The sequence below is a fragment of the Amblyomma maculatum genome, chromosome 4 (genome assembly GCF_055883805.1).
Source record: "Amblyomma maculatum isolate TAMU_Amacu chromosome 4, ASM5588380v1, whole genome shotgun sequence".
NCBI classification, from domain to species: domain Eukaryota; kingdom Metazoa; phylum Arthropoda; class Arachnida; order Ixodida; family Ixodidae; genus Amblyomma; species Amblyomma maculatum.
The window spans coordinates 201,730,537-201,874,715 of NC_139347.1; the positions used below are offsets into that span (position 1 = coordinate 201,730,537).

At 47.0% G+C, this 144,179-nt stretch overlaps 1 long non-coding RNA gene and 1 pseudogene across 1 annotated transcript; both read left to right on the plus strand.

Annotated features, from left to right (window-relative positions):
- The first annotated feature begins 9,097 nt into the window (after window positions 1–9,097).
- On the plus strand, window positions 9,098–10,009 carry LOC146194002 (uncharacterized). The gene is made up of 2 exons (XR_014706522.1): window positions 9,098–9,327; window positions 9,638–10,009. It is a non-coding gene; the product is annotated as an uncharacterized LOC146194002 (long non-coding RNA).
- Window positions 10,010–18,369: 8,360 nt separating this feature from the next.
- LOC146194003 (uncharacterized) lies at window positions 18,370–97,688 on the plus strand (annotated as a pseudogene).
- Window positions 97,689–144,179: the final 46,491 nt, after the last annotated feature.

Below are 144,179 nucleotides of genomic sequence, written 5' to 3' on the forward strand. Positions count from 1 at the left end.
ATAATTGCGATGAGTGTCATGCTTGAGCTGAATGTATAAATATGCCACTTTTCTGATTAATAAATAGTTGGTAGTGTGCGCATGGGGTGTCTCTTTCTTGTTTGGGCCCTTGTTGCGCCGTCGTTCATTTCACCTGAAAAACATGTATGAAGAAAATGACTTTCAACCTGACTGGGTACTGTTTGTGACACGATTTTACATTTGCCTGCCTTTTAATTTCGTTTTCTGTTGTGCTGCTCAGCAACGGCTGAGTGCTTTGTAAATAGACTGTGCACATAGCCCTTTGTGTACATAACCACGTGTAATAAATATGTCTGAAAAAGAAGTAATAACATTTCCAATGTTCAAAGGCGAACGTTTGAGCGCTTGCTGTGGTGGGACAACAAATAATTCTTCACAGGCGTGCTTTATGTTTTGTGTCATCAAGTGAGACAGCCAGAGCTGAATCTGGCTGTTTCGATGTTGGCTGATCACCAGCAACGGCAGATTGGATGTAAAATTGAATTCCGCTCACTTAAGCGGCGCCGCTGATTGGTTAGCGGCTTCCCACACGCTGTCGCAAAGCTAGGAAGTCTGGCATTGTGCTGCGACTGGCCTGCGATTGCTGCTTTTCGTACAATGCTACCTTTTTCGACAGTCGCTTTTCAACCAAAACCTTCATACAAACTCATTTTGGTGAAGTTCAATATGAAACAAAGATGTGAGAGAGAAGAAGAACATAGCGCGTTGTCCTGTGTCTCTCTCACGTCCTTGCCTTTTTTTGTGCGCTTCGCCAAAGTCAGCAATCTCCATCAACTAGCGCAAGATACAGCCTTGCTGTCTTACAAGTTCCATGAGACGCTGTGTGAACGGGTCTTAAATACGTGATATACCTACATTCTTCCACTGCAGGAATGCATGTCCACTGTTCGAGTTTCTGGCCCCTGTATACTGAATAAATAGCACAAAGAAGGCCATGACTAAAGTAACCTTTGTGCGCTCGTTTGATTAGGCTAGTGGTAGGCACCCGCGTGGTCGGAGCGATGACGTAGCGCCTCCCACGTAGAATCCTCGTCTGTTTTAAGCGCCTTGGCGCAAATATTCAAATATTTGCCTCTAATCTCTTTTATTATTGAATTCTGTTGCATATTCCAGAAGAGGTAAGTCTGGCCGATGCAAGAAAATAGGGAGGCTTTTGTGTTGGCACGGGCTGCGGTTGTTGCAACGACAGAAAAAAAAATCACACCGGCTTAACGTGGTTCCCGAGTAGAATGAGGTCAAGAAGGTGGCTACACTGTATTAACAAGAACAAAGCACTCGTCCTGACGAGGACGAGTCCCCTTGTCGAAACTCTGGCTTGGCCTTCCAACTGAGGTCCCCCCTCCATCCTTGTTCCATTTCTCTTTCATACCATTTTAACGTGATTGCACCGGTACTTTGCGCGAAAGCGCGGGTCACTAGGTGCATTTATTTAGTTGAATTTTTGGGTAACCCGGATGAAATGTCCGGGTCACCCAAAAATTCAGTTTGCAATAGGCATCGAATTATTATGTCTGCTTCGGATAGGTAATAACCAGAGATCAAAACCATGAAAGGGAAATAACTAGGAGAATAAGGTCGGGGTGGAGCACATTTTACAAGTACTCGCAGATTACGACTAGCAGCTTGCCGTTATCAGTCAAGGGGAAAGCATACAACCGTTGCATCTTACCTGTACTCAACTACGGTCTGAAACATGAAGGCGAACGAAAAGTGTTCTACATAAGTTGAGAACAACACAAAGGACTATGGATCGAAAATTGGAAGGTGTAATGTAAACAGATAGGAAGCATGTAGAGCGAGTCAGAGAAATAAATCGGGTTAATGACATTCTGGAGGAAAGCAAGAAGAAGAAACGAGCACAGTCAGGGTATGTAGTGCGAAGAAAGCATAACCGATGGTCGCTTAGGGTAACAATAGATATACGGCTGTTTGGGCGAGTTAGTGATCCATAACGAACAGTAATATACGAGCGCAACACAAATGGACCAAGAGAAGGGACCTATACAGCGGTGTACGCCTTGTGTGTCCCTACCCCTCCTTGTTCCGTTGTGTTGCGCTTTTATATTACTGTTCATTAGGGTAACGAATTGTACTCCAAGCGAAGGAAAGCGAAGCAGGGGGCGGTAGAAATTTAGGCGGGCGGATGAGGCTAATTTCGCAGGGGGCAAGTGGACTCAGTAGCAAAGTGCCGGTAACTGAAGGAATATACGAGAGGCCTTCGCACTGCTATGGGCATACTCCGGCGGCGGCGGCGGCTGCTGCTGCTTGCTGCTTGCTGCTGCTGCTGCTGCTGCTGCTGCTGCTGCTGCTTGCTGCTGCTTGCTGCTGCTGCTGCTGCTGCTGCTGCTTGCTGCTTGCTGCTGCTGCTGTTGCTGCTGCTGCTGCTGCTTGCTGCTGCTGCTTGCTGCTTGCTGCTGCTGCTGCTGCTGCTTGCTGCTGCTGCTGCTGCTGCTGCTGCTGCTGCTGCTGCTGCTGCTGCTGCTGCTGCTGCTGCTGCTGCTGCTGCTGCTGCTGCTGCTGCTGCTGCTGCTGCTGCTGCTGCTGCTGCTGCTGCTGCTGCTGCTGCTGCTGCTGCTGCTGCTGCTGCTGCTGCTGCTGCTGCTGCTGCTGCTGCTGCTGCTGCTGCTGCTGCTGCTGCTGCTGCTGCTGCTGCTGCTGCTGCTGCTGCTGCTGCTGCTGCTGCTGCTGCTGCTGCTGCTGCTGCTGCTGCTGCTGCTGCTGCTGCTGCTGCTGCTGCTGCTGCTGCTGCTGCTGCTGCTGCTGCTGCTGCTGCTGCTGCTGCTGCTGCTGCTGCTGCTGCTGCTGCTGCTGCTGCTGCTGCTGCTGCTGCTGCTGCTGCTGCTGCTGCTGCTGCTGCTGCTGCTGCTGCTGCTGCTGCTGCTGCTGCTGCTGCTGCTGCTGCTGCTGCTGCTGCTGCTGCTGCTGCTGCTGCTGCTGCTGCTGCTGCTGCTGCTGCTGCTGCTGCTGCTGCTGCTGCTGCTGCTGCTGCTGCTGCTGCTGCTGCTGCTGCTGCTGCTGCTGCTGCTGCTGCTGCTGCTGCTGCTGCTGCTGCTGCTGCTGCTGCTGCTGCTGCTGCTGCTGCTGCTGCTGCTGCTGCTGCTGCTGCTGCTGCTGCTGCTGCTGCTGCTGCTGCTGCTGCTGCTGCTGCTGCTGCTGCTGCTGCTGCTGCTGCTGCTGCTTGCTGCTTGCTGCTTGCTGCTTGCTGCTTGCTGCTTGCTGCTGGCTGCTGCTGGCGCTGCTTGCTGCTGGCTGCTGCTGGTGCTGCTTGCTTCTGCTGCTTGCTGCGGACGACGACGACGACGATGATGATGATGAAATTTAAGGCATCTCCCGAGTCAAATATGGGAGAGGCCATCGAACTGGTGGTGTGCGGTCCATAGCACATGCATGATGCCTGATCAGATTTAGTAGAGGTTAATTTTCCGGTGATCCAGGCCAAATTTTTGGGGTTTACCAAGGCCAATGGTCAAGGGTTATGCCCACCATGGTGGACAGTAGTCACTATGCTGTTCCATGGTGGGGGGGAGGGGGAGGCGGTGGGGTTGAGGTGCACCACATTTCCTTTCTGTTTAAAACAAAGACCAAAGATTCACAAGGTCAATTTATAAGGTCATCCTTCACATCCATCTGGCTTTTGAAGTTTTGGTCGTCATGCTGAGTTTTCGCTGACTGGCACGCTGTAGAGATTTTATGCTGATGTCGAGCCCACTAATATTCAGACACTATGTAAATAAACATGGTCACTCTAAGGCTGCAGCGTTGGCTAAAACGCTTGGCTATCGAGCAACCGGGACTTGGGTCTAGCAGCCATGGCGGCGTTTTGATAGAGGCGAAACGCAAAAGGTGTCCGTGTTCTGCGAGATATAAGTACACATGAAAAATCTTCGACGGTCGAATTATTCCGCAACTCTTCACTGCGAAACTTTCACCTCTTTCTACTTTCCTTCAGCCCTTCTCTGAAGGTGCGGGTCCGGTCTCCACCGAGAAGTGAGATTGATACTGCGTATTTGCTTGCCGACAACGTTTTCAGGGAATGTCTTTTTGGTCATCTCCTCTACATATAAAAGCTGGAAAGCAAAATAAAATACTCAAACACTGAAGAAGTCAGCTGCTCGAGCAGGTGAATGACCAAATAAGCTAGAATATGAGCTTGTAGTCCTTATAAATATTAAAGCGCGCATTTGCTTTAAAATATCCCCAGAAGGATTTCAATGAAACGACTGGCCTCCTTTATGGCGTTTTTTGTGCCTAACGCACAAAGAGAAACGGCACCTGAGCGATATCTTGTAAGTTGCCTAGGTTGCTTATGGTCTTGCTTACTGCTTCAAAGTGATTCAGATTTGGAGCGACACCAGTGTTGTAGGGCTCTGAGGATTGCAACCACAAGGGAGTCTTTACCGTGCACTGACATCGTAGAAATCTCGGGTTTTTGCCTTTCGCTTCTACCTAGACGCGGCTGCCATAGCTACGATCTAACTCAGGTCATCCGGCTCTGTAATACAGCGCCCTAACCTCTTTGTCACCAAGCTGGTGCCCGAGATGTTGTAAATAAAGCTGTTAATGATAATTGAGATACAGCATTCTATTAACTTACCTAAAGTAAGAATACCGTAAAATATTCAGTAAATTCCGACGTCCCTACAATGAAATGGCCTGTATATATACGAAGTATTTCTGTTGTCCGGGTTGGAATTCTTACTTTATGTGTATCGCTAGGGCCCCCAACAGGAAATACGACTATAATGAGTGCCAGTTGAGCGGAGGAATATAGGCGTACCCTGTAGTTGACTCGCAGCTTAATATCGAAAGCACGTTGCGGCGTCGCAATTGCCTTTTGCAGCCGCCCTTGAGCTGCGCTGTGTATATAGAGCGTCAGTAGACACCGCATCAAAAACGAATCAGCAGTAGCCACAGTAGCTACCCACACGAAAGCAAAGGATAAAAAAAAGTGCAACGGGTTGATTAGCCGAACAAGTTGATGAACCTCCGGGCAAAAACGCAGAACTCGATACAAAGGTGATCTCCGCGCTCCCTCTCGGCAGCGTCGCTAAGTATGTAATTGTATGAACTGTAGGAAACTGTAGGGAGCGGTAAACAAAGGCGACGAACTCTGTGAACAACAAACGGTAACATGCCGACGAAGACGGCGGATGCAATGGGCTTCTGTAATCGATTCGTTTGCTAACTGACACAATAATGTGAACAACAACGATCGCTTGGTGGAGCTTTCCTTCTCCCTGCAATAAGTATAGAACAAATCCAATGCGCAAAAAAAAAGAATTGTGACGACAGGAAAAGCGGTAGTGGCGTTCGAAGCTTTGGAGCTGTGCCTTGCGTCGCAGCCGGATTTAACTAAACTACGAAACACCTCGTAAGCTTGGATGTTATATTGTTACGTGGTCCAGGGCACAAGACCAGGTATACCGCGGAAGACGATTGTCCACCACAGCACAGCACAGAGAAAACGACACGTGCCAGCCCTTCGTCCTCTTCGCTCGCCTACTTCGTAGCTATATGAACGACTGGTGTTGCACATTGGCGAAATGTCCAGAAAAAAACTTGCGAATTCTTTAGCTGAGAGTCTCTTAGGTTAGCGTATTTTAAATGCTTTCTTTTGCTCAACGAGCTTGCATTCCTATACTGCTCGCGATAAGGTGCTTGCCATTTACAGCGAAATGACGTTTGTAACGAAAGGTTTGAAAGCTCCCGAACCCCTCTTTACAAAGGCGTCCAGTTAATCAAGAAAAAAAAAAATCCGTAAAGTTCGCAATGTTCACGAACGCTTTCTCTCGCAGTTTCTAGCCCTGAATAGTAGACAAGAAATGTAAACGCACAAGGCAGCTTTCACATTGAGAAATTTTGCATATAGAGTCCTCTGAAGTGCTGGTCAATACTACAGATATGGCGAATATGCACTCCTTAATTTAGCGAAGTCCTACGGCAAGCTAGGTCGGTGTGCATCATAACTGAAACATTAAATCACTGCCAGCTTCTGTTTTAGTTTCAGTTTGCGTCACCAAGAACAAAACTAATTCTCATGCAACCGTTCATCTAGTACACTCAGCATGTCGTACTTTCGTTCAGTCCTGTTGCCGGAGCCAGAAAATGGACAGAATTAACAATAGTAGCTGTTATTTCCTACGAAGTGGCATTCGGTCATTCAAAATTCACATCTGACATCTCCTACACAGGGTTTATAAGCCACCTTCTATGTTCATCAAGGCCCTCAGTGACATATCAGTTTTAACACACCATAGTCGAGTCCCAGTGTGACGATAGGGCGAATAAGTTAATAAGCTGTCCTTTTCTTACGCGGCATGAGTTATATGGCTGCTTTGTGCTATCTTTCGGCTTTCGACATCGGCAACTACATCAGCTTTCAGATGGCAGTACCCCAAAACGTATGGTATGATCACCATGATCAGTAGGGCAAACACAGGCTTGCGCACGTAGCTGACGAAAACTTAGAGGAGAGCAGAAGGGCAAGAAGGGACCAATCCCTTGAAATTCGCGCTAATAAGAGGTGATCATCCGCATCCAACGACGTAATGGGATGATGTCGACACAACCTGGTGAAGGATGGCCGCATTCGGCTTTCGACGATATAAGTGGGCGCAAACAAACTAAACAGTATTTTTTTTGTGATAAGAGAAGCGTTGTTTTGTCCAAGTAAGTGTGCATGACGTTCTAAATACTTGTAACCAATATAGCATTTTAGGTTATGGATATCAAGTATATATTTTTTTGCATTGTTCTGCTCTTTCACTTTCTCACTTTGGGCCTTAGTTCCACTGCCGAGAAAGGATGTCAATGGCTCTAGTCCTCAGATCGCATTCAAGCCTCGCCTTCGCAAACGGTTCTAATTCATTTTGCCTATTTATAATTTTCTTCTCTTTTTCCTCTGCATGCTTCATTCTGTGTGTACGCATCAGGGATAGAGCGGCGCAGTTGGAAGCTGATTTAGGCTCCCCCTCTCCGTTAACAACATATTCAGAGATATTACAGAATTTGCCCCTTGAAAGGCAGACATTTCCGAAGCCCGCTAAGGCCCGTAGTAAATCAGAAGAGTGTCACCTTTGAAGGTTACAAACTATGTCATTTATTACCCCAGGAACACTTCACGCCTTTGAGCCCGAGTCCTTTTCGGCGCAATGCAAATTATGTGGCCAGAAGGCAAACTTATATCATATGGTACGGGCTTGTCAACAAAATACCAGTATTGACATAATAAATCAGCCAACGTGGGAAGGCTGGGAGGCAGCCCTGTCCAGCTCGGACCTCAAGAAACAACGAGCCCTCGTCGAAAGAGCACGGGCAGCGGCTTTTGCCAACGGTGTCCCGGACTAGGGACCCGATCAGCCTTCGCTTAATCTAAGCCAATGTGGCTTGCAATAAACGTTTTCATCATCAGCATCAACATCGTCGTGTGAAAGGGCGTAAAAACTGACGGGCCGATGGATAAAAATCTGCGGACAAAGAAAGGTGAAAGTGTAGCCGATACATGCATTCCTGCAATACAGTGAGCCTGGGAGCAAAACGAGGCTCACAGGAACAGCAGTCCAGCAGCATGACCACTGAGCCACTGCAATGGGCCCTATTGACAGGTAGGCTCGTCGAAATTGCGTACACGAAAACTCGGCTTCAGCTTGCACTCAAAGCGGAAGTGTGTTTTAACTGAATAGTGTGTGGAACAGCACGAAAAGACGAAACACACAAGAAGAGACGCACAACAGACGAGCGCTCGTCTGTTGTGCGTCTCTTCTTGTGTGTTTCGTCTTTTCGCGCTGTTCCACCCACTATGCAATTGTACCAACTCGCCCAACTGTCCATCCTACTTCAATGTGTTTTAACTTTCGGGACATCTCACTCCAACCAATAATGATACTGTTCCGATCACTAGTCTTATTTTCAGTTAGGCAGATGGAACTATACTTGCCATTGGGTAAGTAACTATTTTGGGAAATCAATAGTCTATTCCGTGCTACGCCTATAGAATACCTTAGTGCAAGTACGAAGGCGGGCTGTTATCTAATGAATGCACAAGGAACAAATTCAAAGGTGCATTTCAATCAATTATCATGTATGCACTTTGCCCCTTTTGAAATCCCCTGTGCGTAAGCTTTTACGACCTGCGCAATAGTTGAAAGAGAATGGGTATTTGAGGCAGGTGTCGCGGCAGGAATAGATTTCGTGGACGTGGCCGGTGCGACGCGTCAATTAAGCTCCTACAACCTGCATACCACATCAAATGGAGAAGGTAGCTGTCATTACAGCGTTTACGGTTCCTTTGTCGCCCCTACTCTTTCAGTCTTTTATCGCGTACATTTGTTTTTAATATACCCTCAGTCTGCAAGCGACAGTGACAACAAAGCAGTTAGTGGTAGTTATTTTCTCGAGTTTTTCTCCTCGAGTGGACGGACGGACAAAAAACCGGATTTACTAAGTTTATTGTTTAGCTTGGCTTAAATTCAGCGAGAGCAGACGAACAACCGGGAATTCGTGCACTGACGTTACCCTTCTATACCCATATACTTCTAAATATAGATTACGATAAGGCTCTGAAGCCTTGTGCAGTTTATTTTCGCAAAAACAGCGGAGAAATGGGTTCTGGCAAACCCCTACGTTAATCAGAGTCCATATTCTGAATTTTTGTCATTAAGCAACATAAAGACAGACTGACTGGCTGCACGCACCAGCTGCCGGCGCTGGTGTTGCATTACCTTAGGGAGCCTACATGTTGCACCGCCAAGCCGAGCGGCGGCGCACATTTGGGCTCCCTAAGTAATCGCTGAGTGAAGGCCGGAATCCAAGTGTTCAGCCGACCCTTTCCAAGGCACTAAACACAATTATAAAACTCTCACCATAAAGGCTGCAAAAAAAAAAAAATCAAAATAACTCAGAACTCATGACTTAAAAAGAAGGCGGTGGGAGCTTCTACAAAACTAACGCATGTCAGATACGGGCTTCACTGTTGATTTCTGTCGTAATTGAACCCCTCTTTGCAGTTCAACGTGGCCATCTCTCGTGTTCCAGCGGGGAACGGTGCCCACTTCAATTGAGACCGAGCGTGGTAGCCATGGGTTTTCCGGAGCAGAAACTGGACTGCACGCGAGCCCCGTGCAGAGCGTTCTTAGTGCTACTGTTCCTGCTCGTCTCGCTGACGCTGGCGCCAGAGGGTGGCTCGGCCGCGTTGTTCCTGAACAGCGCCCGCCAGTGGTGCTCCGTGTGCCCACCGACGGGCCAGCCTCTCAGCAACCGCTACGTCATGTCGGCCTTCTGCTGCGGCCTTTTCAACACCTGCTGTCCGTGAGTGTTGCCTGGAAGTTGCTGCTCGAAGGGGCGAAGTGCTCCGGTCCGTCATTCACCTGCTGCGTGCTCTCACGCATCAGTGATGGAAGACGCCCTCTAGGGCAAATCGTATAGCACTCCTCTTATCATTAACAAGGTTTCTTTTCTAGTCATAGTTAAGTGAATCAGCAGTTTTTCATTGTTAAAAAAAACTACTACTCATTTTGTTTTATGGTTCCAGTGTCGCTGTCGTCTTTGCAAGCGAAGGCTGCGCATGTTTGTATGAATGCGCAAAGCTAATAATTGTCTTTTTTTCTTTCTTTTGCAGTCAAGGCACCGGACTGAACCCGTACCGACAGTGGCAATGGAATTAGAGGAGGCCGGAAGCGCGTATCGTGGCTTTTATTTAAAGACTACCTTTTCCTAAATACCGTCTGTCTGCTAAAGTCAGCGGGAGATAGTACGAGGTATATTTTCACATACAGCACTTCATTTTTACGTCTTATGCTGGCGCAGTCAGAACGGGAGGTATGTGACTTTGAAAGGAGATCACAGCGGGTAAAAAATGAAAACCAATGCCTCCCAAATCCCTCGCTCACTGATAACAGGCTACACTCATCCTTCACATGAATCTCGAGGCATGTTAAAGGGACATTAAAAGGGTAAGTGTGGTCATATTCAAATGCGAGAGACCCGTAGAGTTGGCCTTTGTGTTTGGGTCACATTTAAAATATGCACATAGAGCATACAGATAACAAACAGCCTGTGAAATTTACTTCTGACAACCGATCAGGGAACACATACCTCAGCTGGCGTTTTTCAGACCCCCCCCCCCCTCCCCGCTGACGTAAAGTGAACCGTGTGGGTGCCGCGTCATTTTAGGCATGGTCAAGCGCTCTGCTTTGCTTTCCCTTGCGCATCGGTGCCTGCTCTGCAGAGAGGAGGAAGTAGTAATAGGGAGTTGTGACATTACTTTTTATCCCCGATATCTTCGGTGTTCGTGAAGCTGCTTGAAAAATTTGTTCCTATGCATACGAGTGATAGAATAGTTATCGTTCATGCACGCTTTTTACCTTTAGTAGTTTAATTTTCACTGTCCATTTAAGAATGTTACCGATCTCTATGCAGTCCAAATTCACGTTGCAACAGAAATCCAATCATGATTTTCATACGAAGTCATTCTTCCTCGCCATAAAGCCATCCTTCCCCTGCGCCGAATTTTGTGCGGCACCTTATGTCAGCTCCATCTATCGAATCTCAACACGCGAGCCTTTAGCTTTAGGTTAACGCTCTTCTATTTTTGCGGCATGTAGTCAGCTACACGCGTACTTTGTCCGGATTCCTAAGGAGCCTCACAGACAGGTTACCTCTGCCGGGTATAAAGCGTCATAGAGAGCCGCACGACAGAAGTGCGCTATAAACGACCTGGCTGAAAGTTCCAACAGGAATCCCGGCGGCTGGAGCAAACTTTTCTCTACTTTGGAAAGATAGAGGGGCTTTAGAGCAGGTGTCGGCATGAGCGACCAAACGGTGGCTTTTGCAGCCTTCTCCATTACACGTGCCACTAATAATAAAATGGCTCCTCATCCATATCGTCGTCGTCACCTGCCAATCAGCTTTAGTCGAAAGTGTTATTAGTTTTACCACTGCACGAAGCGGATATGCCGCTGTTGCATTTTTCTTGTTTCCTGATTCAACTATTTATGTAGTGCCCCCACGATGAAACTTTAAGATAATAAAATGACTTTAAATGTTGTCCGCTGTAACTTCCTGCCCCGCGCAAGGCGAAATGGCCACGTGAGATCCCACCAGTCGCCTACCAACAGCACGCGAAGAGCAGAATTGCAAGCTGAACCAGAGAGAGAGAGAGAGAGAGAACAACTTTTATTTAAAATGCCTGCAGAATCGGTTAGGCTCCCTCCAAGCAGGGAGGACAAGCTTTTACCGCGACGCGGCCACTACGTCAGTCTCGTGCGTTGTGCTCCTTGAGGTCTTGTTACGTCCCTCGCTACTTCTGCGGGTTCGAGAGGGCCGCCGCCCCCTTCTTGGGGGTGCTGCCCCCCCTCTCCTCGGTTTCGCTCGGTCGCTGCCTCTCTAGAGCTGCCGAGACCTGCTGGACGGCCTTGAGTTGTGTCTCTTGATCATAGCTCCTCGTTGCAGCCTCTAGCTGCGGCGGGATCGTCGTCTTCTCGCTGGCTTCGCGCGGATTTACGCTACAGTCCCAAAGGATGTGAGCCGCGGTGGCTCTCTCCTTCGCGCACAGTCTACACATGTCGCTCGCGTGCACACTCGGACACATGTGCTTAGCTAGCACCGGGGTGAGCAGGGACCCCGTCTGTAACTGTCTGTATAACATCGCCTCCTTCCGGGTAAGCCCCGGGTGAGGTGGCGGCATAGTCTGTCTGTTCAGTCTGTACCATTTCACTATTTCGTTGAAGGTGGTCATCTTGTCCTTGGCACTGCGCCGCGACCAAGACTCCGAGTCGGCCGTGCTTGCAGCCGCGCGGTTGGTTAGTCCTCGCGCGGCCGAGTTGGCCGTCTCGTTGTGGTTCACGTTTCCGCGTTCCGACACGTCACTGCCCATGTGGGCCGGAAACCACTTGATCACCACAGGACTTTTGTGTCCGATGTCTTCGGCCTTGCGCAGTATGCGCGCGGCCTCACTACATACCCTACCCTTGGCGTGGTTCTTCACTGCCGTTCTAGAGTCACACAACACTGTAGTGCATCCGGGGTCGGAAACGGCCAAGGCGATGGCCACCTCCTCCGCCCGGTGCGCTTCTCGAGTCCGGACGCTCACCGCGGTCTTTGTTGCACCCGTCGATGCCTCGGCAACCACCGCCGCGTATGCGTCGGTGTTCCCTCGATACTCCGCCGCGTCCACGTAGGCGGCGCCTTCTTCTCTGGCGTGGAGGTCTACGAGAGCCCTGGCCCTCGCCAACCTCCGCTCCCTGTTGTGCTCGGGGTTCACGTTCTTCGGGATCGGGTAGACCCTGAGCTTTCTGTTGATGCTATCTGGTATAGGTACGTCTTTCTGCTGCTTGCCTTCTCTCGGTTCGAGGCCAAGGTCTCGCAGTATCTGTCTTCCGGTTCTCGTTTCAGAGAGACGCTCGAGTTGCGCCGTTCTCTGTGCTTCGGCTATTTCGTCCAGCATGTTGTGGACTCCCAGCGCCATGAATTTTTCGGTGCTCGTGCCCCCGAGGAGACCGAGTGCCGCCTTATACGCCTTGCGTATGGTGGCGTCTATCTTGTTACGTTCACTCGGCCTCCAGTTGTGGAAGGCGGCCACGTACGTTATGTGGCTAACTGCGAAGGATTGAACGAGCCTAGTCAGGCTCTCCTCCTTCATCCCCGCTTTTCTGTTGGACACCCTCTTGATGAGCCTCATTGCCGCAGCCGCTTTGCCCGCGAGCTTGTTGACCGTTTCACCGTTGGCTCGGTTTCGCTGGATGAGCAGCCCGAGTACTCGAATCTTCTCGACCTCCGGTATTACTTGTCCTCCCGCCGTTTTGACCGTGATCTTGGGACGCTCGTACTTGACTTCCATATTCTTTCTTTTCCTGCCCGATTCTTTCGGGGGAATCACCAGCAGTTCTGACTTGGCCGGAGAGCAAACCAGTCCAGACCCGTCCAGCTGCTCCTCGATGGCGTTGACCGCTTCTTGCAGCGTTGTCTCGATGTGTCCGTCGCTTCCTCCCGGTACCCATAGCGTAACGTCGTCGGCGTAGATGGTGTGCCGGACTCCCGCTACTCTTTTTAGCCGGGTGGCCACCCCGATCATCACGAGGTTGAAGAGTAGCGTTGAGATTACCGACCCCTGCGGAGTTCCGACGCTGCCCAGCTTCTTCTCTTCGAGCTGCAGGTCTCCCGCACAGATTTTGGTGGTCTGTTCTGTCAGGAAGTCTTTGATGTACTGGTATGTCCTCCTGCCCATATTTAGCCTGGATACTTGGGCCAGGATAGCCGAGTGCCTCACTTTATCAAAGGCGCTCTGCAAGTCCAGCCCGAGTACGGCTCTGTTGTCCTTGGTGCCCGTCGTATCGTCGATGATCTCGTTCTTCAGTAAGATCATGGCGTCTTGCGTCCCGAGTTTGTTCCGAAACCCGATGATGGAATTTGGGTAAAACTCCGATTCTTCCAGGTAACGCTGCAACCTGTTCATGAGAACGTGCTCGAGGACCTTTCCCACGCATGAAGTGAGCGAGATCGGCCTGAGGTTCTCTATGTTGGGCGGCCTGCCAGGCTTGGGGATGAGGATCGTCTTGGCTGCTTTCCATTGCTTGGGTAGCCTTCCTTCTTGCCAGCACTGTCTTGCCAGTCTTGGCTCGGAGCGTTAAAGTCTCCGCACACTACGAGCGTATTGCTCCCCGCGACTGAAGTTGCCTTGTGGAGCAGTGCCTTGAATTTCTGTTGTCCGTGGGACGGATTGCTGTAGACGTTCACCAGGAAAGTGCTCTCCTTCCTCTTCTTGCCCGTGATTACTTCCACCGTGCAGTGTTCGATGGCGCTTCTGCCGATCATTTCGTGTTCCACGAAGGTGATCCCTTTCCTAACGAAGGTGCAGACCCCTCTGCCCTTGCCCTTGGACGTGTCCCTTTTGCTCGGCGGGCTGTCGTGCGACCGGTAGCCCGGCAGTCTCGGCGTCTCTTCGCTCTGTGTTTCTTGAATCATTATGACGTCTGGTTTCCTTGTTAGTTGCTGCAAGTGCAGCAGCTGCTGCTTTTGCTGCATCGCAATTAATGTCGTTAGCTTCGCGTTGATTTCCTTGATGGTTGCGTCCTGTTCGGCGATTCTCTGCTTTAGCTTCTCGTTCTCGTCTCTTAGGGCTTTTATTACCACCCCGTTCTCTTCTTGGAACTTCGTGGCGTTTTGCGCCGGTGGTTGTCTCTTCTCTGCCATGTTTGCCTTGACTGTTTTGGCCCAGGCGACTCTTTCCCTCGATTGCGACGGTCTGTGGCGGCTGGCGCTCCTGCCTCCCTTGCTGTTGTCCCTCTTGCAGCTGCTGTCGTGCTGCCTCGAATCTCCGCGGGGTCTCTCGGCAGACGGCTCTCGCAGCGGCGGAAAGCTTTTCGGATCCAGTTGTTGCTGCTTGGCTTCCATCTTGCGTTCCCATTGCCGTTTTTTGAGCACATACGGCATCTTGTACTTGTTCTTGCATTCCCTCTCGCCCGTTGGATGCTGTCCCCCGCAGAGCCTGCACTTGGGCTTGCATTCGCGTTTGTGATCCTCGCTGGGGTTCGCGATTCCGCAGCCGAAGCATACTCTGGTGTTGGGATTCGGGCATACGTCTCTTCTATGGCCGATCTTGCCGCATTGCCTGCACACGTCAAAGTGCTTGCGGTAAAGCCCGCACCTGACTAATATCGAGCCATACTTGACGTAGTTCGGTACTTTCTCTCCTGCGAAGAGTACTATCACCGTGGTTGTATTGCCGATTCTGTGCGCCTCCACCGCTAGGGGGTTGCACGGGTTCACGATGTTTTCGGCTATCTCCTCCGGGGTGTCGTCTACGGCTATGCCTCGGATGACTCCCTTGACCGTGCCGTCCGGCGCCGTTCGGTAGGCGCTGACTTCGTATGTCCTGTCTCCTACGTTAAGGGTTTTGACCTTAGAGTACAGCGTGGCACGCCTCTCGTCCGGGGTGCTGACCACGATGATGTTTTGCTGCGCGTTCGTGCAGATGGTGTCTGCTTTGGCTTCTTCCTTCGTTATTCGAGCAGCCGTCATGACGGCCGACATAATTATTGAAACCTCAGTTCTCGCTACGTTGAGACCTCCTCGTGGTCTCATGACTATCTTAGTGTCTTCCTTCGGCATGTCCATGGGCATCGTCGCCGCTTTCGTTACCGAGGCTGCAACTCTCTTAGCAAAGCTGGCCCTAGTCTTGGGTCTAGACTGGCGAGTAATGGCGGCGGACTCACCGTTTTCCTTGCCGGCCATGATCTGCTTGACGCGCTTGCCGGAGGCCGACCAGCCTTCGACTTCTTCCGGTGTAATGTCCTCTCCTTGAACTTCAATGCACGTACGCCCGCCGAGACTGCCGATGCTCGGTGCTGACGTCATGTTGTCTTCCATCGACGTGGCCACTTCTATTTCGGACGCCATCTTGGTCGTACTCGTCGCCGGTTTAGGCCTAGCGGCCGGGCCCGTCGCCACCGGTGGCCGTACTCGTGGTAGGCCGACGTTAGGCTTAGAGAAAAGTCCGCACCGCACCAGAGAAAAGTCCTCGTAAATCGGGAGAATCACGTACCGCTTGGTCAAAACTGGTACCGGTCGATGCCCCGCACCTTCGCGCACACTTTGGTACCAAATATATCGCGGTAACTGTAAATTAACACTGCGTTAATTGGCATAATAGCAGGGGCCGATGAGAAGCACGTCCCCTCCCGTCGGCGACCGCAGCGCCACCTATCGCAAGCTGAACCAGGAAATTTTCCCTGGTCTGCATTACACGTGACAATTCAGCATTAGCAAAGAAAGCACAGCACCACGAATATAATTAGCAAAACGGAGAAAATAGCAGGTATTTAATTCCGTTCTAATCATTAATTGATTAGAACGGTATTCTAATCATGAATTGATTAGAAGCCGTGAGCACGCACTGCTTCGCATGCTTTGGCATGCTTTTGCTTGGCGGTTTAGAAATGAGAGGCTGACAAAGTGTTAGTCTTTACTGCATGGCATTCAGGTAGAGGTACATGTATCGTGGTTCCAAATCTCTGTAGGAAAATAATCTCCACCTTGACTATTAGATGGATGTTAAATTAGAAGCGATATGGTACGACACCACCCTGAAAGCTGCACAAAAGCATTTGTACCACAGTTTTGATATGAAAGAAGTGAAATCGGGCCCCACATGGATGTCCACTAGTAATGCTGTCCGAGCAAGCGGTGTTAAATCCTTAGCACCTTGGAGGAAGAAGACAGCTGTCAAGAAAGCGGGATTATCATTTGGCGGCACCATCCTTGGCCACAGTAACAGATCTGTTTTTACCCCCATGCAAATTTTTACTGAAATATTCTACAAACCCAAGGTTCAATCTCCTGCGTGGATTATAAGTTTTGGTTTTTGTTTCATTTATTTCACCGTTTCGTTTCTTTTTCCTCTACCCCTTCAGTCATATTATTTTTAGAAGAACGGAGGATTGGCTAGTTGGTTATCATTCATGTTTAAGCAACAGCGCAAAAGGACAGAGACGAGAGCACGAAGGTACACAATGGCGGCGCTTAACCATTCACCTCTCAAGATCTTGCAAGTTATCTTCGTGTGGCCCAAATATTGTTGCAGCCAACCACACAGTGCCTGCAGGTACTGAGGGCATGTATTACGACGGCCAAGACGCTGTCCGGGCTCGGCGAAGAGGATTTGCAAAATATTGAGAAGATTTCAGCGCCGTCCTTGTGCACCTTCTTCCTCTCGTCTCTGTTCTCTTGCGCTGTTGCTTAAAAATGAATGATCAGCAACTAGCCCAGACTTCCGTTATTCTGTAGTTCATTTCTTGTACGTAGGCCTCTTTTACGTGTCAAAACATGGACCTGCTCAACTCAGCTGTACTTTCGTCACTCATCTATGTATGTATCAGCCGAGAACGGACAGCGTTTTGGCACTGCCGTCATAACACATGATCTCAGGACCTGCAGGCCCTGTGCGGTAGGCTGCAACCATCTTTAAGCCACACGAAGAGGATTTGCAAGATCTTGAGAAGTGAGTGGTTCAGCGCCGTCGTTGTGGGTACCTTCTTGCTCTCGTCTCTGTCCTCTTGCGCTGTTCCTTAAACATGAATATTCTTTTTAGACGTGTGAGTATACATCAAATACTTTCTATGCTGCCAAATTCTTGGCCGATCCCGTGTGTGGGTATGTGTCATATGTTGTTTGGCAAACTACAACAACGAAAACATTAACAGCTCATGAGCGACGATGTTGCGGGTGGTCATCTTCAGCTAAAGCACGCATAATAAATGCACGTGTTCTAGGCATCACCCCGGACCTCAGTATTTGGGTGCGTGTCCGTGGCGATCATATTAAAACTTTTCGTGACGAAATACGGGAGTCTCTTACCTGGACCTTACAAGAAGTTTAGAGTGCTGCTTCCCCATGAAACGGCCGAGATCTAAGCGTACGGCTCGACGGGTTCAGAACACCTGACTTATCAATGAGGCAAGTGCTCTTCTTTCATCCGATTTATTTATTTTTATTTATTTTAGTACGTACAAATGTTCCCACTGGGCATTAGTGTACGGGGGTACGCAAAGTGAAAGGCAAACGCGCTGTAACCAGATGTAAATTCATACAAAGACCCAGCAACAATGCAGCTTTAGGTAACAAACACTTGGAAAATGCTGTGCTAGCCATGAGAGGGTTAAATATATATATATAAAGCGAAAATGTAGCATGGCGAAGCTCTCTCTTGATAAGGGGAGCAATAAAAAGCTAATGGTGCCTGGTACAGTGATGCATCAGTTAGTGCCCGTAAGTGCGTTTTAAGAGCAGCTGGAAAGCTGTTGTCATCTAATAAAACTATTGCATTTGGAAGGCTGTTCCATTCACTTATTGTGCGTGGGTAAAAAGCTGATTTAAATACAGATGTCCGACAGGCAATTTCGCGTGTTTTACGGCTATCGTCTCTGCTACGGGAAATATATGTGGGAGGTGCAAGGTAAGCTTCACGGTAAATGCCAGTTTTTTTTGTTCATAATGTCATTTAAGAAGACTAATCTGAAGAAGGTACAACGGAGCTATAGGGAATCCCATCCTAAGTACTTTTTTAACGCACTGCCACTGCTGTGACGATAACAAGTGTTTAAAATGAAACGTGCTGCACGATTCTGTATCGTTTCAAGTTTCTTGATAAGAATTTTAGTAGATGGATCCCACAGTACCGTTGCATATTCCGAAATTGAGTGCACGTTTAAGATATACAGAGCTTCTTTCACGTCTTTTGCTGCACGATCTAAGCTGAATGCGGATGAATATACGGTTCGGGAAGACTCTGACAACGATTCGGCAACGCTTAGCCAACTGACGTGCTTCACCGAGCGACACAAGGTCAATAATGACATGTTGAAGAAGATCAACGACGAGCTCGAAGAGCACATCGGCGATGACGAATGCTTCGAAACCGAATACGCGATGGTCATCGAGTACGAAGCCAGCGTGACGCACACGCTGACCGACCATCTGAGTCGTCGCAATAGGTGACGTCCACAGTGACCTCACCTTCCAACGCTGCTGCCCGAGTCGTCGCTAACTCTTCCGAAAGACCTTTCTCTGGGGACCTGAGCCGCTGGACTGAGTTTTGGGAGCAGTTTGACGGCATTATTTACCGCAACGATGGTCTCACTGCGACAGAGAAATTTCACTATTTGCGACTTTTCTTGAGAGGTGATGCGACCTCAGCCTACGAGGGTCCTTCCAACCACCGAGACGGGCTACTTGAACGCCATTTCTATGCTGAAGAAACGGTTCGGCGATATTGCGCGCTTGGAGTAAGAGTATTTCCCCAGACTTCGAACGTTACCACCCATACGTTCACCAACCGACACCGCGGTTCCCCGAAAGCTAAACGAGCAAGTAATGAATAGCATCAGATGGTTGTATTTCTTGGGCGTGAGCAGGACATCGTTTTCTGCAATGCTTTGCGACATCTTCCTTAGAACGCTTCCGCGTGCTCTCGTCATTCAGTACCTCCGTTCACTAGCAACTGGTGGGGCAGCTGAGGTACACGATACTGAAGCGACGGAATCGGATCTAGATCTCTTGCTGGCTAGTCTGGCGATTGAAGTCGATAGCTTGGAGAAGACCGACTACGAAGCCCGCGAGGACCAGGCAATGCAGTCAGAGGCCCTGACGCAACACCATGCCATCAAGTCTTGATGGTAAATGCTAAAAATTGCCAAGGCCTGTGTTTTTGCCAATAAAAAGATCATTTGACTTCGTCATACCGTGCTTCGTTGGCATGTCACAGGCATGTGTTATGCGGATAAGATGCGGAAACCTACCAAGAAGAGATAGAATAAACACCGATGCCACCATATGTAAAGTCTTGGTGACATGTCCCGAAGCCAAAGGATTTTCGTCTCAGCCGCGAAATGAAGCCGTCATGACGCCATTAAAGACTAAAAGGCTGTGACATGCTATGAGACAGTTTCTTGCTTTGATAATAATTTCCTACCATTTTAAATGTCCTCTGTTCTTAATTGATAGCGTCAAGGCTCCATTTTGTGGTTGAGATGAAATCCTTTGCTTTCAAGACTTTTTAAGGGTGGACCTCTCAAGACTTTTTAAGGGTGGACCTCCCATTGGATCGTTCTCGCTTATTCTCCTGGAAACATTCCGTGCCTTTTCAGTGGGTGCCGCAACCTGCTGCAATGTTCGAGGCAGTTAGCGCACGTTCATCACAGAATCATTGGCAAGGCAGCTGTAAGCGAAGTCCGTGGGATCCATAACGATTGCCCTTAATACCCTTGAAAACGCCTCTGACCTGGCAGGCCAAGAGACGACACATCGTAGTGTTGCACTTGAAGAGCCAGGTAGATGTTGAGATCACTTGGCGTGCTATTATGATGACTCACATTTGCAAGAATGTCGAGGAGACGCCCATAGATTCTTAATTTTTGGCTTCACTTAAGCAGTGTGGCCGGCATATTGCAGACGCTATGTCACGACGTTGGCAACTGCAATGCGATCAGCTTCCTTATTGGGTTGTACCAGATGTGGACTGTCTTGAGGAGCAGGTCCGTAGGTGCGACACGACGACATCACTTATCGCTTTGGAGTCCAATCTGGTATGGACCGTTCATGTTGTCACAACATACACGAGAACACTGAGATCGGCATCAGGAATGGTTATTTTCGTGCTCAGAACGAACTTAACAGAGAGTGACGAATGGCTCCGCTCCTTTTGGGTACTTGAAAGGCTGGGAACCTCGAAGTCATTGTACAGAAAGGAGTCATTGAGTGTGACAACGCAAGAGTTCGAAAAGATTAAAGATTTCGTGTTGGAAGATATGAAGTCGCACTACCATGGAAGTAGACCGTCGGACTTTCCGATAAGTGACACGTCGCCGTCACAAGACTTAAGACACTCCTCTACCGCTTTTCGGGCCACGGTCACACGCTGGACGTTTATCACCAGAATATTAGAGAGTAACTTAGAGCTGGACATGCAGAAGTGGTTGACGGCAGCCCCATTACTGCTGCGTTCAGAGGCGATATGAGAAAGAGCCCGCAGGGCTTTTGTGCAGAATGTTTCACACTTAGAGTGAAACTGGAAACGCGTGACCGCAGCGATTTTGTGAAGCGCACTGCCGGAAGCCTGGGAGAATTTGCGACCAAGGGGCACACGCAATAAGCACGGTTAACTGCTCTGGGCGCGCATGGTCTTGGTGCCAGGAATTTTCGCCGGCTGGCGGCGGCGACGGTTCTGAAAGCCCGACGATCACGCGCTCCCAGTTTCTATCAAAGTGTAAAACGGCCTGTGCAGGCTGTCGTCTCACTCACGATTCGGTGGCTCGACAAAGGCAAGCATCACTGCTGCCTTGGCAACCAGCGAGGCACAGGCAAGATTTTTGTTTCGATTGCTCGAGTGCTTTCGCACTAGGGGAACATTTGGATCACATAGCAGGCGCACATAACAGGTTCGTCCACTTTTACGATGAACAGACGCGCACATGGCCGTTCTCTTCACAGTGTCATTGCGTCGGATCCGACTGCGTTTTGAAGCAGAGTGCCGCCCATGCGAAGCAACACCTTCATTTTCAGTCGTTACCTCGCTACTTTGCTGTGATATGCGGCTCTGCCACGCGCAGCAGCGTCCCGAAGAGAGAGACCTCCTTCAAGCGTGTTCGCCCTAAGAATACACGACCGTGTATGAGAGTATCAACGTACGCGAATTAAAAACGTTAAGTTTTGATTTCCATTTCCCTTAACACTCGCGGCCAAGCACTCAGTCGCTTGTTAGGAACAGGTAATCTTCAGTGGACGACTTTTCGAACGTGCCTTAAGCAGCTTTCTCTTTGACTCGCTGCTTTTCCTGAACTACCACTTCGCCGCACAGCCCCACGGCTTGAATGAGCGGCCGCGGCAGCTTAAAAGTGGTGGTGCTTACTGTGCCCATTTAGCTACCGCCCACAGGTTCGCCGACTTGTTTTCTATGTACATTTGTCCCCGTCGACAACGTGAAGTATTCAGATCAAGCTGGTTTTCATAGAAATCGATCAAATACGTTGAATTATTGTGAGCATAGATAGATAAATAGGGATGAGGATGGAAGACAGGGATGTTAACCAGAAAGGCCTCCGGTTGGCTACCCTACACTGGGGAAAAGGGATAAGACGATTAGAGAGGGGTAGAGGAAAGGGACGTGGAGCACAGTCAGAGTTTGTCACACAAGCCGGTGGCTGAAACTAAACAGTGCCCTGTATGCGTTAAAGGCGGCCGACTGCCGTGGTCACGAATCAAGGATCTTATCCGCCGTTAAAGGGTGAGAATCGAGGCGGTCCAGCGCACAACGCAGCTTATATATTTCACTCACAAATGCAGGGCATTCGCATAAAAGATGCTCGATTGTCTCTTCACAGCAACAATTTTCACAGGCAGGGCTGTCGGCCGTTTCAATCTCGAAACCATACTTGTTGGTGAACGCAACATCGAGCCATAAACGGCGCAGCAACGTTGATTCTCGACGAGCAATCTGATGGGGAAGGCGGAGGCGCAGTTCAGGATTCAGTGCCCTGAGGCAGCGGTTCCCAACCTTCCTCGTGTTCCACGCTGAGTTTGTGATTTCCAGGGCCAAAGAGCGAAGCACACATGCTGCATAAGCCCTCGATATGGGGATTTTAACTGGAGCGCCGTGTGGGCAGAACGGACATCCTCGTGCGCCTGGTGGTTTTCCGTGATGATGCAGTGAAAAATAATATTGTGACCACTGAAAAATAATATTGTGACCTTTCAATACTGCGTCGTGGTACAGCTGGCGGATCTCTCCAACGAGTTGTTCATGTTCAATTTCAATTTGTTGTTCAATTTGTTCAGTTGTTCAATTTCCCTGCGATAACTTGGTCAAATCTTGCCTCAACCCTACCACAAAACAACAGCGAAAGTGACTTTGTAAACACTTGCCTAACGTTTGGACTAACGCAGTCACAGAGCCGATGTGTCGCGGTAGCAATTCATCAAACACACTCGATCTAGTTTTAGCTTCCGAGCCCGATATGCTCTTTCCGCTGACATATTTGCCAGGGCTTAGTGACCGTTCCATTTTGCACGGTTCCTTTCATTGTCATCTGCCGCATACGCTAAAAATAACGAAAACAATAACACTATACGACAGATGGAATTATTCCAAAAATAACGCAGTACTCGAAAAATTTGGATCTGGTTTCTTCACGATTTTTCAAAACGTTCCGTAGAAATTAACTGGTTACATTTTAAGAACAAAATGCATGATTTGATACTAAAGCACCTGCCAACTACTACTATGAAGGTAAAACAGTCCTCACCATGGTTTAACATCACGCTGAACCGTCGTAACAACAAAGAGAAAAGACTATGCCGCTCAGCTAAAAGAACTAACAACCAATGTTCATGGCAAAAATATTACGCAGCGGGAAAGGAGATCCAATCACTTGCTAGCAAAACGAAGCGCTCTTTTTATACATCAGTTTTGCCAACAATGATAAAAAATAACCCAAAAAAATTTTGCAGTACGATTTGCCCCTAACACTCGCAACCGTAACAACTATGCGATCAGCAGAACAGTCCAATCTTTGACAATAAAATAGCTGAAGAACTTAACCACACATTCACCTCTGTATTTACGCAAGAACTCGCTAACACTTTACCAGAGTTCCCTAGTTACGATCACGCAGTCATGCCCGATATCATTTTCAATCCTTCCGGTATCGCAAAAATTATAGACGCTCTAAAACTTACATCTTCATCAGTTGTGAATGGTATCAACTCAAAAATACTAAAAGACATCAAAAATGTTGTAAGCGTCATTTTATGGCATATTTTTCAGCAATCGTTGTCATCAGGAGTGGGGCTAGAAGACTGTAAATTAGGCAAGGTCGTTCCAGTTCGAAAAAACTTATCTTCATGCTCTAGTTATCGTCCTATTTCACTAACAAGCGTTTCTTCAAACCTAATGGAGCTTTACTCTCACATGATAAAATTCCTACTTTGCCTTTTTTCATCCTAATATACATGGTTTTCGTAAAAGACTGTCGCGTGACACTCAACTAGTTTTATTCATCAATGATATAAGTGCTAACTTGGATTTAAATGTACCTGTAGACGCTCTTTTTTTATATATCGAAAAAGCATTCGACAAAGTTCCCCATCAGCGACTTTTACTTAAACTTTCACGATTACGCAATAAACCTCTCGTATTCGAATGGACGCACAATTTCCTTACTATCCAGAAGCAAATCGTGTACGCGAACGAACTCTCATCAACCTGCTTCCCAGTCCTCTCCGGCGTTCTCCAAGGCACTGTACTTGGACCCTTGCTCTTCCTAATCTACATTAGTGATCTGCCTAGCAACATTGTTTCTAACATCCGCCTATTTGCAGACGATTGCTTCATTACCGTCCCATCCATAACCGTTGTGATTCTAGCATTCTTCAATATGACCTTAAACACGTTGAAGCCTGGTGCGGCAAATAGATAATGTCTTTAAACACTAATAAAACGTCATTACTCTCTTTTTATCGACTACAGAACTATCAACCCTCCAGGTATGTCATCTGTGGCTTCCAAATTTCATCTTTCTAATCATACTGATACTTCGGCATCACATTTTCTAACACACCTAATTGATCTGCGCATGTAACGAACATTGCTAACGAAGCCAGTTGCACTCTTGGTTACCTCCGCTGAAACTTGGGCCTCGCCCCTGCCTCGATTAAAGCACTAACCTACCTCACGTTCGTTCTATCTAAGCTAGAATACGCATGCTCAATCTGGGATCCTCATCAAACTAACCATTGTACCATCCTCGAATCAGTTCAAAATCGCGCAGCAAGATTTATTTTTTCAGAAGACTCTTATCACTCCAGCGTAACTGCTCTTAAATCTCATGCTCACCTTACTAATCTCGATTTGAGACGTTGCATCTATAGACTTTGCCTCTTGCATAAATTTTATCACACGCCACTTGATGTTCCAGTGATATTACCAGCTCATCGCTTTTCAAACCACACCAGCCATCCCAAAGCTGTCTACCCTCCTCCAGCGCAGACTATAGCTCATCTTCGTTCGTTCTTCGTCAAAACTGCTCAGGACTGGAACAATCTGCCAGTCGATTTCGTGCACCACTCCAATTCACCTTAATTCAAGGTAGCCATCGAATCCATTTTCAAATGAAATAGCAGCCCATCCCTCATGTAATACCCCATTCCTGGGGCCCATTTGAGATATTGATAATAAATAAATAAATAATAAGTGTGACCCGCGGCGTAGTGCTGCTTGCAGGCATTGAAGGGCTGTTTAGAATCTGTAAACACTGTCCAGTATTGTGGATGTTCTTAGTAAATGAATTCAACTGCCGCGCGTAGGGCAGCTAGTTCAGCACCAGTTGAAGAAGTCAGGTATGATGGTTTAACCTTTATCAGTATTGACTTGGCCGGTATGACCACAGACCCCGCAGAACTGGTTAGATTAACTAAGCCATCTGTGTAGACATTTACGCGATGTTTGAAGTGCAAATAATGTGAGCATACTGATTTAGGAAGGAACCCGCCTAGGTGCATATACTTGAACACAAATGGAATATTACAGATGGTCGTTGGTTGTTTTCGCTTTTTCACAACCATACGCTATTTCTGAATGAGGCAAGTTCATCACTCCAGCGCGTCTAAGTGGCTCCTCAGTTTTGTTTTTCTGAACGGCGCCTTTCCTAAATGAGGTAGCAGGACGCGTCTAAAATACGGCGCCCCCTCCCTTCAACGACTGCTCAATGTACATAGTGTGGAAGGGTGCTGCTGAGATAAGATAGGGAAACTAAGAAAGCTAAACAGCGCTCTAACGTTTTTTGCTCATCACATTTCCGCAGACTTATGGCAGCTGCCTATCACCTTTGCTGATAAACAAATGTCGAGTGGTGTGGGATTATTTGAACCTTGCCAAGGCGAGACAACCACACTAGCAAACACGTCCTTTCCCTCAGGCACACGCACGCACAGAAGCACGTACACACCCACAAGCACACATGCCACACGCACGCGAATGCACACACGCTAGCAATATGAAAAAGGAGCGAAACCAACACTCAAAAAAAGAAGCACAATTTCCTTCAACGTTACCGGCCTCGGCCTCATATGTGAAATTATTACCGACACTGGGCGATGGCGCGGGGCGGGGGAAGGGAAGGTTGCAGGGGGCGGGAACGAACGAGTTCAACCAGCCGTATCATGCGCGATATTAAAAAGTTTGATCTTCGGGCCAGCTTTGAGCGAGGCTCACTTGTTACCCGGCTGAAGTAAAGTTGGGAGGCCAAGAAAAGAGGCCCTTGAGCAGACGAAAGAGTGAGGAAGCGGAAGGAGGCTGGCGGGTGGATCTCTCCCGAATATGAAACTCCCCAGCTGCCAGCCGTCGTGTTAGAAGCCGCATAGAGCTCTGCGGCGCAGGATCAAAGAAAAAAAATTCGCTAGTATCAGGAATAGAGGAGCAAGACAATAACAGGAAGAATAATAATACTTGCGTTTTGAAAAACAGAAATAAAAACGGAAACGCACTGCTATGTTGCGGCTCCTTGGGTATTACAAAAAAAAAAGAGGGGGAGGGGGAGGCGAACGGAGGAAAGCAGCCAATAGCAATAGCACTACGCAGCTTCCATCGAGGTTTCTTTTTTCACCTAACTTAGGCAGTGGAACGAGCCCTCATACAAGATCGGTGGGCGAGGAACAAGTGAGCTTGTTGGGAACGCGTTACAAGTTGGGCCGGCTCACAGTGTGGAAGAAATAAAAAATAACTCTTTAGAGAGGAAAAAAAAACGGGGAGTAACAAGGCATGATATCGGTGCGACATGATTTGATGTACGCAATAGCTTAATATTTAAAAAAAAATCTTGCTTCCGCCTTTCTTATTTTGTTACCCTTGCCACCATAATATTTCGTTTTTCTTTCGTAAAGTAAGGGCCGATTCTGCGATTTGTGAGGAAAGATAGGAAAGGTGGCTCTTTAGTGTTTCGTGTAGCCCTCTTGTTCTCTCCCCACCAATCATTGCTCTATGAGTGCTTTGCTTAGGATATGAGGCTCACAATTATTGGCCGTACTGAAGCGTCTTTTCATACGTCTATTGAGAATGAAATTTTTCTCATTCCAATTATTTCTTTACTGCCAAAAAAAGATATGCACGCTTCAAATACCAGCAAGAAGCGTGCAAAAAAAAAAAAAAGAAACAGAACATAGAAAAAGAGTAGTTGGTACTGAAATCATTTTTTATAGCTGCTTAAAAACTTTACGCGTCCCGAGTATACTTTTATATATTCCTTTTGCGCGCCCACAGCTGTGGGCGTGGGTTTGATGCATAATCTACGCAGACTAGAAGAGCGGAAAAGAGGCCTCCAAAACCGAGCTGAAATATGGGTATTGCTGTGAAGAAAACCCCCTTCCCGCCAGCGGAAAATGAGCAAGGGAACGCGTTATCGCAGGCTCGCCGTGAAGTACAAGAAACTTCAAGCATTAATCTTTCACACCTGCCGACTTCCTGGTGGCGAAACAACGCGCGTCAAAATGTGAGCGTTCATTACACGAGTGGAGATTAGGCCGTCATTTGGTGTGCGTAAATTGAAAGTGTTAATAGCAGCTTCAACCGTAGTATCACTAAAAATTACCTACATGGAAAGTGTGCGTCATTTTTATGCAATTTCGCTGAGGAGTACAACAGCCAGTATATGAACGGTGGGCAATATGAACTTTATTATGCCTTTCTTGGCTGACGTTTGGAGGATATATGAATTTTGCACTGAAATAAAAGCCATGTCGAGGTTCAGATTAAAATATACCGTAAACAAAAATGGATAGAATTAAAAAAAATGTTGCCCAGGCTTCGAAAAAAACAACAACAACAACAACAACAACCTTTAAACACTTTGAAGGCGGTTTCTTGGTTTACCAGAAAGACGAGGATCTGAGCTATTCACTGTGCGCGTTTTGCACGCTTATTCCAGATCACATTTTGCATCTTTTAGCTCATTTAACAAAATTAAACCTCTCATATTACGCGTCATTTCAAACTAACCGCGTACATCTCGACGTTTTGCCTAAGGGAAAAATATTTACGTTTAAGGGCGCACAGTTTCCGCCATTGAGTCGTCAAACCTAAGAAGAGAACTACAATATTCTACATGAATTCATTAAAGTGAAATGCAAATCGAAGGGTGTTGAATGCAACTAGTCTTTTATCACAAATCTACTAAACTTGGGGAATTCTAAAACATTAGACAAACACACTTCATACTTCGAGTTGTTGATAAGTTAGTTCTGGTCCTACCATCTGATCGCTGGCTGTCTTGGCAAGCTCAGTTTGTAGAGAAACTGCTTCTGACAGGCTGTGATGTCTGGTTGGAAACGTGGGCCAAGACGAATCCGCAAGTATTTCGCTATGAATTTGTAATAGCGCTCCCCTTGGTTTGTTTATCTCAATGTTGTGAGCGTAGGAAAAGTGTAGACGCATGATTCAGCTACTGATTAGATGTTTAGACCATTCATATCAATACTTATAAAAGCATGGAGGCGAAACGGAGTGGCGTCCGTGTGCTGTGCGATGTCAGTGCACGTTAAAGAACCCCAGGTGGTCAAAATTTCCGGAGTCCTCCACTACGGCGTCTCTCATAGCCTTAGTCGCTTTGGGACGTTAAACCCCACAAACCAACCAACCAACTTATAAAAGCGCAATGCTTACAATATAGCTATAAACGTATCGTGCAGTTGTACCCCCGCGGAAGAAAGTGGTATATTCCACGCGCTGCGAAAAAATTGCCCGCCAGATTTTTCCGACAGAGAAGCAGTTATTTCTGAAATGTTCATAACGTACCCTCCTTGATATACTTTCCATCTAGTCCAAACAATTTTGTGTGGCACATGTTTTTATACTGAAAAAATGCAATCGTTGAGATTCGCGTGGAGTATACCACTTTTATCCGCGACTGTACATAATTGTCTCCTAATTACTTTACTCTCCTATGGCACATTTAGCTACGTATTGCTTGCTTAGGTAAAATCTTTAAAGATACTTTTTTGGTGCTTCAGAAGCTCAGATCATGACATTCACGATGTGCATTACAGTGCTTTACTGTTCCCGGATTTGACTTTCCCCCTGAAGTCCAAGCAAAGTCTGAACCCCTCCCCTTACTGTCCTTCAGTATGATGCGCTCCGTATAAGCCGCGAGAAAATCAGCGAGCGTAAGCGCAAACGTGCACTGTTTTTCTTTTCGAATCTCGTCCCTGCTGAACCCTTCCTTCAGTGTAGAGTACAGATACACCCACCCTTCATATCACTGGTACCACGCCTTAAAATTAATTTCGCGAAGTCAGTGACGACAATGATAGCTGCACGAGCAGCCAGCCACATGTTGTGGGTCTAGGCTGGCGGCAGACAACGGACGAACTCCGCATGAGCTCCGCTGATTTCGTGTTTTTACCCTAGACAGTGAGACCCTACAATACTTCCGTTGATATCACCGGCTTCCTGAAGACGAGCGGAATCCAGGGACACCAACCAGAAGTATGTACAACGAGGTTTGACCATTTTAGGTCCACCTTTCCCCGTGACCAAGCCAGATGCCTCGCTAGGCCTACTGAGCCGCGTCGAAGAATACGGAGCTCTGTGTCGCAGTGGCGTTCGCCACCTGCGCCGCAGCAGCGTTCGCCAGCTGGGCTGCGCCGTGGACCGTGCCCGCGCGCCGTAGTTCGCCATGAGGGTAACTGTAGAAGGCATCCCAATTTCTCGAGAAAAATTAGCAGCCAGTGATTGGTTGACTAAAGTAAACAAGCTCCGGGAAGCGCGAACAACATCTGGGCCTGCCGTGCCAGATTTCCCTGGAGACAAAGCGGGACCGAACCAAGCGTCCCAAATCAACAATGGGCTACGTGCGAAGACGGAAGCTGAACTCGTGCCTCGGCAGCGGGGACGCTTACCAGCCAAAAAATATGTAGCATCGAACCAGCCTCCCTTACCCAGCAACGCTCTCAAGCTAATTGTGCGCCCACGGGGTGGACTGCTACTCTCCAAGATTACAACCTACCAACTACTGGAAGCGATTTGCACTGCTGCTCGCTTATCCAGGGACGCTATTCGTCACGAAGACCTAATACAAGCTAACCTGATCCAGAATACTTTCGCGTACTGCACCCCAGTCGTCGAAAGAGCTGAACGGGTGATGCAACTCAAAGAGATCGCCGTTGGCAACAAGGCGTATGAGATATCCGTCTACCGCGCTCCAGATGATAGTTCTAGCCGTGGTGTGATTCGCGGAGTTGACCTCCGACTGGATCGAAATACAATCCAAGCAGAGTTACAAGACAACCGTAACCCACCCATTGTGGACTTTCGGCGGCTCGGGAACACCACCGCACTACTCATCACATTCGCTCAGCGTCAAGTGCCTACTTGGGTCTACTTTTGCAATTGTCGCCACAGATGCAACTTATTCAAGAAGTCCGAGGTGTGCTATCGCTATGGCGAGCTCGGTCATCGAGCCGATGTTTGTGCAAGCACAACTACCAACTGCAGAGGTTGCGGACTATCCAATCCTACCAACGACCACACGTGCAAACCAATCTGCCGCCAGTGCGGCAAAGAACATCTCACGGGCGATAGTCGCTGCAGGGAAATCTTCAGGATTGCTTACGAAGTCAAGCGCAGGAAGTGGCAGAAAATTCGAAATGCTGAGGAAGAGAAACTCAAGACCCAAGAAACCGCCAAGCGGATCGAACTCCAGCGCACCAGCCGATGGGACCGGCAACGCTCCGATAGCCAGCAGCGGCAGCTCCTAGACCGCTTGAGCTCATTTCCAACGCTCAAGTCTCCCGCTCCACGGATGGATTCTCAGGGGACATCCCGGACCAATCCCGGGCCACCTACAGTCGTCCAGCAGACAGGGAACTCTCCTAATCCTTTGCAGCAGTCACCTGGGCTACCACCATCTCTACCCGATCTACGAGAACGTCAAGAACCCGTGAGTACGCAGGAAGGGACTCCCACTACTCTAGACACACACAAAGCGATTATGGAACTGACAGCAGTCATCCAACAACTTATACTCAGAGTAGAGGCTCTCGAAAAGCCAACGGCCACACTCACTCCGTCTCCCCCGCATCCGCAGGGATCATATGAATCAGTACCTATGGATATCGCTCCTCCCAACCGATCCGCACACAAACGCAAAGCAACGTCCGACACCGACTCACCCGCGGAGGGTTGGCAGGCGCGTTTTGCCAAAGTTGAGGAAAGCTGCAACCTCAGTTAAACTCGCATCAAGGCTTTAGAAGCACACATCGAACGCTCACTCCGCACAATCGGCTCACAAGTCACGCAATAATTTGAGATGCTGAGCAAAGCTATAGAAGCACAGGGTAAACTCCTCGGTACCCGCGGGCCCTGCGCCGACACCAGTTCAAACCCCACAACTATCCCAGCCTAATCATGGCGAGCAGCTCGGGTAACACCACCATCTGGCAATGGAACTGTCGTGGGTTCGGGCGTAAGCATCCGGTCCTAAAGCAGTTCCTCGCCGTGAGTGATCGCCCCGAACTAATAGCTCTCCAGGAATGCGACAAGAACGCGAAACTTGCCGGTTACAGTACATACCTATCGGAACGAGTAAAACCTCGAATAGCTACTCTTGTCAAATGTAATCTCACTGTCCTCCAACACAATTTAGATCCAACTTTCCCCGAATACGTCTTTTTAGAAATAATACCTCGACCCTCGCGTAAACATTGCACTAGTCTGTTTATAATTAATGTCTACAGCCCTCCCCGAGCTCATAAGGATATTTTCGGTCCGCTTTTCCTCAAAGCCCAGCAGCTGGCGCAGGGGCAACCCCTCCTCAATCTCGGTGACTTTAATGCGCATCACCGCGCTTGGGGCTACCACTATGGCTCTGCCACTATGGTCGACGCCTTTGGTATGTCTGGCATACGCACCAGCTGACGCTTATCACGGACGTGTCCTACCCCACTAGACACGGTACGAGCCTACACCGTGATACAACGCCGAATCTTGCCTTTACGACCTCCGGAGTTAAATCGACTTGGGGTCACACTCACGAAAATTTTGGGAGTGATCACCTCGTACTCGAAGTCGTAATACACGAGCCCACCAGGCAATGTACGCGGCCGGCTCAGGTGATTGACTGGGACTCCTTCCGGACGCACAGGAAACAGCAGGACAAACCTCCCGCTATTACTGATATCAAGGCGTGGACAACCGAAATTGTCAAACAAGTGGCCGACGCCACTCAAACCGTCGAGTTAGATGACAGTATCCCACACTGCGACCGCTACGCCCCTCTATGGGAGCGCAAGAAGTCGCTCGAAGCTCTACTTGCCACTCGGAAATGGGACCGCGATATCCGGCGTAGACTGGCGCGCGCACATACAAATATCGAGAACTATGCAATAGAACTCACTCGACAGAGTTCGCACAACATATGTGACCAGATGAACAAGACTCCAAACGCTCGTAAGACGTGGTACCTCCTTCGACATTTAGTTGACCCAGCAGGAGGCAAGCTTTTCGAGCGAACAGCTCGAGCGAATCTTCCACCAGTATCTTGGCACGTCTGACGAGCTCAAACAAGAGCTTATAAATACTTACATCCGCCCAGAACCAACAACCAACCTCCCCTTCTATCACCAATCACTTTTCTATTACCTTCTTCAACCAACAACCAACCTCCCCAATCACTTTTACGGAGGTCACCTCAAGACGACTTCGGCGGCCGGCCCTGACCGCATTTCAAATAAAATGCTTAGGAATCTAGACGACGCATCCATTCATGCTCTTACCGAGCCTGAGTTGCTTTGGGACGTTAAACCCCACAAACCAAACCAAACCAAACAATTTTCAAGAATGTTGGGCCAGCGGTACCATCCCTCAAGAGTGGAAATGCGCCAGTCTAGTCCTCATACCCAAGCCGGGCAAACCACCAACCTTGGCCAACCTCTGTCCCATCTCTCTCGCGTCTTGCGTTGGGAAGCTGATGGAACACGTTATCCAGACCAGACTCTCACGATACCTTGAAAACAACCACCTTCTACCAGACACAATGTTAGGCTTCCGCTCTCATTTAGCGGCCCCGGACATTATGCTTCTTCTCCATCATCAGGTAGTCATGAGACGTACACTAGACACGAAAGTCATTGTCGGCCTCGATGTTGCCAATGCATTCGACAACGTCCTCCATGAAGCGATTCTTCAACAACTTCAAGCTCTAGGTGTTGGACATGGCATGTATGTGTACATCTGAAACTTTCTCACCGATCGCACAGTGCAACTTAAAGCCGGCACGGGAGATCCTTCCATCATATCTCCGGGAAACCGTGGCACGCCGCAAGGCGCCGTACTTTCGCCGATGCTTTTTAACGTCGCAGTCGCTTTTTAACGGCGAGTAGCTTCGGCCAGTAGCTTGCCGAAGCTACTGGCCGACATCCCCCACTTGCATCACAGCACTTATGCTGACGACCTCACACTTTGGATCACGCGCGGCAGTGACGGCCAGATTGAAGAGACTTTACAGACCGCGATCGAACGGATTGGAGATTATCTAAGTACAGTTGGCCTCACTTGCTCGGCGACAAAGTCCGAGTATATCATCATCCCTTCCCCGGGACGACGCCCGTCAAAGATACTTCCTCACATCAACCTCCAGGTGCAAGGAAACCCGATTCCTCCAACAGACAACATTAGGATCTTGGGCTTGCATCTACAGGCAAACGGCAGCAACAACATCACGATCCAACGCATCGACCAGTCGGTTGTACAGATCGGACGCCTCCTTAAGCGAATCTCCAAAACCATCATGGCATGCGAGAGTCCAACCTCCTGCGCCTCATTCAAGCTTTCATCTGCTCTCGAATCACCTACTCTGGACCCTACTTACGTCTCACTCGTGCCGAAAGCGAACGGCTAGAGGCGTCACTTCGAAAAGCATACAAGACGGCCCTAGGTCTTCCCATGTCCACAGCTACCCATAAGCTCATGGCTCTCGGAATCTCCAATACCGTGAGCGATCTCTTGCCAGGCGTTACACATTCTACGTTCTACAGCACCCTCTTCCACATCTCGCTTACTTCTTTGGGCTCCAGCCCACGAGTCGCTCAGCGGAAACGCCCAGGCGCACACTCTCGCTCGAGATCTCAGCTGCCGAGCCGAGAGTATGATCAGCCACCCTGCTTCCGCTGACATTAATATCTTACGCGCTTCTCTACTCACCACTTACACGAACATACTCCAGCACTCCCGACTCCAAAGGTGCGCATATCCGCCCGCACACCGCGATCTAACAAGACGCGAGGCCGTCCAATGGCGCAAACTACAAACTGGCAGCTTCCCACACCCCCTCTTATACAGCAGGATCTTTCCGGATCAGATAGCCCCCATGTGTAAACACTGCTCAACTCCGGCCACACTCATACACATGGTGTGGACTTGTACACATTACAACACAGACAACTCAAACACCCCGGAGACGTGGGAGTCTCTCGTGTGTACTTCCGAGCCAGCAGACCAACGCTGGCTTATCTAGCGCGTGGTGGAGGCCGCGGCATCCCAAAGGATCATCGCCGACCTCTAAGTCAGCGCAACCGACTCCTTTGACTAGTTTCCTTTTTTTTGGGCGCAATTAAAGAGTTCACCACCACCACCACCACATGTTGTGTGCACGGGACCACTCATGGTTGCCGGTGGTCGGTGTCTCCGAAGCAGCTGTTGCCGAAGAAATCACTGTGCGCGGAGCACACGGACGCCTCTCGTTTCGCCCCCATTGAAACACAGCCCATTGCGGTCGGTATTTTGCCCCGCCGGGGTGGTGCAGTGGTAAAATGCCCGACTACTGTGCCGGAGTACCCGGGTCCGAACCCGACCGCGGCGGCTGCGTTCAACACCACCTAGGCGGTGTTGCTGAGTTTCGACGGAGGCGAAACGAAGTGGCGTCCGTGTGCTGTGCTTTCGCACGTTAAAGCGTGCAGCGCACGTTAAAGATTCCCATGTGGTCGAAAATACTCCGTAGCCCTCCACTACGGCTCCTCTTTCTCTCTTTCCACTTTCACTCCCACCTTGCTCTCTTCCCTTACGACGCGGTTGAGGCGTCCACAGAAACCAAGCGAGACATTTACCGCGCCTTTCCCTTCCTATAAATCAATCAATCAGTTTTTATGTTCACAGATTTCTGTCCGCAAACCGTGCCCGCAGCAGTTGTGAGTAATTGAGAAGTGGTAGAGGTTAATGAGTGATCTCAATTGATAGAGGGTGACGTAATGCTGTTGCCGAAAAAATAATTAGTTCAATAAGTGAATTGGTAATTAATTAGAATAAGTGGTGCACAGGAAAGGAAAGGCGCAGTGTCTGCCACACTTGTTATGTGGACACCTGACCCGCGCGTAAGGGAAGGGAGGAAGGTGGGAATGAAATCAGAAAGAGAGAAAGAGGTGCCATAGTGGATTTCAAGTCAAGGATGTGTCGTCACGCAACTGGAAGTAAAGCCAAAAAAAGGGCATAGGAAGAAATTGGCGCACAATTTGAAAGTACCAAAGACTAAAATGGGCAAACATGAAGTGAATTAAGCAACTAGAAGCAACCAGAAGCAACCAACAGCAGAATCCGTGCTTTTGCATTACTCCAATGCAGATTCTGCAGTGCTATTTTTTCTTTTGCTTCTTCCTACAGTCGGGCAGATGCCCACGCAGATGTGTGGCAGATACTGTGCCTTTCTTCTTCTTTAAACTCATTCAGGGGGTCGAAATTTCAGGAGTCCTCCACTACGGCGTCTCTCATAGCCTGAATAGCTTTGGGACGATAAACCCCGCAAACCAACCACCTAATCACATTTTTATTTTTCCCAACCGCCGGCGGCTGCGTTTCGATAGAGGCGAAAAAGAGGCATCCGTGTACTCTATGAAGTCAGTGCGCGTTAAAGATCTCCATGCGGTCGAAATTATTCCGCAGCCATGCACTATGGCACCTCCTTCTCTCTTCCCGCTTTCAATCGCTCATTCCTCCCTTCCATTACGACGTGGTCCAGGTGTCCATGGAGAAAGTTTGACACGTACTGTGCCTTTCTTTTTCTATATGGCAATAAATGTAATTTCATTTTTTTCTGAAAATGCTCAGGTTGACACCTAATTTCTCAGGGAGGTTCCCGCCGACTATGACATACATTTTCAGCTGGAGTGAAGATATTGCTGGAAAATCTATCAACAACCTTAGATATGCGGATGATACCACTTTAATGGCAGAAAGTGAAGTGGAACTCAAGAGACTTCTGATGCGCGTTCAAGAAGACAGTGAGAAGTTTGGGCTTAAACTGAACATTAAAAAGACAAAGATCATGGCGTCTTGCCCTATCAAGTCCTGGAACATCAGTGGACAAGAAGTGGAAGCTGTGACAGATTTTCTCTTCTTGGGCTCCAAGATTACCTCGGAAGGAGACTGCAGCCATGAAATTAGGAGACGCCTCCTTCGGGGAAAGAGAGCAATGGTTAGCCTTGACCGCCTAGTAAAAAGCAGAGACATTAGTCTGCCAACCAAGATCCGTATAATTCGTGCTATGGTCTTTCCAGTTGTGATGTATGGATGCGAGAGTTGGACTGTGAAAAAGGCTGACCGCCGAAGAATTGACGCGTTTGAATTGTGGTGCTGGCGAAGACTCTTGAGAGTTCCTTGGACTGCCAGACGATCAAATCAGTCGATATTGTTGACCATAAACTCTGACTGCTCATTGGAATGTCAAATTCTAAAGTTAAAGCTCAGCTACTTTGGTCATCTGATGAGAAGAGAGGAGTCGCTGGAGAAAGATTTGATGTTGGGAAAGGTTGATGGTCGCCGGAGAAGGGGTAGGCAGCGAACGCGATGGTTAGATGGCATCCTCGAGGCACTGCAGATGAAGTTATGTGATGTTAGGAAGATAGTGAGAGACCGGAAAGCGTGGCGTGACATGGTCCATAGGGTCACGAAGAGTCGGACACGACTGAAAGACTGAACTGAACTGATGACATACATACAAAAAGAGTGCTAAAACAGCGCTCTTTTGACAAGGAAATGCACTGTTAACTCAAGCGCGCAGCTGAGGCATATCCCAGATATACTCTCCGCTATCATCCCTGTTCTCTAGTAATTGTCCAAAAATGCCCTGTTTTATCTTATTTATTGATCAGATAACATGGTTAAGAATACTTGTTTCTGATGTTTACTGTCGCTGACCAAGCAGTAATTCAATTTCATGACTGACCGGCAAACTAGTTATGCAGCTTGTTATCCTTTCTAATTAAACAATTTGTTCCATCAGCTTCAAAGCCATGGCAATCATAGCCACTAGTGTGGTAAACGTATTATATGTTGAATGCCTGAAAATAAATGAAAACGTCAAGAATAAAACCAAACGGATAAAAAAAGACACCGCGTTGGTTGCTGATTTAGCTCACCCAATGCATTACCTGCTTCATCATAAAGTAGTCTGTGTAAAGCGGGGGCACCACCACCATAGAGTTCCTTACACTAACTAGAGAGAAAGCCGAGGGCGCTGCACTTCAGCCACCATGGGCGCGCTAAGAATCATGGGCCGGTGTGCTACTTGTTGCGGGACAGTCAGTTTTTCTCGGGTACCTGGAGTGGCGTTACTGCGAAGCTTTTTTTTTCGTTATCATCATCATCTGAGGGTGCGTACATAGACCGCGAAAGCCATAGTAGCGAAGGCGCAAAAGCAGACGTCGCCAATAAATGGTTTCTATTTCCCGAAATGCCACTAAAAACTTCCTTAAGTGATTGCACAACGATAAATATTTTCATAATATTTTTTTTATTTCAAAGTTTGCCTATTAGGTGCGAAATATTGGTATTTGTGCTGCTCAAAACTAAGCCAATAGGAGAAAGAGCCATCGCTTATATTGGATGAATCTCACACTGGCATTCTGTTTCTCTCTCTTTTTGTAATTTATAGTGACAATATTCAATCTTAGGACATTATTTACGGTAGAACAACGTTTATCTTTGCATTAGTTTTGGCCAAAAGTTGTAGTTCTGCACTCGGTAGCTCTCCGGCCCATGATGCTTTGAGCGCCCATGGTGGCTGAACTGGCCGTCTGGAAACTCCATGTAAACGCCCATAGACGGCTTCACAGCTTTCCCTCTAAGAAACTCTATGACCACCACAGAGCGATAACATGGTTAAATATACTCAAGCACTCTCTTAAGATACTGCGAAAGTTTACTTTGTTTTATAGCTGCTTGTGCGTGACTTTCTTTCTTATGGTTACTATGGTTTCGTATGGTTACTGCATACTTCGGTGTAATTTAGACTCCTAATACATGAATAGAATGTAAAGAAATATATGCAATGATGAGGCTGAGGAAACTTTAATTGAGCATAAACTGGGTTTTTCACATCATGGGCTGGGCCTATATTTGAGAACCACAGTCACTTCAGCTGCCCTGCTTAGTGTTCGTCTTCCGGGTTATCGCTGACCAACAGTGTCTTCCACCTCTCGAGAGACGTGTTTTGAGTTAGTAGATTGTTTCATTCGGCCCCATCTCCCACTTTAACCGGGGAGTACTGGAAAATTGCTTTGAAAAACGAGACGTCTAGAGTCTCAGCCTTCACACTCTGTGGCGAGTTGAATAAGGTGGTCTTACGATGCGTATGGACCCAAGATGAACTGGAATGCGACGGTTTGTTTTGGTAGAAAATCCTAACGGCACACTCCACGTTCTTTTGCAAAAACAAGCAGTCGCAGTTTTGTTCATCTTGCCTCGGTATGTTTCGCAAGACCACCTCATTCCACTGCCCAGAAAATGTGAACGCAGATGCACTTTTTTCGCTGACACTAGCGGCATACCTGTCCACCGTAATGTACAAACAACTCTGCCTGTAGTCTCGGATTGCGATGAATGTTGGTGCATTTGCCTCTATCACTGCGGGTCGTCATGCAAAAAAAAAAAGAAAGAAAGAAAAGAAACATCTCTCCTTTGTGCTCTAGAGACCTCAAGCTAGGCGCCGACATAGTCGTCTGGAAGAAATTTCTTCGCTACCGAAGACGCTGTGTGGTCGCCGTAGATGAGTCCTCGAGCGTAACCAGAGTGAAAGAAAAAAACTGCAGGAGAAAAGAAGAAAAAAAAGGAACGTAGAAAGAGAAAGGAAAAGAAAATAACGGTTAGAGAACTACACTGAACGGCAAACCCGCGCGACGGCGTGCAGCAGATGTCGTCTTTGGGGTCGTGCTTCGAATTCTTACTGGCAAGGTGTTCCCAAGCGATAAAGCTCGGCTCGCTCTACTGCGGCGTCCACCGACAGCGGCCGTCGTGATGACATGCCAGAAATTGACTCCTACTACAACTGCTGCCGCCACTACACCTTCGCTCCATTCCACTGTCGCGTCTGCTCGTCTTCGGCTGCCGTCGGCTGCTTTGCGGTGAGCAGTTTTTTTTCGTTGATACTTTCCTTTGCCATCTGTGTTCGTCCATATAGCGCGTCTCTGACTTTTACCGTTACCTTTCCTCTGCATCCACAGGCTCGCTTGTTGGCCACTCCGGTCACGCTTTCCACAGCAGTCGTCACTGGAGAACTCATGCGTCGGCGTCACCGATTCGCTGCGGTCAGCGCAGATGTAACGAGCCCCTCAGGGGTTTGTGCTCTACACGGGGTAACGTTTCCCGCAGGTATATTTCGGCTAACGTGTGTGCTGTTGTCTTTTGTTTTCCGCCTTTCTGATAATTTACCCGGTAATTTGTACCAGAAAAAATATTCCAGCTCGTCCGAAAAGGATGCCGCCACATACTTTAGAACCGATTTGCCAATTTGCCTTTTTCGCACACTACAAACCCCTTCATTAGGTAGTAATAGTGAATAAGGTGTATGGCATTTTTTTTTCGGAAACGTTTTTATGCAGGGTATAAAGAGAAGAGTAGCGGTTCGTCCTAAAAACGGTGTTCATTGCAAATGAAAGGTTAAAAACCAATACATTTCCCCTTCCTGCCCAGGTGTGCATAGTACGCACCTGATGTAAGCGGTAATAAAACATACGGGTCGCCACAAAGGAAATTACTTTTGCAGTTACATACATGAGCCCCGCTGCGGTGGCTCAGCGCTAGGCTACTGAGCGATCCATGTGCGATTCCGGCTGCGGTGGCCGCGTTTTGATGAAGGCTGAACTAAAGGCACCAATGAAATCGGCGGTGTCACAGCGTGTTAAAGCAAAGTTAAAGAGCCCCGGGTTGCCGAAGTTACAAGGAGGCCTCTGATATGGCGTAGCTTCTAACCTGAGTCACTTTGGGATGTTAAACTCCTAAACCAAACAAAATCATTCTAATTATGTGCATGAAGACCTGAGTTGCACAAATAAATAAATTGGTACATTATCAGGGTTTACAGCATTCTAATGGAATGACCCAAAAGAACGGCTTTCAGTTATGCATATTGCAAGAAAAAAACAATCTATATTTTGCGGTTTATGGGGTTTAACTTCCAAAAGCGACTCAGGTTATGAGAGACGCCGTAGTGGAGGGTTCCGGAAATTTGACCATCTGGGATTCCTGACGTGCACTGACATCGCACAGCAAAAATCACAATTTATTGCTGTGTAATGCGCTGTCGGGTATGTGTACGAAATAATAATACAAAAACTGTATTAGCGTACAAATCATTTGAGTGACCGCCTTTGGTATGAGGTTATAGGAGTATTGATCACCATTGTCGTGGCCACTGCAGAAGAGAGTGAGGAGTTTGCTGATAAGAGAAAAAAATGAACACTGGCAGAGAAAAGAGCACAATTCTACTGACCGAAGTTTGATAAAATGACTTTATTTCCTCAGGGAAATTACGGCCACCCTCCATGAAAATTCGAGGACTCTCAAGTTTCGCCTTTATAAGAGTTGAACGCGGTAGCGTTTGCGTGCGTTGTTCAAATCACTTTCGAATTCGCTTCTCGTCTTCTTGAGTGCTTCTTATGCTACAATACTTCGCTTTGCCTCCGGCTCTCTGGCACTATACCTCGGGTGCTCGGCGAGCTGATAGCGCATGAAGTCAGCCTTATTTGACCTCATCTAGGCGTCTATGCGCCGCCTCTACATCTCATCGCCTCCGCACGCCTAGCTTCTTGGCTTCAGTATTACGTACGTACCCATGCGGACTAAAGTATACGGAGCACGATATTAACTTCAGAAATTTTTTATGAGTTGCATAATTAAAACCAGCAATCGTGGTATGTGCGAACTGGTAGTAGATGCCGGTGCCCTTTTACATGGGCAAATATTGTTTTCTCATTTCCAGTGCAGAATGCGTGATTTTAATTTGAACTGAAAAGCGTCCTCTGTTTACTTATGCCCGCACGTGTACGTGGGCGACCGCGTTGTACAGCAGGATCACACGTCGATATACATTACGCACTCGACTCTTATCGGTAGACGGCACCAATCCACCATGCACACGTTGCAGAATCACGTCTACTTTGCTCCTTTACAAACGTTGGAGATGATCATGAGGTGTGTGGAGATTATATTAATAAATGAGGCAAAGATAAAACAGAGGTTACATACACCGCTCACCGGAAATCGGTTGCGGTATAACGCTGTACTACTGCGGGATTTTCAGTGAACGCCGCACACCGGCGGTTTACAGTTGCAGGCCACCAAAAGGGCAAATTCAACAGCGATGTATTTTGTTAATTGCTTAACGATTACTTCCGTAATTAGTTTCATTCTAAGGACACACTTACTCATTGGCTCAGAGTCGTAAGACAATGCTACGCATGTTTTTTTTTTCTTAGAATCAACGCAGGTCTTTGGTTCGACGGCAGTGTGAAAGCAAATGTGGACACAGCCATCAGCTTGCAGGAGATGAATAAAGCAATGGAGGAACTGGAGCAGACGAAAATATTCTGGTCTTGATGGACTGGGTATAGTTTTTATAAATATTTTAGTGGAAAGTTGGAAAGGCATTGCACCGAGTTTTGCGCTAGGTATATGATAAGGAATAAATGCGGCTGTCGTTCCAGAGTTCGCGCGTGGTGTTGATGCGAAATAGTTACGACCCGTCAGATCAGGGAAGTCATACCGGTCGATGGCACTTGCAAATCAGGATGGCACAAATGTCTTGATGGTCCTTGCGAAATGATTAGAAAGGGTAATTGAAAATATTGTGGAGCCATATCAAACATGCAGAATTAAAGGTCAAGCACATCGCAAATATTCACGTAGCTAGAAAGAAGTACTTTGGAGTGCCGAGACGTATTTTGAAGATGACGTTGCAATCTAGCAACTACGGCTCGAGAAGGCTTCTGCTCGAGTTAGCCGCAAAATTCTTTTCAAAATTCAACCATGTCACTGTGGCTCAGTCATATTTTCAAATGGCTCATGCAAATATATTATCCGCATTGTGCAAATTTGTTCGCTAGCATCATCGCAAAGAAGCAGGTCACAGAAGGCTTCCATATTAGATTCGTCTGTTTGACGAGGATTTCCGCTGTCGTCTCTCTTTTTTATAAGCTACATGCAATTATATTGTTTTGAAGCTGATTCATAATTAAAGAATCTGTGAATTTACCAATACAGAAATAAATAAACATAGTCTCCCATGCTGACAACATAACCATTTTCTGTCACTACAACGAACGCTTCAGAGACCATCAACGGTTTTGTAATCAGATGGCTAGGTTTGGTTTGGTTTGATTTGTGGGGTTTAACATCCCAAAGCGACTCAGGTTATGAGAGACGCCGTAGTGGAGGACTCCGGAAACTTCGACCACCTGGGGTTCTTTAACGCACACTGACATCGCACGGCACACTGGCGCCTTGCTTTTCGCCTCCACCGAAAAGCGGCCGCCGAGGCCGGAATTCGATCCCGCGTCCTTGGGCCCAGTAGTCGAGCGCCCAAACCACTGCGCCACCTCGGCGAGGTAACTTCGCGACTTTCACACTGCAACAGAGCATATCAGCTAAAACCAATTTTCAACCACTGAAAGCAGCGATCAGGCTTAATTTGTGGGATGCAGTGGTTAGCGCAGCTAGCTATCGTACAGGATGTCGTAAGTTTGATCCCACGAGTAAAGATTCTTTTTTCTGTTTTAACCTACTGTCTCATTCGCCATGGACAGTTTCCATTTTTCGAACACTGCCGTTCTGATCCGGCAACCACAACCGTAAAATGCTGGGAAGTATTCAGTTTCGGCCCACAATCATGACCACCGTGGCCATGACTGGTGAGGTGCTTGTTTTGGTATGGTCGAATTTATAAAATAGAATTAAAAATAAAGCGTCCCTTAATTTTAGGAGAATAAACCAAATAAATTAAAAACGGGAATAGGCGTAGAAAGGAGAATCTCGCATGACAGAAAAATAAAAGGATTAAGAAAACGAATTGTATAATGATACGAGAAGAGACTGAGAATGGGAGGGCCTAGTCGGTGGGGAGGTTTCGCACGTTGTCTCGCTAGTGTAACGTAGGAGTTGGGTGACCGTCGGCCGACAACCGTCTTGAGAGCGAAGCGGCGCAGACACCGACTGTCGGCAGACTGTTTCCGACGGCGCAGTGTGACGTAGACGCAGACATGAAGGAAAGAAGCCAACAGTCGGTGAGGCCAAGGGAAGCATTGGGGATTGTACAATCCCCAATGCTTCCCTTGGCCTTGCCGACTGTTGGCTTCTTTCCTTCATGTATTATAACGGGCACCCTCATTTCCCCTTAATTGATCTGCTTATAGACGCAGACAGGAAGACGCTCTGCTGGCAGACCAACTCAGCGCCATGTCGAGCTAGTGTGACAGGCTCTTAAGTCACCAGAAGCAACCAACAGCAGTATGCGTGCTTTCGCATTACTCCAATGCAGATTATGCAGTGCTCTTCAATATTTTTTTATTTGACAGCTGGGACTTAACATTTCTCAGGAATATCTATAGGAAGAAGCTTTATGAAAGGATGTATCAATTATTCCGTAGTGTATATGGTTCCTTCCTGTCCGTAATCAGGGGGGGAAGGGGGTGCCATGCGGCCAAGAGTCATTACTTTACGGACCACCAAAGCGTGTTCATTGGAATAAACAAACAGTAGAAGCCATGTTGGGTCCAGAGTAAATCCTTTAGTTGCACAAAAGGCGAAGCCATGCCAAACCACCAGCAGAGCCAAGCGCAGCCAATGAGGTATTGCTTTCGCAATCACTCAGGCCACGGCCGGTCTCAATGCGCGCGCTTCAAGTGCGCGCATTGAGTACGGCCGCGCTCAGGCTTAACCAGAGCTAAGCCGCAGCTAATTTTTTGGATTGCAAAGCTTGTAACCTGTGAAAGAAAAATTAGAGCACAGCGAAATCTGCATTGGAGTAATGCGAATGTACGGATGCTGCTGTTGGTTGCTTCTGGCTGCTTCTAGTTGCTTAATTCACTTCTTGTTTGCCCCTTTTAGTGTTTGGTACTTTCCAATCGGGCGCCAATCCCTTTCTATGCAATTTTTCGGCTGTACTTTCGGTTGCGTGACGTCACGTCATCTACGTTACAATAATTTACTTCTTGTTTACCCAGTTTATCCACTTTAGTCTTTGGTACTTTCAAATTGCCCCCGCCGGGGTGGTGCAGTGGTAAGACGCCAGAATACTGTGCCGGAGTTCCCGGGTTCGAACCCGACCTCGGCGGCTGCGTTTCGATGGAGGCGAAACGAAGTGGCGTCCGTGTGCTGTGCGATGTCAGCTGTCAGCGCACGTTAAAGATCCCCAGGTGGTAGAAATTACTCCGCAGCACTCCACTACGGCTCCTCTTTCTCTCTTTCCACTTTCATTCCCACCTTCCTCGCTTTGAGTGTCCACAGAGCACGTGTGACAGATACTTCGCCTTTCCCTTCCTGTGAACAAATTATGTATTTATTATTTATTTTCAAATTGCGCGCCAATCCCTTCCTGCGCCCTTTTTCGGCTCTACTTCCGGCTGTGTGACGTTACATCCTTGGCGTCATATCCACTACCGGCACCTCTTTCTCTCTTTCAGCTTTCACTCTTACATTCCTACATTTTCCTTCTTCTCTATATTCTCTTATATCTGCACGAGGCTAGGCCCTATAACGAGGCAGCGGAGGTGGCTCAGCTACAGAGCCAGTAGCAGGCTCGTGCGTCTTCTTTTCCTTCTTCCTACAGCCACAACTCCATTCGCTTACTGGAGGAGAAACGAAGAGGCGTCGTGTGCTGTGCGATGTCAGCGCACGTTAAATATCCCCAGGTGTTTGAAATTACTCTCGGCCTATCCTGCTCGGCCACCAAGTCTGAATACATCATTGTCCCAACCCAGGGAAGACGCCCCAGATCGCCTCCGGCATCCTTCAATATTGAAGTACAGGGCACTCCCATACCTCGTACCGACTGAATCCGTATCCTGGGCCTTCATCTACAAGATAATGGAGGAAACGCCACTGCTCTTCAGCGAATAGATCACTCTGTAATCCAGATCAGCCGCCTGCTCAAGAGAGTCGCCAACAAGCATAAGGGCATGCGCGAATCCAACCTGTTGCGCCTCGTACAAGCCTTCGTTTGTACGCGTATTGCCTATGTTGCCCCTTACCTTCGACTCACGTAAACAGATCGGGAACGACTGGATGCATCACTGCGCAAGGCATACAAGACAGCATTGGGTCTACCCATGTCCACTTCCACCACCAAACTGATGACCCTCGGGATCTCCAACACAGTCGACGAGCTGATTGAAGCGACTCTAACTTCCCAATATGAGCGCCTCTCGCTGACACATGCGGGCCGTGCAGTATTGAGCCAGGTAGGAATCACTCCTCTGAGGGCGACTTCTACGTATATGGACTTCACCCCTTAGCAGAGACTCAGTCTACGTATACCTCCGCTTCCCAAACGTATGCATCCAGAGTATCATACAGAGCGCAGAGCCGACCGAGCCCGACAACTCCACAAACGTTTTACCGGTCGCCCCGACGTTAAGTACACAGATGCCTCCCACCACCCCCGTCGCCCCGCTATGGTTACGGTTGCATTGGCACCGCACCGAAATTGGCACAACGCCTGCAGCGTCCTCAACGCCGCAACTGTTACCACCGCAGAAGAGGTTGCCATCGCGTTAGCTCTGACCGACCCCTCCACCAAAGTAGTAGTTAGCGATTCCCAACAGGCAGTTCGTAACTTCGATGCAGGTCGTATATCCCGACAGGCACACACTATCATCCGATCTCTCCCCTTACCGTCTACACCTCGTCTTCTCCTATTGACCCCAGCTCATGAGGCGCTCAGCGGGAACGCACAGGCGCATGCTCTAGCCCGAGAACTCAGCTACCGGGCGGAGCACCCTCCTCAGCCTGCCGCTTCCTCTGACACTCCCCAAGGCACTCATTCACGCCTTGTTACATACACGGACATCCCCCAGCATTATCGCCTCGAACGGTGCTATCCCGGCGCGAGGCCGTCCATTGGCGCAAAATACAAACAGGAACCTTTCCCAACCCATGGCTATATAGCAAAATTTTTCCAAATCTTATTGCACCTAGCTGCAAACACTGCTCACAACCGGCCACATTTATTCATATGGTGTGGACATGTATACGACACAACGCAGACAATACAGCTACAATGGATGCGTGGGAGTCCCTCCTGCGCACCACCGAGCTCGCCCAACAGCGCCAGCTCATTTTGTTGCGCATTGGAGGCCGCAGAGTCCCAAGGGATCCCTGCTGACCTTCTCTAAGCAGTGCAACCAGTCTTTCGGCTGGTTCCCCTTCTTTGGGAGTAAATAAAGAGTTTATCATCATCATCGAAATTACTCCGTAGCCCTTCACTACGGCTCCTCTTGCTCTGTTTCCACTTTCACTCCCACCTTCCTCCCTTCCCCAACGGCGCGGTTGCGGTGTCCACAGAAAACAAGTGAGACATTCACCGCGCCTTTCCCTTTCTATAAATCAGTTTTTAAATCAATCATTCGCTTACGCACGGTTCAGATGTCCACAGAACAAGGTTGGCAGATACTGCGACTTTCCTTTTCACTGAACCAGTTATTCTAATTAATTACCTAATTAACGTATTGGCTTAATTCTTCTTTCAGCACCAACATTATGTCTCCCTGAATCGATTGACACCACTCATTAACCTCTACCGCTTCTCATTTACAACTGCCGCGGACACGATTTTCCGGACACGGCCTGCCGACGCGATCTGCGGACACGGCCGTTGTCGTTGTCGTGGCTGTATGCAGAAGAAAAAGAAAATGCACGGGCTTGCTACTGGCTCTGTAGCTGAATGAATGAAAATGAATGAAAAATTTTATTTAACGAAAGGGAATTCTCCCGGCATGGGTGGGACCCTCAGTCCTGGGCCCCAGTGGCCTTTGCTGTCTTGCGCGTTCTGTCGATCAGTTTGAGCTGGTCATCAAGCGTCGAGCAGGACAGCCCAGCCTCCCACTGCTCCGGTGCTGGTGTGGTGTTTATTGGTGCTACATGTGGTTTTTGACAAGCCCATGTAACATGGTAAAGTGTAGGGGGTTCCCCGCATAGTGGGCATGTTGTGGGATGGATTTTATTGAGTAGACTCTCGTTGGGGTATGTATTAGCCTGTAGCTGTCTCCAGGCAACCGACTGCTCTCTATCTTAGTGGGGAGGTGGGTAGATCCTCCCTAAGAGCCACCTCCGCTGCCTTGTGCGGACAGAAAAGAAAATAGAGAAGAAAGAAACAAAGAGCACTGCAGAATCTACATTGGATTAATGCTAAAGCACGGATGCTGCTTTTGGTTGCCTCTAGAAGCTTAATTCACTTCTTGTTTGCCTATTTTAGTATTTGGTACTTTCAAATTGCTTGCCAATTCCTTCCTATGGCCTTTTTTTAGTTCTACTTCCGGTTGCGTGACGTCACATACTCTACCTTAATTCACGTCTTGTTTACCCCTTTTAGTCTTTGGACTTTCAAATTGCGCGCCAATCCTTCCTATGCCCTTTTTTCGGCTCTACTTCCTGTTGCGTGACGTCACATCCTTGACATCATATGCACTATTGCACCCGTTTTTCTCTTTCCGCTTTCACTCCCACCTTCCTCCCTTCCTTTATGGTGTGGTTCAGGCGTCCACAGACGCCAGACTACTGTGGCGGAGTACCCGGGTTGGAACCCGACCTCGGCCGCAGCGTTTTGATGGAGGCGAAACGAAGAGGCGTCCGTGTGCTGTGCGATGTCAGCGCACGTTTAAGATCCCCAGGTGGTCGAAATTACTCCGTAGTCCTCCACTGCGGCTCCTCTTTCTCTTTCCACTTTCTCTTCCACCTTTCACCCTTCCCTTACGACGTGGTTGAGGTGTTCACAGAAACAAGTGAGACAGTTACCGCGCCTTTTCCCTTCCTATAAATCAATCAATCAATCAATCAGTTCACAGAACAAGTGTGGCAGATACTGCGCTTTTCATTTCCTGTGAACCAGTTATTCTAATTAATTATCTAAATAAATTATTGACCTAATTATTTTTTCGGCAGCAACATTACGTCAGCCTCTATCGAATGATACTACACATTAACCTCTACCACGCAACTGCGGCGGACACGATTTTTCGGACGCGGTCGGCGAACATGGTCTGCGGACACGGTCTGCGGATAGGGTCTGTGGACACAAATCTGTGAACATAGCGAAGTAGCGCTTTCGGATTAAAAGAAGGATGGAAAGAGGCGCGCCGCTACAACAGCAGTCTTTCACCACCGAAGCAGTGGCGGGTGCAATGACGGCCTACAATAAATAAAAATCGGTGGCTGGCTAGCCCCTGCCGCAAGCGGCATTGACCTACCGTTCCAGCCCCGTAGGCCCAGGAACAGCCACCCTTTACCACCTCCTTCGACACGGCCTACGGACGCGGTCTGCGGACAGAAGTATGTGAACATAGCAGTCATGCTCTCGTATTAATAATAGAAAAATGTGGAGCAGATTTTCAAAGCTGCTGTCTTGCAAGTACGTTCTAGTAATGCAAAAGCATTACTTCGCTATGTTCACAGATTTCTGTCCGCAGACTTTGTCCGCAGACAGTGTGACAGTGTCCGCAGACACTGTTCGCAGATTGTGTCCGCAGCAGTTGTGAATAATTGAGAAGTGGTAGAGGTTAATGAGTATTGTCAATCGACAGAGGGTGACGTAATGGTGTGTCCGAAAAATTAATTAGGCCAATAAGTAAATTAGGTGAATAATTAGAATAACTGGTTCACAAAAAAGCAAGGGCGCAATATTTGTCACACTTGCTCTGTGGATTCCTGAACCAGACCTGAACCGCGCCGTAAGGGAAGGAAGGAAGGTGGGAGTGAAAGTGAAAAAAGAGAAAGGGGTGCAATAGTGGGTATGCCGTCAAAGATGTGACGTCCAGTAACCAAAAGTAGAGCCGAAAAAGGGCATAGGAATGGATTGGCGCTCAATTTGAAAGTACCAAAGACTAAAATGGTAAACAAGAAGTGAATTAGCAACCAGACGCAACTAGAAGCAACCAATGGCAGCATCCGTGCTTTCATATTGCTCCAATGAAGATTCTGCAGTGCACATGAATTTTTTTTTTGCTTTACCATCTTTACTTCACTCTGCAGCTATGCAGTTAGCGCTTTACACGCCGACAATAGAACAGAAAGAAAATCACTGCGATGCATCCATCAAGGCAACGTTCCTTAACAGTTGCGCTACCTAGGAGAACGTAGCTTTGGTTGCAAGAATGCGCGATACAAGACGAACACGTATTGCATCTCTTACCTCGCGCATGTCCAAGCGAAACGACCTCGCCTACCCTGAGAAAAAGAAAAACGAAGTAACACAATGCGCCCCAACAAAACGTGATAATAAAACACCCTTCCTAATGCCGGGTCATGCTCACCTCTGCCACTCGGTTCGAAAGATATCAGCCAAAAGTTGCGATCACGTTCACTGAGGAAAAAGTGTTCCGTTTGCGTGCCTGGTCGGAGACAAGCTGCCTCGGACCGTGCTTTCTTTGTCTTGAGCTGTAGTCCATGCACTGGGACGACTACAAGTTGAGGGAACGGAGTTTCATCTTTTGTGATAAAGCTGAGCGAACTAAGAAGAATGCGCGGACACGAAATAGCGTGGCCTACCGCACGTAATGGATGCCTCGGCCTGGTTTGCATCATTTTTACCTAAATGTTTGCTTTCACAGAGGCACACTTTCTTCCGCAGGTCTTATTCACGAGCACAGAATTCCCCAACTTCCGAAACTCACCGAGTGGGCTGTTCTTAGGTTTGCGAACTTTACGCTACGGTATCCAACCGAGATCAGCGCCGAAGTCTCTCAAAAGCTCTCTGCTATTCTTTGACTCGTACGCATTTACAACCAAGTACAAATGCAGATGCCTTTCCTCAATTGCCCTAGCTGACTCCTGTTCTGAATAATCCTCCTCCTCGGTGCTTATTTTTCTTTACTTGTACGCAGACGAAGATAATCTACTGTGCTTTCTGTTCAAAGTTCCGACTCTTTCCATCAAGTGGCACGCAAGACGAAAAAGAAAAAGAAAGAAACTTGAGAGGAGTATGGGGAAACGTGAGTTCGCTGTCCTAACACAAAAGCGAGAATCGCTGATGTTTATGTGCGAACGCGTATACTCGCAGGCCTGCTAGCACCGGTGTATTCGGGAGTTTAAAAAGCTTGAACTCCGTGGGGAAAAAGTATCGGCGAGGAATGATCGGAAGAGCGGTCTTATGCGCGGACTAGAAGAATGGGTTTTAAAACGAAGGAGCAGCATTTGAAGAATTCAATGAATAAAATGTAAAAAAAAAAAATCAAAATTCGCTCCTTTCGCGTCGAGGAAAAAGCTGAGAATGTGAAAAGCCCTAGTGCAAAGAAGAGAGAGAATAGGGAAAAGAGAGGGCAAAAAAAGGAAAGTATTTTTCCCCTTTTCCTGTGGATTCTAGTAAAAGCTCGAACGCAACCGATGCTGTCTACGCCTCTAGCTTACCCGCATATTCCCGGAGGAGGCAAGGGAAGAATGTACGAAGAGTTCTCTGGTCGTGTGAAACTCCTCCCGACCATTGCTCGGTGTAATGTTATTTTATCCCTATTTCTGTCTCGTGTTCTCTGCTTCTTTTGCTTAGTGATCACAGAAACACAAGCAGCACCCTTCTACGACGTCTGGCGACTACGTGTCCCACAGGGCACGGGCGTTGGGACATGACTCTCCCTGTTTGACCAAAGGGGCTCACGTCCACAGCTGCATCTCGCCCTCCATACACCCCTCCCGCCCTCCTTGCACTGCCCGTTCGCTATAGAGAACTCCCTGGGCTCACTGCCGGCGAGACGTGAGAGACGTGTTGAGGTCGGCTAGGGAGCAACGACGGGGAGCGAGGGAGAGCGAAAATATCGGTAGTCAGATAGGCTTCGAAATACAATAAAGAAATACAGGATGAATAAATGCGCAGGAGGCACGCCCCATCAGGATCGGTTTCGCATGCACGTCTTTGTGCAAGCCCGTGTTGGGCAGTGATGCTTGGTGTCAAATGTAAGGATGCACTCGCCGGCCTCGCGTGATGGCGATCTTAGCCTACTTCGCTGGCAGACGATGGGAAGGCGACAGGAAGCTTTTCGCGACGCAGTTTGGTATCGAAAGAGATGAAAAAAATTTGAAGATGAACCAATGCGGTCGGCCTACGTGGCGCGTTTTCTACCATGAACATGCGATAGTTTGGATTCCCCGAATTCTGTGGCAATATTACGGCAAATAAAGAACCATGTTAGATTTCGGGTGAATAGTGTTGTTTGTCCTTTATTGGCGTAAATAAAAAGATCAAGTTGCCCCGCCGGGGTGGTGCCACAGTGGTAAGACGCCCGACTACTGTGCCGGAGTACTCGGGCTCGATCCCGACCGCGGCGGCTGCGTTTCGATGGAGGCGAAACGAAGAGGCGTCCGTGTGCTGTGCGACGCCAGCGCACGGTAAAGATCCCCAGGTGATCAAAATTATTCCGTAGCCCTCCACTACGGCTCCTCTTTGTCTCTTTCCACTTTCACTCCCACCTTCCTCCCTTCCCTTGCGGTGCGGTTCAGGTGCCCACAGAAACAAGTGTGACAGACTGTACGTCTTTCCGTTCCCGTGAACAAATTATATTGCCAATGTACGCATTCAAGCTGAGAAACCTTGTTAACATTGCTAAGATTTGATCGCACTGTCAAACTTTGGAAACAGATTATCGGAGAATTGGCCACAATAGACATTTCGTTCTTTTTGGGAAACTTCTATTATTTCATAGAAAACGCACTTATAGGCACTTGTTCGTAAAAAGTTACTTTTTCTTAGACGGAACCAAGTGCATTTAGCATAGGTCTATCTGGCCGTTACAAATGCAGTTCATTGCTCCCTGGTACATGGTGATATGGTAGTTTAAGGAATGCCTATTCTCGTCTATCTCACATAATTGTGCTCTGTGGCAAACAAAAAGCTCGGACTCTCGTCGAATTTCGTCACTGTCCTCCATATCATCGCTGCTGCTACCTGTATTCTACGACTGATCAGTTTCTAGGAGGCTCCTGGGAAAGGGGGCGATCACTGTCCTGGTCACTGCTGCAGCTGCTGCCGGTAGAAGAAAGAAGTCGCTGCGTTTAGCCCAAAAGTTAACACTGGAAGGGAGACCAATAAAGTTTCCACATCAAGCCACTTCCACAAATCATTCGCGATGATTACATAGGGTCCCCCCTCGAGCGAGGAGGAAATAGAGTAAACCAGGCAGCGAGAAGTGCCTAGGTTGTTCTCTTCAAAATGACTTTTCCAAAATTCACCGAGAGAACGCATTCTTACTACGCGACTTGATGCTCGCAATACCCCTTCACTAGTTAAAATATTTTCTCCATATACAGCGCTTGTGATGATCTCTTAATAAAATTCTCCTTCTGAAGCTTACTGGTCTTATAACAGCTTGTGGTACGCATCATGACGAGAAGGAAGAATTATGCATAATAGCGTAGCACAACAAAAGACGCGACGCAGACAGACTCAGAAGGAAGATATTTCGCGAGTTGGGATAAATATATAACTAACATGAGCGCATAAACAAAGACAAAATGTATAGACACAACATGCACTCAATTCGACTTCTTCTGAACTTTTGGAAGCAAACACGGAGCGAAAGGTAGCAAAGAACACTTCTGAACTTTTGGAAGCAAACACGGAGCGAAAGGTAGCAAAGAACACTAACTCCACAATACATCTCACAAAAAATGAAAATATGGGAAAAAAATAAAATGAAAAAATATACATATGAGCGAAAAAAACATTCGGCATACACGCTGTGGGCTAGCATCCACGTGTCCGAAGCAACAACGCTCGTGAGCCCACAACAACCCTATGCAAAATGAACACGCACTGAGTTCATATTGTCGCGTAAACAGCGGCCCCGCCGGGGTGGTGCAGTGGTAAGACGCCCGACTACTGTGCCGGAGTTCCCGGGATCGAATCCCGGCCTCGGCGGCTGCGTTTCGATGGAGGCGAAACGAAGTGGCGTCCGTGTGCTGTGCGATGTCAGCGCACGTTAAAGATCCCCAGGTGGTCGAAATTAATCCGTAGCCCTCCACTACGGCTCCCCTTTCTCTCTATCCACTTTCACTCCCACCTTCATCCCTTCCCTTACGGCGCGGTTCAGGTGTCCACAGAGCAAGTGTGACAGATACTGCGCCTTTCCCTTCCTATGAACCAACCAACCAACAACCAACCAGCAACAAACAGCGACCCTTACAGTTGCGTCCGAGGTCCAAGGCGTGGCAAAGGTTCTACGAACAGCGTCGGAGTTCAGGCTCGAGGTAAGCACACTTCTTCCTCTCACACTTCTGCGCTTCTTTGTCGTCAACGCACGCTTTGTCGTCAATGCGAAGCTGGTTGTACAGGAGCACGAGACAGGCAGTCAGCGTCTAAATGCTTACGACCTGACTTGTAGGTTACAGTGATGTCGTATTCTTGAAGTCGTAGGCTCCACCTGGCGAGACACGCAGAAGGGTCTTTAAGGCTTGTCAGCCAACAAAGCGCGTGATGGTCGGTCACCACTTTTAAGGGTCTGCCGTACAGGTATGGTCGAAACTTCGAAATAGACCACACGATGACCAGGCATTCCTTTTCAGTGGCAGAGTAGTTTGTCTCAGCCCTAGACAAAGCCCGACTAGCGTAGGCGATCACACGTTGTTCACTATTCCGTATCTGTACTAGGACAGCGCCCAAACCAACATTGCTTGCATCCGTGTGGAGTTCGGTGTCTGCGGTTTCATCGAAATGTGCTAGAACTGGAGGTGACTGCAGGCGACGTTGAAGCTCCTGAAATGCGTCCATTTGCTGGTCGCCCCATGTGAACGGCATATCAGCCTTAGTAAGAAGTGTAAGGGGGGCGGCTATTTTAGAAAACTTTTTCACGAAACGTCGATAATATGCACATAGCCCAAGAAAGCGTCGCACCTCTTTCTGGTCCCGCGGCGTCGGAAAATTGGCGATGGCAACTGTTTTTCAGGATCCGGCAGAACTCCCACTTGGTTCACGACATGGCCCAAAAGCATCAGCTCTTCATAAGCAAAATGGCATTTTTCGGCTTTCAGAGTGAGGCCCGACGTTTGGATGGCGTCTAATACTGCGTCTAGGCGACGGAGGTGCTCCTCGAAATTTGGGGCAAATACAATTACGTCGTCCAAGTATACAAGACATGTCGTCCACTTCAGATCTCCAAGAACGCTGTCCATGAGTCTCTGAAAGGTTGCGGGCGCGGAGCAAAGGCCGAAGGGTATGACCTGGAATTCGTATAGCCCGTCAGGTGTAATGAAAGCAGTCTTTTCGCGGTCCCTCTCATCGACCTCTATCTGCCAGTATCCAGACTTGAGATCCATGGAGGAGAAGTATCTTGTGTTGCACAGACGATCTAAGGCGTCATCTATTCTGGGCAAAGGGTAAACATCTTTTTTCGTAATGTTCTTCAGTCGGCGATAGTCTACGCAGAAACGAAGTGTGCCATCTTTTTTCTTCACAAGTACCACAGGTGCAGCTCAGGGGCTGCGGGAAGGGCGAATGACATCGTTATCGAGCATTTCCTTCACTTGGTCTCGGATGGCAGTACGTTCTTTAGGGGAAACTCGATAAGGCGACTGGCGGAGTGGTCGAACAGCTTCATCTGTAATGACGTGGTGTTTTGCAAGGTGGGTTCGATCGACGCGTGATGATCTGGCAAATGCATTAGAGTAGCGACGGAGCAGGTGCCGTAGTTTCTCTGGATGCTTTCGAGGTAAGGCCGGGTTTATATCGTACAGAGGTTCAGTATTGTCGGAGGGTTCTGTTGCTGAAGCGCTGGTGAAATTGCATTCATAACTAGTGTCAGTTATGGCGTCGAGATATGCGACAGTTGTCCCTCTGTTCAGATGTTGATATTCATTGCTGAAGTTCGTGAGAAGAACATCAACTTTGCCATTTTCAACAAAAACAACTGCCCTGGCAACGGCGATGCCTCTTTCAATAAGCAGTTTCTGTTTTGTCTCGACGACACCTTCTGTATCTTGAATTGGGAGGGAACCCACGGAGACCATGATGCTTGAACATGGGGGCACAGTAACATGGTCATCAATAATGTGGAGTGCAGCGGGGAGCATGCTGTTGGATTCGATAGCATTCTCAACTGAAAATCTTACGGACTTATTCTGCAGATCAATAATGGCGCCATTTTCGGTTAAAAAGTCCATACCGAGGATGACGTCACGGGAACACTGAGCCAATACGATGAACGTCGCCAGAAAGGTTTGCCCTTGTACAGTGATCCTCGACGTGCACACTCCCGTGGACATAATTAAATGTCCGCCAGCTGTGCGTATTTGCGGGCCAGCCCATGATGTTGTGACCTTTCTGAGAGCTTTGGCGAAGTGTGCACTTAGAATTGAATAATCAGCGCCAGTGTCGACTAGAGCAGTGACGTCTACGCCATCAACGGAGATCTGCAGGTCGGCAGTTTGTTGTGTCGGGCGGCGACAGCTTCGTGGGGTTCGGTCTCTACTTCGATGCTCTGAAGGAGTGGTGGGGCGAATGTCGGCGTCGTGGTTACGTTGAGGATCAGCGGAATTTCGTAGCGGCGTCGATTCTGCTGGTGGCCGTATGTAACGAACTTTAGTTTGCAGCGAAGAACTGTCATGGGTCTGTGGAGGATCTTGAAATTTTCGCACTGTAGCAGCCGCACCTCCAGAGGCTACTGCATCTAGTTTCCCCTATGGGGACTTTGGAGTTGCTCCTGGCGTCCAGGAGAGCTGTAACGGCGAGGCGACGGCGATCGGAGGCGGCTTGGGCCTGTGTTGGAACGCGAAATGTATTCTGCGATTTCACGGGGCTGCTGGCCAGGCAACGGACGACGGGCATCAAAAGAAAACCCACGGAGGCCGAGTTCCCTGTAGGGGCAGCGGCGACACAGGCGTCCAGCTTCGCCGCAATGGTAGCACAACGGTTGGTGATCGGGCGTTCGCCAGATATCGGTCCTTCGGCGGCGTATGCTCGGCCGTGAAGACACATGGGCGACCGGTGCGCGAGGCTCGTAGGATGCTGTCGAAGGCGGCAGGTAGCGGCTGGTGACCGCGGCGTAGCTCAGGGTCTCGGGCAGCGGTGTAGCTACGACGGGTTCAGGCGCGGCGACGGGTGCGGGCCCGGTGACGGGTGCGTGCACGGTGACGGGTGCGGGAACACCCGGCGCCTGTTGTACTTCCTCACGGATGATATCGGAAACTGTGGCAACCTGTGGCTGTGGAGGAATCCGCAGGTATTTGGCCACCTCTTCCCGGACTATCGCCCGGATCGTATCACGCAACGATTCTGACGAAAACTGCATGGCTTCACCTGCACTCGCGGCGTTCATAGACACTGTAGTGCGCTGGTATTGCCGGGCGCGCATGTCAAGTGCCTTCTCGATGGTAGACGCCTCACTTATGAATTCGGCGACAGTTGTTGGTGGACTTCGCACCAGGCCTGCAAATAACTGCTCTTTAACACCTTGCATCAAAAGGCGCACTTTTTTCTCTTCCGACATGGTTGGGTCCGCGCGCCGAAAGAGTCGCTTCATCTCTTCGGCGTAGGCCGTAACAGTTTCATTCGGATGTTGTATACGGCTATTTAAAAGCAGTTGCGCTTTTTCCTTGCGAAGCGTGTTGGTAAACATACGCAAGAATTCTGCCTTGAATGTGTCCCACGTTCGGAATCCGGCTTCTTGATTTTCGAACCATGTCCTCGCAGAATCCTCCAGTGCGAAGTAGACATGGCGAAGCTTCGAGTCAGCGTTCCAGGCGTTGAAGGCAGCCACCCGGTCGAACTGCTCCAGCCAGTCTTCAGCATCCTCATGGGGCAGGCCGTGGTAATGTGGTGGATCCCGCTGGTGGTGGAGCAGGACAGGAGTTGTTGATACCGGGGGATTCATCGCGCTGACAGAAACGCTCCTTGTTGGTCTGTGGTCAGGGAGAGGACCACACTCGGGAGGCAGACCTTGCAGTGGGCGGCTGCTCTGGTGTACTGGAGTCTCCACCTTAGGGGTGCGTCCTGGGCTTTTAGGGGGCGTCCGGCTCATGAAAATCGTACCCAGCACCTCCACCAGATGTCGCGTAAACTGCGACCCTTACAGTTGCGTCCGAGGTCCAAGGCGTGGCAAAGGTTCTACGAACAGCGTCGGAGTTCAGGCTCGAGGTTAGCACACTTCTTCTTCCACTCACACTTCTGCGCTTCTTTGTCGTCAACGCATGCTACAATATCTTCAATCTATCGACCAACATAAGCAGTCCTTAAAATTTTTAATTCCTTCAGCGACACGATTACAGAGCCACAGAAGCGCTCAAATTTCATCTCAAATTTATTAGGTGAAGCTGCTATTGAAATACCTGTTCACCAAACAACAATAATGAAAAAATCATTGGTGAGCCACCTAATGAAAAACTGCAACTCTGAATTTGTAGAGCAATTCAGGAGCACTCAATCACTCTGCTAAATGCAGAGTAGCAGTTCAGCGCTTGTATGTCTGCTCCTCTTTGTCGCCTCTTTAATTATGTCGCACTGGTATACATCAGGGAACTCGTACTCTTGAACCAATAGAAAAATGGGCAGTGGCTTAGCTTGGTTAAGTCTGGTTATTAGAAAGCAGTAGCTATGGCTACGTCTAGGTTCAGCTGGTGTTGTAGCTAGTTGTGGTGCTTGTGGTTATGCTTATGGTTATGCAGTGATTATGCAGTGAACGGCATATGGTTCAACTATTGTTTATTGCGGGGTGCTACCTGGTTATTCTATGTATAACTAGTAGCGAGGCAAGGAGTGCCGTGGCTGCAACGATATACTTGGTTGTGGGTGAGGTTAAGCCAGAATGTACAACTGCCGCTCCGGCACCGGCTGCCACGGCATTTTTTCGCCAGCAGTAATGAAAGCACCCCTGGAGACTGCGTTGGTTCCACCTGCCGATAGGCCACCTCCTATAGTATTCAACGTTGCACCCCCGGCGGTAGCTGCGGTAGGAGCGGGAGTTAGGCCGCGGTTGGTAGCTACCGCCTCTCGAGTTGACGGCGCGAGTTGGGGGCCATATTTTTGCGCAGATGGGATGACGTCACTCCGGCTGTAGCGCTCCCTCACGGAGGGAGCGGGAGTTAGGCCGCGGTTGGTAGCTACCGCCTCGCATGTTGACGGCGCGAGTTGGGGCCCCTGTTCTTGCGGCAGATGGGATGACGTCACCCCGACTGTAGCACTCCCTAACGGAGGGAGTGGGAGTTAGGCCACGTTTGGTAGCTACCGCCTCGCGAGTTGACGGCGCGAGCTTGGAGCCCCTGTTTTTGCGCAGCTGTGCTTGGCGGCACGCCAAAGGTCACTCTAAAGGTCAATGGTAGCTACCGCCTCGCTACGCGAAGGGCTGAAAACTGAAAGTAGTATTGCTTTTGCAATAAAATAAAAGCAGCAGCGATTCACAGCTATTAATTTCGATACATTTCTTGTACAGAAATAAAGCGGCGGAAGACGCAATATTACGAATTTGCGACAAGCTGGAAATTAACAAAACATTCCTCAAACAGCAGCATATCAGGCACCTTGGTTCAACTGCCGTGTACGCGTAGTCTTCACAGGCCCAGGGAAAGTAACAGGTGATTTTTTATCTAACAAGCCATATTCCATTTTCTTTCTCGACAGTAGATACATAAAAGAACAAGAAAGCGTGCAAATAGTCGAATATTTCTTCCCGTTTTTCTTCACAGGGAGTGCTCATAGCGGGTGCAAATTATTTTTTTATGAAATGCTGATCAGTGGGATCTATTCCAACATAACAATCTCATTACAAGCTGCATGCGAAAATGTGTGCACTGCGTGTAACCGGCATGTCATGATTGAGCGACAATGGCCGTCAGAGCATTAGGACTGCTTTTCTGCGATGTAAAAATTCTGTTTATTTTTTAGCTACTCGTTAACCGAGGTAAGGGGTCTCAAGCTCACATTTATATGCTTGCCGCATTCGGAAAATGTGGTCCCTCGCAGGCCAAGATCTGGAAAACCGAAACAAGAGAAAAAACACAATATAAATGACGAATAAAAATTAAAACCATAAAGTAACAAGTTTGATAAGCATCGATGAATGCGTCGCGTCAGAGGAGCACACTCACTCACTCTTCGCAGGAAAGAAAGGCAGCGCGTAAACCACATTCTGCCTAAACACGAGACACCACGATCCACTCTACTTCAAGGTTACGCGGAGAGATTTACTCAAAGTATTCAACGGTTCATAATACTGTAGATTAGTCTAATACTAAATGAAAATGCAGAATTGAAGATGACAGTGAGGCCTGGTTTTCCAGCGAGTCGCTCTTGGAGCCAGCTAAAGGTATCTGAAGTTCACGCAAATTGAGGAGCCAGTGAATCTTTTCATTTCCACAAAGAGGACAAGGCCTTCCAGTTGGTCTTAGACGGACCGACCGACGAAGGGATAAACGAGACACAGTGACGGGGAAAAGGTAGGAAACAACGAGATGAACAGATATAAAGTCGAGAGAACGAACGAGCAAACTAGAACACTTTTCCTGTTCTGTTTAGTTTAGTAGCCGATTTTCCCTGTTGAAGAGTGGTTCCCTATCGATAAACTGCACCACGATTGGCCTTGAAAGGGAGGTGGAGCTCTCTATTATTGTTACACACATCAGCAGAAACCAAAATAAGGTCGGAAAAGTTGCATGAAGCGTAGCTGCACTTAATTCAAGCGCAGATTGAAGGCAACCATGGTGTTGCGAATTTCGCTTTAGACTTGTCCGTTCCCGTCTATTTGAAGCCGGCTCTGTAGCAATTGCATGCGACTTTGGGTGGCCCATCCTTTCGGTGGAGAAGAAATTGAACAGAGGGAATAGAGAATACTGCCTGAGCAAGCCGATTGGCACCTACAATAGAAGATATCACGTATTTCCTGAACGAATGGATCCCACGTTAGTTTTCTTAAAGAGCGGAAGATGAAAAATGCAGTGTAAGAGAAGGCTGAAATATCCGTGGCTGTATTTTTTTTTGTTTTCCTTTTCTGTGCATTTAAAGGAACCTATATGCATGAACATGATCTTTGACATGAGACTAAATGTAAAAGGAAACTTATTTTGTTGTGCTAAGGATTTTATTCTAAACCACATGAGGTCTGCAGTATTATGTAAATAAACTTCTGAGACAGAAACAGAGTACTAAAACACACACTAATTCTTACAGAGTTCTCAAATTGCAAGGCTGCACGCTGTAAATCGTAATTATTGACAATGATTCATTTCTTCCATGCATTGATAAACACAAGAAAGGAATTGGTAATCACTTCGCGCGACGGTTGCTTGACTGAAAACAAAACAGATATAGAAGTGCGTGAATTGTTTAGTTAAAGAGTGCTAACATTTTAATTCGGTGACTTCAGCTGAATGGGTTTTCTCAATGGCAAATGAGTTCCCCCTTCAGCATGAATGATCAAAAGAGCACGATTTGTGTCTAGAGCTTCTATACAGAAGTACCTGTAGAAATGAGGCAAACCAACTCCACGAGGGATTGTGGCCGTGAACCGAAACCGTAATCCAGCTGTCGATTAAAGTTCACTTGTGAGACCTGCGATACACGATTTATGTGGGCATACGTAATTGGGAAAACTACGCCGCGGTACTTTGCCTTAGAAGAGACGAACCCTCCGCCACGTGACACACAGTGCTCGTTGAAATAACCTACATGATGCAAACGAGCCAGCCACAAGCCAATTTTTCTCCCGCCTTCGAGCTGCTAGGTACAGTGCCTAACGAAACTTGGAAGTGTGATCCAGGAGTCTAGCGAAATACGCCGCAAAAACAGAAATTGAGTAGAAATAACGCGAAAGGTGGCGCTTTTTTTTAATATAATGTCGGGTGGCGTAATATAGTGCGACAGTCGGAATGAGCCCTGCGGCTTCCTCAATGAAATACAAGGAGTGGCTGTCATTTCAGAAACAGCCGTTTCAGTATTTGTACGTTTACGGAAATTGTGATTCCGGCCATAAACTTTTATAAAAAAAAAAAAAAATAGCTCGAGAAGGTGAAAAAAAAAAAAGAAAACTCTGGAAGAGTAGCGTTGTGCAGCGCTGTATATAGTGTCGAGGATGCCAACAGTTCACATATGTCTCCCGTATCATCTCGATATCGGCTCCCGTAATGGAGGATTTCGTACACGGACGCTCTCTGTGGCTTTGCAGCCGCGGAGGCAGCCTACCAACGACAGCCGGGCTACCGGCTTCCTTCATATGAGGTTGTATCTGCTCCCCCGCATCCTGCCTACCTCTTCTTCATTCTGAATGCGCGATCAGATCGCGAAGAGCGCCACCGATGGCTGCGTTATTTCGAACGCAGATGTGCGTAAGAACGCCCCCTTCTCCCTCCTCTGTCTTCTCCACCACCGTCGCCACGTCCCGACTCCGAACGGCGTGACACAGCTGTAGGCGCAGTCAGCGTTACTCGCTGGGAGGGTTTCATGAAGCCGCTCTGGCAAGCGAGGGAGCGAACCCTTCGGCGCAGATCCGCACCCTCTCCCCAACCCCTTCCCTTCATTTTCTCATCTCTGTTCTCTCGCAGCGGTCGACGCCTTCCGAGACGTCAGTTTCAGCTGTCGGACTCGAAGGGGATTGGTAGCGCTGCGTACACTGCCGATCGTCGGGAAATGCATGCGGCGGCGCTGAGCGACGGACGATGTTTCCGATCCTCTAACGCCCGACGCCGGCTCAACCGCTATGTTCCTGAATGAAAGCGAGCACAAAGGAAATAAAAAGCCGAAATCATGAAGAGATCATACAGGGATACTCTGTCAAGAAACAATAAAAACAAGGAAGTACCTCGTCAAAGTGAAAAAAGAAAAGTAGGAAACAATGCCATGCGACGATGCGTTGTCTCGTCTCCTGCTGAAGCGACAGACGGCTTTGAAAGCTGTGCATCAATTACGATGTTCGTTTTGGGCATTATTCTCTCTCTTCCGTTCGTTTTTTTTTTTTATATGGCTTAAGGAAACATTGGCGGTATCTGTGACGCGCGCTTTTGTTCGCCGAGCGCGCCAAAGGAGCCGCCATTTTCTACGTGTAGTGGTTGTCCCCAGTAATGTCTTTCACAAAGAGCACATCTCGTTTCGTGAAGGCGAGATTGCACTGATCGTTCGGCTTCTTGACGCATCCTTTACTTTATTTACGAGCGAGCATGAGCAGTGGAGCGAGTGTGTTTATTCTCTGAACTTGACAACACTGAGCGCTGCTAATTGCGTTAGCGAGCGTACCAGAATGCGGTTATGTTGTTTACGGAAATGATAGGATGAGCAAACAAACAGAAGTTTACGCTTCGTATCTTGAGGCGGGTTAGCTCAACTAAGCCAGAAATGATTGATTAATGGAAAAAAAAAAAATGTGACTGAATGGCTGCCGCCGTGTAACACCAGATTTATCAGTAGGTATTGAGGTAGCTTTAGTGCGCTATATACGCATGCAAACTATTTCAAAATGAAACACGTATATAGTTTTCATTTCTCCATATGCTGCCTCTTTAAGAAGCAGTTCATTTGTCAATTTTTGACAGCCATCAAACACTTCTTGGGATCTGAGAGGCTGCAGAAGTGTCCCAGCGTTTCGATCAATACGCTATTCTGAAACATAAGCCCAGTGCACATGTTTTGGGAGGTCAATAGAGCAATGGGCACTGCCACCAGACTGAGGAAAGGGATGTTTTAACGCACGAGAGCTACGAGAGAAATTTTTTAAATTTCTACGTTACAGCCCACGTCGTGGGCCTATATAATCGACGCCAAGCAAGTCCGTCGGCGATATCCTAGCTGAGTGCGGTATGAGTGGTGTAGGAAGTTGTCGCGAAGAATCCGTTGTCAAATTTAGTGGGTCAGAGATGCAGACGCTCTCTTTGCGCGCCAAAAAGTTGTGTAAGTAAAGATAGTGCAGAGATTACCGCTAGAACCATATCTGGCCACTCCTGCTGCTTCGTTCTGGTCTCTGCATGCACCGTAGCACTACTGGTAGTCGTGATATCGGGGAGCTGTTTCTGGTTGATCCATGTTTTTGTGTTTAAGGAAGGTAAAACATAGGCGTACTGTAAGAATTTTTCATGAATTGCGCCCTTTCGTAGGCTACACGTGGCGAGCGTTAAGCGCAGACGCTGAGTCTATGTGCGGCTGCTCTCTTATGGCGCAACACTTGACCATTTTTCTATCCAGCTGGATTGAAAACAATGGATATGATCGGGAAGGGTTCTTCTGCATTGTGTTCCCCGTGGTGTCTTAGAAATTGCAGTCTTTGTCCTCGTTTGGGATGCGAACTCCGGTAACGTCAGTAGCTGGAGTAAGTACCAAGTGAACCCACATTTAGGATGAATCGTGCCGAATAAGCACAGGACTTTTTACAGGGGTGTCTCCTTGTAATTTTTGGATAGTTAAGGACTTTATATATATTGGCTTTCTTATCGTTAACGAATCTTGCACAACTTGTTGCTATCGGTAGCTTCACTGAGGTTCGGGTTTCGCGGCGCGCAAGTCCTCTCGCTGACACCAGTTGCGAGAACTCGGTGCTCGTCTTCCAGAATTCAAGTTTCAAGTTGTCAACGCATTTTCCCCGCTAAAATACGAAGAATCATAAGCAAGGAAATGTGAAAAAAAAAAAAAACTGTACAAACCTTGCTGAACAGCAAAAAGAAATACAATTTCGAGACACTTAGAGCCACCTGCCAATTTAAAGGCGGAACCCCGCTCAAGCAGCTACAATTCCTACGCTCTGGTGCGCGACACCACCGCGTGACCGGTAGTTTCGTGCTCTCTGCGTGTTTTGTGGTTCTCTGACAGCTCCCTCTACGCGTCTCACTCTACTCTGACGTCACCAACGCCGGTCCGCCTCATCCGAAAACACTCGCTGCGTTAGGTCGCTTGGTGGCTATAGGTACAGGTTATACACATGGAAGTACATATGCCGGTTCGAATACTAGGTTCGAAACTAGACTAGCGGATGCATGCAAACTAGCAGGGAAACGGTATGCCGCCATCAAGGAACCGACGCCTAGAACGGCTGCGCTCAAATCTTGATACGAAAGAGATCAAATCTGGTCCCACGCGGCTGTTCTTCAGTGATGCCTAACGAGCAAATGGCGCGCAGCTACTGCGACATGAGGTAGCCACGACAGAGCGAGCACACAGGATATCCGGCCCTTATTAGCGTACGTTTCGACGTACTGCTCCTTGATGCGCTTTATACCAAATTGCATCTATTTTTGTCTTTCGACGTCACGTTCCTTCACGTGACGTTTGATATCCACCTTTCCGGCAACATGTGTTGCGCCTCATAATATATATAAGGTTTTCACCTTAAGCAAAACTCACTGTTGTTACGACCAAGCATCCGCAATTGCGCGCTCTATTGTTCGCCTGTGGGCATGGATAAGTTTTGTGAATATGTGGTGATGGTCCAATGGCTCTAAGTGAGCCTGTTTCCAGGAATCCTGCTTTGTAAGCATGTTTTGCTTTGTGGACAACCTGCAAATGCCAAATTGACCCTGTCAAGAGAACGTCTGGAAAAACACAAAGAAACGTCCCCCTGAGGGAAATAGCAGGAAGTGCTTTCTTTCTTTTGTTCACCCTTCCAGTCGAGAAGTGCTATCCTCCAGTGATGAATGCCTCCTATCCAAAGGAGACGACAGAGTGACATGTCCGCTGACGTGCAGGACAAGAAAGGAGCATGACTCATACGGCCATTAAGTGATTTCCCGGGAATGCAGGAAAGATTTGCAATTGTCGAAAAGGGACAATGTTGGGAGCCCTATGCGGCGCCACGTGCACTCGGGTTTCTGAGAAGTAAAACCCCTTGTCAGAACCAGCCTGTGGTTTCTTTGCTGAAGAATAGAAATGTACCTCCTCTCCTCGCCGTTCCCAAGCTTTTCCCGCCAACAAGTGATCACGCCCAACGAATGAATGCCGGACCAGTCAGTGCTTCAGACCATCAGTGCAGTGATGTGTTCGATTGGATGCCGATACCTGAGGGGCGTGCCCTGGATTTGGTTGGTCAACATCTTCAGAGAGGGGCTGGACATAGGGGGGTTTTAAGGACGCTGCAGAGCACGAAATGTCGCTCTGGGCCCTGGGTAAACGGCTCATCCAGTCGCTTCTCGCTATGAACTCTTAACGCTTGCCATTTTGCTGATGTACCCTTCTTTTTCGTGTAAATAATCTTGTAAATAAGTTTCTCAAAGTGCCATTAAACCTGCTTGTACATATTTCACCAACTTCGAAGATTCAATCCTACTTCAACCCCGAGTCTCTGCACGCTACCAAGTGAAGGCCGGGTCGACGTAGCCCCAGCGTCACGACAACTGGTGGCAGCGGTGGGATCTGAATCTACAAGCCACAACATCTGCTGATTGGAGGTGGATCTGAAGCTACAAGCCACAACATCTGGTGATCGGAGGTGGCATCTCAAGCAACAAGCAGGAGCAACAATCGGCCAACAAGAAAGCAGCTCGGAACATCGATCGCATGTGTGGGTGAGTGCTTGGCTTTTCTTCTGATGTGGACCAGGTTCTAGAACAGGGTTAGATTTTAGAACTGGTAAAAAGAGAGTGTGGAAACGCCTTTAGGTTTGGTAGTTTGCACAGTTGTTTTGGAAGTAGCCGACACTCGGAGCGATCATGGACCTACAAAAGCTGCAGAAACCGGACCTGTTGCTGTTGTGTGAGGAATTGGGAATTGATACAAGTGGTTTGGCACGAAAACCCTTGATTTTAAAGGCAATCACTGATTTGGGAGCCGATGATGAGGAGCTCAGTGAAGCATGGAACCTCATCGCCCAAAACAAGGAGGAACAACTCAGACAGGAAAAGAGGCGTGAGCGCGAACGTCAGAGGGAAAAAGAGGAAAGGGAGCGCGAACGTCAGAGGGAAAAAGAGGAAAGGGAGCGTGAACTTGAGAGAGAAAAAGAGGAAAGGGAGCACGAACGTGAGAAGCTTGAGAGAGAAGCAAAAAAGCGGGAGCTAGAAATTGAGCTCCGGAAATTAGAAGTAGAGTTGAGCAAGAGGTCGGGCAATTGTCCCCAGCTAGCGGTACCTCTTCTCAACAAGGAGGCAGATTTCAAGATGTCAAAGTACATGCAGCCATATGTGATATCAGGGGATATCGGTCTGTATCTGGGTAACTTTGAGCGAACTTGCGAAGAACTGTCCTTCCAGCGAGACACGTGGTCTCAGAGATTATTGACGGTTCTGCCCTGCGAGGCAGCGGAGGTTGTCGCGCGGCTAAACAAGGAGGACGCGGACAACTACGAGAAGGTCAAAGCTTGCCTTCTGATTTTCGGAGACAGAGATGTGCAGGCCTTAACACGTTCAAAGGCGCGAGAACTAGCTACACTGCTCATTTCAGAAAAATCAACAGCGGAGGAAACGGCAGTTAAAACAGCGGTAAATGCGGAAAATAGCGGGCCAGAAAACTTTGAGAGCGAGGCATCTCAGATAAGTCAACATGAAAGTGAGCTTGATAAGACACGGAATGAGGACGTTCTTGAAAGTAACCTCTTGCCGCCAGTGTCTAGTAATCTCACGAGACTTTTAAGTGGAACCCGAGAGGACTTAGCTATGGAGCAAGCCAATGATCCCAAGAATAAGCTCGAAGTACAGTGGGAAGGACTTGCTAAAGTCGTTGCAGAGCTTTCTGACACTAACTACGCAGTGAAAATCCCCGATAGGCGTAAAGCAGTGCGCATTTATCATTGCAATCTTATGAAGCCTTATGTGCAGAAGGAAGCCGTGGTAAATCTAACGTTAAACCTTCCCGAGGAGATGGGGGATAACTTGATTTGCCTCAGCGGAAAAGGAAGCAACGCTCAGGAGCTTCACAAAAAGACGGAGCAGAGAGGAGAACTAAAGAAATCCCAGCTGTCCGATCTGGGCGAGCTAATAACAGAGTTTGAGGCCTGCTTCGTGGACAGGCCAGGCAGAACTGATTTGACTGAGCACGATATTGAGCTGACTTCAGACGTGCCAGTGCGATCAAGGTGCTACCGATTTTCTCCAAGGCAAAGAGAAATTCTGGATAGGGAAGTAACTCGCATGCTGGAATTGGGAGTAATAAAACCCTCGGAAAGCGATTATGCTTCGCCTATGATCTTAGTAGAAGCTCCAGGTAAAGACCCTAGGCCTGTGGTAGACTACCGAAAGCTAAATTCTCTCACCAGGGATCAAGTGTATCCTATTCCGAATATTGAGGAGAGAGTAGAACAGGTCAGTAGAGCGGCATATGTGACTACGCTGGACCTTACTCGAGGATACTGGCAAGTACCGCTCACTGAACGCGCCAGCAGATACGCGGCTTTCGTCACTCCGACGGGCAGCTACCAGCCAACAATGATGAGTTTCGGGCTCAAAAATGCTCCATTTTGTTTTTCCCGACTCATGGATAGGGTTTTAAAGGGGTGTGAAACATTCGCGGTGCCTTATTTAGACGACATTGCGGTTTTTTCCGACTCATGGGCGGACCATATGGTACATCTAAGAGCTGTACTGAGCCTTTTGCGTCAAGCTGGACTAACCGTAAAGGCCGAGAAATGTTGCCTGGCAAGGGCGACCGTGGACTACTTGGGTCACAATGTAGGTCAAGGTTTCAGGAAACCCAGCGAGATTAAGATTTCTGCGGTAGCAGACTACCCGCGGCCGAGCACGAAGACGGAAATTCGAGCATTCCTGGGTCTGACTGGGTACTACAATCACTACATCCCTAACTATTCAGCTTTGGCTAGCCCTCTGACCGACGCTCTCCGCAAGACAGAACCGACAAATGTAGTCTGGGACGAACAAAAGGAAGCCTCCTTCGTAAACCTGAAGGCTGTGCTGATTAGCCGTCCGGTATTGCGAGCTCCAGACTATGACCGAGAATTCACGGTCCAGTGTGATGCCAGTGATCGAGGGTTAGGTGCTGTTCTCTGCCAGAGAGATGACGACGGTAATGAGCACCCCGTGCTCTACTTGAGCAGAAAACTGAGTTCTAGAGAGAGGGCTTATTGCGCGTCAGAGAAAGAATGCGCTTGCATTGTATGGGCCATTCAAAAATTGCAGTGCTATCTTGGAGGGGCCAAATTCACCGTAGAGACGGACCATTGTCCCCTGGCTTGGCTGCAAACTGCGACATCGAAGAACAGTCGCCTTCTTAGGTGGAGCTTGATTTTACAGCAGTACAATTTTGAAATAAGATACAAAAAGGGGAAGTTAAATGGGAATGCGGACGCGCTTAGCCGCTCTTTCTAAGCGGTCCGAGATGTTCCTCACCATGTATCCAAATTGATAATCAGGTTTTTTTTTTCCGTGCGCTTGTATATGTGTGACTATGTAAAGCAGCACGTTTGGTTTTCTAGGAATAGGTGGGTCCTGAACGTCTTGAGAGTGGGCTTTTCTCGAACAACAATGGCAGTTTTCTTTTGACCTGGTCTCTTCAGACGGGAGCCGAGTGCTTGCTTCGACATGTGGTTGAGTTTCAGGCAGCTCGAGCAATTTGGCCTACAACAATCAAGACAACGCGACAAGCAACAGCGAGCTTCAAGCGTTCACGTGCAGGCCATTAAGTCGTCTCTTCATGCAGCAGCTGGGACTGCTGCCCTCCGAGACTCTTCTGGTGGGGGAGGAGGCTGTTACGACCAAGCATCCGCAATTGCGCGCTCTATTGTTCGCCTGTGGGCATGGATAAGTTTTGTGAATATGTGGTGATGGTCCAATGGCTCTAAGTGAGCCTGTTTCCAGGAATCCTGCTTTGTAAGCATGTTTTGCTTTGTGGACAACCTGCAAATGCCAAATTGACCCTGTCAAGAGAACGTCTGGAAAAACACAAAGAAACGTCCCCCTGAGGGAAATAGCAGGAAGTGCTTTCTTTCTTTTGTTCACCCTTCCAGTCGAGAAGTGCTATCCTCCAGTGATGAATGCCTCCTATCCAAAGGAGACGACAGAGTGACATGTCCGCTGACGTGCAGGACAAGAAAGGAGCATGACTCATACGGCCATTAAGTGATTTCCCGGGAATGCAGGAAAGATTTGCAATTGTCGAAAAGGGACAATGTTGGGAGCCCTATGCGGCGCCACGTGCACTCGGGTTTCTGAGAAGTAAAACCCCTTGTCAGAACCAGCCTGTGGTTTCTTTGCTGAAGAATAGAAATGTACCTCCTCTCCTCGCCGTTCCCAAGCTTTTCCCGCCAACAAGTGATCACGCCCAACGAATGAATGCCGGACCAGTCAGTGCTTCAGACCATCAGTGCAGTGATGTGTTCGATTGGATGCCGATACCTGAGGGGCGTGCCCTGGATTTGGTTGGTCAACATCTTCAGAGAGGGGCTGGACATAGGGGGGTTTTAAGGACGCTGCAGAGCACGAAATGTCGCTCTGGGCCCTGGGTAAACGGCTCATCCAGTCGCTTCTCGCTATGAACTCTTAACGCTTGCCATTTTGCTGATGTACCCTTCTTTTTCGTGTAAATAATCTTGTAAATAAGTTTCTCAAAGTGCCATTAAACCTGCTTGTACATATTTCACCAACTTCGAAGATTCAATCCTACTTCAACCCCGAGTCTCTGCACGCTACCAAGTGAAGGCCGGGTCGACGTAGCCCCAGCGTCACGACACTGTCAGCCATTGAGACGCTGGCAAAGAGGTTCCTGATGAGTCTCCCTCTAATAACACTCCAAATAACAAGATTATGCGTGGATAAGGCCACGTGCCGCACCGAGACACTCGGTTCCTGACGGCTGCCCCTTGGCAGATAGGAACCATGCAACAACCATAAGCTGTAAAACTGCATGTAATTCTAATTTTATCCCACCCTTATTGCCGTCACATTCTCGCCAATATACGCCACGCATGGACACGTTCACGCGCAGTGCAGATCTCTCCTCGAAGAGAAATGATCCGACGCCTTCGAACCAGCGAAAAAGCACCCGCAGTGCAGCCTCTCACGAGGCATTAAGGAAGTAAGCATATCGCTGAGCCGAACGCGCCGTGTCGGACGAAAGAGAGCTACACATTTCACGGGGAAGAGGGGGCACGGCAGAGGTTATATAGCCTGATCTTTTCCCATGGAGCCAATATGAGGGCGTATCAAACTGCGTGGGACCCTTCTCAATGTGGCAATGTAATGTGGCCCTCTGTCGGATCGCTGCTCTGTTATCGCTGCTCAGTTGTCGTCAAGGCTAATTCCGGAACGGGCTATTAATTTCACCTCTCCCCATTTCTACCTCTTCTCCAACGCAGCATCATCGCGGGGCAGTGCGCGTTATGGCGTGCCTCGCCTCGTGCCATAAGGCGCTCGCTAAAGCCAGTTACGCGTCATTAATGGCGCGGCCGTTGCCTGTCGAGTTCAAGGCTATGACGTATACATCGCCCTCTGAGTACGTATGGATGGAACAGCCGTAAGTTATTCGCCTTATTTACGTATTGAAGAAAAATCTCTGGGAGGAAGTTTTGCCATGAACACCATGCTCACGCCAGTATGTGCGAGCATCGTTATTACTACTGGAAATAATTTGAGTGATTTCATGCAAAACGCACCAGACTTCATGCTCGACAGTCCCCAGCGTTTTCCAGAAAATTTATGACCCGCTATCGCCCCATCGAAAGCAATATTCCTCAGTAGTCTTAGATTTTTTTTCAGCAATGTACACCTCTTGAATATTTATTGAAATGAAAAATTGCGTCTCGTCTCATTAAAATTTCAGAAAAGATTTTCTTTTTTACGTTCGACATTTTTTCATTAACAGCGTAGTAGTTGAGTTGCAACTAAGAACGAGGTGCTGCGCGAAATTCGGAGGGGCTAGATTTGAATCCCACCAGTCAGTTGCGAGTTTTATTGCATACTTCGTATTCAGTTAATTGCATTTCACCCGTAAAATGGCTACTGTACAAATTCATGTCAGCAGCGAAAATTTGAAAAAGTAATGCTTTTATGCTTTTCTTTCCCTCGCTACCTGCTGGCTTCTTTCAGGTGTATGTACATGTATATATTGTGTAAATTCTGGAAAATAAAAAAAAATGCTATATTAGTGACAAACGAAAGCTATGAAACGCCTCATCGCTGTCTAGGACATATGTTACTTAGTAAAAACTGCGTGTATTGGAATGGAAAAGGATAAATTCATGTAAAGCAATTCCGCCGATGAAACGAAAGGACGATTTGCCGCTTACTCAGCCGCAAATTTCATAGGTGGTGCACACAATAATACAATACATAGTTCACTAATTCACTACATAGCTTAATGGTCTATAATTACGGCCATCAATTTTATCCCAGCATTTTTTGTTTTAGAAAAGAAAAATGTTTCGAATTTGCTGGCGTAGTTATTGTCCCATTATCCTAGTGCACTGCACGTGCAGTGCAGGAATCGAAAGCTTTAAAAAAGCTTTCGATTCCATTAAGCTTCCAATATTATTTCACAAATTGTCCAAATACGGTATTAGAAGAGTCACTCTTACACTAATAAGAAGTTACCTGTCAAATCGGCAGCAGTGCACAGATATCACCCATGTGAAATCAAGTACAGGTCAAATACATTATGGAGTACCTCAAGGATCTATTCCTGGGCCACTGTTATTTTTCATTTCATTTTCATTTCAGTTTATTTCAGACATTTACAATGGCTGAGGAGAAAGGAAAAAAAGCCGCGCACGCGGCTTGACAAAGCTCCCATCTCCCGCAGTGGTTCGACATGGCGATGGCGAATAACAGCAAAAAAAAACACAAACAAGAGCAGACATGGAATAAAAATGCATACAATATTTTCCGATGGAACACAGAATAGTTTCTGCACAGTTACACACAAAATCAAAAAGATAACAGCTTCATCTCGCATGGTTACTTAGCATTTCTTACTGTCACATTCTCTTCATTTCTATGTAGGAACATATTTCTTATACTGGTATATGAAACTGAGTGAATGGATTCATTTGTGAAAGTGTAGCGGTTTAGGAATGACAGCAATACATATCTTAATGTTTGGAGTCCGTAGTTTGTGCGTGGGCAAGGTACACACCAGTATTCATAGTGTCTTGTATTGTGGAGCACAGTATTTTCCTGTAGATTAGCAAGGTCAGTTAAAAATGTAATTTTACTGGGTGCCTGGGATTTATATAGCTGAATCACACGATATTGATGGATGACCTTTACATTCATAATGCGGTATTTTGAAAATAAAGAACTTGTATGTGTTGAATATGAAGCACCTGCTATTGCTCTCACTGCATTTTTTTGCAATATTGAAACCTTCTGAATATTAGTTTGCGTCGTTGTACTTACCCCATACCAGATGACAGTATTTGATATGAGATTCAAACAGGGCATGGTACATTACAAGTTTAGTCCTCGTAGGCAACATGCACTTTAACCTTCTAAGTACGCCGACAACCCTAGCCAGTTTAACCTTCAGCTGCTCGATGTGGACATCCCGTAACATGAATTCATTAAAGTAAACGCCAAGTGTTTTCACAACATTAGTTATTTCTATTGCATTAGCACCCAAGACTAAATCAACGTCTACCACCCATTTCACATTTTTCGCTCTAAAAAATATCGCCTTTGTTTTGCGCGAGTTTATCAGCAAGGAGTTTATTTCAGCCCAGGAGTTAAGTTTACCCAACACGCTTTTGGCCCTTTTGACTATATCATTCGCGTTGGTCCCTGATAGAAATAAAGTTGTATCATCAGCATAAATTACATATTCTGTTACGGAATCAATCTGTACTAAATCATTAATATAAGTATTGAATAATAAGGGACCAAGAATACTTCCTTGAGGTACACCATGCTTTATTAGATGAGCAATGATTATCTATTGAAACATACTGATATCGGTCAGTTAAATAGCTAGTGATTAGAGATAGTGCCTTGTCCCGAACACCGTAAACAGAAAGTTTCAGTAGAAGAGTCTCGTGATTAATCCTGTCAATGACTTTGGAGAAATCTATGTAAATTCCCAACGTTATTTGTTTACATTCTATGTTATTTAGGATTGTCTCTTTTTGCTTCAGAAGAGCCATTTCAGTAGAAGACTTAGGTCTAAATCCAAACTGTTTAGTTGTTAGCACATTATACTTCTCAAGAAAATTAGAAACTCGTAAATGCATTACTTTTTCTAAGCCCTTAGAAAAAATAGGCAATATTGAAATTAACCTATAACTGCCGAGGTCATTTTTGGAACCACCTTTATAGATTACAATTACTTTCGCAATTTTCATGTCTGAGGGGAAGATGCCTGTAGTTAGGGACAAATTATAGACAGAAGTTAAAATCGGGCAGATAATGTCCAAGACTTGCATGACTGGTTTCACTTTCAGTCCAAAAGCGTCTTCACTGTTCGAAACCTTCATACCTTTAAATATTTGAAGCATCTCATTTTCATCGCAGCATGTTAGGAATGTGCTGTTGCTTGTGTGGTTAGTAACGTAATCTAAAGCTCTATGATTGTGCTCACTATCAAGTGTACTAAAATAGTTATTAAACTCATTAGCGAGAGCGAGTCCAGTATATCTAATACCATAAACTGTAATACTGTTAGCTATATTTCCCAAGTTATGGTTTAAAACTCGATTAAGCCTATTCCAAATTTTCTTTTGATCGGTCAAACCATCGAACAAATTGAGGTGATATTCATTCCTCGCTTTCCTCAATGTTGAATTAAGCTTGTTTCTGTATGTCCTAAACGTTGCCCACGATTCTGGACTGCGTCTTTGTAAGAATTTCTGGTAGAGGGAATTTTTTCTAGCAATCATTCGAAGAATATGCGAAGTAATCCAGGGCTTACGAGCTCGTTTTGGTTTCTGTATATCGTTGTATGGAAACGTGTCACGATATATGCGCACGAAAATCTCCAGGAAACAACTAAACGCTCTGTCAGCAATTAAACAAGCAAAAACTGGTTCCCAGTTGACATTCATTATTTTGTGTCGAAATGAATCTAACGTCGTTGGGTTGATCCGTTGTATTTCAACATTTCTTGGTTTACAGTTCGATTTGAATTTAGGATGACCATTACAAACGATGTACACCGGCAGGTGATCACTAATAACGTAATTAATAACTCCGGTTGAGAGCGTGTTAGCGGCGTTATTCGTGATCAGCAAATCCAGGAGGGTTGCCGTCGTTGTGGTAATACGTGTAGGTGATGTCACAATGTTTACAAGACAGTATGATTCCATTAGTAATAAGAATCGCGACTTTCTGGGTGTATTTTCGTGCATGTTAATGTTGAAATCACCACCTATATATATAGTGTAAATATTCAAAGGCAAACTGAAAAACATGTTCCATATAGAGCAGAAAGTTCTCTATGCAACCATCTGGGGGGCGATATACTACAGTGATGAGGACATTTTTGCTACAAACAGACAGTACCTCATAATCAGGCGTAAGTGAAGCAACTTCATCGACCCTTTCGCGTTGCACACTATCAAGCACGAACAAACAAACGCCTCCACCTCTTCTATTAGTTCTATTGAGGAAAAATGACTGATAGTTGACCAAGTCAAAGCAGTGAACTTCATCCTTGATCCATGTCTCACTGAGCATTACCACAGAGAACAAGAATTCAAACTCTTCAAGAAATACGCGTAAGATATCATGTTTATCGCGAACAGACTGAATATTCAAACTTAACTCTGAAAAATGATTAGTCAGACCTTGAACATCATTATTCACATAATTTGGAGTGACAAAAGTATCCCCCATATTAAAGGGCAAGTTTCAGTGAACAGCAGTGGCTTACTGCAGCAGCTTCCTCAAATCGTCATCACATCGAATCACGTGTGCTAGTTCACCGCTCGCTTTTCGTACAAGTACTTTGTTGTTCCGGTGCCACACGTACTTGTAGGCATTCGGATCAGCCCATTTCTTGGCAATATCGAGTAGCGTCCTGTTGAACTGAGTCAGATTTTCAGTGACTGAGACCTCAGAGTCAAACGTTCTGAGTGATTTGCCCCTGGAAAACCACTGTTCTCTGAGTTTCTGGAAAGTGAATCAAACTAGCACACCTGGAACTTTACCTGCTTTCGCGGGAAGTCTGTGTACGGCATCCACATCGCTTTCACACAGCTCAGGAAGCTCAACAGATCGGGCTATGTCATTAACTTTTTCAAGCAAATCCTCGTCATCCGACTCCATGGAATACCAAATTCTGCCGCCTACTCCTCCACTCCAAATCGTTCACAGTGGCCTTAAGTTGTTTCATTTCCTCAATGTTATTGTAGCTCTCGAGGACCCGCTTTCGAAGTTCCCTGATTTCTGCATCATGTCTGGCCATTGTTTTTAATACTTCATCGTACTTGTCCGACATCATGGTGATTGACTTGTCAATATGGTCCAATTTTTTTGGAAGATTTTCAAGTTTGTCTAGTCTTGCAAGAATAGCACTAAGAATAACATGTATATTGCTCTCCTCGCCTTCCTTGCTGCCCCTCTCAGGCGCGACGAATAGCAGGTACCACATTTCCAAACCTCAAAAAAAGCCTCAGCCTTCCCCTTAGCGGTCGACTCTGACACCCCAGAGCATTTTCCAATGTGGAACACATTGTCACATTCAAAACATTTCATTACGCGACCTTTGACTGGAATTGCTTTCGAACATGCCGCACATGTGTTATCACGGCCGTCCATGTCTTATCTAACACAGGCCGAGAAAACAAAAACGAAAAGCACAATGCGAGGCACTTTCGGCAACGGTGGCGGCAGGGTGAGACTCAGATCTGAGAAGACAAATGCAAAGGCACCAACCTGCAGCCAGTTGACTGGAGCAATTAAGGCACGAACTGATCTCCGCCACCACCGCAGACGAAGTGACGAGCAGTGGGCGTAACAGGGGGGCACAAATCGTTCCGGTGATAGTAGACTGGTGACGCTAGCAGCGGCTGTCGCTTGAGGAAAGGAAATGCCGTGCAGCCGTGGTCGAAAAGGTCCGAGGAAGATCGCAGCAGGTCCCACAGGCCTACTGGGAATGCCAGGAGAAGTTGAAACCCGTCTCGTAATCTGCAACCTGCAGCCAGTTGAATGGAGCAATTAAGGCACGAACTGCTCTCCGCCACCACCGCAGCCGAAGTTCGTCAACTATAAACCTTATAGTTGACGTGACATCTACACCAGAAATAATACTGTATGCTGATGACACTAATGTATTTTTCTCAGGACAAGATCTGGATGCTCTGCAGGTAGATGCCAACACATGGTTGGAAAATTTATCTGTATGGCTATAGGCGAATAAACTGGAATTAAATATAAAGAAAACCAAGTACATTGTCTTCAGAGCACGTAACAAGTACATCAGACATGAAGCAGTGATTTACTTTCGCGGGGAAGTTATCGAACGTATCATAACACATAAATTTATTGGCGTCATATTTCATGAGCACTTGGACTGGTCACCTCACATTCATAAAATACGTACAGATATATGTAAGTCAATTGATATTATATACAGACTTAAGAGTCTATTGCCCGCCTGGCTGAAAAAGCAGCTATATTATATAATGGTTCATTCGCTTTTTCACTACTGTCTTCTTGTTTGGGACACAGCGCCTAAAACAATCTTAGAACGCATATACTTACTCCAAAAGAAATATATACGGTTGATAGAAAATGCACCTTACCTCAGCCATACTCATCCATTCTTTAGAAAATACCAGTTGCTTACCATATGGAATGTCAAACAAAAAGACAGCGTTAGTCGCTTATTTAGAAATGCGTTCCGATCCTATCGCATTTTACCACAAGTACATCGCCAAAGTACACAACCACAACACGCGACACACAAATTTCAATAAAGCAACAATTCGCACTAACTACGGCATCTAGAAACTCGCATACAGAATTTCCAATTTTTTAAATGATCATCATCCTGCTTTAAACTTTATTTATGAAAGCAAGTCTTTGAAAGCTTGCAAAAAATATCATTTTCAAGCAGTTGTCACTCCAGGCGTGACCATTCTATTCACTTATCTTGTTTTTTTTTTGTGTGTGTGCTTTTTCATTCGTCACCATAAAGGCGTTTCATCATGTCCGATTATGCATTATGCTCTGTGTGTGTGCCTTCTGCTTTGAATGTCTTGTGCCCCTGAGTTGGAGCAATAAGAGGGCAGACTCTTCGTCAGGCACTTATTTGTCTTTTGGTCTGTCCCCGAGATAACTAACTGTTGTCTGAAATAAAACACTTTGACGTTGTCTCCAGGTTCCGAGAGGCACACGCCAGCCGTTTTGTGTTCTGTTTCTCAAGTGTTTCTCGAGAACTGCCGATATAAGTTGTTTCCTTCGTCATTAAGTGAACATTTAAATTCAGTATCAGTATACGTTCCAGGTCTTGTCCTGTGGAGTGTTGGAACCCGATCAAATGCTGATACTGTGCTCGCACTTTGTGCAGCAAATCTCGCCGTGTTTCTCGGAATACATACTTTAAATTTAGGAGCTCATATTCTGGGCCTCTGCTTACCATGATAAGTACTCTAGCAGCAGTTTTGTAGGAAATAAGTATAATTCCCAGGCTCTGTTTTGTCAGTAAAGCATTGCGAAGTAAAGACTGGATGTCTTGCTGGCACTAAATATGTGTGGGCGTACAGTAAACTAATTTTGAAGCAGCTTTCTAATAGTGGCCGAAAGGGGGCAGCTGTTTCCTCCTTTGAGCCCTTGAGGAAGTTGGTTCTCATGCATCATTGCTTCCGTTTGTGTCCGGAATTCAGCTTTATTCGTTAAGAAAGATAATCTATTCACTGCGATTTTCAGCGCCTGATGCTTTTTTTTACATGTTATGGGATGACATTAGTATGCAACTATGGATGGACATATGACATGGCAAGTTTCATTATTACCACAACTCCAAGAGTGGTCCTTATATCTTACTTGACTACTGTGGACGCCCAACTGATGCGGCCTAATTCCTTATTCTGTATTCGGAATAACCAATATTGTATTCTGAGTACGCAAGAATGTGCTTCCTGCCGAAGTTCTAACGCTGTTTGGTGGCTGCAGACCTTCCCCCGGGCACGGGAGCAGAACATGCAAACTTCTGCGCTCTGAATACCAGAGACAGTAGCGGTTGTACTAGCAATTCCTGTGGAGACGTTTACAACAATATATACGTCATTTTCTTCATTATATAGGCGAATATCTGGGGCTGTATATCTCGGGAGCACTGCGAAATGTTTTCAATCCATGCGGTAGTTGGGAGAGAACAGAAGGCTGGATGGTTGAGTAACTCGATACTATGTGCGCCGCTACTCGCGTAACCACTGTCCAACAGAGGCGCTTGTGGCGACTACAATCAGGGGTGTGTGAGAGCATTATCATATGTTTATGGTCATCATTCTTTTAGCTCTACTATAACCCACTGCAGGGCAAATTACACTCTCATATCTTTTGCGTACGTAATATTTGGCAGTAGATTAGGACTTCGAGAATAGCATCTGCCATGATATGACGTGCACTGGCATTACAGGGCAGACACCCAAGACTATGGTGTCCAAACTCAAACAATTTTGCTGTCTAAAAAAACAAACGTTGAGTTCAATTAAAACTTTGTTGACTATGTAACGAGTCGATTTTGGATTTTGTTCCTCTGATCTTCTCCAAAAACAGTTAAGGGCTGAATATACGGAAGATCAAACTTTTTTGCACCTTTGGAACCTTGTCTTACTGCTTTACTCCGTTTCATTCGAGCCCAAGCATTTCACCATCTAGTACATATCCAGGTCAGGCGAAGTGTTTTTTATCGCTCATTAAAGCGTCGTACTTTCTGATACAAATTTTAATGGGGAAAGTTTCGAAAACTAAAAATCCTGTAAAAACGAAGCCTACTGCATTATTCTTACACAGGGGTTCCTAGAGCGAAATAGCCCTTCAATCTGAGTTTTACCCGGAACACTCGAACGGCACAGAAGTGAGTGACTTCGGACAAACGAGTGCAACGTATTGACGCCACAGGCATGTATTTTACGCAGAAATAGATTTCATTAGAAAAGATAGGTGAAATGGACTTCGGTAAAAAGTCGAACCATTCCACTTGGCGATCGGCTCAGGCTGGAAGCAGCTCCCGCAGATGGGATCCCTTCGGCTCCCAAGGGAAGCGCTGTTCTCGCAAGGTCTTCGCGGCTGCGGCCTGGGAGTCGCTGCTTCCTCGCGATTGGATTATCGTATTTGCAAGCTTAAGCAAACAACGGCATTCCTCCATTTTTGGTACTGGCAATCCATTTGTTGTTCTTGGGGAGCCCACGCATTCCGGCCAACTCGTTGCCATCGCAAAGGGGAATTGGGAAGAATAAGACGTGGTTCCCCGGCACTGGCCGACCCTTTTTCCTATTCATCTCACCGGAGAAGTTTCCGCCCGCACCAGTTGTGTTTGTGTTTCCCCCGTACGGCTTATCTCATAGAACGGTGGCCTCTGTTCGACCTCCCCCGACCGACCGCGAGGAAGAAGCGTCGGTAGAGAAGCTGGGCAGCGCCCCACTTGCACCTGCTCGCAGCAACAACAGCAGTTACAGAAAGTAATGATGACGTCAAGGACTAGTATGACATAGGAGAAGCATTTGCCCTTGTCATTGAGTACAGCGTGTCTTCGTAGGATATGCAATGTAGCTCGCGCTGTGCTACAAGCTGTTCGTGGCCTTGTTTGAATGCAAGGACTGACAAAAACAAAAATACCATAGCACAATTGTGCTATAGAACTCGTGTTGTTTAATTTTACATCGGGAGGGTCATAAGGACATCGTCGTCGAGTCAAAGTGGAAATTAACGTAGCTAGTGCAGCGTTCGGAAGGGGTTTTTCTAAACACGGGACCACAGGACTTCTCAATACTAGTACTCTAATCATGCCGGAGTTAGCTTGGTAATAACCAATTGGCTCTTTTAGAACGCCCTCTTTTCTTAGTTCCTTATGTGCACGATGCACCAAACCAACAAACAATACCCCTGGGGAGAAACATTTCAGCATACTTTAAACATGACGGGGGTGCTTTACGGCGTTTGCTTGTTTGATAGCGCTTCTACTAAAAACGTACCCTTCCCTAACTCTGCAATCAATCAATCAATCAATCAATCAATCAATCAATCAATCAATCAATCAATCAATCAATCAATCAATCAATCAATCAATCAATCAATCAATCAATCAATCAATCAATCAATCAATCAATCAATCAATCAATCGCTCAATCAAATGCATTCATCTTACACCCACTGTATTCTGTCATGCCTACAACAATTGTGCAGAACAACGCACCACACGCAGTATTTGATACCTATCATCTCTTCCATTTTCTCAGAAGTCCAACTCGCGTAAAATGCGCCCCAGCAAAGAGGCTGCATGAATGGAACTAGAGTTTGTTGTCTTTGCGCAGAGCTCAAGGTTAGGTTGGAGAATTAATCCACGAAGTTGTGCCAGCAATCATCATAAAAAGGCGCCTGGGCCTAGCCATGTGCAGAGTTCGTGAAAACGACATGCTTCATGAAACAATACGCATATGCTCCGCTTGTGCCGGCTGCATTCTGAATAATATAAAAATATCGGGAGAAACGTTCTCATCAGATCTTAATATTCAATTAATTACTCATCGCGCGGTCACACTCGTCTCACTACCACGAGAGTGGATCGAGTGAATTGAAAGAACCCGAAATACAGGTGAACGACTTCATGAGTGAAAGAAGTAACGAACCAACGATCTAACAAACTAACGAGCTGACTGAACAAGTGACCATCTGAATAGCAGCAGCAATAATTTTTGTTCGTGCGTTGCAAAAACAGCCATGTTGCTCCTGACGAACGGGTGACAGTGATGAGCTCTGAGCTCCAATCCAGACCAACCAAAGGTGTTCAAGGTCGCTGTCATCATAAGCGGCGTTGAGCTCGCGCTCCGCGGCTGGAACGCGCGATAATTAGCGTGGCCATCCGGGATCGTTGCATGGTGGGAGGTACAGACGCAGCTCATTTGCGCGGCTCCCGTGCTTTTGTCGGCCGTGCGCGTGATGAGCGCGGTGGCGGCGGCGGCCGTCTGTCGCATTTCTGCGCCCGCCCACGCGCAAGTGCGATGGAGCGGTAAACGCGCTGATAGCACGCGCAACAAAAGCCGCAGAAGCGGGCACGCCGAGCTCTGAGTATGCTCCCATTAGCGAGAGGACACGCAGAAAGGTTTGAAACGACGGGACGCATTTGGCTGGCTGTCGGAAGGCGTTAAACGACGACGTCTCCTTCGCTCGCTGCGTGCGGGAGAGAAGTTGCATTCCAGCCGCAGCCACTGACTTTCGTTCCCTTCGCCGGGACAAAAGCTGGCTCCGAAGAGCAGCATATACGGTCCGCCATCGAGGACCGGGACTGGCGACTGAGGCCTTACGACGGGTTTGGCTGATGAGAGTTGCAGCGTACAGCTTACAGCGGCGGCGCGCAGATCCTTTCGATAGCAAATGGTTCCATAAATACCTTATTTACTTGCGTAAGTGCGGACAGTGAACGCACTTTTCATTTTAAGGGGCAGCAGTAATGAGCCAGTGCAACGGAAAAGCCGGCGTCTTTGTCCTGCCTCTGGCGTTCGGCAGTTGGAGATAATTGGAGGAACTTAAAAACGACGCAAAAAGAAAAGAAAAAAAAAAGTCAATGTGCAAATAAAAGCAAAGTTGAGGAGGAGTTCCTGTTAGGGGAAATTCAGAATTTTGAAATATTTCGTTAAGATAGATTGCAGTCAATTAGGATGGCATCGATTGACGAGCCCACACCCTTTGCATTGGAGACATACATGTTTATGAGTGCCAAATCTACTCTTCTGGAAGCTTTCTGTTGATCCCCCGATTTCTAGCGTGCCTCTCTCAATCCACTTTGTTTTCTGTTTTTGGTCGAACGCTGTCGTGAATGTGATAATAATGCAGAGAGACAATCGCTGCTTTTGGCAGTGGGAAGCTTTACTTCAAGCAACAGCTGTGAAGAGCTTGATGATCTGGATATAAGCAACTTGATTCATATCTCAAATAATACGCCAGCCAAACGAAAAACCCCAAACAGGGAGGAGACACTACACGAGGCTGGCTAACGACACAGTGTTTTTTTATCCTCGTGTCGTGCCTTCTCCGTGCATGACGTTCCTCGTTGGCTCTTGATTTAATTGAGCTGCATCTACTGCAGCCGCCTAAATAGTGTTCGACTGTGGTTGCGCCCACAGATACGAGATGACGGTGAAGAAAAAAAAAATGATAAACGTGAAAAGAAGCCGTCGCTGGAAGAGGAACCAAGTGGCAAGGTGCTGTCCTGTATTCGCCACTCTGAGCGCAAGCTTAAATTAATAGCACATCTCAACCACGGCAGCGATATGAAAGGAAAGTTGCGGCTCGTTGTTGTGGTTGGCCTCTTGAAGCGCGGCACGTACTCATCATGGGGAATTGGAAAAACTGTAGTGGCGTACTCAAGAGGAAGTTCCAGGCGATTAAGAGAAAGAAATTCGAGCAAGAAGTATGAAGTAAGACTAACCGGCCAAGAAGACGCACACAGGAAAAATCGACACAGAAAAGAAAGAGAATCCAGCCTCTTTCTTTTCTGTGTCGATTTTTCCTGTGTGCGTCTTCTTGGCCGGTTAGTCTTACTTCATGCAATGCACCAACTAGCCCAACAACGTGTTTTACTAAATTCGAGCAAATCGGTAACATAAAAAAAAAAAACATGCAACGATGCAACTACAACCGTAATGTTCAGAGTAGAATAACAATAATTGCTTGCTGCCTGCGAGCGGTAGCCTTTTTTTCTTTCTAGCCGGAGCAGGCAGCCTGTCTTCGGCGGATCTTCCTAAGCGGATAAGTATCCCGCTATCGTAAAACACTCAAGTAATAAAATTTGGAGCATTCAAGTCACCATAACAGCGGAAAGCATTAAAGACAGTGCCCATAGCGCTATCACTTCCTAAAGCAAAGCTTTAAGTGTATCCCGGATATGGGGGCCCGGATCGCCACCGTATTTCAAGCGCTCATTGTGCTGTGACGCTTTGATTGTGAGTTGGGCTGCGGCACAAGATGACAAGGTGGCAGTGTACAGTGGAAAGTGGTGGAGAAAGGTATAGTTGGTTGCGGTGGGCGTTGTGAGCGAAAAATCACGATCATTCCTCTGACGTATGGAAGTTGGCAGGTCACGAAGAATGCAGGCATGAAAGTGCTATAAACTGATACTGTGTGCCCCGCTGCCAACTCGGCAACTCGGCTAACTGGACACACAGATGGAAATACCACATGCGAATGTGAACCAGTACTTTTCGATCCTGGGTCAAATATGCTGCTCCTAAACCACGTAGGGACGTTCGTGTGAGTAATTTTATGCTGTCTTCGGCAGGTAGAGGAGAACTCGACAGGTTCCGCAAGTTGATAAAGTAGGAGATGATGATCCAGTGATGTTCAACGAGGGTGTATTATATTTACCGAAGAAAAATAGTATACATTGGCAAACTGTAAATTACAGTAACAAGAGTCACACAGACAACTGGAACTTAAAACAAAACAGACTCTCACACAGAGAAGTCACTCTACAAGCCCTTACTTTTCTACCGAGCATTTCGGTTAAAGCCTAGGGACTGTAAATACGTGCTAAGCACGGAGCCTCAATCTTGACTGCCAAACATGGTCCGAGGACCACTTTTTGATGACAAACATCAATAAAGACCCGAGGGTGGTCACCTTAGGTGATCCGCTCCGAAAATAAAGCAGCCAATCAAATTATTGAAAAATTTGCCATAACCCCCGTGGGTTGGGAATAATTTTGGACCCAGGTCCTTAATTACGCCAAATAAAAATACAACATTCAAAACACACACTCTCTCCACTCGCTGGTCCCCAAACCCTCTCACACGGCGCCTGTCTTTCCTTCCTCTCCCCGGCGTGTTTGCGACGCGACCTTGCAGCTGACGCCTTTGTGAAAGAAACGCCGCGGGGGATCTGGAGACTAGGCCATCCAGCCGTCCCGTTCGAGGAAAAAAAGGGGGGGGGGGGCGGCACTGTCCCAGAGCAGTGTACAGTCGCCGTTGCTCGGACCCATTGTCTCGCGACACAGCGGGAGGCCGCTGGGCTGATTGCCTACTTGGGAGGGCCAAGGGGCGCGCCTATTGTCGCCTTCTGCAGGACATTTAGTGAGCGCTTGTGGCAGTGCAAAAATCTTCATCAACGGCGTCTCCCTGAACCCATGCTTGGCGCCACGGCGGGAGATCGCTGGACGAGCCGGCCGTAAAGTGGTTCGCAGAATCGTGCCGCTGTTGTTCCCGGCTGATAAGGACGCGTCTGCCGTTCGCTTCTTGGCGACGCCTCGGGGCGAAGGGACGAAACAAACCAAGCCTCCCGCGCGCGCCCGCGCCCAAGAAGAGGGGAGAAAAGGAGAAAAACAACAACAACAGCGCTCGCTCCTTGGCCTCGGCGCGTGGGGGGTTCGACCGCCAGCTCGACTCCACGTGCGAGTCGCTTTTCACTGCGGCCTTACAGTGTGGATTTGCTGAAAGCGGGGTTTTAAATTTGTTTCGGAGGCCTTTTCTCAAAACGCAGAAGTTGACGAGTCTATGCTATGCATTCTTAGGAAGGCGCGCGATATCACATCGGCGGAAATTGAGAGAACAGTGATTTAGTGGGAAGCGAATTGCACGAACATGGACGTAAATCGAAAATGGGAGACGCAGACGGGGGCCATTAGCATGGTCGCACCATTTCCTTATAGGCCGGGCTCAAAGTGTGCACAAAATATCTGCAGTGAACAATGCTAGCACAGAAGAGAAAAAAAAAACACACCTACGTTGGCCATGCTACGCTTGAGACAGCGGCTCTGCCTGCAAGTGTCATGAAATCATCTCCTTTATAAGAATCAGAACCGGAAAATATTGATTGCCAGTTGAAGGATAGCTGTTGGGGAGGACAATATAACGTATGCTCAAGAAGATACTTATATAGAAACATGTTTCTCAAATTCCGTACGTCAGCATTATGAAAAACTATTCTGCTTTGAGAGTTGAGCTCAAATTTGTCATTGCCAAGTATCGTAATCGTAGGCCAAATTGTTTCCTGTGTCCCATAACCCATCGACTCACCTCGCTCGCCATAGCCATCATTCAGTCAACGAAACAGAAAGAATACATAAGATTGAAAGTTAAAATAAATTTCTTAATTATTTTGTTTTTCCCACGTGTGAAAACAGCATGGCAGCTTCCAAATACAGCGTGTTACAAAAAGAGGACACCATGTATACATGCGAACAATTCAAGAATGATAAGACGAAATGAGGCGCTCAAGATGATGCTATTTCATCTCCTGTGTGATGTTAGGTACTGTCACGACCAGTTTGTACACATGAAAGAAAAGAAGGAACCTACAAACATTATTCCATTTCAAATATAACTGATTGCAGCATATATATTTATAGCCACAGAAAATACATGATAAGTACATAACAGTAATCGACTACAATTTGGTTACTTGGCACTTGGTTGCCATAACGCTAACTAGCTCAAACTTCAATAAAAGTGCGATTTGCTTGAACCTTTCTTGCATTTTGCGGCAGGGGGTACACATCCTTTTTCGTGACATTGTTGAGGCGTCTATCCACGCAGAACCTCAAGCTTCCATCCTTCTTCGCGACGAGGACAACAGGCGAAGACCAGGGGCTCGTCGACAGTTGGATAACGTCGTCCTGGAGCATTTCTGTTACTTGGCGGCGGATGGCATCACGTTCTTTTGAAGACACCCGGTAAGGACGCTGACATAGTGGACGTTGGTCATCGGCAACTATAATTCGATGCTTCGTTAGTGGCCTCTGTCGGACCTTGGAGGTTGATGCAAAACAATCGCGGAACGAATTGACAAGATTCTCTATGCAGCGTTTCTGACTGGGCAAGAGGTGCGGGTTCACATCGGTCTGAATGGCTGTAGGCGTCGCATTGTCGAGGTCTGACGTGTTTGATAAAGCGTACTGGCCTGTACATTCTCCAAGTTCTTCAAAATAAGCGACCGTCGTGTTCGCCGTGAAATGTTGGGGTTCACATGTGAAGTTTGTCACTAGCACATCGGCTTGACCACGGACAAGTTTGACAAGGCCCCGAGCTACACAAACTTGTCGAGTTAGAAGCAGTGACATGTTAGCTTCAGCAATGCCACGCGTGCCGGTGCTGTGATCATATTCGACTGTGACGAACTTGCTCGCACGCGGAGGGATGGTTACGTGGTCGTCACAGAAGCACAACATCGTTTTCCAGAAGTACGTGTTGCCATTAACGGCTCGCTTGGTTGGAAATGATACCATTACCTGCTCCCGAAGGTCTATTAACAGCACCATACTCTTGAAGAAAATCCATGCCGAGAATCAGATCTTTGCAGCACTCTTGTAATACGGCAAATGTGCCATTGAAAGTAAAACCGCAGATCTCTATGCGGCAAGTGCACATGCCAATCGGTGTCATCACATGACCACCGACTGTACGCATCATCGGCCCAGACCAAGGCGTCAGAACCTTACGGAGTGCAATTGCTAGCTGGCTGCTCATGACGGAGAAATCGGCGCCGGTATCCACAAGTGCGGTCACATAACAACTGTCGGCGGTTATAAAAGTGTCCCCGGAAACAATGCGTTCGCAGCACGTCGGTAAGTTCATCGGATCGGGTCGTCGCCGCTCGGGCCGTCGCGTCAAATCGTCGGGTGGAGGCTGTTTAATCTGTGACGTAGCGGCGGCCTCACTCCCGGAGGTCGCCGTGTTTAGTTTTCCCGGCGAGAGGACGTGCCTCTGAATTGCCCAGAGGAGTACCGACTGGGCGAAGCAAAACGCGTCGGGAATGACGATCGCGACTGCCGTTGTGGCGACGTTGGGTGCATCTCGTTAGCAGCCAGGTAACGATGCTGACGTCATGGACGGTAATATTTTTACGTTTGTTGCCTTCGCCTACATCCTGCTGCGTCTTTTCTGACGGTACTAATCAACATTTCTAGGGCTTTGCTTTCGGCAGCCTGCTTCTTCAAATCAAGTATGTCTACGCAGAAAACGTACCGGTACTGTCAGTGACGTCGTCATGCATCCCCCACCCATCACTGTGCAGAGCGGGGAAGCCTGATAGCCGTTGCGGGCATAATCGCAATTTGCTCCATTGTTTCAAATGTTAGCGCCAAGATATTTCGCATGCTTAAACTGCAAGCTATAATCATTCAACCACTCGAAACTCATCAAAATTTTAAACAGGTGCAGCTTCCGTTTAAAGCTTACAAACCAAATCAAACATCCACTATGAAGCTCCATGCTTCGCAGTTCTCGCTGTGAAAAGACACTGCACGTAAGGTCTCAAAAAAGCTAAAAAAAAATACAGGACTGCGTTTAAGTCTTCTTAAGAGCGGAAATGACGAAAGCAGTTTTACAGGACGGTTTTCAACTGCATCATGACTGCTAATATCATCATTATCACACTCGCTACAATATTAATTATCATTATCAACTAAATGCATCGTATTGTCATCACTACTATTCTAAATATCAATAACTGCATTAGTATTGTCATCATTACTACCATCATCATAGCTTCCGCTACTATCATAATTATCGTTATCACTAACTGCATCGTCATTCTCATCACTACTATATTCCCTACGCTAGATAAGGAGAATTACGATCTGTTTTACACGAACCCGTCATGGAGTAGTTCCTGTTTCTACTCTCAAGGAAAGCTTTGTACACGGATTTAATTTTTACGTCCTTCCCTCCATTCATGCACCATTTTTATGCATTTTGGCTTATCGGGACATGATGGCGAAAATGGTTTTACTTAAGCTCAGGAAAGCGTATGGAGCTATGGAACGGAAAATGGTAGGTGTAATGTTAATATATAGGAAGCGTGCAGAGCGGGTCAGAGAAATAACTCAGGTTGCTGGTATTCTAGTCGAAATCAGGAAGATTAAAAGGGATGGGAAAGACATGAAGTGCGAAAAGAGGGTAACCGGTGGTCGCTAAAAGTAACCAATTCAATTCCAAGCGAAGGAACGCGCAGCAGCGGCGGCAAAAAATTAGGTTTGTGAATGAGGCTAAGAAGTTCGCAGGAGTCAAGGGAATGCAGCTAGCACTGGACCGGGTTAATTGAGAGAAAATGAACAATTCCTTCGCTCTTCAGTGGCCATAATCCGCTTGATGATGATGCCGGCTATGAACAAAATTTGTCATGCAAGAGTGGATTGTAGTTTTAACACTGTTCCATATTGCTGTTGCGTTATCAAGCAGGTTGTCAAACAAATTCTAGAGTTTGTCTAGAATCGCGAAGTTTGTCTATTGGGTATAGCCCGGCTGATGATGATGTACTTTAAAGAGTTTAAAAAATTCCTCTCTTGCGGTTTACGGAAACGTTTTTGCTAAGCTACATACTGACTCTGCCCATTAGGGCCTTTTCAAGGGAAAAGAGCATCTTTGTGGCTACCGTAAATTGCTGCCTGTTTGATTCCGCAGATATCATTCGGAATAATTATTTCACTGTATGCAAAGGAGCAGTACTGTTCAGGGATGTCATGCAAAGAACAATAAAAAAAGGCCTAGTTTGACACCGCAGTATGTACGGTGCCTTACTGCACTACCATACTTTGATGAGCATTTAGACATGTTCTTTCTAATTCAATTACGCAGCCACTGAAAAGCACGCACGATGATCGGCATTGTGAATCTGTTGTTTCTGCAAAGGACAATTTTTATAAATGATTCTTCATTTATTTGTATGCATAGGCCAAGTTCGACCGGGATTGGCACTCACTCTTAGTGATGTGCTCTGCATTGCCTCTTGTTCACCGCTTCATTGAATATGTATAACTTATTGCTCATCGTGTTCATCTCATGCTGCTTCCTAATAATCTATGTACAGTTCATACGTATAGAAAATTGCTTCGATGCAATAACTACCATAATGGAAAAAAGAAAAGGCCCGGAGTCGAGTATTGGTTTGCGCTCTCAGCTGTGGATCGGAGGGATACGGGTTCGATTTCAGGTGCGGACAGATTATTTAAAAGCGCTATCTCTTACTACTGACGTTTCTGAAATTCTTGTCTGCCCATCAGAAGGCTTCAAGATGGCGGCAGACACGCGATCAGTTGCCACTCATGACCACCAAGCAAACCCACCAGATGGCGCACAACCACACCGATTAAGATGTGACGTCCCCTCAGGTTTGCCTCTCGCGCGCGTGCGGCCGCTGACCAGCAGTCACACAACAGAGCGCATGGGCGCTGCCATATTTGATCATGTGATCCTTCCGCCATCGCCGACCTTCGGGCCTTCTGGTTTGACGGCTTCGGTGCGTTGGCACCCGGCTGCGCGGTGCTGCTCACCCGCTGTCGCTGGGGACGAGCTGGTATGGATGGCACAAAAACTTCATGTGAACACTCATAGTATGCGTAGGTGCTACAAAATGTTTAATTTAACAATGCAGTTCATTTATTGCGTCCTTCTGATTATCTGCATTGGATAAAACGTGTCGACAAATCCGTCAGCAGTTGGATCGTTTTCTATTTGTTGTTGCGGTCAATTTTCCCTCTAATGTTTTTTCTGAAAAACGTGGTTTCCTGTAAAACTGAGTAGATTACAAACTCATTGTTCCCTCAAACTTTTTTTTTCAATTTTCTTGCGCAAATGGCAAGAACATGTTCAGACCGTGCTGGCTGAGACGCATTATGAATGTTCACCATTTAGCATTGTGAACAATATTTACTGCTCAACAAGGACGCGCGTGTAATCCCCGACAAATAATAAGATATAATTTTATGTAATCTTAACGTCTTGCCTTCAAAACACTATTACGGTGCTCGAAGGCCACATATAAGGCGCTCCGCGGCGTTCACCTGCGCTCGGCCGAAAATGACTGGAAACTGCACCGTAATTCAGAACCCACAGTAGGTATCCCGAGCAAGCTGGGATATAAAAAAATCTTATCATGCTAAATTTTCTCATGGACCCGCGCATTATTGTTTCATAAAAGCAGCAGTTATTACATATATTGCAGCAGCGCTTGTCTAAATAAAATAAGCAGGTTCACTGAAATTCCCACACTGACTTTCCATCTCTGCACAATCAGTTCTTATGAATGCATAGACATTAACAGCCACGTCAAGGTGCTTCTTAACACCCTGCGAAAATAACGCAGCAGCAGTGCAAAGAATCAACATACAAATTCTGAGAAAATATCAGGACCGTTCTCGCATTCCCATGGCTACTTCCGGTGCTAAAATGAACTGGTGCATGAGGTATAGCAATTCCCTACAACTAACACGCGCTTTTTTCTCCCAGAAAAAATGTCAACTCGTGACACACCCCCCAGAAAAACGGTGGCCTAGGCCATGATGTGCACTTTTTGTAAAAAGTATTATCTGTTCTTCCGCCAATAAACAACAGGGTCATTAGCTCTACTTCCCCGCAGATTACTTCGACAAGACAGATGACAACTTCATCAAAGCCGCGATGTTTAAAATTCAGCCGGCATTATTACACACACAGCAGCAGTCCCCACTGTGCGCGATGCGTTCCGAAGGCCAAAAATGATGGCCGTCCTAGTAACGCTACCTATTAGGGAGAATGGAACTACTCTCTGGAAACTGCCTATAGCATATGCCAACTGAACGGGCGCCAAGATTGGGTCATTCAGAGACCCCGTTGCTGTCAAAACTGTGACCCACCAGTTTAGCGTAGAGGGTGGAGTAGTTGCAACTGATTCGGTACGATATGAAGCATACAATTATTAGTCTAGTTGAGACCCAGCGTGTGTGCGAGGTTCCCACTGACGACCTTTGGTCCTCGAAACCGTAGAGGAGGGCGACCTTCGGTGGGTCGGGTTGCTGCGAGTGTAGGAAGAAGGAAAAGAAAATGCACGAGCATGCTACTGGCTTTGTGGCTGAGCCACCTCCTATGCCTCGAGCAGACAGAAGAAAAAATAGAGAAGGAAAAAGAAGAGAGAGAGAAAGACGTTCGCCGCAAGAGCCGTCGTCCATCACCGAAGCGGTGGCAGGCGAAATGACGGCCTACAACAGATAAAAATTCGGTGGCAAGCTAGCCCCCCCGCAAGCGGCGGTGACCTACCTGTCCCCGCCTCATCAGGGCCAGGAGCAGCCACCCTCCGTCCCTCTAACGGTGGGCCGTGGCGCCGAGCCAGAGGTCGCAGAGGGACACCACTTCATCGGTTCGTGCTGAATGATGACCTTGAAACCCGAATATGGAACCTAGGAGAGAAATTCGAACTTAACGAATTAAGCCAACCGGATATTACGAATTCATTCATCATAAACCTTTATCCATGAGGATGACCTGAGGCCTAAAGGGGAAGGGGTGTAGTGGGTTAGGTGAGGTTGAGGGCACGAGACTCCGACATGAAGTCTAGCAGGGCACTAAGCTTGCGCTTTGCGGTTGTATTGGGGGCTGTCCAGTGTTCGTAAGTCTGAATGTGGTGATCAGATGTGTAGCGTGCGCGGAGGCCAGCCGTGCCAGGACAGGTCCAGATCAAGTGCTGCAGGTCAACTGAGTCAGCAGGGCAGTTGAGGCAGCTGATCTTGGTTCTGCGCTCTTGACTCAGGATATCCGGTGTGTACGCTGCACCGGCTCGCAGCTTGTGAGTTAGAACTTGGGCAGGACAAGAGAGGCCGGAACGGATCGAAGGAGCAATATCGGGGACAAGGTCACGTAACAAACCCCTCCGCTCATATTTAAGCCGCGTGATGACGGAGTCCGGTATGATGAAGGAGACGGGAGAACAGCAAGGCTGGTTCGAGTTGGACAGGCCCACATCAAGGCTATGCCGGCGGTCGTCCTCTGTTCCCGGTTCCTTGTGCGTAATGTCCAGGTGACCAATGAATCCGTATACCGAGACTTGTGAGGTCTCTCGCAGGTAGCGGCAGCGCTGTTTGGTGCGGTTTTGTTTGCACGGATTTGCAGGGGTTTTATAGCCTCTTGACTGTCAGTGTAGACGTGTATGAAACAATCTGTTCCTTTGGTGCAGTGTTGAAGGACCTCGTCGATGGCCGTTAACTCGAGTTCAGTGGCGGACCAGTACCTGCGACCACTGCGGCTAGTAGCGTGCAGCTGTGAACCCTCCTGGTAGTGAATGGTAGTTGCAAACGTGATGCCGGTGTCATCGTCATGACATAGGCCGGTGTCGGTATAAATGCGGAGACCAATGTGCTGGTCTTGTGTATCAATTATGTGGCGTTCTCGGTGATCTCTTCCTGGCCCATTGGAGTTGGTTGGAAGGGGTTTTGGATCCATTACCAATGTTTCTGTCCATTCGGCAGGGTGGTCCAATATGGGAAAGTGAAAGTTTGCTTCGTCAAAGATTCAAGTCAGGATGCGATGCCCGTTGGGTGTGTGACGCAGGCCAGTTTCATGATTGGCTCGATACTTAGCGATAAGTGCATCCACTGGTGGGAGTTGAACGAATTTGTGAAGCTCCGTGATGCGCTTGTGTACGGGTAGTCCAGTTATAATTCTCAAGGCAGAGTTGTAAAGTAAGCCAAGTGTCTTGCAATTGGCTGCGGTCAAGTCAAAATAAGGGGCACCGTAGCGGAGCTCAGCGAGTAGTATAGCGACAGTGAGGCGACGCACTACCACCGTCCCTGTGCGCCCACTCTTGCTGCTGAGCCATTTGATTAAGTGGAGCCTTGGCTTCCATTGAGATTTTAGCTGTTGGATCCAATCCCTAGCAGTACCATGTTGACTGATAGGAACGCCAAGTATCCGCAGATGACCTTCTGGGGGTTGTTCGATGCTTTGACTGCCGAAGTGAAGGTTGACGTCCACGCCCCCAGGCGGTGGATGTATGACCAGAAATTTTGTTATTTCCGGGGATGTACGCATGCCTGTAGAATGAAGTTCAATGTCGATTGTATTTAGTGCTAGTTGGAGCGCCTCCGTTTGTTGTCGAGCCATATTACGATACGTGGTCCAGAGCATGGTGTCGTCCGCGTATATTGTGAACCATAGGCAATCGATTTCGTCTAGTTGCCATTCGGTTTTCGCATTACGATGTTAAATAAGGTAGGGGAAATGACTGAGCCTTGAGGCCACTCGTGCGGTTTCTAAAATGTTGAGCCGCGTGGTTGGTATTGATTTGAATTTTAGGTTCTGTTATTCAGGAAGGATTGCGTAAAGTTGATGACGCGGGCTCCAACTCCAGTTTGGATGAGGGCGTCGACAATTGCTTGATGGCTGATGGTGTCGAATGCCTTGGGTAAATGGACAGCTACGAGTATGTCAAGATGGCATTTGCATCATCGGCGTGCTCTGTTCAGGTTGGTGTGGAGAAGATAAAGACTGTCCTGTGTTCCTAGCTGAGGGTGGAAGCCAGTCTGGAACGGGTGAAAATAACTTGAGGTCTCAAGGTAATGTGTAACTCGATTGGAAAACGTTTGCCGAGATGAGTTTATAATCAGCGCAATAGGTGGCGTTTGAGGGATAGACCATACGCGCTCTCACACACACGGCAAGTGATGAGGAGGGGAGTCCCTGCAGCTGCTTCCAACTAGAAAAACGCAGCCCTGGTGCCGATACTGCCAGACAAACGAGCATGCCACTTTCGCTCTATTTGCACCTACTATAAGCAGAAAAACAAGGAGTGTGCCAAGAACGCCTACCAAAAGCATGTCAACCTTCGCCAGGACACTCAGCCGTCTCCTCCGCAGCCCCCTATAAACGATGGCTCTCCTCCTCTTGCAGTGCATGCGTTCTATTCCCCTCCAGGTTCCTACGCAGCAGTAACACAGGCACTTTCCCAGCTTCAGCTCGGGTGCTCTTCATCACGTCAATCTTCGACGCGTCCGATTCCCAAGCCTCGTTACTCTCTCCAATCATCTGCACAGCCACTCGTTTCCCACTCGTCCCCTCCTACGTCCTTTATTGAAGAACGCTTTGATACCCTCGAGCTCCATGTGGCTAGTTTCGAAGTGGCCATTCCCCCCTCAAAAAAGATCTCAACAGCATCGACCGCCGCCTAGATGCTCTTGAGGCTCGCATGGATCAGCTACTCACTACGATAGATTACAAGTTCTCAAGCATAGAGAATGTCATCGCTGACTGTCTCAAATACCAGTCTGACCTTGAGCGCCGCCTCCAACAGCATAAACAAGCTATCACCCAAATTGATGCCAAATTCAATCGCCTCAATACTCACGTCAATGTTCAGTTCGAACGCATCTTTAATTTGATCTGCACCTTTCAGACTTCACTGTAAACCACCACGGATTCTCATCCACCTCCCCCAAAGAAGCGCGATGGCACGCCACAGCGCAATCAAAATAGTTAGATGTCAACACAGATGACCTCACTATAATTCAGTGGAACTGTCGCAATCTCAATGCTAACCGCACTCCATTACACCGGTATCTTCTTACGCCCCCCTCTCATCCCCACTTCCTTCTTTTCCAGGAAACTCGGTGCTCCGCTAACGTCCCTGGCTACCGGCATTTCACTCTATAGCTACTAACCCCCTCTCTTCTATCTACGTTCGCCGTGACCTCTGGGTAGCAGCCCTTAAATTTCCTTCATCGCTCCAATTCTACCTAAAGGGCACTCTCTACTATCTTCCTCAGGCTCACCTCAGCCTGGCACTTTTGTCCTTCTGCAACACCCCCACTTACGCCACATATTTCACGGCCCTAGGTAGATTTCTTAACAAATTGCCCTCTCATGCGGCTATACTTCTCTGCGGCAATTTTAATGCCCCGCACACACTGTGGGGTTATTCGCAGACCTTTCGTGCCGGCCGCCTACTCCACTCCATGGCCCAGCAAGCTCACCTCACTCTCCTCAGCACCCCCGGAGTACCCACTAGGGCGGGCACCTTCTCCCAACGCCATTCAACCCCTGAACTCACTTACTGTTCTGGTCCTATATCACCTCAGCGGTCAGCCACTGCCGATACCCTTCTTAGTGATCACTATATTACTTTCATCTCCGTCCCTCTTCGGATACCCACCCGTAAGCAGCGCATTCGACATACTGACTGGCAGGCTTTTCGCTGCCTCCTCTCCTCTACCTCCTTCACATCCTATGAGGAGGGGACTAATGTCCCTCTCCAAGCGGCTTGATTCTCTACTCGCACGGAGACCGCTGCTTATCCCACTTCTGACCCCGACCCCCATCTCATCAGGCTATGGAAGCGTCGCAAAAAGCTTCTCCAAACAGCCAGACTGCAACCTCGCAGAATCCAACTGCAGACCACGCTTTCAAAGTTGCGAGACGATATCGTGACATATTGTGCTACGCTTGAGTATTCTCGTTGGAATACCCTATGCAACAATCTTGATACGGCGCGAACCCTCCTTGGTGCCACCCCTGCCCCTGCTCCGACTCTTGCTAAAGCCCTAGCCACAAAGTCTCCCGATGAGGTTTTCTAAACCGTTGCAGATCTTTATCTCCAACCCCCTTTGTCCCCCTGTTACCCAGAATCCACAGGCTGTGCAAGCAATGCCCTCGATGCCCCTTTTACATTGCGCGAGCTTGAATTAAGCTGCGCTTCTGCTAACGCCACTCGTTGGCTCCCGGTGAAGATGGAATCACTTACACCGCTCTTCGCAATCTTCCCGATAACGCAAAAGAGCACCTTCTCAATCTCTATAACACCGCTTGGGAAGTAGGCTCTCTGCAATCGTCCTGGACTTCCTCACTTATATCTCATTCCTAAACCTGGTAAGCCTCCAGCCCTTTCAAATCTCCGGCTCATTTCTCTGACCTCCTGTGTCGGCAAGACGATGGAAAGAATGGCGCTCACTAGGATTAATAGGCATTTGGAGGTTTCAAATTCGCTCCCTCATACCCTCATCGATTTTCGTTCCCGCCTATCTGCACAAGACCTTTTTCTTATACTTCAGCGTACTTTCTTAGCCTGTGGTAACTCTCAGTTTCACACCTTGGTCACAGTCGATGCCCGCAAGGCATTCGATTGCATCTCCCATGACCATATTCTTACCTGCCTTTCCAGCACAGGCTGCGGCTTCCGCATGTATAACTACATTCGAGCTTTTGTTTCTAATCGCGAGATCCGTTTCCGAGCATTGAACTTCACTTTTACACCCCACCGTCTCACCCAGGGTACCCCGCAGGGTGCCGTTCTTGAATACACCCTTTTTAATATCGCCAATGGCTCCTCTCGCGGTTCAGCTATCGTCTATTCCCGATTTTCAGCACCTTTTTCACGCCGACGACATCACCCTGTGGTGCTCGCGCGGATCTCCTGGTCACGTTCAAGACACCATTAAGCAGGGATTGGATAAAATTTCTTGCTTTCTTGACCATGAAGGCCTGTCTCCCGCGCCCGAGAAGTCAGAACTTCTACTATAGATTCACTCTGCTTATCAACGAGCTCACAACTCACTGATATCCGTTACCTTGGGGGGCTCCCCAATCACAAAGTTTCTCAATTCCACGTTCTTGGCAGCCAAAAATGTCCAGGCTCTCCATGCGGCTGTTGCTACCAGGCAGTCCATCACCCATTTACTTCGCCGAGTTGTGAGACGGTCCTCTGGCCTGAGAGAAGCTCACGCCTGTCGATTTGCTCAGACGCTGGCTCTTAACAAATTCCTTTACTTTGTACCATATCTTTCATTCACCCAGGGCCAGCTAGACACACTTGCAACAGGTCTTCACGGCCTTTTTAAAGCTGCTCTTTGTCTTCCCATACCCACTTTCACAGATAAGCTTTATATGCCACCGGTCTTTTTCATTCTCTTCGCAGTCTCCTTTCCCTTCACCGTGACTGACAGATAGCTCGCCTCTCCGGCACAGTTCATGGACGCTGACTTCTAAACCAGGCTAACATTTCCCCCATCCAGTCAGTCCCTCTGCCAACTCCTTCCCCTCCAGAGGCCAGAAACCTCCGTATACTTCCTCTTCCAGCCACTATGTCGCCGGTCCTGCATGCTGGCCGCCGACATGCTGCTGCCTCTCATCATAGTCCGCCCTTCAATACTCATGGAGTCGCTTACACGGATGCCTCTTATGGGGCTCCTCGCGGGTCCGGAAGCCAGGTCCTCTTTCACCCTCGTCTATCTACCCTTGTCTCACACACTAGCGGACCCTTTCTCCACCCTCCGGATATTATCTTGCTTGAGGTCCTCTCCATCATTCATGTCATTCAAAGTTTCCATTCTCTCGCGCCTGTGCCTCATTATATTTATACACCGACTCCCAGGCTGCTATCCGTGCCATTCTTCTAAACGTCTAACCCGTCATCTGTTTACGGAGCTCGAGGTTGCACTTGTTGCGCTGCACCCTTCCCAGTCTTCCTCCGATGAATCCCTGTACACTCAGGGATTGACAGCAATGAGCTGGCGAACCAGCTCGTTCGTGAAACTCATAACCGGGCACCGTTCATACCCTGGCCAAGATCCTTGGAGGGCGGATCGAGACTGTCTCTTCGCGCCACCATCAATGAATATTACAATGCTGCTCGCGTAGACCCCAAGTTCTACCCCGACCCTCATACTAATCTTTCTGTTCGGGAGGCTCATATCCTTCGGCAAATACAGTTGAACACACTCATAACCCCTGCACGGCTATATCTCTACAAATTTCGTTGTGATACATCATGCCCCAACTGCCCATGCCCTTATGCCAACATTTCACCTTGCCTATATTCATGTCCGGTTGCATTGCAATCGGGATTCTTTCCCACCTCCTCCCATGCTATCTGGACCTGGGTGGACTGGCTTGGTTCTGAGGGTGAAGAAGAACAGCGCCTGCTCGTCCAGCAGGCTATCGATGTAATAGGCGCCTAGGTGTTGCGCCTCAATAAAGTCTTTTACTACTACTCTTACTACTACTTTTACTACTCAAGTCGCCAGGACGATCACGCGCGTGTCGCAGAAGCGGAGCGGTATGCGAGAGGGGGATACCCTGCGCCTTGTTCAGATTGGAAATCAAACTAGCGCACTTCAAAACAAAGACACAGGAAGAGAACGACAACACAGCGCTGTGTTGTCGTTCTCTTCCTGTGTCTTTGTTTTGAAGTGCGCTAGTTTGATTTCCAAGATGAATTACCAACTAGCCCGTTCTTCCACCCCTGCCTTGTCCAGAGCCTGGTGCTCAGTCACGTGGGCTACGCCCTCCGTATTTCAACGTCAACAAAGAAGAAGTGGAAAGTGCAAATATCATCATCCGCAAAGCTTACAAGACAGCCCTACACCTACCAATGAATACCTCCAACGCAAAACTACTAGCTCTTGGCGTTCACAACACCTTCGAAGAGATCAAAGAAGCCCAACTGGTCACGCAGATAGGCAGGATCCAGCAGACTCCTACGGGGCGCTCCCTTCTTCGGCGACTGGGGCTAGGTGGAACTGCGGAAATCGAGAATCGTACTGCGAGCATACCGGACGCAATTCGCCAGACGCTAAAGGTTAGCTCCCTTCCCCGGAACATGGACCCCAACTTGCATGTGGCCCGTAGGGCAGCCCGGACGAAGTATGTACAACAAAATCTAGCTACAAAATCCACAATGGTATACATGGATGCGGCTCCGTATACAAGAAGCTCACAGAACAGCGCAGTGGCGGTAGCTATTGATTCCAACCTACATGAATTACCTAGCGCCTCAGTCAGGGATTGCACGGTAACCGAAGGGGAGGAACTGGCCGTTGCTCTAGTGTTGGTAGCCGGGTATCGAAGCAACACGTCCCTTACCATTCTTACAGATTCGAGAGAAGCGTGCCGTAACTACATGAACGGCCGCATAGGTCGCGCCGCGCTCAGGCCCCTCCAGAGCGCGGCCCCATAAAAAGTCACACACAACATCTACTTGGTGCCAGCTGATGAGGTAGCTCGAGAGTACACGAGCCGATCTTCCTCCCAATCGTACGATCTACCCGAGCGAGTCGATCCTACGTACTCAGACATTCTGAACAACTATTAGGGGGTACGGATCCGCTATCCGCCGCCTCATCGGGATCTAAAACAACAAGAGGCAGTGTACTGGCGACGACTGCAGACAGGAACATTCCCTAACCTGCATATCCTAATAAAGATTTACCCGTCGCAATATCGGGTGTGGTAGCAAACCTTCGTTATACCACATCACGTGGCAATGTAGAAATAACGATAGTTTTCGTAAAGACCCGAGTGAGGAACAGTGAGAGAGCCGGCTCTCCAGCGGCGATATGGATTGCCAACTAGGTCTGATCCAGCACGCCCAGCGAGCAGTGAAGCTCAGCGAAGGCCTGGAATAGGGGCGCCGACCCTGTGACAAGACGGAAGATGGACCTCTTCTGCTACTAGCACAAGACCTTCCTGGGGAAAGTAACGTATTTCCTATCCTATCCTATACTACTACTACTTCGCGCGTGGACCCAGAAGCCAAACACACCGAACCATAGCTAACGCTCTTTAGTAGAACACCTGAAAAGGTGGTGGTGCCATTTTTTCTTGTGGAAATATCTGCCGATGTGCGCTGCCGACTCATTTAGCCGACACTTTCACTCACATCAACAAGGTCAGGTTCGTTGTGTTCTTTCTGCATTTCTTCTGCACCTCTTCCAGGTGCTCGTCGGTTTGTCTGCCGGTGTGTAGTTGATACACAGACAAATGAAGGAAGCGGATTGACTTGAAGCAGAAGAAGAAATTACTTTATAAACAATAACAGCACGAAGCACTGAAAAGTATTTAAGAAAGACAGACAGGCGACTACACCAAAGCAGAGGCTGACTCACGGTACGCACCGCGAGCTGGGACGCTATATGATACTTGCCCTAATAGGTCCCCTTCACGACTTCGCTAAGCCGGGGCCACGGAGCAAGAAACCGGGACTTGGCTGCTACAGCTGTCAGAAGAAGGAAGGAAGGGAGGAAGGAAGGCAGGAAGGAAGGAAGGAAGGCAGGCAGGAAGGAAGGACGGCAGGAAGGAAGGCAGGCAGGAAGGAAGGAAGGAAGGAAGAGAGGAAGGAAGGAAGGAAGGAAGGAAGGAAGGAAGGAAGGAAGGAAGGAAGGAAGGAAGGAAGGAAGGAAGGAAGGACTTTAGTTTGGCCTATATTATTTTGGCGGTTTTTGGGGCGTCTTCAGAGCAGTCTTCTTGTTGCATCCCCAGTAGTCTTCTACGTCGACCTCATCCACTTTTACCCAATGGTCAGTTGCCCTCAGTCCAGGGCTCCGCTGGCCGTTGCTGCCCGTTGAGTTCGCTGTACCAGACCTTGCTGGTCTTCGCAGAGGTCGCTAGACAGCAGACTCTCCCACTTCTCCGTAATAGGGTTTCGAATTGTGGGAACCACCTCTATGTTTTGACAGGCCCATGTGATGCGATATAGTGTAGATTTTTCTTCGCACCACGCACATCTGTCCGCGTATAGTGTAGGGTGCATTTTGTTTAGTATGTGTAGGTTTGGGTATGAACCTGTCTGTAATTGTCTCGAAATGGGAGCTTCCGCTCTGTTGAGAGAACTGTGTGGTGGGGGATATCGCATTCTTCTGCCTCTATATTTTTCTAATATGGCCGAGTATACCTTAGGTGCTAGCAAAAGTTCCGTGGACTCGTCGGATGCTCGGACACAACAAAATTGCAGTGCATACAGCTGTCAGAGCATTATCCAGAACCAGCAATCGCCACGTGGCGCGGTCTCAACCACGACCGAAACTTCCAGAATGGGGAAGGGGAGCTGGGAGAGAGCACGAACACCGCAGCTCTCGCGAACTATGCTCCTCTCCTCCGGCTCGCTAGACAGACCTGGGGTTTTCTGGAAGCCGTGGTCTGCACGCGTGACCTTCTTAAGGACATGATTTGAGGAGGACTGGGTGCGTGCGGTGGGATGCATGCGTGGGCCACCGTGCCTTCGCGATAACGGGGATGAGGAGGTGCAGCATGGCGGCCGGCACTGTGTAATAGGCTGCGCTTGCTGCTAGATAGGTTTCTCGGCCTTTTCAACTGCGCCGGTTTCTCCAGAGGAAGCGGCTGAACATTTCAAAATGAACCACCACAGCCTAACAGCACACATGAGCGAAATAAGGCTGTCATCTTAAAAATGTGTCTGTGTTTTCTTTGGGACATCAGAGGCGGTTTTTCGCGTGGAAGCGTAGCAAGGCCGGCTGAATTTTCCGGTCACAAGCTGGTCCATCCTGTCCTTAAATCGAGGAATTGCCACAGATCTCAGCTGAAGCTACACAAAGAATGAAGAACGCGGAGAGCGCTACATGCCAGGCAGTCAGATTTCCGGGGTCCTCCCACTATGGCGCCTCTCATAGCCTGAGCCGCTGTGGGACGTTAAACCCCTTAAGAGCATAACCACACCATCCTGATATATCCCACTGTCGGATATATTGGACACCTGCTTGCTCTATTTATAGAAAACTGGTGAAAATACATCGCTAAAATTCCTACCGAAACAGTTTCAAAATGGCGGCATTCACCGGTGCGGCGTTTCATAGCCCCTGCCGGAGGACTAAGTACGGTTTCTCTTATTTTTATCCGCTTTTAGGGCATATCTTTGTTTCGATGTTAAGTTAACGCAACAGCGATCACCCATTATAATAAATTTAAACTCTTTGCAAGCTTGCTGTTTTCTGTTTCCTCCCATTTCGCGTGTCCATTGTTTGACGCCAGTGATCAGCACGGTTATTTTGACCACGCTCTTGCGATGGCTTGTTCTGAAGAGCAAACTATTACCGTTGGTATTTAGCGGTCTGAAGACTAAATCATGCTATTTTTTTTCTGGAAAGGACCGGTCACACGTGTCTGACGAGACGGCTGGCACGATTTTGCGAAGATTTGTCGACGGGAACGCGTCGGACATGAAGCATTCCTGTAGAGACGACGACAATATCGACATCCGAACTTCTCCGCTCCCGTTGATTATGCAAAGCTCACAATCGGAAAAACATAGCGCGCATGTACAACGCCAACATTGCCTGTGTTGACTTGGAAGAGGGAACAGGAGAGGAGAAGCGGCTGCCATTTTCAGTATTCACTGGGGCAAAAAAACAAATAACACTAATGAAAAGGTACGTTCAGAAACGAAAGCCAAGGGCGGGTGTCATGCTTGTCATGTTGTCATGTTTGTAGGGTGAAACGCTGACGAGACCGCGCGGCCGGTTACTGCTTACAACGACGTACTTGAAAATCGGAGGGTGATGAGAAAGAATTCATTACCTCCGCACAAAAAACTGGCTAGTCAGTAGCTTGGTGGGCGCTGCATTTGGACCACATTCTGGTCTCTCTTTATTCTTCGTAAGGTACACCCGACCATAAAAAGAAGCACGTGGACCTAGTTTTGAGAAAACCCATCAGTTCACCGTACGATACGGGGCTGCATACCTATATTGCTCATAATGTACAACGTCGCTTCGGAGCACTGGGAGGTAACACGGTCAAGCAGTGACCTGGAAGATCAGCGCTTGATGGTTTGACATAGTCTAGACTGTAGCAGTCTATGCAGGCCTTACACTTGGGCCCCAACCACAAAACAACTCCTCAAAACTGAGCTTTTTTTTTTAAAAAGAAAGTTTTTAGATTAATCTTTTTCTTCCAAGTCAGACCCAAATTGAAGCGAATTGAGATGATTGAACGCAAAGGATGGCAGATGGTCCCTCTTTCATGCCATCAGTAGAAGGGTCAGTTCCAGTCGTACTTGAATGTAGGAGGAGGTAATTTCGTTCGCGTTGTTTTGTTTATTTTTTTTTTCTCACTTAAAACCTGTACGCTTGCCGAGCCCTCAAACTTCACTTGTCCATACCTTTCTTCTCTGAAATTGCATCTTCCGATGGCGCCTCATTTTCATTACATTTGGGCATGCGGTGAGCCGCGCATCGGCATCGTTTTCCGCCTCTCTCTCTCCCTCTCTCTGCAGGTGCGAGGCTGGGGCGATCCTCTTTGCTGCGTTTCGTAAAGCCGTTTGTAAATGAGCGAGCGATTAGCATACCTGACGACAGACCATCGTGTTCAATTAGCGGCTCGCTAGCGAACAAAGCTTTTTCGATCCGACACGGCCCGGGCACCGATCGCTAACGAGACGCTCAGAGATGCGCGTGAATCGTTTGGCTGCTATTTTTAGTTGTGCGACTTTCTCTCTTTTTAACTTCTTCTCTCAACATTGCTGTCGTGTCGCCCTGTGTACCGATATCGTGAACTGCGGTGAAAGAGTTGGCGTCGTGCAGGGCAGCGGTTAGTGATCAGCGGCGTCGTTCTCTCTCCTGTCGTACTTTCATCACCCCCCCCCCCCTCCCCTTTTATGTTTTTCTTCGAAAGCATGCCTTTCCCAGCCTGAGAAATACGAACACATGTTCATAGATTGTTTTCGATTTGCCTGAGCTCTGATGCCGTCCACGAGCGAAGTTTATGGAAGGTCATTATGTCCTCGTACAGCCTTGCACCTTGGATATTATGTCGCTCAACGGCAAGCAACAAAACGTGAAAGTTCGCTCAGTCGTTTTTGTAATACGCTTTTAATGACTGATGTCATGTCAATCTGGGATCATAAAAATAGAATATTAAGCGCCGAAGGAATCTTACTGTTTTGTCATTTTTTTAATTTTCTCATATGGACGTGTAAAAAAATCTATAGTTGAGTGAGAAATGTGGCAAATAATACAAAATATAAAATGTCGGAGGAGTTAGTTTTAATAATCCCTCATCTTTTAGTTATGTGCTATCAGTACAAATGTCTTCCTTGCTATAGTGTTCAACTGCAAGGACGGCAGGGACGCTTCGCCTACAGGTTTGTGCAATAAAATCTGTAGAGAGAGAGAGAGAAGGCATCTTAAATGAAAACAGACATCTATAAGCACTTACAATCCAACCTATGTATCGTTTAAAAAGGTTGCTGAGGCAAGATGCTTTCAACTTTTCCGTCAGTGAGTTGTTGCGTCCTGCTGTGCGTCTAGAATTCATATTATTCGCAAGCCGAGCCAATGTTTCGACAAGGGGGCTTGTCGAAACGTTGGCTCTGCTTACGAACTGATACATGGTGTCGAAACTTAGACATGTATTACAACAGGTTAAAATTTCTAGTAAGAGCAGCAGCATAGAATATAATTTTTTTTTTTACTTGGAGTATAAATTTCAAAAATTGAAGAGTGATTCGTTAACGATGCAGACTCTGGATCTAGTACCGACGTGGGAACAGAAGATGTGCCCAGGGGAAGTAGGGATACGGCGCGTGCTACTGGAGGCAATATATATATATATATATATATATATATATATATATATATATATATATATATATATAGTGAGGCAATATTAAAAAAAAAGAAAAACAGAGGAGGGGATGCTGGAGGGTTGCTTGTGGCCCTTGCGGGTCGGGAACTTCAGGCTTTCGTCGATGGGAGTAACCTAGTCGCAACGGTACCTGTTGTTAAACCGTCGTCACCCTTACACTTCAGCGGATGTGGCTGTTGCGACGGGCCCTTCTCTTTGGCTTTCCTGGCCCATCTCTCAACTTCTCTGTCCGCGCGAGGTAGTACATTTTGGCCCAGCCGGAGCCACTCGATAGACCCGATGCATTTTACCTTTTTTTTCTTGCTTTAGTCGGAACAGGAATAGCGAAAAAGAGCGGTACATGAACGAAAGCAACAGTTGTGCCGGAGCAGCAACAGATATCCCGCCCGCGGTCGCACCGTGGCGGGGACAACATACCATAAACTGTGCTAGGCTGCTGACGTGTGGTGCTATAGTGGTCTCATATTGCACAATAAAATGTAGAAGAGTCGTTTTATAACCCGAATTTTCCAACCACCATATTTTATAACCGAATTCTCCATTAGAAAGTGCCCGTTTTATCAAACAAGTCGGTTGCCAGCATTGCATGCGCAGTTTTCGGGTGAGGCGCGCCTTACACAGTGTTGTGCGAACAAAAATACTTCAACATTGGTCAAGACAAAAGACGAGATGTTGATTGGAAGAGCGGTAACCAGAAACTGAGGTTTGCTAGAAATACATCTGTAGCAACAAATAAGGCATCTGCGGGTGCAAGGGGAACAAGACAAGGTGGTCCCTACTAAAATACAGATGAGATGCCCGTAAAAAAGAAAAAAAACACAGAAAGCACAATCAAATTCAATGGCCAAAAAAAAAAAAAAACCGCGTCTCTTTATCTAAAAGGTCTTATCTAAAAGCTCCATAATTTTGCGTATATATGGAGCTTTCCAAATCTCCCTTTAAAGTATACCTGAATATCGCGAAAGGAAAAAATAAACGTGCTTGGAAACGCCACAGTGGTTTGAGAAGGGTACGAAACCATATAGATTGATGAGAGCACTGGCGACACAGAAAAGCCCTTCATAGTGAACGGAGTAGAAAAGCTCTTCAATGTCTGTCGGAAGGCTGTGAGTCGCTCCAATGACACCTTTCGGCAGCACATCAGTCACTCTAGCTGAATTCACGACCTTGTACGGGCACACCGCCGAGAAACTACCTCGCTGGTTCGCTAATTGCGTACGTTTGTACGCCTCTACTGTAGTAGAGCTCGTCTCCCTGCTTAAAATTCGCTTGCGGCAGCTTTCTCATTCGAAGCGGCAGGTGAAAGATGAGCAACAAAAACTGTGTCGACTATTTTTAATTTCTCTCTTTCCGAAGCAGACATTCCTTCCTTTAAAAAAAGAAAATTACAGTATTTGTCTCTCCTTGTGCGAATATGGTGTATGCGAATATATACGCTTCTCGCCACTGAAAGCCGGCACAGAAAGGTGTCCTTAAAGAAAACTGTAAAGCATCAGGCTTTAACCAGAATTAACTGGAGCTCGCGCGCTGTTGTTAAGACCAGAAATTATGGGAAAAAGGTTGGCGACGGAGATTATAAAAAGTGGTTCTGCAAAGCCAAGTATCGGTTCACACCAGTGTGCATTTTGTGAGCGCTGCTATTAGCGAGCCCTTCTGAATTGGCTGAGGTTATCAATTCCCTGGCGACTCTCTCCGTTGTCGTACGTGGGCGCACACACGCACATACGAAATGCAACCATAAATGAGATAGGCAGACAGAGGAAGGAGATAGGGAGGAAACGAGAGGAGACAGATGAAAAAGAAAGCTTTGCTGAAAGTGGCTGCAGGGAGAAAGGACCGGACACGGGAGGATATTCTGTGTACCATGCAGGCTAAAAACGGGTCAGTCTAGCCTCCTTCCTCTCTCTATACCTTTATCCATAGCTCCCTGCTGCGAGTCAGGTATGGCGCATGAATTCTACTCGTCGGCTACTCGATGCGAGGTCAAAGGTCGAGTGGGCGGGCGCCTAACGATGTCGCCGCTTTTGCGTCGTACGGTCAATGACACTTGTCGTCTCCACGAGGACTAGAGCTCGGTCTCGTCTTAATTAGACGGAATTAGCTCTGGAAACACCGCTGTACTTGTGCTGCCGCCGTTGCTGCTTCTACCGGTGGCAGCTCGTGCTAGCCTCTAGCAACCTTCGTTGGGAAACATACTGCCGAGTGGCTGATAGATATGCGTGGTTTTTATACCTAGATATACATTCTAATTAAATTTTAAACCAAAATATGCCACTGGTCGATACTGTGTGGTGAAAAAGAAAACTGTGTATATTACATGAAGTGCGGCTAAACGACATAGCTGCGCCGTGCTTTCGGCATTATTGATAACCACGAGCATGGCGGATGAAAACGAGTAAAATTCAAAGCCTGCTTATAAATGTGCTGCTCCCTTCAGATCCCTCGATACCTGACATGGCCATGACAGGGCGGTACGATATCAGTTGAGCCCAATGTGGTGTGGTATAGAGGGTATTGAAACGACATCACCGCCGCCATGCTGTTGCCTACCGTGCAGCTTCAGCAGGAGCAGGTGGTAAATACATCTTGGCTGCCTTTTAGAAGGCTCCATAGTTTGATTTGATTTGAGGGATTTAAAGTACCAAAGCAACTCAGGTCATGAGACAGAACATAGGAGAGGGCTTCGGAAATTTCGACTACCTAGGGATCTTCAACGTGCACAGACATCACGCAAGCCCACGGGCGCTTGGCTTTTCGCCTCCATCAGAAACCCGCTGACGCGACCAGGATTCGATTCCCCATCACTTTGCACAAAGTCGAGCGCCCTAACCACTGTAGCCCCGCGGCATGGCACAACGCTCTATAGAGAACAAAACGGCAGTCGTTGTGACGTCGTTCAATGCTCTCTTCCACTGTAGCATAGACTATATTCCTCCAAGGCATCTGCCGTCTCACAAGGAAGCCAAGATACATTGTTGGGCGAGTTGGTAAACATACATTGTTAATTTAAACAGCGCGAACAGCGCGAACAGGAAGACACAGTACAAGCGCTGACTCACAACTCAGCCTAAGCCTTTACTCCAAGGCCCAGATGAAAACAAATATGAAGAAAACGAAGCAATCATGGGAAACAACCCCTGAGTTCACCTGCTACACTACACAAAACATCACTCAAAAAAGAAATCTCTTTGCTTGAAAGAGCAAGAGAAGTCTTGCTGACACACTTATTGTCCTTTGAAATAAAATATGCTTCAACTATTTCTCTCGTGAACTTTTCTTTGTGGCGATACAAATCCTAACCTATAAGACAAACAGGACGCTGTATTGACAAGCGACTATTGGAACACTGGAACAACTTGGAAAGTGGCAAGGACAATATATTTTTGGTCTGATATTGCCATTCCTGTGAAACAAGGAAGAAGGAGAATAAGCGCACTCCCATGTTTAACCAGGTTAAGGATTTTGTATCGCCACAAAGAAAAGTTGACGAGAAAAATAATTGGAGCATATTTTATTTCAAGGGACAATAGGTGTGTCAGCAAGACTTCTCTATACTCTTTCAAGCAAAACGATTTCTTTTTTGAGTGACTTTTTGTGTAGCAGGTGAACCCAGGGGTTGTTTCACGTGATTGCTTCGTTTTATTGATATTTGTTTTTATCTGGTCTTGGAGTAAATGCTTAGGCTGAGTTGTGAGTCAGCGCTTCTGTGGCTTCCTTGTAGCTTGTCCTGCGTCTTCCTGTTCGCCCTGTTTAAATTCACAAGGAAGCCATCTCGCCAAAAATGTTCTTGTTCGAAACTAGTTCGAAAAACGGTCGAAACTTAAATTTCACTAAAAAAAAAAAAACACGAACTCGGTGAAGTGGAAAACCGCAGCCGCCGTTCGAATTCAATTGTTTTTGGGGATTCCTGAGGATCCCAATGAAACTGAAATTACACTATCCGAGACGTCTTTAAAGATAAGTTGGGAGTAAATTGTACCTCAGTGGCACGAATCGACAGACATGAGAAAGCACCCACAGGAAGGCCAGTCGTTCCGTGTTTTCAGGATTACACTGAAAAACAAGCCTTCATGAAAAGCGTTCACAAACTGAAAGGAATAGAAATATTTTTGCAAAATGGTTATTGCGCAGACACGCAGCTCAATCATAATCTGATCTCAAACAGCGCAAAAAAAAAAATAAAAAAGGTTGTGGCAAAAAGGCCTGGCAGATAAGATTTGCGCTGAGAATGAGTTGTACATTTGGGAAAACGTACGCAACACGCGGACAGTTGGAAAAAGATCATGCAGAAATGGGACAAGAAGACACTGAATAGCAATCACGGTCATGTCAGTTTCGATTGCTTTCACTGAATGCCTAAGCATTGTTAATAAAATGAACAGATTGCAAGGTATTTTATTACTACATGATCGCCATGTATGCGTTGTATCTGAAACTTGGTAGTACGATGGGGTGGTGGATAATGAAATCATCTCGCCTTTCCACGAACTGTTAGGAAAACGTAAATGCTCTCGAGGTGGGGGCGTCGCAGATATAGCGACAAAAAAAAAAAAGAAATGAAAACGATATAAGAGAATTGGATCAAATTGATGACCACTATAGCTTATTCTTCGAATATCTTTGTTTTCGGTGTGACATTCACAATATGTTCTGTGTATGGCACACCGATTGTTGATGATAACTTTATGCGGAAATTATATGATCACCTTTTGATATTTAGGGGAAAGCTTAATAGTTACCGGTGATTGTGATCTCCTAGAAATAGAATGTAATAACTGGAGTTATGGACACAGTCCTTCTTGCGATATACTCATTGACATTGCCGCGAACCATTCCTTTTTATTTGTTCTTTTTCGACACCTGCCGGCATTTGGCCTTGTCACTGTGATTCTAGCGCGCAGATCGATTGCTGTATTCTCTATTTGCTCTTACTAATTGTCGCGAGATGAGGATATCATTTTCGTTGTCGCAAAAGATGCTTCGAGGCGTATCCCGAAAAATTCTAGCCACGCACGTGTGCTTCTAGAATGTTCCAGGGTATGCTAGTCCCGTTCGCGTGTTTGTCTAGTTCTTTCTTCGACTCCTTTAAATCGAGCGCTGACGACTAACAAAAATGCATTCTTAGTTCGACGACAGACGAACACGTTTGCTGTTACCGCCGCCGCCGATTCGCTTAAGGGCCAAACACATGGAGCGAACTTTCTCTGCGAACTTCATGCGGCACGGCGGAACGCCGACGCACCGCCGCCTTGCCGAACCACATGCAGCGAAAAACTGGCGGCGTCGGCAGCGTCGGCGCCCGAGTGAGAAAACGCACGACCTGGGTCCGATTCAACAGCGCACTTTTCACACTAAATAACATTTCAAGAGAAACACATAAAATAGGCAGCGTCTCAAATTGCGCCCGACGGCGCTTGTATACTGTCTCCGAGTGTAACTATGTGCGACCCCGTAGCAACAGCGTACTGCAGGCGCGTCTCTCTGAAGCAGGGTTTGAGCCAGTGTTGGGCGGAACATCGAAAAAGCTTCCGCTTCAGTTGTATCATCAGAGCAGGAAAAATCGAAACGCTTACAGCACCTTATGGCGGGACCTTACCAAAGCAGTGCCACCCGTTGGCGCGGCGGACGACGGTGATCTGCCGTGCGCTGCTCCCTAGTCGTCGATAGGCCTATTTTGCTTCGCATCGATGGTACAGTACATCAAACGGCGCTATGAAATTCCTTCGTGCTATATTAAATGGCCTACTCATAAAACTTCCTGACTCTCAATCCCCTTCTCTATCAGTAAAAGCTAAATATGATTAACTTCGGCTCCACTTTTTAGCGGAGTCGGCGTGCAAGCGGACCGGAGCAGCTGTGCCGCAACGGCGGCAGCTGGTTGTGATGCAGGACCTTGCTTGCATTGCAGCTGTCTCTTCTATATCAGCCACTCGGAGCGGCTGAGCGATCCTCAGGACGGATTCAGTATTGACAATACGCTTATTATTTACGGGAACAACAAACTTCAGCACACTTTTCTAAAGTTTTGCGTATCGTCGGTGCGCACGACTCGGAGCTGCAGCCGCGGCAGCAAGTGCTGCCATCTCATGCTGGTCGCGCCCAGGAGCGGCCGTTTGCCCGGCCGCCGGCGAAAATAGAGAGATTTAGCTTACAGGAGACGTATGACGTTTGCCGGAGACGTAGAGACGTAGACGTATCGGACGCCTACTGCGCTCGCGTGCAAATTGATGTAGATGTATTCGGCTGACACCGGGCAAAAGACGTTTAGCTGGACTTATCGCCCATACGTCAAACGTATCGGCAGACGTACATGCAGATGATGATAATGTCTTTCCAATAAAAAAAAAGATTGAAGCTATTTCTAATAAATACTTCAAATAATGTCACAAAAATGTCACATGCAGATCCCCGAAGTCATCATGTTGGCGTGTTAGCTGTGTTTTGAATAATTATTAATTTGAGCTCACTTTTAACCACTTTGCCACCTGCAGCAAGCCTGAACAATCCAAGCCTAGTTGCATTAAATCCGTTTGTTTTAGTGCTCGCATGGAGGAAGGAAACAACTGCTCGTGTTTGCTGCTGTTCGGTCGTGCGCTAGAGTTTGCTCTTGCTATCGGTGCAATCTGCCCATGTTACGTTACATCATGCCGACAGCGTCCTTCACCCTTCACGACAGGCAGCTTTTAAGCCCCCTATCATGGGATGAAATTGAAGACATGTATAGATTTAAACGGGAGCGCGATATTCCAAAGCGTCGAAGGAACTTACGTGAGCGTGGTACCATTCAACATCAGCGCCAACAACAACACAGTGTTCAGCAGGATTTTTAGATTCCAGAAAGAGGATTTTGGAGAGCTGCAGTTAGCCCTCCTAATTCCAAATGAGGTCATGAGTGCGCAGCGTGTCAGGGTCTCCGGCTCCGAGGCACTTTGACACAGCTCGAATTTTACTTCGGTCATCTACTCTACGATATGGCAAGTGGCTTGATCTGCAAGCTCTTCAGCGATTCTCCGAGGTAAGTAGTGCATGGTGTGGTGGCTGTGGTTACAAGCCAAATTATTGATATCAGTGCTTTCTATGTCAAATAAATATTTTGAAGTAGGATGGACAGTTGGGCGAGTTGGTACAATTGCATACTTCCACCCACTATCAAATAAATATGCTCGCCGAAACATGTAAAGCAAAGCTGACTGACTGTGGCGTTTGAGTAGACATCTTTGAATGTGAATTAGTGCAAATCCCGAGGTTCAGAGCTTATCAAAACAGTCTAACACTTGTGCGACCGCTTATAGCGTTTTTAAATTTAAGAAAATAAAAAAGGCCGGAGCGGATTTAAAGCGATAAATTCCTTGTGAGAAGCGGTGCGGGATGTCGTATCATCCCGCGTGCACACTACTAAGCACTCTCGCGCTATTCATTGCACATCATCCCCATCAGCTTCCATGTGTGCATAAACGCTACAGAACCTTCTCCTCGATATAACTACGTCAAAACCCTACCATGTTGAAGTCGAAAGGCACCAGCGCTCATGCTCCTAGGGATGACGGCATGGGGCCAGTGCTCTCTGGCGCGTGAAGGCGTTGTGTCGTTTCTAGCAGCCGAGCAGTTTTGGCTGCTGTAAAACATAACATACATTAACAATTGCAGTTGACTCGTGCCAAGTCACCGACCGTCTGCTGTAATCATTCAGATTTTTTTTACGTCAATCAACTTAGGCGCACTTGTGCAAAGGCATATATACCCCTGCTCTCCAACTCGGTTGTAGAGCTTTGGGAAGGTGCTCTCTTGTCGACATCGAATTTAGTGAAACTGTTTAACGTCCCTAATGCAACCAGTGCTATGCTGCTTTTCGATCTTGCCTACTAGCACAGCATAAGGTCATCAACATAAACACTAGCACACTTACAAGTCAATTTTGTTTTTTAAATTAGGGAAGTCCACGGAAACACAAACTGAGAAATACACAAAAGGTTGTTATCAGCACAAATTATTTTTTAATTATCTTATTGTATTAGAAATACTCAACGCAGAAATTTAATAATATTTCATGTAATAATTCAAACAATGTAAGCAATTTTGGATTTGGCCCTTATCGATATGAAAACCTATATTTGACCCTACTTTGACTGAATGAAATTTTTTTCTGAGTCGTTTCTAGTCTCTTTGTGAAAATAATACCTGTAAATGACCCTACTGTGAATACAGCTGATGAAGAGTTGTAATATTCATTGTCACACAGTCAGCAGCACTGACTTGCTCTAAACTGAGCAAATAAATGCTTAGTGGGCTTCTGCTTCAAGCAAAGATGTGAGGCTATTTTCTATTGGTAAAAATTAGTTGGAATGTGTCTAATGAAGAGCTATTTTAATTCAGTGCACCATTGTATTGCCGGGGAACGGTAGATTCACATAAGATGCAAAGCGACAAGACAGCGGCAAATATTGTTGTTTCTTGCCAGTTTCAGCTAGTTGCTTATGTTGCTAAAAGCAGAAAGCCGCTGCCAACAGGCTAAACTAAATGTAGTCTTTTATAAGTATTTTGCTAGCTTTATGCACAAATTGCTTCGTCTGCTGCAGGGCTACGTCCCCAGTGTTTTATTTTCTGGCTTCAGATTTTCCTCTGATCTCTGCGTATCAGTCAGCGATAAGGAAGTAGCTATGGAGAAGCAATAATTGAATTTACACTCGCAGTAGTCCACCCTATCATGCTAAAGCGCTGAGAAAGAAAGCTGTCAAGAATGAAATAGATTTGGGTCATTTTCATCTGCACATTAGCAGAATCTGGCTCATTTTTCATTTTACACATGATTTCTGTGCAATTCCTGGTTTTTATTTACAACCTTACTGTCTCAAACCATTTGCAAAAGTGAGATGTATATATAATTTTTAAATTACAAAAAAAAAAGAAAATAACCTAGTGTAGGTTTTTGAATTTCGCTTGCTTTGAAAACAAAAATCAAGTGTCGATGATAGTGTTGAAAAATTCCGGGAGCACTGCGGAAACTACACTGCAGAAATGTGAAAGTCTAAGCGTTGCTGGTGCACACGGTGCACCACGTTTGCTCTCATCATCATTATGAATTAAATGCACCGTCATTATCATTGCTAATGTCATCACTGCTAATTCCAACTTCATTGTCATCGCTACTATCATCCTTACAGTAGACAAGGAGAATTTTGTTCTGTGTTTCACGATCCCGAGCGTTGCACAGTTGGCTAAAGCGCTCGGATGGGGATGCGAGGGATAGAGGTTCGGCTCCCAGTGAAAACAGGATTTTAATTTTTTCTGATGGCATCATCATGACATCATTTGATTGACAGCTATAGTGTGACCAAACAAACGAATGCCGACAGTATGAGGCATTAAAGATTTTCACCTTAAAATTGATGGGCCTGTACGAGGGAACTCTAGTGAACTCTTCCAAGAGCAATGCAATAAGTATTATGCTACGGCACAGTAAAGGAGGTGCACGCTGAAAGATTACTTTCTCGTGACCACTTTATAGGGACTCTATAAGCGATCGTTGCTTGCAGCCGCTTCAATTTCATCAGGCGGTGCATGCAAAGGAAGGCCCCCGTGCTCAACTGCTGGGGCTTCATCATGGCACAGCAAGGTAAATTTGTCGACCGTCTGTGGCTCAGAAGGAGGACTTCTGGGCACAAGTGGAGCCTGTGCAGAAATATCAGGCAGTATGTGTGCCAATGGCATAGTCTGCCAGCTGGATGGGCCATTTAAAGGCAGGCGTCACGATGCAGGTAAGCCTGTTCAGTCATGTCTTCATTGCAGTAACTAGCTGTAATATGTTTTTCTTATTCAGGGGAGTGCATTTTCAAATTAAAGCCTAACATCGCTGCTGCGCAAATTCCACAAGTACTTTTATATTTCTTGAGTTGGTTTTTGGGAAAGGGTACTCAATGACCCCACCTCATGAAAAACAGCATTTCATCTGTAAAGAAACGCGGCACTCATGTGATGCAAGATTGTGTTAGCATGTGGCATTTTATAAATTTGTAGGAAAAAATTGTATCTAAAAACTTGCCACTGTAATTACATCTCATTATACAAAGAGAACAGAGGCACCTGTGTAGACCCACATTGGTTATATTTTTAATTCTTGCTATCTTTTAGGGATCCTCAAGGAAACGGAGCACTTTGAGAACCTGCAGAAGATCACCATGGGTCATAAATATGTGATCTATAGTGATGCAGCCTACCCCCGGTGGCCTCTACTCTACAAGCTGTTTGGAGGTGCCGTACTGCAGCCTCATCATGTTGTTTTCAACAAGACAATGAGCACTGTTAGAGAAGCCGTAGAGGGGGGGTTTGGCAGCGTAGCACGGGATTTTGCTTTTATTGACTATTTCAAGAGCCAAACTTTGAGATGGTAACAGGTAGGGCGCAAGTATAAAGTTGCCACTTCGCTAACGAACTACAGCAGTCATGCATCTATCTACTTTGTCTTGTGTCTGCCTCAATTGGTCAGGTGCCTTGTGCCTTTTCAGGCACAAGTGTCGGCCTACGTCCTGCAGTCAAAAAATTTGAAACATTTTTTTAGCCTGCCTTTCTCAGTAAAATATGGACAAGCATGGCAAGCAGTGACCTTCATAGTGGAGGCATTTGTCAACAGTCGCAGAATTCATCTCTGAATTCCTTACAGCAATAATTGCAGCTTGCAGTGGTGCATACCTTGTGAATAGGGTAAGTGCACTAGGAAACTTGGACATCAAAATCAAGTGTACAGGAGGCTTGCAGACTCCCAACTGGATTTTACTAAGTAAAAATGACACATATAAAGTGCACAAAACCGTATGCTTAACGCTATACTTTTGCTTGCTGTATATATGTCCTCTTCCGGTTCGTAAAATACAGTTGTGAGCCTGTGTACGTCCATGTCCACTTCTGTTTCTGTTGTCTAGAACAGTTACTTCATTTCCAAGATGAGCATCTTTGCATGCAACAATGCTACCCAAAGATTTATGCTGTTTATTTGTTGACGCTGTTATGCCGAGATGCAGCAATATTTATCTCGATTGATTCCAGCATTGGATGACTACTTTCTCGCTGTTCCAAAATGTTGTAACTCTCGGCGCTCTATCATTCAACCAACCACTTAAAATACTCTGCAAGCCACTACGATGGCACACCTACAAGTAGAGATAATTTGCGGGATCTTATTTGCGAGATAGTTCGGGAAGACTTGCGCTGGCTGGCTGCTACTGTTGTTCCAACAGCCTCAGGTGGCCATGCTTATGGACGTCCATGAAGAAGTCTAGCATGCATTTGCCTACTGGCCATTTTTTACTGTAGTGGAAGGTTTAGCCGTAACTTATGCCTCTATAGTACAAAGTCCGGGTCGCATATCTGCACTCCAGACCCTCTTTGAATTGAATCAGTAATTGATGGGACGCCACCCTCCCATCATACAAGCGATGCCCAAGCCCCAGGAAAGCAAAGCATGGAGGGCTTCAATCCACTGCCTCTTGTGCTTCCATTGCGATGAGGCTAGCCACATTGCCATGCCTCTACAGACGAATCAGTTCAATTCAGTCGTGTCCAGCTCTGTGTGACCTTATAAACTATATCACGCCAAGCTTTCCAGTTTCCCATCTTTCTGGGAAAGAGTGAGGGACACAGGAGAACAGGTAGGCAGCGAACTCGATGGTTATATAGCATCCTCGTGGCATTGCAGATGAATCTATGTACAAAAGAATAGGCATGCTCAATTCTTCCATTGCTGCCCCAAAACCACACACCGGCCAGCGACTACAGAAAATTGACGACCTGCGCAGGGGAGCATGTATTATCAGATGTATGTGTCATCAGGCGATATATTTCATTCTTCATCACCGTTCAGCACACAATCTGTCACCGGGCCACAGCTACTGTGGCTGTCTGAGGAAGGTTCACATTCCTTGTAGAGGAAACTATAGAGAGCAAGCTATGGAGACGAGGTTACTTCACACAAGTAATAAAGATGGGCTGACGAATGGTGATGGTGCATCTGCTATGGTGGCGTCAACGACGACATTGGGATAGTTCAAGATGACTACGTGCCTACGAACCTGTGCTGCCAGATTCAAAGTGATGATGCCGTTATGTGGTTTTTCAGTTAGTGCTGCTGACAGCTTAAGCCTTTGGCCTCATATACTGCTAGAGACATTATTTGGGGCTTTCTGTACACCACCGAATTTATCATACTTTTATTGAGTTGTCATATAACCTCATCGATTGCTCTTGTACTTAAGTTGAGCCCTTTCCTTTGGCAATACGCTGATCGATACCTCTACCACGTGCGCCAAACTAACTGTGCCATATGATGGTGCAATCCTGCTATGTTCTGCTATGCTGATATGATCTTGTTATCTGCGACTCTTTTTAGCCGGCCTATGTGGTGGTCGTGGCACTGGTGCAGCGGTAGGTTTGGCGAACATGACATGGTATGTGCGTGGTGGCGTTTAGGGTGGCGTATGATAGTGTTCGTGTTCAAATGCAGGGGTTTTTGCCTGCGTGTTGTATGCAGCGATATTACAGCTTCGGTGCGCCATCTCGCTACTTGGCGAACTGAAAGGACGCGATGAGTTTGGTTCGGCGTCGTCTCCCATGCTCCTTCGACTGCGTGACCGTCTACCGGTGGACACCTGACAGCTATGCTCCAGACCAACGGCTTCACTTGTTCCCAACGCTGACTTCGAACTGCTAGTAGCACGAGATGCTTGTGACCGCAAATATGCACTAGACCACCAGTCTGAATGCTGTACTTGAGTTGGCCGCTTGGGCCGTCTCTAGTGTTTCACCCGAATGGTTGTGTGTGCGTTTGTGCATTGTCTAGATTAAGGAAAGGTGGCATCTGAGTTATAAAAGTGTCTGTATGTGTGAAGTGTCATCTGCTTTGGCGAACGAGGCGGCGAACCACCACAGCCTGTCTTCGTCAGGCCGTCTGACGGCTTCAGTGAGAACCTGTGCTACCAGATGCGAAAAGTGATGATGCCATTTTACAGTTTTTCACTTAATGCCGCTAATTCACAGCTCATATATTCTTTGATCGCATGTACTGCTAGAGTTATTACTCACAGTTTTCTGTACACTACTGAATTAATTGTACTCTCATTGAGCTGTCATGATGTCATCATGCCCGAGACGCTTTGCATTGTAGACCCATCCAGTATTGCAGCCAGAGCTCGAGTTTTACCAACGTTTGCATCAATGAATGCCGTAGATGCCCTCTCCCTATGTTTCCGCACTCACTTTTTTTTTTTTCATAAACTGAAGTCGCCTTCGAATCTCCTAGATTTTAACCCTGCAAAACTGTGCCTAATCAGGCCAAAGCTATCACGCATATCTTTCTTGTCTTTTTTTTTTGCGGCTGTGGGTTTCGTGGACCCTGAAAATCACTTCGTGAACCCTTATTTGAGAAACACTGACCTATGATATGCTTTTAGCAATTACCACTATGTGACGCCACATTTTGAATTTCTTTTGGTGAAGTGGTGACCACAGGCCACTAACACTGTTTTCAACGTTGTAGCTGAGGCTCACTTTTTTGAAAGAGGTTGTGCACATATTTTTTTTCGAGTCATTGCAAATGTTTAAAATTCTAACACAGCAAATATTTCTTAAAATATGCAATTTAAAATTAGTGTAATGCCTTTTGCGGATAATTTTGAACCTGTATTTGCGAAACTGTAGCCTCAGCTATGTATGCACCATAAAATGCAAGAAGAGAAACAGACCGACAGCATTTGTGTTGCAAAAATGTATTTGTGGTTTATTTGGCAAAGTGAACATGGTCCAGAGAGTTTTGGAGAAAATAAACCGGTGGTATCTGCAATGTGATATAGTGCCAACATAAATAACTTTCATTCTTTCATCAGCACAATCAGCATCTTGTCAACTGATTGCCAAGATTTCACCAGCTGATCTTCAAATGTCCATCTTCACACGGGGCAGTGTTCGTCACCATGTGCTGCATAAAACATCCATGTTTTATTCTTCTACGTTCCTGGAATAAAAAGGTGCAGTGTTCACAGAAATTACTGTAAAATTAAAGCTGTTATGAGAAAGCTGGAGGTTGTTTAATATTGCTCTCCAGCTGGTATTGCAGTGAATGACTATGCACATGATTATTAATGAAATGTCTGGGCATATGGCATACCCCTATATCATGGCACAGAAGTGCAGCAGTCTCCTCTTGTGAATACACCTATCTGGGGTGGAAGTGCCGCTCCATATGCTCCATTCTGCTCCAAACTGCTTTTCCTGCTCTATCCTTATCAAAAATGCAATATTGCTCCAAACCTGCTCCAAACTGGCTGTTTTAATGTTCTACCATCAAATTTAGTGCAACACGGGAACAATGTCTGCACCAGTGGCAGATATAACGCATCTAGCACTGGGCTTAATACAAACAAATTTTTTGCAAGGGAAGGAAACATGTGGCATAATAAATATTTGTTCGCAAGTAAATTTAATATGAGTCACTGGCGATTGGAGATAATTGCGAAAAAAAAAATGCACTGTGCATGTGACGTAGCACCTCCTCTCAGCCTTTTGAATCGCCGGTGGACAGAGAAGCAAGAGCAGCAAGCGAAGCAGATAGGTGCAAACTACCGTGAGCCGTTCGGAAGGAAACTTGTCCGACGGGAAAAACCACATGCGTTATTCTAATGGTTGTGGTCTAAGAACAAGCAGTCACTTATCGAGCCTCTTTTTCAGTAACAAGGTTGTCGGGCAGAAAAAATCATATTTGAATCGTTATGGGTTGGTACTGCAAAGATGTCACTCACTAGGAAGCGTCTCAAGAGTGTTGGAAAGCCATACAAGGCCTATTGCCAAGAAAAAATGAGCCCCAGTATTGCTCAAGCAAAGAATGATAGAACTATTGGAAGGAGGTAGTGAAGCAAAAATGCCGAAGGATGAAAAGGCTACCCTTCAGTGCCATCTACATTTCCTGAAAGCACTACTGACCACTGCTCAGGAATTTATCAGCACAGGCATAGGAATTTATCAGCACAAGATAAAGAGATGAAATGTCATGCCCATTAATCTGAGCTCCAAATTAGTGGCATTGCTTGAGTGCATTGAAGTGGTAAACTCGACATTTGAATCTGTCAAGTCAGAATGGGCAAATGCGTTAGGTCACAAGGTCACACTAGGTGTTCAGTTATAAAGCACACCAGCAAGCGTTTTGTTTGCTGCTAGTCTGTTCCAAGTTGTTGGCCGTTGTCTTGTCAGAAATTAGTGCGACGTTGGAGAGGCATTGAACTTGCATAAAAAGGAAGAGCTCATCTTTTTCTGTCAGGAAGAGAAAAACAATTACTACAATTATCAGAGGCATTTGACCTTAAGAACCTGCTCCAAAACATAATTCAAATGCTCCAAAACTCATGTCTCATTGCTCCAAAGCTGCTCTAAAATGGCTTTATTACTGCTCCCAAAGCTGCTCCAAAATGCTTGAGCCTGCTTCCACCCCTGACCTATGTATCAGAGCCATTGATGACGGTCTTTAGTGGTAATGGCACATACCCACGGCGGGGAATAGGCATGGTATATAGCAGGTACAAATGGTTCATGGACAAGCAATTGGGTATTTTGATAATTACGAGTCTTAAACTAGAATTTCATGAAAAAAAGAAAGGAAAAGGCAGTGAATTCGCATTGTAGCAATCTACATGGTGTGATTATACAGTTGTGAACAGAATTGCACACAAGTTGTAGGGTATATTCCTTGGCACTTGCCCCGAAGGAGAGGAGAATAAACACAAATAGGATGCCTGAGTAATCACCATTTGAACGATCTAACAGTCACTAACAGTTTTCCACAAGGAAGCCTGTTTTGGCCACTGTTGTTGAAAGTGTTCATCAAAGACATTGCCCACATCGACATATCCATCAAATTTGCCGTACATATGTAAGGCGGATCTGGTACATATGATATGGGCGTGTCCAGAAATCTAAAATATAAATCGAGAGACAAAAAATTTTTTTCGGGAAACTACTGTCGAGCTCACGCCCTGAAACTCTGCTAGGTATAATCCGACTAGCTGACGTCGCCCATGTACAAGGGCTCCAGGCCGTCATCTTAGCGGATAAGTTGACGCCTATCTTGCACTTGTTGGATATTTATTAGTTTTACCACCACCACATGCAGATGCCTGTTCTATTATGACGGGCACAGATGCAGACATGTTGACAAAGCAAAGCAAAGCTTTCATGTTTACATTATTGTCTGGTTACAATCAAACAAACTTAATATAAATTGTTCAAAGACAACGCTAATTATTTTCCCAGGAAAAAAGATTCTTTTTAATCGTGCTGTCAGCAATGAGAGCCGGAACATTGCAATTGTAGGCTCGCAGAGATTACTAAGTGTCACGTTCAACAGCAATATATACTGGGACTTGCCTGTTGCTGGCATATGCAAAAAATTTTCCATGGTATTTGATGTTATTTTATGTCAGTGAACGCTCCTTCTGATGCACATTGAAAACAAATTGAATCATTTTTTTCGCATGAACCAATGCATTAAGACCACAATGGAGGGTGGAGTAAACATAATATAATTTTGCCATCCTTTTCTTGAGGATAAGTAAAATTCACCAAATGGGTAATTGAGGTAGAAATGTCTCCATAAAATATTACTTCTGAGCTTTTGCGTTGATTATGCACATGCACAGCAGCATGCTGCAATGAGCTAAGAGCTGGAAATGCATCACGCGTCCAGGCAAACATCACACAAAAGTGTGAAGCCGCAAAAAGAAAAATCATGTGGGAACTTCCCACGCTTTGCCTGATGATGAATACATTCTGGAGACCGGCGCCTGATTGCACACCGCACAGGAAGATACGGTTCCTGTTTGGGAGAAGGGACATGGCCATAAAACCATTACACTGATCGATTAGGAGTTGAGTTCTACAGATGCTGTTTTGATCCGCTGTGTGTGACATCAGACATGCCCTGTGTTTTTCTGGCAGACAGACTCCTTGTTCGATTATTGCTACGCTATCGAAGTGAAAAAGGAATTTTCTATGTCTCCTCGCCTGTTACCAAGGTCTGACTGCAGGAACATTGCTTACCAATACTGTTTGATTGACTGGCTGATTGACCCGGATAGATGTGCCGTGTTTTATTGGCCAAAGGTCTGTGAGAGGGCTGGATTGATTGTTTAAAGGTTTCTTGTGGAGTAAAAAAAAGACAATACTGGCCCTGGGCAAGAGGCTCAATAGTCTATCATTGCTATGAACTTGCTTTTCACCTTTTGCTGTTAAGACCTTTGAAGTATGTACATAAGTCTGCAGAAGTGCAATCAAATTTCATTGTTTTTGTTCTCTCATCTTCGAAACGTCATTCTTCTCTCAAACCGAAGACTCAGTCATGCCACCAAATGGAGTGTAGGTTCAAAACAGTCTGAGACAAGCATAACAACGCACAAAGCATTGCGATGGTCTCGTGAGTGTGCACCATGAACATGAAAATTTGTGAATAATTTGTTTTCCTACTCATTTACTTCATTTATCACTGCTTTCATAGACCATTGTATTTTGTATAATGCACTGTTGCTGCTGCTGGTCCGTGCATAATTTTGGCATGAATGCAAAAGCTAACAACTAGGTTCTAGTGCAGTTGTACTAAGCAGTCTTGAGTTTTAAACTTCAGTAAGTTGTTAAGGCATTGAGATAAATAAAACTTTTTACAAATTGGTGCTGCTCAAAATAACATAAATATGTCCTCACCCCTCAGCGGCACTGATTGCAGGCTTGGTGTTGACAGCAGCGGCTCCACATTGTGCAGACTTGTGGCTGTGCCATGGAAGCAAGCAAACAAATGAAAAAAATAATTATTTCTGCAGCCATGAGATCTTGGGCTGTTTTCCGGCACGTACACGACAACAGTGTGTATAGTTGGTGCATAACACTTTAATGATTCATGCACGAGCTTACTTCAGCACTCTGGCTACACCTTGTACAATGCAGTAAGAGAATCAAGACTGAACATCGCAGTGCTTTGTAAATAGCTGTAACATGTTCAACAAGAACATTGAAGAAAGTAATATAAGAAGTGTTGTCGCTTACTATCGAGGGAGTTGTCATGATTGCTTTAATCATCATGAGTCTCTCTGGGCACCATGTTATTCAGGCACTTGCTGGCTGACTTTCATCTAAAAGGGAATAACCATTGAGACACAGATTGGTAATTAACTTACCAACATAATATAGGATCTAATTGTGCAGCTGAAAGTTGCGCCAGGACACTAGAAAAGTGCCACGACGCAGACACTGTTTTCTTCATTCAATGCAATGGCCCTTAACAAGGATCATTTTTTAATTTTCAGGTGTTTTTGTAACACAATGAGCAAACCAGTTTAGCCTCTGCGACTTGTAAATGCACATAGGACTTCCAGTGCCTGAATGTTTTGTCCAACAGCATAAAATATTGGCGCACTTCATTTCACGTGCTGACACAGGGACACAAGTTCATAATGGAGCAAAAAAAAAAAAAAAATTAAAAGTCCTCTTGCAATATTTGGCTTTGGCACTGCATTCAGCATGTGCTGTTAGCTAATGGTGCCAGACAATTGTCTGAGAAGATAAAGCAAATCATCTTGCAAACAATTTTCATTTATTGTGGCTCCTGGTGGCTGTGCACATTTACATGCACATGTAAACAAAAGCAGCTACACGACGTGTATTATATTATGCAACTCGAGCCATGCTTAGCAAAAATGCTGAAATATCATGTATCTAATTCGCACAAAGTAAGTGGCTTTTTGCTTTGCGCTGCTATTCCCCAGCAATCGACTAGGCGGTGTTCAGACGGGTGGGCCGTATGTATCGTGGGAAAGCATCCTCCACCACCACTTCTACTCGGAGCGCACGCGATCGGCAGGCGCCGAGTCACTGCCATTCTGAGCTACTCGAAATGCCGTTTTCGTCACATATGATAACTAATTGTTCCGCTCGGACAGTCGCGCGCTGTCCAGTCCGCTCGTCTGAATAGAGAAGGTAGTGGGTAGTGACTTACCAGAAACATTTTTTTTCTGACGCTGGATGGCTTGCAAATGCCTTTGCGACCGCCTTCATTGCGCAGCGGAGCGAGCGCTCGTTCGCCTTTGGCGGATCCCTAGAAATCGTTGCAACTTCTTTCGACGGCGCCTTCTCCCTGCGCTGTAGAGTGTATGTACAGGATGGTGGCGATCTCGAGCTACTTGCTGGTCGTCCGCCGCACTGAAACGCTTGCGCATGATGTTTTCTTGGCACGGGCATATTGCAGCATTTGAGGACGCCATTACTTTTTTTTTCCTTCGGGATGCTTGGGAAAACTATGGGAAAACGGGAGAACTATGTGGCCCGTTGTGCACAGCAGCACTCTACAAGCACTCGTAGACCCATCCCATCGGCGCTTGGCTTAGCTTGACGGCTTGGCTCCATGGCTGCTGAAATCTCGTGAGATCTCGCGAGATTACGGCAAGCTTGACATCACGCGGCATACGTCTCCGGAGTACGTCTCCACCGCCTGTACGTATCGGCAGTTTTCACGCATGCGCAGTAGGCGTCCGATACGTCTACGTCTGTACGTCTCCGACAAACGTCATACGTCTCCGGTAAGCTAAATCTCTCTAATATCTGGCTGGCGAACGGCCGCCGGGTGGCAGTTCGCAAGGTTTGCCGCGGGAAAATCGCTCCATGTGGGTCGGCCTTTAGCTACTCATTCAAGTGCGACGCCAGTGTCTTCATTTGTGTCTACCGGGCTTGTCATCACTACCGGCACGGGCAGAGGCACATTATTTTTTTTTTTTTGGGTGGCCTCACCATAATATATGTCATCACTACCTGACGATATGATATGCTCGCTTTTCATTTGCAACAAGGGCTCTGATCTCGACACACATGGCTGCCGTCCGGAGGCCATTTTGTTTCTCTGATTGGTTCTCAGAACAGTCACATGTTTCAAATTTGTGGCGCGAAATTTCGGTGTGTCGAAATGGCTTTTTGCGGTGACGTAAAAATGACGTGAGCGTGAAAACGAATTTTTAGCAGCGGTATTCCTGATGCATGGAGGGTATATATAAATAACTGTGGAGGGAAAACAGAGGTATATATGACAGAAAGTGAAGCACTTACGCTTCTATTGCGAATGGGCTGAAATGAACCGCCCACTGTCAAGAGCCGACTCCTGAAATCTGATTGGCTGACGTTGTGTGGCGGGAAATACGTCATGCATAAACATGTAATGATGACGTCAAAATGACGTTTCATTACGTAAAGGATGGTCTGCCATTGCTGTAAATGACCAAAGTTGGGCGCCGCATTTTGAACTACTTGAGGCGGTCGCGAAAAAAACATGGCGAATTCGACGTGCAGTGAAGGCGGCTGTTAGCTCACCGCAGTTTGGTAGAGGGTTTGGCGGGTGGTGAAGTAAGCTGACACATCTTGTTGTACTGCAGAAAGCACTGAAACGACGACATAAGGGAACTTTCTAGCTGCGTCATCTTTTAGCGGGTTAATAATGAAGACGCAAATTTACAGCCACACGAGGGTCGTAGCTACCCTTCCGTTGCAAATGCTTTGCTCTCCTAGAGAAACCATCGATCCGCGCCGTCGATGCCAAGCGCCGCATTGCGGACCGCTAACTCAAGCGGTTGATCTGCGCGAGACGAGGCATTTCAGAGAGCTACAGAAGGGGTAGCTGGACGAGTTGTAGATTGTTCATAATGGTTTAGTGGGCGCTCTTTAGCACAGAGACTAAGGAAAGAAGAGAAATAAAGGCGCCAGTCCGTGTTTTCTTCTCTTTGTCTCCGTATTAAACAGCTCCTACCAAATCATAATGAATTTCAGAGAGCACTGCGATGCTTTCTAACTATCTGCCTGATCGGTTCGTGAGTACAACCTGAGGGGTCATATGGTTCAATGGCTGTGCAGGAACTTCGCGCGACAAGCAGCGAGGGATCACCAAAGACGTTCTTAAACGTCGGCCCTAAACACTGCCTTTTTTGCCTTGCACTAAGCACTCACTGCAATATTAATGAATTGAACAGCCTTTCCACGATGGGCAAAGCAAGCAAAAATGCTCACAGCTTCTATTTTAATAAAGGAATGTATGCTCCATGCACATAGCACATGTTGCTTGCCACATGTGATGTGTTTCATATATAAAGATTTCTTTTAATATGCATGCGGGCTCACCATTTGCTTATTTTTTGAAAAAAAAAAATAAGTACTCCGGATCACGTTATAACAGTACGTTCTAATCATATATGGTGTAGTTGAGTGACATTTTGTTTTGATTGCTTTTTTAATATAACCTGAAAATAATCTCCCTTTATTGATTTGCATTTTACCGTTTCGATAGTAAGGAATACGCGCGCGCGGAGCCGCCCCAGCTTCATGCAATGATTTCCTCAGTCATCTTTCGCTTTCTTTCCTTATTGTCCGTTTATCGGCCTCTGCGCGTGTACTGTAGCCTGAGAATCGCCTAATTAATCTTTCTTCTATTCTGTTCTTCTGTTTTGTTCTCTTTCTCGGACATCTTTCGTGTTTCGCAAGAGCTTTTCGCACTCCAGCGCATGAAAATTTAACCAACAAGGTGTAAAGCCCAGCGTATGCCTTCCACCTCGCGTGTGTGCGTGTGTGGAACACACACTCTCTCTCTCCCTCCATCTCTCTCTCTCTGGGCTGCTTTCCGCGCTCTACACAACTCAAGCCGAGAAAAAAAGTTAGAAACTTAAGCAGACTTGGGGACCTGACGGTAGCTGGGCATAACGAGGCTTTTCGAAAAAGGTGGGTAGCACAGCCAGTACCCAACAGTAATTGATAGTTTGAGACTGGGAGCGTTTTCCTCAGATATGGACATTACCAGCTGCTCCGGCGCCTTTTCGTCAGTGCTGGAGGTACTTAGGAAATCTGTCGATTCCTTATGTTTACGACCATGTCCTTAGACATTTTAGTACCTGCATGTAAAAGCCGCTGATAAGTGAACGTGAGAGGTCATCGGCGCTTATGAACAGCAATGCTACTTTCCGCTCTCATTTTGCACCAACTCACTGCGAATATTCCATTGCCGTTCTTGCTCTTCAGCTGAAACTCGCGCAGCCTTTCCGTGCGTAGCAGATGCTGAGTGTTTGACCGTAAGTATGTCATGACACGCTAATACCGCAACGCCACAACATACTTCACTCGCCTCACTGCAACCCAAAGCTTCTGAATCACGGAGTGCACCGCAGAGTATCGGTTCCTGCAAGAGCACTGTCGTTTTTCATACTTGGCGCAAATATGTAGTAGCAGACGACTGCGTGTTTTTTTCTGTCACTTTATTTCTCTTTTTCTTCAGAATGCGTAACCCCATTGTGTGCTTACGTACCCTGGCACCGCCCTACTGAACACGTCACGCGTACGTCACAATTTCAACAAAATGGCGAATTGTCCAGAACATGGCCCCAGGTCCCCAGCGTACCCACTAGAGGAGACAATATTCTAAACCTCCTATTCATCACTGAAGGTTTCAGTCAAGGGCTCGTTGAAATATAAACAGGCATATCGGACCAAAAGGTAATTTATTTTTCATTAGGTGTGAATGTCAATGTCAGAAAACAAGGAGAAAGAATTGAGGTTAGGGGCTATGATAAAGCAGATGATGAATGAATTATGGATTACCTAGACCTACCTTTACATACTGTCCCTGATAATGCCCAGCTTTCATGGCAAAAGTTTAAAGACATAGTTACATATTGTATTGAGAGTTTTATTCCGTTGAGGCTTATCAGCAAACCTCAATGACACCCTTGGATAAACAGAGATATTACCCAGACTAAGCGAAAACTGTGTAAAGAGGAAGAAATGCACGAGGAACATGCCAGTCAGTGGCATCGTGATCGCTGCGCGTGCTGGATCTGACCGTACTCGCTGCTGCTGTGTTCGCCGCTGATCTGCTCAGTCCTGCTGATCAAGTCCTGTTGATCTGCTGAATAAACCCCCCATTCTTACATTTGGTGGAGCTGCCGGTCAAGATCTATCCTCTCGCCCTGGAACTCCGCAGCCGTACATTACCACCTCCTGCGATGCCTGAGGACGTCAACCACCAAGCCGTACAGGTTGGCTCGGCCATCATCTGTCCCGGCTCCCTCCGCCAGCGAGACCCCGCCATCTTCAGCGGCACTAACGACCAAGATGTAGAGGACTGGCTCACATCCTATGAACGAGTGAGCGTTTACAACAAATGGGACGCGGAAACAAAGTTAAGCAACCTGATTTTCTATCTCACCGGCGTAGCAAACCTATGGTTTCGAAACCATGAAGCGGACATTCCATCATGGTCCGCGTTTAAAGCCAGCTTCTCTGAAGTTTTCGGCCGACCAGCTGTGAGGAAACTCCGCGCTGAACAGCGCTTGCGTACGCGGTCTCAGCGAAAATTTCACGAGCTATATCGAGGACGTCGTCGACTTGTGCAAGCGCGTTAACCCACACATGTCAGAGGCCGAGAAGATCAAGCACATTTTGCAAGGCATCGATGACGATGCCTTTCAGATGCTGTCGGCTCGAGATATCCGCACCGTCGCGGAAGTGGTCACACTGTGTCAAAGTTATGATGAACTGCGGAAACAAAGGGCCATAACTTGCGCGAACACCATGCACTCTGAGTCCCTTGCTGGCCTGACAGATGCAGGCGAACATTCTGCGCTCCTGCCACAAATTAAGAGCTTCATTCGGGAAGAAGTTGCTCGACAGCTCTCCCTTATATCCTGCCATCAAGAACCTTCCTCACACCTAGCTCCCAGTTTTCGCCACATTACTGAAGAACAGGTAGCTGAATCTCTTCCTCCAGCCCCTCAACCCATGCCTGTTACAGCGCCGTTAACATATGCGGCTGTTGCGGCCCGACCGCCCCCTACATATGCTCCACCGCCACCTGCCTACGTTCAGCCGCCTCCTTCGCCTGCGCGAGAACTTGCGCAGTTTATGCGACCGGCTCCAAGACCACGTAATCCCTGGCGCACGACGGATAACCGGCCAATTTGTTACACTTGCGGGCTTGCTGGACACATTTCTCGTTATTGCCGCAACCGTCTCCCGGTGTCGGCACCACCTACTCATGGTTCTGCATACTGGTCTCTGACGCCTCAGTATTCCGCGCCTACGGAGCCTCCAGCCCGCCCTCAGTTCTCCTCAGACCGCTCAGCCATGTCCGACCGCCGTTCACCGTCGCCGCGACGCCGCTCTATCTCTCCGATGCGACGTCGACAGAACGCTTCACATGAGGAAAATCAGAGGCCGCAGTTCCTGAGGCGAGAACTGCGACCCAGTCGAACTTCCCAAGTCCTCATCTGCTTTTACAAATCTAATTGAAGTTTTCGTCGAGGGTGTTGCTGCCATGGCTCTAATTGACACTGGTGCTGCGATTTCGGTAATGGATGCAAAACTATGTCGCACATTAAAGAAAGTGAAGACGCCAATTGCGGGACTTTCGTTGCGAGCGGCCAGCGCTCAGCATATCAAGCCTTTAGCAGCGTGCACCGCTCGAGTAGTTATCCAGAATTCCCTTTACACGATTGAGTTCGTCGTGCTGCTAAGTTGCTCGCACGCTGTAATTTTAGGCTGGGATTTCCTGTCGCGTCATGCTGCTATTATCGATTGTGCTCGAGCTGAAGTGGGGTTCTCGACTGTGCCCGATGCCTTACCAGACGCTGATCAATCAAATTCCTGTGCTAAAGCCCTCGTCGCCGAAGATATCGACCTTCCTCCCTGCTCTTCAGTGCTTGTTCGTGTCGCTTGTGCATCTATTAGCGATGACACCGTTCTCTTCACACCAGCCCATACTTTCCTGCGCCGCAATTGCCTTCCATTGCCCTACGCAGTGCTCGCTATTTCCGCTGGCCTTTCCATGTTATGGATCTCTAACCCATTTAACTCCCCTACTGCTTTGCGCCATGGCGAATGCCTCGGAAGTATCCAGCCAATCGCATCTCTTCTGATCTCTGAGGAACCTGACGACGCGCCGCACTGTGCCGTGACTGCGCTCAGCCCCCCTTCACCTGCGCCCGCTCCCTCCTCTACAGACTTGTTCCTCCGTTCCATCGATGGCTATCTTCCTCCAGAGCAGCGCACTCAGCTTTTGAACTTACTACATAACTTTCGCTCCTCCGACTCTCATCAAAGTTCTTTGGGTCAAACTTCTACAGTCACTCATCGCATCGACACCGGCACCCACGCACCACTACGACAGCGCCCCTATCGTGTGTCTGCAACCGAACGCCAGGCTATTGAAGAGCAAGTCGACCTAATGATCCAGAATGGCGTGATTCAGCCCTCAAGCAGCCCTTGGGCCTCACCTGTTGTCCTTGTAAAAAAGAAAGATGGTTCTATCCGCTTCTGTGTCGATTATCGCCGCCTTAATAAGATTACTCGAAAGGACGTCTTTCCTCTCCCACGCATCGACGACGCTCTCGATTGTTTGCAAGGCGCCGAACTCTTTTCTTCCCTAGATTTACGTTCCAGGTACTGGCAAGTCCCATTGGAAGCGGCTGATCGCCCTAAAACTGCCTTTGTAACTCCCGACGGCTTGTACGAATTCACAGTTATGCCGTTTGGCCTCTGTAATGCTCCGGCAACATTTGAGCGGATGATGGACACCATTTTGCGTGGCCTAAAGTGGAAGACATGCCTCTGCTACCTCGATGACATTGTCGTCTTTTCTCGTGACTTTGACACATACCTCTACCGTCTGAAGCACGTTTTTACCTGCCTATCTGATGCCGGACTGCAGCTGAATTTGAAAAAAATGTCGTTTTGCCGCCCGCCAGCTCACCATTCTGGGCCACGTTGTTTCCAAAGAAGGTGTATCTCCAGACCCTGCCAAACTTCGTGCCATAACAGCCTTTCCCAAACCGACTTCCATCAAAGATCTATGTAGCTTCCTCGGGCTGTGCTCTTACTTTCGCCGCTTTATTAGGCATTTTGCTTCCATTGCTGCTCCCTTGACAGAACTTCTGTCCGGCAGTTCCGACCTTTCGTCGTGGTCACCAGCGTGTGACGATGCCTTCAATGCTTTACGACACATCCTCACGGCACCGCCTGTCCTACGTCACTTCGACCCCACAGCGCCTACTGAGGTCCACACAGACGCTAGTGGTATTGGTCTCGGCGCTGTGCTCGCTCAGCAAAGAGCAGGTCATACAGAATACGTGGTCGCCTATGCTAGACGTACACTCACGAAGGCTGAATCCAATTGCTCTGTCACTGAAAAAGAGTGCTTAGCGATTATTTGGGCTCTTACTAAATTCCGCCCTTACCTCTATGGTCGCCCCTTTGAAGTAGTGACGGACCACCATGCGCTTTGCTGGCTTTCCTCACGGAAAGACCCGTCCGGCAGACTGGCAAGATGGGCTCTTCGCCTTCAGGAATATGATGTCCGCGTTGTTTACCGCTCTGGCCGCAAACATCACGATGCCGATGCACTTTCCCGCTGCCCCCTTACAGCTGAGGTCGCGAGCCTTTCCCCTTCCGACGATTCCCCGCCATCGCTTCACATCAATGACATGCCGTCAGCGCAGCGGCAAGATCCTTGGATAAACTCTATTCTCGATTTTATCTCCAATCCTACAGCTGCTTCTCCATCGCGTGCTCTCCGCCGCCATGCTTCACACTTCGCCATTCGTGATAACCTCCTCTACAGCCGCAACTACTGCGCAGATGGCCGCAAGTGGTTGCTAGTTATTCCCCGGCAGCTACGTTCGCTAATTTGTGACTATTTCCACGCTGACCCACAATCCGGTCACGCGGGCGTCTTCAAGACATACACTCGTCTCCGGCTGCGTTACTACTGGCGGGGTATGTACACCTTTGTACTCAAGTACGTTCGCTCATGCCTCACCTGTCAACGTCGCAAGCCATCTCTTCAACGTTCTGCTGGAGAGTTGCTGCCGTTACCCAGCCCACCACGTCCTTTCGACCGCGTCGGCATTGATTTGTACGGGCCGCTTCCCAACACTGCGGCCGGCAACCGCTGGGCTATCGTAGCCGTTGATCATCTGACGAAATATGCTGAAACCGCCGCACATTCATCTGCCACAGCGTCAGAAGTAGCTTTCTTCATTTTGCAGCGATTTGTTCCTCGCCATGGCGCACCTCGAGAGCTGCTCAGCGACAGAGGACGCGTTTTCTTGAGTGACGTTGTGAAAGCCTTGCTCACCAAGTGCAACATTATTCATAGAACCACCTCCGCCTATCATCCCCAGACTAATGGCCTCACTGAGCGTTTCAATCGTACCCTTGGCGACATGCTCTTTATGTACGTTTCCTCCAACCACTCAAACTGGGACCTCGTCCTTCCGTATGTCACGTACGCATACAATACCGCAACGCAGTCTACTACTGGCTTCTCTCCTTTTTTTCTCCTCTACGGCCGTCACCCCTCTGATACAATCGACAGCATACTCCCGTATCAGCCAGACATATCAGAGTATACACCTGCGTCTCAAGCAGCCCAGCATGCGGAAGACTGTCGACAAATCGCCCGCGCATTCACGGCTAACACCCAGTACCGCCATAAATCCAACCATGACAGCCAACGCTCGACACCGCACTTCTCGTCTGGCGCTCTTGTGTGGCTATGGATACCTTCCAATGCCCCTGGACTGTCTCCAAAATTTCTAGCTAAATACCATGGACCATACCGTGTTCTGGAGCGCACCTCTCCGGTTAATTATGTGGTGGAACCTGTTACGCCGTCCCATGATCTACGCCGGCGCGGCGATTGTTCGCGTACAGCGCCTCAAACCCTATTACGACCCTGCCGTCTTGCTCACGCCGTAAGTCGCCAGGAGGTCTCCTCTTCGTCCCGCGGGTAATTGTGAAGAGGAAGAAATGCACAAGGAACATGCCAGTCAGTGGCATCGTGATCGCTGCGCGTGCTGGATCTGACTGTGTTCGCTGCCGCTGTGTTCGCCGCTGATCTGCTCAGTCCTGCTGATCAAGTCCTGTTGATCTGCTGAATAAACCCCCATTCTTACAGCTGAAATAAATGAAAAAGAGAAACCGTGAAAAGTTGAAAACTGAATTGCTAGCAAAAGTGAAAGCAGCTCTAGAAACGTTTTTCAGTCATAGCTTTGCTGATTTTATTACACATGCTCCACAAAAGTTTTGGCGCTTTTTAGTTCAATCCAAACAGGTAATTCACAAAAGAAAGGTTGATGATGAAATTATTAAGGACGCTAAAAGTTTTGCTGAAAACTTCAATGATTATTTTTGGAGTGCTTTTCGAAAATGGATGAGTTTGATCATTGTAATACTGATAGACGTTTCATGCACGACATTACACTTCTTAGACAAGGTGTCTTGGATATGCTTCTTAAAGTGGATGTTAGACAATCTGCAGGTACAGATAAACTACCAAATGTTTTTTTACGAAGGTATGCGGAACAGTTATGTTCATTCTTGACTGATTTTTTTTATTATCATTGTAATAATTCCGACCGACAGCATCTTATGCGAAAACTCGAAGAGGTCGACGAAGTGGAGCCGAAGCTTTTTTGACAGAGCTGGTTCGAGCGATACCCAGTCGCTTGGTGCTCGGACACTGCCTACCGTCCTGGTGTTCCAATAAACACCTTATGTCATTAAAGTTTGGAGAAGTACCATGCGTACCGCGAGGGTCGTTTCAATTCATAAAAAAGTGCGATTACGGCTATTCCAGTTTCGATCTATGCCGTAGTTGTTTTAATTATCAACTAAGTTATTTTACAGAGGAAATAAAGTGAAAGAGAGGATGTCCGGCTCCTCTGGAAACAAAGCGAATTGCATGCCTCCGATGATCAACGCGCAGCCGTATTCCCTCTTAAATACACCTCTATTAAATGAGCTTACAGTTCTGGCTGCTTTTTAGAGTATTTTCTCATGGCTATTAAGGCCAGTGCCGTATAGCACGCATAAGTTAAGTTTTCGTACGGTAATACGGCATAATTTCGATATTTCAATGGTGCGGTATTCCTGAATTTTCTATATGCATGGTATCGTGTCAGCATATTGAACTGTGATTTCGGCTAAAACTTGTCTCTAAATTCAACCTAACCTGTGTCTCTGCTCAATCACAAGCTCTGCGGTGGTCCCATTGAGAAAACGGAATCTTGCTCCGTCGCGTACCTGGCCGCAAAAGCCATTATGCCGTGGTTTTTGGCTTTGACATATTTATAGCACGAGAATTCTAGGACTTTGTCACGACACCACAATATTCCCGACGTCCTGAGGCTGAGTGCAGGACAGCAAGAACAACAAAATGGTATGATTTCAACTTCGTTAAACTGATCGAGTAGCACAGCCGAAAGCTTTTCGGCACAGATGGAAGTTGACATGTAGAAGACAACGTGAAGAAAAAAAAAATACTACGTTTAACAGGACAGCAGGTTGCACTCTGCGCAGGCAATCGGCTTCGGCGATAGTTCGGGATTAATTGGTACCTAGGAGGAGGAGGAAGATGAGGAGAAAAGGCAGGGAGTTTAACCGGTAAAAGAATCAGGTTTGCTACCTTGCACTGGGGGAAAGGGGTGAGTGGATATAAAAGTTGTGGGTAAGAGAGAAATGGGTGAAGTCCGTACGGTCGCATCACGTCACATCACGTCACAGTCATATCACGTAACATAAAAGCAAATCATAGCCTTTTGTTCAGGCCTGTGCTTTTCATAAATCGGAGCAGGGCCTGGGAGGCCTTCATCGCAGACGAGGAATCCGTGGGCTCGAATCCGCTTATTTCCGACCGCATTTTTTTACCCTGTGGTCGGCAGATGCTTCACGCAAGATTCGTGGTTGGAATTGACCGTGTTATGTATAGCCTAGTGTACTAAAAATGTGTGAACATGGTGCAGCTGCTGCGCTACTCATTCAAGATACAAAATCTCGATCACGAACCAACCAGATCTAGTGTGTGTTATGCAAGTACAGAAAATGTTAATCGGCAGAACTGTTGGCAATTTAAAGACAATAGTCTGCAAATTGAGGAAACATGCAGTTGCTATATCTGGCTCAGGGGAAATTAAATATTCTAAGTCGGCACTCAGCTGATTACAACTGAATTAAGGCTGCAATAAGTTGCCTTCACACAATTCCACCATCTGACGTTATTTTCTCGTTGGATGGTAATCTTTTGGGACGACCTAAACACGAAATAAGCACCCATATTTGGAAAACCTTTGTAAACAATTTTTTTTCGCAATTTTCAGGCATGCCCAAAATTTTGCCAGCTGTTACTTTAGATGACGTACGACGGACTCAGTAGCATATGCTTCAGGCAAAATCTGTTTCTGCAGCACACAGTGTTTCTCGCGTGCCGTTGTTTTCTGAAATCGACATATATCTGCTGTCGAATGCGGCAGGTGCAAAACGTATTTGTGATGGTAGATTTAGAGAGGGGCAGAAATTCTGAACGATTTTTTTTTTTTTTTACGTAGAATGGGCCTCCTCATTTGTCTTCGCAACGAAAACCAAATGCATGCTCCCTTTTCCCGACTGACTTTAAACTTTAGATGAATGTTGCATAAGGTGCATTTATAGGATTCATACCCCGGTAACCGGCAAGCGCTGTATCCCAGAAACCCGAGGTGACGTTTGCCGCGAAAAAAGCAGCATTCAGATGACTAGTGTAAGCTGTAAAACAGGGTTCATGGAGAAATATATGTTCATGTCTGCGGAATCGACAATGCAAGAATTTATGTTTAAAATCGACTCTTTTCGCTAACTGAGAATACAGCAGCATCCTCGCAGTGAACGGAATGCGGCTGTTTCCAACGCGCGGCCGTCGAGTGTATCCTGTAACAAGTGCTCTCCTCGCCGCGAGCGGCGCTCCCGTCGGCGCCAGAGTTACGTCCACCCGTTGCCTATAACGCATTTGTCCGATCAAAATTGAAATCTGTAGCAGCTCTATGGGATCCTCATACTAAAAAGGATATAATGAATTAGAGCCTGTCCAAATGAAGGCCATCCGATTTATCTTTGAAAATATAAAGGGGAGGATTTTACTTCTTTACCAATGCGCATACGATAAAATCACAACACTAGAGCACAGGCGCAAAGTAAGTTGTCTTCAGTTTCTACGTATCATTTTAAATGGAAAAATTGGTCTCTCTCGTTACGTAAAGCTTCTAAGTGCACGGAAAACATGGCGCAGACATAGTCTGTCCGTCACCCCAATATTTTGTAAAACAAAATCTCACATGAATACCTTTTCCCCCGTACCATAAACGGATGGAATTCCATCCTTGTAGAGGTATTAGAGTGAACGAAATTTGCAGAAGATTGGGAAAACATTTTTTTCCCATAAATTAGCCCAAACATAGCAATGTTTGTAATCCACTTTGTTGTATGTATTTCAAATTCATTTACACTGGAGTCAAGGTAGAACGAGAAGATCAAGATGGCTTCCGCGTTATGAAAGGGCACCAAACAGGGGGGAAGCCTCAGTTCGCAGGTCGATCCAACGTTCCGACACGTGGACTTGTCTTCGTCTGGGCTCTGTTACGTTTTTATACTTTCTGTTGTTTGGCACACCAATTTGTGCGATGTCAGCGCACATTAAAGGTCCCCAGGTGGTCGAAGTGACTCTGTAGCCCTCCACTACGGCTCCCCTTTCTCTTTCCGCTTTCACTCCCACCTTTCTCCCTTCCCTTACGGCGCGGTTCAGGTGTCCACAGAGAAAGTGTGACAGATACTGCGCCTTTCCCTTCCAATGAACCAATTATTTATTATTATATATATGGCACAGCAATTTGCCCATCTGTTGGTAGATTCATGTGTGCGGTTTTTTACATTTTTGTTAGTTGTGCTAGGGCGACATTTTATTTATCTGAGTAACACTGCTATAGCTTGCATCCTTTTCATGACTTTCTATTGTGATCTGAATTTTCATGCTTTGTACTGTACTGCCCCTTCTTCTTGGGCATGCTTTTGACCTACAGATAAATAAATGAAATGAGATAGCATGTAGGGACGAAGCTCACCGCGCAAAATGTACTAATATTTGTGATCGCCTTTTGTTTAATGCTGCAACCCCCTCAAGTGACATGCGTCTTCATCTGTGGAGTGAGATAGCAGCAGCACGTCCACTGCAGTACTTTTTTCCTCAGACATGACGTGCCTGAGTTTCGAGAGTACGGTTCTCGCAACCGCCACGTGGTCCCACTGACGTCAGCATTGGCTGCCCCTCAAACATTGTCGCATTTTTGGTATCCGGGACGGACGGTCAGGACACTCTAAACGGCAAGAAACATTTTACAGCGCGCTGCTTCAACCATGCGTTCATGGAGACCGTCATGTTTACAGCGTTAAACAAGTATTCCCGAAGACACTCAAGCTATGAGCGACCCTATAGACGGTTTGGACGGCTCCATGCCGCACAGAGTGCGCCAGCACGCCTCAAACCGGATGCTCCCCCAGAAAACTTCCGGTCTCTCGGTCCCTCCGTGTTTTGGGTGCTTCTGTGCGTGCTGTTTGCACTTCGCTGGGCGACGTGTTCTGCCAGATCATTACACCCCTTGAAACGGACTCGACGTGGAAGCTGCTGTGCTGTTCCAGGCTGTACTCTACGATCCAGAACAAATCTTTTTTTTTTTTTTTCAGAAATGCGAACATACAAGTTCCCTGTCGAAGATGAACGTAGAAAGGCGTGGATCACTGCCCTTAGTACGGGACAAATGGCAGCGTACAAAAGCTCGCAGATTTGTTCGGCACACTTCGTTCAAGGCAAGTATCTTTTTGGGCCTACGATGTCGTAAAACGTAATGATAAAAGTTCCGCTGGTTGAGCGAGACTGGCAGGTGTGTGTGGCGTTCGAGTGACCTTTCGCTGCGCATGCAACAGCCATGGCAGTGCAGCCGAAATGAAATCTGCAGGAGCGCGTGATTAGGTTATGCCTGCACGCGTACACGAACGCCTGCAAAAACGTGCAGCACTCATCAGTTAATTGAAAACAGCGTATCATGAATCACATCTTTGCTAACACCGAGAGAAGCTTTCTTTTTTTGCTATTTCGCTTCCACGCCAAGGAGCTCGGTACTTTGTGAAGGATTGCGAATGCTGCGGAATAGTTCCTGCAAGTGTTTCAGCTGTAGCCCAAAGGAACCACGAATGGTGTCCACGTTGTGCGCAGTGTGTTGTTTAACACAAATATCGATGTGTATGGACTATCACTGAGACTGTACTACCACCCCTTGTCATCGTTTTTGTGTTCCGAGTGCACATTATGCTGGGTATGTTTTATTATCTAATTGCTTTTTTTTCAGGCAAGTCTGCGTCTGACCCGAACCACCAGGACTACATTCCGATGATGTTTCCGTACCGGGTGCAAGGTAATGTGCAGAACAAGCTGGCAAGATACGAGCGGGCTCAAAAGAAAAATTTGAAGCCACCTGTGCCTGCAGCAGCTGATCCTGGCCTCTCCATGGGTGCAAGTGAAGCCGTCATGGATGAGGACACTGCTCACACAACGTGCGACACCGAAACTGAGACAGCACTCCCCGTGCAGAGTATTGCAGATTTCCTCGAGGAAAACAGATCCCTTAAGGATCGGGCAGCTTCTTTAGAGCTGGAAGTTCAACAGACAATAAAAACGTTTTCAAACTGGAAAGGCACAGACAACCAAACCTTTCAATAATGATAAGAGATATAGTCATGCAGTCAGACAAGAATGTTAAATTTCATACAGGCCTTGTTTGAATACAAATGTTGAAAGTACTGCTTAAGATGATGCTGCCCTACTGGACGCCAACCAACAGAACTTCACTTGATGCCGAATAGCAGCTCATTCTTGTGCTGATGCGTCTACGGCTCGGCCTCTTGACTGAAGACCTAGCATTTCGATTTGACATTTCTCTCGGCAGCATAAGTATCATTTTTACCTCATGGTTCGATGTGCTGGCAGCACACACGCAGAAATGTATCATTTGGACATCTCGACGTGCGCTTAACGCACCGGCCTAAAGCGTTCAAAAGCAAATTATTTGATCATGTAATTGATTGTACAGAGGTGTTTATTCTAGGGGCCCACATACATGGATACCCGAAGCAAGACTTGTTCAAACTGTAAGCACCACAACACTGAAAGTGCTTGTCTATCACACCTTTAGGAACCATATCGTTTCTTCAAAAGCATGGGGAAGCAGACTTTGAGAGAGTTGACCTTGAAGCGTGGAATTCTTAACAAGGCCGAAAAAGGAGGCTTGTTTTTCTTAAACAGGTTTTTCCGCTGCGCAGAAATGTTTGCTGCACATGGTGCCGCAATTCTGATGCCATCCCTGACTAAGCGAAGGACACAGCTACCAGGGGCAAAAGTGACTGCATCGAGAAAGCTTTCCAGTGTACGAATACACTTGGGACGGGCCATACAGCACCTGAAAGTCTTCAGGGTTTTCCAGACAGTACTTCCAGTAAGCCTTGTGGAGAGAGCTGGAGATGGTCAAGCAACCATTGACAAAATTCTTCTTGTGTGTAGTGCACTTATCAACCTCCAAACACCTGTACTTAAGAGCCAGCTTGAGTAACTGTGTGACTATGTGTTTGAAAGATGACTCTTTTTTGCTTATAAGCACTGCGCAGTTTAATGTGAAGTGATGCCATTCGTTGTATGGAATGAGACCATGCTGCCATGTAAATAAAAGTTTTAATAGCTTTTGTCTTTGGTTATATCTGCACTGCGCTTCTTTCAATGTCTGCAAACACGGATTATTGGTTGCCCATTTTAATGCGTGTAAATGTACACATGGATCGTCAGATATTTGTCTACAACAGATATATTATACAATTCAGTTCGAAGAGCCATACAGTGACTAACATCAAAGTCAGTTTTGGTACAGATACTTCGCTTAATTTTATTACAACACCAAATAAGGTTTTCTCAAGAGCCACAATGACCGCTATTAAAATTTGGCTAGTATAAGGTAGCTCCAGCTTGCTTCAGATGATCTATGCTGACTGTGTGGTTGTTCAAACCAAGACAGCACGAGAAAAAAAAAAAAAAGCTTCCGTAGAAGGATAGTACACGATGGTCCAGTTCTTACGCATTGTAACAAAGAACAGATGCAACCAAGTAAAAAGGCAGTCGGAAAATACAGTAAGCTAAGGGAATTTTTTAGTTGTTAATGAGGGCGAATAATTGATGTCATGCATTTAGAAACACTTAACTAGATATAAACCAAGTTTTGTATGTAGGAAAGTTTGTTTACGGCTAATTACTAGTTTTTAAACATGTAATATCAGTTATTTTCCTTGTTCAGTCATTCTTGCTCACTCGAGTGAGGCTCGCTGAACAGGTCTTCTTGGACAGCTGTTTCAGGTGAAGAATCGGTGTCTTCGCTGTCAGTTATTGATGTTAGCAGCAGCGTGTTTCCTGCAGATGCCTGTTGACATGGAAGAAACATAAATAACAAAGCATATTCATGGCACACAATGTAAACTAGAAAAAGGTCATACTAACATCATTTAGCCCTTATTTAGAATAATTGCTCTGAATATGAACAGAAGGCATGTATGGATGCATTCTCCTTGTACTACAACAAGTGGAGAAGTCAACACACAAGCCCTACTTGCTTGCACCTTTGTCAAGCTACAACTGCTGTAATACCTCTGTCACACGAACATTTCTGACCCTCCTTGAACAAACATCTGCATTAAGGTTTTCAAAGAGGATTGAAGCAACTGGTGTTACACTGCCGCTTTGAATTACCATTTAGAAGTTTCTTTTGTGTGCATTAAGCGACGTCAAGGGTGGGGACGCCCACTCTCGAATGGGCTTGAAAACTCAAGAGCGATTGAGGAAGCGGCTTCGAGTCAAGCAGGCTCGGGCTTGATTGCACTTGAAAGTTGCCGTGTGGCAACCTCGATCTTCATGAGTTAAATGCAGATCGAGTTCAATGGGGATCGAAAGTGTATCTGGAGTATATGTATCTGCTGGAGTAAGACTTTTTTTTTATCTTGACTTGCTGCAAGAACACTCTGCACTTGTTGATCGGTCCGAGTTGGTGTGCTATTTTGAACTCTAGGGACAGGTTGGGGCACTTTGGCTTGAAAAATATCATGTCGCTGACTGGCTCCGCCTGCATTCAGTTTTGACGTCAACTCAGTTTACGACGAGGACTTATATGGCGCGACAGGGTGACAAAAAAAAAGATTGTTTGGGCTTACTACGCTCTTGATTGATTTCTTGATCCACTTGCATCCAACATCAGTTAGCAGTGGGTTGTGCAGTCAATATTTGAAATTCGCTTCCACACTGAACAGCAGTGCAGCATTCTCCTAGCTTAACATTTGTAACAGTGCAGTCATATAAACTTAAAAGTACTACCAAAAACATTGTAGGGAAGACATTAAACAAAGCAAAGTAAAGAATGAGTACCAACATCCCTTGATCATTGAACTATCTTGATGTGCATTCACACAGTTACTGCTCACATTTATATTGTAAACGCATTATTAAAGTTTCAAGAGGTGTGATGTAACAGCACGACTGTTCTAGTCTATAATTCAAGTAGCCATTTCAACGTTTGTGTCGAGAGCTGTGCTGCATTACAAATGGGTAAATATTAGCGCATCTGCTTTGCTAATGGCAACAATAATAGACTTTTCATCGCTTTTATGCCTGTGCCCTTTGCTTGAGTATTAAGTATTTTCCCTGAAAGCGAAAACCAAAGAAACAATCGCCATGGATGGCAAAGACTTTTTTTGTTGTTGCGCAAAGCTAATTTATGTCACATGCTTAGTCACTCGTAATTTACTATAAATAAATAAATACAAAAACAACCATTTTACTCACAGGTCATTACCAGTTTCCAAACATGTGAGGAAGGACAGTTGTTTTCTTACAAACAACGATAATAAAAAATGCATCCGTGGCTTCGGGCTGTTCATTTCTTTGCTGCCCCTTTCTCAGTCCTGCAACTCACTTGCTTGTTCTTCGCACTGCTCCGAAAGTTGCTACATCCTTCTCTCTATCTAACGGTTATTTATTTTTCACAACCCATACACGAAAAAAATTACTGCTGCCAGCCGCGGTAATCGCCATCTGCACTTGCGACACGCAAGCTATGCGATTATTTAGTTTCGCATAGAATTGCACGAGCGCTCTACAAATATTAATAATTGCAAGCAGTGAAGGCATTTGAGATTATCGTTTACTTGCCTAGCCATGCAGGTAGAGTGAGCAGCGACTACTGTTCCGTCATCGTTAACAATTTACCATGGGCGATATGTTTCGGGCAAAGCTTGGCTGGCTTCTACAGTTGCCACTACGACGACGATGCCTTCGCTTGCCAGACTTGAACGACGCAAGGCGCTTCAACCTTTTCGCTGACAAATGCATCATAAACTTCTTAAACTGAAGTTTTTAAGCTGTTATCTCGTGTAAAAGCACACACCTTCCACAAAATAAACGAACGTATCCGCTGCAGGGACTGGCGGAAGGTTTTCGGAGCCGGCTGAAAACGAGAAGCGCACCGCATCGTCGTCCAGCGGGTCGGGCAGTGCTGCACCTCTAAATAAAAGCTTCTAGCAATACCGATCCTTCGCTTCGCTGCTGAGCGCCATGAAGTGGTCGCTCGACAAAACCATAATTACATTCAAGACTCAGAATCAGTTTAAAGTAGCACACAGAACCCCTTCATGGATCACTGCCTTGTCGTGGCGGAGAGGCTTGCGAAACTCGATGAAGTCGTGAGCTCTGCTGTGTAGGGCCACCCAAGATAGACAGGGCACGGCAGAGAGTTCTGACAAAATGTGATTCACTGGAGAAGGTAATGGCAACTCACTCCAGTATTTCCTGCCAAGAAAACCCCAAGGCCAGTCACAATACCATTAAAGATATGGACCCGGAATATGAGCCCCCCAGGTTCGAAGGCGTCCCACACGTTACTGGGGATGAACAAAGGGCGATTCCTAGTAGCTCCAGGACGAATGAAGCGGCTGGGCTAAAGCCAAAAGGACGCTCAGTTGTGGATGTGTCGGGAAGCGACCGGAAAGTCCGATGTTGCAAGCAGGTATATCACATATCAACATGGAATATAAGATCTATGACGCAAGGTAAACTGGATGTCGTCAAGCGAGAAATGGACAGATTGAACATTGATATCTTGGGTATCAGCGAGCTCAAGCGGACCGGAATGTCTTTTATTGTGGGCACGAATCCAAGAGAAGGAATGGGGTCGCTCTCATAGTAAACAGAAGAATGGGCAAAGCAGTGCTAGAGTACAACCCCCAAAACGACCGAATGATTTCACTTCGGATCCAAGGTCACCCTTTCAACATAACAGTTATCCAAGTCTATGCACCGACCACTACTGCTGAAGAAGCTGACGTTGAGAGATTTTATGCGGACCTAAAATGCCTTTTAGACCGCACCCCATCATCAGACGTCATTTTTCTCATAGGGGACTGGAATGCTAAGGTCGGGAGTGAACGGAATTATAGGCAAGTTAGGTCTTGGCGAGCCAAATGAAGCTGGGCAGAGGCTAGTAGAGTTTTGTCAAGAAAACAACCTGACCATACTGAATACTCATTTTCAACAGCACAAGAGGCACCTGTACACATGGACTTCACCGGACGGTCTACACAATCAGATCGATTATATTCTTTGCCGGCAGAGATGGAGAAGCGCTATACCAGCAGTAAAAACAAGGCCTGGGGACGATTGTGGCACCGATAATCAGCTTCTTGTTGCCAAAATTAAGCTTCGATTGAGGACAACGCAGAAAACTAGAAGGCCTTTCAGGTATGATCTGGATCAAATTCCATTAGAATATGCTGTGGAAGTGAGGAATCGATTTCAAGAATTAGATCTGGAAGACAGAGAGCCCGAAGAGATATGGACTGATGTTCCTGATATAATACAAGAAGTTGCTACTAAGGTAGTTCCAAAGCAAAATAAATTTAAGAAAGCAAACTGGTTATCTGAAGAGTCTTTGCAAATAGCTGAGGAAAGGAGGATGGCAAAAGTTATGGGGGAAAGAGAAAGGTACAAGGTTCTCAATGCGGATTTTCAGAAAATAGCAAGGAGAGATAAGAATGCCTTCCTGAACATACAGTGCCAAGCAGTTGATGACAATAGCCAATTAAGGAACTCAAGAGCTCTGTATAATACAATCAAAGATATCAAAGGAAGCTTCTGTGCTAAGCTGGGCGTGATAAAGGACAAACGAGGCAAAGACCTCACTGAAGCCTCAGAGATAAAGAAGAGGTGGCAGGAATACACAGAAGAACTGTACAAGAAGGACCCGGATGGGTAAACCCAACATAAGACGGTTGTGATTACTGATCTCGAGCCGGGCATCCTGAAGAGTGAAGTTGAATGGGCCTTAGCCAGCCTTGCTAAGAACAAAGCTAGCGGAATTGATGGTATTCCAGCTGAGTTGCTTCAAAACCTCAACCATGACGCTGTTAACATTCTGCATACATTATGTCAGAAGGTTTGGACAACCATACAGTAGTCACAGGATTGGAGGAGGTCATTTTACATCCTCAATCCAAAGAAAGGCAGTGCCAAAGATTGTTCCAACTACTGCACGATCGCGCTTATTTCGCATGCTAGCAAGGTGATGTTGAAAATCCTCCAAGGAAGGCTGCAACAGTATGTGGATCTTGAGCTTCCGAACGTGCAAGCTGGGTTTCGCAAGAGACCAAATTGCCAACCTTCGCTGGATCATGGAAAAAGCAAGAGTTCCAGAAACCTGTCTACTTCTGCTTTATTGATTATGCGAAAGCGTTTGACTGCGTAGATAACAGCAGATTGTGGCAAGCTCTCCAAGAGATAGCAGTTCCAATTCACCTCATCTGTCTCCTCAGGAACCTGTATGAAGGACAAGAGGCCGCAGTCTGAACTGGGCATGGTCTTACTGATTGGTTTCCGATTGAGAAAGGAGTGAGGCAGGGCGGCATACTGTCGCCCTGCCTGTTTAACCTATATGCAGAGTGCATTATGAGGAGGGCCGGTCTGGACGAGTCTTCAGCTGGAGTGAAGATTGCTGGAAAACGTATCAACAACCTTAGATATGGGAATGATACCACTTTAATGGCAGAAAGTGAAGTTTAACTCAAGAGACTTCTGATGCGCGTACACG